The 144,179-nt window shown below is 44.1% G+C and overlaps 1 protein-coding gene across 2 annotated transcripts; it reads right to left on the bottom strand.

Annotated features, from left to right (window-relative positions):
* Nucleotides 1-13,540: 13,540 nt before the first annotated feature.
* Nucleotides 13,541-77,197, bottom strand: LOC146860406 (UPF0235 protein C15orf40 homolog). 2 transcript variants are annotated; one of them, XR_014978818.1, is made up of 5 exons: nt 76,916-77,197; nt 75,678-75,804; nt 38,333-38,460; nt 14,201-15,441; nt 13,541-14,168 (listed from the first exon to the last, which is right to left on the bottom strand). XR_014978818.1 is itself a non-coding variant. In XM_085644273.1 (4 exons), exons 1-4 carry the CDS (start codon nt 77,159-77,161, stop codon nt 15,343-15,345), a joined length of 600 nt encoding a protein of 199 aa, XP_085500399.1. In that variant the 5' UTR covers nt 77,162-77,197; the 3' UTR covers nt 13,541-15,342. The 2 variants fall into 2 exon arrangements, 1 of the variants encoding a protein (XP_085500399.1); XM_085644273.1 differs by having other exon boundaries at nt 13,541-15,441.
* Nucleotides 77,198-144,179: the final 66,982 nt, after the last annotated feature.

Genomic DNA, 144,179 nt, shown 5'->3' on the forward strand with positions numbered 1-144,179 from the left:
CGGCCGTCTGAAGGAGGGGTCTTGACGGAGGATCAAAATATTTGAGGATGCACGCTGCATGCGGAGACCCTTGTCTTTGCAGGCCGAAGTGACGTTTTCGATTTTTCCGATTTGACCCTCCGGGTGGTGGCGGGTCTCGACTGGCGCTTTCTTTGGTGTAATTCTGCAGTGACCATTAGGTCGACCAGAGATCGGCAGATGGGAGTTGGAGACTTCTGTCTGGTAAGGTCGCTTAAGCGGCACTCTTGATTTGTTTGGCTTGGTTTTTGTTTTCATTCTTGGCAAAGATTGAAGGCAGGTAATGTGGAGATTTTTCTCCTTTTGGAATATTTGTTTGGAGTAGTAATATTTTACATATACTTGTGAAACATGCCTGTTCTCAGCACACTCCGTAAGTGGTGTTGCTGCTCTTGTGGTACCAAAGTTAGCTAGGAACAGTCAGTCGGATCCTCCAGAAGAGACGTCCAATAGAGATTTGTATGTTAAATATGGTATCTCTCCCATAATGTACGGTTCATTGTGGAACAAATACACAAAGAAAGAGTCTGATGTGTAATGGCCAGTGAATGGGTCATTTGATTCGAAAAAGGTTCAATATTTAGAGCAGTGTTTATTTAAAAGAAAAAGTAGACAGGATATGTTTGATTGTGTGCGTATGTGGGAAAAAGAAGTGCGAGAAAGAGCGAAGAGAGCAGAAGCTATAGCAGAAAAAGAATAGTGGAAAACTATATATCAAAAAGAGCTAGAATTAAAAAAAATTAAGAAATGAGGGAAAAAATAGAAAAAGAAGATGGAGAACGTCGATTAGAGGTAATTGGCCAGTACCCTATTAGGCGCCCTCTCTATCCGCTCCTTAATACGCCTCAGGATGATTGCGTCATATTAGAACGACTCCCACCCCCATATAAATTTCCTACTCCAAGTGCCCCTGAGGATGAGGTTTCTGACGAGGAGCATTTATCTTCAGAAGAAAAAGATAAAGATAAGCAAAGTGGGCGGCAGACTCGCTCTACTTTGACTAAAACAGAAAAAAATTAATTAAAAAGCGCTGCTAGAGAGGAAGCTCGTCGGCCTCACACTGCATCGATCATCGTAGCTATGGTTCAGTAGTGGAAAGATATAGAGCAATTTTATTTTGTAAAAAAGTTTGCTTGGGAGGTAATATTTGATTTTAGACACATTTCTAAAGAACTAGAGCCAGGTGATATAAATACTGATTATAAACGACTAACAGATGGGACTTTTCCTTTTTTGGACTTATCTGATATGATTAGACGAGTGGTTAAAATACGAGATGAAACATTGCGTTTACAAAAGGAGCAAGAATTAGCTAGGAAAAATATAGTTGCAGAAGCAGTTCAATCTCAGGCAAACAAAGTAGATGCTTCCGTAGATGCGGACAAACCCAGTAGTAGTGAAGTGGTTATGAAACCAATGCGTGAAGCTGCACCCTTGTATGTTCCTCCGAAGGGTGCGGGAACAGACGATGACAAAACTTTGGATGATACAAAGGGATATTTTATATATAATTGGGTTTACACTCCTTGGAGTAGAGCAGACATCATGGCTCTTAAGGCTGCTTTGCCCGACCCCCGGAAGAATCCCGCCACCTTTTATGAGGAGGTGGAAGGAGCCATCAGCTCCTGCACTACGACCTTGCCAGATCTCAATATGTTTTTGGGGCTTATTTTGCTCCCTGATATGTGGAGAACAATACGTAAAATAGATGATAATGTGGCATATGGTGATACGTGGAAACATTTAGAAGACATAGAGGCGGAAAGGGAGCCTGCGCAGAAACCTCAGAAGGAGATATTAGATCTTCCTAAAGCTATTGTGACTAAGTTAAAAACTCTCATACCCCGTAAGAAAATAGATTGGACCATGTTAGCATCCTGTAAACAGAAAAAGGATGAGTTTGTTTCTGATATCTTTTCAAGATTTAAGGAGACATTCGATGATTTCAGTGGTCAGTCATTGGCCGATGATACGGGTAAGCATTTGTTTGTTGACAAATTTGTCGCTAATATGTTACCAGAAATAGCTAGTCGCTTAAAGGCCAGCGAGAGTTCTTTGACCACGTATTCCCCAGCTTCCCTTTGAACCATGGCCCAATATTATGAGCGACAGGAACAGGAAGCAAAAGGCAGGGAGTATAGGAAGGTTAAAGATTTAAAGACAATAGTTATGCTGGCTCAAGTATATGGTCCACCATTTAGGAGAGGTGGAAGAGGTGGACGTGCAATGTATACACCTGGAGTGTCCCCTCTCCCTCGAGCAAATTTGTCCCCTGATCAGTGTGCTTATTGTAAAGAAACTGGGCATTGGCGTTCTGAGTGGCCCCTTTTGCAAGGTCAGCAGTACCAGAGGGGAAGTATAAGAGGACACCCAGGGAATTCAGGAAACAGGGGAGGTACCGGAGCTCGTCCCAGGTTTGAGGTGGTTGAACAAGGACCAAATTACTCTAATACTTTTGATAGACGATATCAATAGCAAATGTCTGATTATTCTGCTGATGCACTTGCAGATTCAGATTATGCATAGGAATGCCTAGGATGGGGTAAGGAACCGGTTGAAGTGCCAGTAGATCAAATGGGTCCTTATGTTGACGCAAATGTCTTGGGATCTACTGATCGGTTTCTGTTTGATACAGGGGCTACCCGTAGTGCTCTGTCTAAAAGATTGGTTCCTAGGGCTCCCCTGTCCGGCACAACAAGAACATCGATAGGATTCAATGGGACACCTACACTTAGCCCACTTTCACAGCCACTTGAATTTGGACTTGACAAATTGACTGCAGCATGTCCATATTTGCTTTCCCCTAACACGCCGGATAACATTGTGGGTATCGATATGCTTAAACAATACGTTGTTCTCCGGAAGGTGTGCGTGTTATTTTAAATGACAACTATCCAATGGTTGAGATAACCTGTCTTATCAATGAGGATGCCGCTCTGGCATCCCTACCTTGTACTTTGTGGGCTAGATCAGATACTGATGTGGGTCAAATGGTAATTCCACCTGTGCATATCCAGGTAAAGGAAGGTGTTTCATTGCCTCGTCTGCCCCAATACAAAATATCCCGAGAAGGTGAAGAAGCACTAGCAGGTTTTGTTCAGGATTTGACCAAAGTGGGGGTAGTGGAAGAAGTCCCACTAAATATTTGCATTAGCCCTATCCTTCCCATTTTGAATAAAGACACTGACACTAAAGTCTTCAGATTCATTATTGATTTGCGAGAGGTTAATGAAATTATAGTTCCCCAATATCCGGTAGTTTCTGATATTACAACACTTCTCACTATGGTCCCTCCCACTGCCACTACATTTTCCGTAATCGATTCGAAGAATGCATTTTTCTCAATACCCATTCACCCAGACAGCTGTTATCTTTTCGGATTTACACTGAAAAATAGATCATTCCGGTTCTGCAGAGCTCCACAGGGCTATACAGAGAGTCCTAGTATTTACAGTCAGGTATTAAAAAGACAGCTTGATTCCTTTCCTGTACCAAAAGGGGTGGCCCTTATCCAATACGTTGATGACATCTTGTTAGCTGCAGATACTTCTGAGCAATGTGAATAAGGAACACTGTTATTGTTATCATTTCTTGCCTCTCATAATCACCAAGTCTCGCAAAAGAAATTGCAATACTGTAAACCGCAGGTTACTCATTTAGGTCACCTCCTGTCTTAGGAGGGACGTGCACTAACACCAGACCACATTCAGACTATTTTAGATACTCCTGTGCCCCGTACTCAGAAGGATGTCAGTACACTGAGTGGCCTTACTTCTTTTTGTAGACAATAGATCTCCAGTTTTTCGCACATTATTAAACCTTTGTTGGACCTTTTGACTAAAGACACTCCGATGCCCCTCTCATGGACTACTGAATGTCAGAATGCCTTCCAGCAGTTACTTCAGACTCTTTGCTCTGCACCAGTATTAGGAACTCCAGACTACACTAAGACTTTCACACTATGTACATGAGAGGGAAGGTTGTGCCATCTCGGTTTTAACACAGACACACGGTGATAAACAACGTCCTTGTGCATATTTCTCAGCTGTCCTTGACCCTGTCGCTCGCGCGCTGCCTGGATGTTTCCGAACAGTGGCAGCAACGGCTGTATCTATATGTCAGAGTGAAGGAATAGTTTTGTCACACAAACTGCTTGTGTTAGTACCCCACTCAGTTGATGCTTTGCTAAATCAATCAAAAACACAGCATTTGACTAGTGCTCGCTTGACAGTATATAAATTGACACTTTTGGCCCCTCATATCACATTGAAAAGATGTTTGACCTTAAACCCTGCTACACTATTGCCATTTCCAGCTACTCAGCCTCAGTCGCAAGAGTTACATGATTGTATATTCCTCACTGAACAGCAAACAAAGGGTTGCATTGACCTACAAGATACACCTCTCTCTAGTTATGGGTTGATGTCTTGTGTTTGAAGTTGCCTGATGGCACTACATCTGCTGCCTATGCAATTACAACACTTCAGACAGTAGTTGAGACAGCTCGCATCCCACAGAAGTTGGCCCAAGCGGCTAAACTGATTGCACTGATGAGCGTATGTGAGCTTAGTACAGACTTACTTGTTAACTTCTTTACTGACAGTCCGTACGCTTTCGGGGTGGCACACAATTTTGGTCGCTTGTGGGAAGAAAGGGGCTTCCTCACCTCACATGGGACACAGATAGTACATGGAGAATTAGTGCATAATCCTCTTACTGCCCTAAGTGGCAATTGTTAAATTTAGTGCACACAAGAAAGTGACTGATAAAATAGGAGCAGGTAATGCCTTTGCGGATCACACAACCTGTGAGACCGCGATGCAGCGAAGTACCACATCCATGTATGTGGTGAAGTCGCAAGCTGAACGTTGGCATGATGCCAGGCAAGAGGTGCTGGACATGCAACAATCTGCCTCCGCTGGCGAACTAGACCAATGGTCTAAGGAGGGAACACTACATGATGAGGGCTGATGGAGGAATAAAGATATGACCAAATGAGTTACCCACAGCCTACTTATACCCCTTGATTCACATGGCACATGGGCCGGCACATGTTGGTGCATCCTCAATGGCAAAACAACTTAAGCAAGTTTGGGATCATCTGGATACTGCCGGCACTGCTAAACAGATAGTCCAGACTTGTCTGGTTGGTCTCCAGTATAATCCTGGAAAGGGAACGCAAACTCCAACAGGAGGGTTTGCAACACCAACTGCACCTTTTGAGGTCCTGCAAATGGACTACATTCAGTTTGAGCGCTGTAATAACCTAAAATATGTCCTAGTAGTGGTTTGTGCCTTCAGTAAATGGGTGAAGGCGTATGCTACGAAGGATAATACAGCTTTCACGACAGCGAAAACTCTCCTAAAGGAGTTCTTTCCTCGATTCGGCATTTGTCGAGTCTTATGGAGTGACAACGGACCTCATTTCATTGGGCAAGTCATAGAATATGTCATGAAAGGGTAGGGGATTAAGCAGAAATGTCATGCCCATTTTCATCCGCAATCAGCAGGCCTGGTGGAGCATTATAACTCCACCCTGAAACTTAAATTGGCTAAAATACAGGCTTCCACGTCTTTGAAATGGCCTAATGCACTGCTCCTAGCCTTGTTTTCTATCAGATCGATACCACATACACGATCTGGCCTTACGCCATATGAAAGTCTTTGGCAGGCCCATGAATATTAAGGGGGTCCCTAAGCCTCGCCCTATACATGATGTTCCTCACATGTTGAGGAGTGATTATTTGTCCTAGTGAAGTGACAGCCTGTCTTCTATTTATCAGCAGGTACGGGAAGCTCTTCCAGACAGGTCGCAGGGTGAAGCCCATAATCTGTGACCTGGGGATTTTGTGCTGACAAAATCGTTTCAACGGACCAGTTCCATGGCACCTTAGTGGCGCGGCCCAGAACAGGTCCTCCTGGCTACAAGAACTGCAGTGCGAGTGACCAACCGGAAGAACTGGGTGCATGCCACTCATTGTCGAAAGGTTCCGCATGCCCTCGTGAGCCCAGCTGCGTTGACAGATCACCGTGACATCCTGGTCACCGAGAGAGGACGAGCTGCGTCACCCGAAGGACCGGAGTACTGACAGTACATTACAGCAATATGTTGACTTTAATTTGGGACTCTCTTTCTTTGCTGGTGCAAATTTAAATAGCAGGAAAATCAGACGCTTGACCTGTGTAGTAGAGGCTGGGACTAATCAGACAACAATGGCGCCTGGAAATATTACAGAAGAACTTGAAATTACGAGAATTGTGACTTTGCAAATAGAATGGTTTTAGATGTTATCTTAGCTGATTGTGGTGGAGCATGTCGCATTATCGTTAGTAGTTGCTGTGTGTTCATACCCAACCACGCCCCTTCTGTCTATGATGCTATTTCCAAAATGCATAAAATAGCTACTGAGATACATCAAGACTCGGGAACATGTACTTGGGCTGGATGGTTCTGGAACATATTTTCTGTATGGGGTCTGAAAATATTGTCGGCCTTATTCATAATTATTGCAATTCTCTTCTCTTGTTGCTTATGTATTCAATGTGGGCCAATGCTTTGTTCCCTCTGTATTTCCACTTGTACTACTTGTCTACCATCTAAAACGAATGTTCAAAATGTAAATGCCCGTTCAGCAATGGGACGAGAAATCTGTGATATGTTAATTGACATCCATGATGTTTATCGTACCCCTTTTAAAGCATAAGAAAATGTCTTCGCTTATGCTAAAAGGGTGGAAACATGTAATAAGCGACAGCCATTTTGGCTGTGGTGTCCATTTCGTTTCCTTTGTAATTCTTCCGTCCTCTGCTGCTCGTCTTTTTTCGACCATTTACTGCCGACATAAGCATTCCTGCTCCCCCTCCCACTTTGCTGACCACGTAGTCATCCATCTGCCCTTGTTTGCTGATAGCTATTTCTTAACTTGTTCTTTCCATTTCTGTTCACATGCTTACATTGCAACAAAATGGTATAAAAGGGACGATGGTTTGTGAACTCAGTGTACTACCTCCTGCAGCACTTGAGAGTGTTGTGTGGATGTGGTCCCACTCATAAGTGATTAATAAACTTGTTATTTTATTTCAACTTCAGTGCCGATCTCAATTTTATTGGTCTTTGGACCCGTGGACAAGAGGGTGACCCTGCACCATTGTGCCCACTTTGAGGCACATTTCCACAATAGGGGACATTAGGAGCCTGCTGCTAAGCAGCCTAATTGGGGAGCAGACAAACACGGTGTTCACCCAAGCTCGCATTTCAGCATTCAGTAACAAATATGCAGCATGGCGAAGCCTTGTTTAATACACACAGGTACGGGAACTGGACCGCCCTGAGAGAAATATTCCTTGATCGCCCAGATGTAGGGGGTCTAATAGCAGACACCATGATGCCAGAGGAAAGCATAAACGATTTCCTAAATAGAATGAAGGAAAGATGGGAACAGGAAACCGGACAGCCATGGCCCAATGCAGGCCGACAAGCCACATTTTTCTATACTGTTTTGAAGAATGAGTTACCCACCAAGATACAGAGCAGACTGGACAGCATAGTTGGTTTAGATACCAAACCCAGGCAGTGAATGCGAGCTCATATACTCCACTATCATAAGAAAAAGCAAGTAAAGGATTGAGAGAAGCAGGAGCAGACCCAAAGAGACACAGCAAAACTAGTGCACCATAAGTTGAAAAAGATTACGTTCAAGGGAGCAGCAATAGCTGCAGAGGTACAGATGGCACTAGCCACAATGGGGACTCCACCGCAAATCTTTAGAGAGTTCCAAACAGGTAGTACAGGCACACAAACATGTTATGGTAGTGGAGGCCAGGCAAACTGGTCATAAACAGACATTAAAGAGTGGTATTATTGCCGTAGACGGGTCACCTGGTAGAAGCATGCCAAGCAAAGGCATACCATGACTGGCAAAATGCAGCTGAGGTTAGAGAATACGGGCTAGCCACCACAAAACCCCACGCAACAGGATATGGTTAACTTCGCTCCTCAGTACCAAGCACAGGGTAATCAGAACATAGCATACACTCAGTCACAGGGCGGTCCGTCGTTCGCCACACAACCGCAGCAGGGATCAAGTAATTGGGTGAGATGAAGACCGGTAGTAATAATCCCAGCGATTTATCCCCCACTAATTCACAGCCGATGATAAAGATGACCAGTATACCTCTAACCCCCTTTCCCTAAACATTGTATCATGTCAGGAAGGACTAACAGACAGCATTGGGAGTCCAAAAGGTTTTTTACTTGCTTCCAGGAATTCCTAGCTGCTGCAGGCTTTGTCCATCAGGTGTCCACATTAAGTTCGGCATAAATGGGGATTCCATGGAAGCACAGAATAATCAGGTTGCCTAATGTGCCTTCAGAAACTAGGCCACACTCTGCTGCTGATCCCCCAGGGTGGGGTTAACTGGCCACACCCCAGGGGAAGGGGAGCCCGACGAAGGGGCAGGACATGATCTAGATAACTGTTTAAAAACCAGACACCTAGGTCCCACAGTCAAAGTATAATGGGACGCTTTCTAATCACCAAGCCGAAAGGTCCCCATTTTCTGGCATTATGCCCACGCTTAACAATTCCTTCATGGAGTGTAATCTCAACTGCGCACCCAAATGCTTTAAAAGCCTCCGAATCAATAGAGGCCTCCATTTCAGTCCCATATGGGATACAGGGCACCAGGTGCACCCCTTCCAGGCTGACCTCCGTTCCGAGCATAGCCCACTCATGTGGCTCCAACCCTGCAGGCACCATCCAGGAAAAACAGTCAGTCCTGATTTCCGACCCCATGGGGGGGGGTAATAGGTCGTTGAGGAGGAACCACAGAGCAGTCCCTGACCCTCTACCTGTGGGGAAAAAAGAAACCATGAATAATGCGGCTCAAGGAAACACCGAAACTAAAAGAAAACTGCCCAAAAAGATTCCAGATAAAACAAGCATTGGCAAAGCCAATAGGTCTCGTCTATGGGCTACGTATTGCCTTTTGCAATTGGGTGGGGGTGGGTAACCAGGGAAACACGTAGTGGGTGGATAATAGGATCAAGTTTTTTTAAACAGTGCTATGTTATGTTGTTATGGAAAATAGTTTTCTAAAGCACTCTAACACCCAAAAGTGTCTTGGCGGTGGCTTTATTAGCAGTCCGGAGCATCTGTACAATTAATGAAGACCCTAGACAGTGTTAAACAGGCAGGTTTTTAAGGCTTTTTTGAAGGTTAGTACATTGGGTGAAGCTTTGATATAAAGCATCCAGCGTGGTCTGCTTCACAGCCCTTTTTTCCCCTTTGTGCGGGTGGGAGGAAGAGAAGAAATAGGGACGGGAATGCATGTGGGAGGGGAGATGAAACATGGGAGTGCGAATTGGAGAAGAAACAAAGGAGGGTTGGAGTGTGAATAAACGACTGGAGAGCGAGTGGGAGGGGAAAAGAAGCAAGAAGGGGTGGGATAAGTTAAAAAACAATGATGAAGGTAGCGTTGACACACATCATAGTGGAGAAATAGTACCTGAATTACACCATAAGCAGTGGGTGTTCAGTGGAGGCACACTAATGAGACATAATTATTCTGTATTTGGCCCATGCGCCATTTAAAGAACAGGAAGTGAAGCATGGCAAGTGCTGCCCAATGAGAAGACAAAGAAAAGTGACAATGATGCCAACAAATGGGCAGGTTCCAAGGCCATTATTGAGTTGCGCTTGCTCATGCAGGTGAGACCTAAAAAGCTAATCCCACTACAGTTTGAGAGATACATAAAAGTGTTCAAAATAATACTTTAGATTGTCAAAAGGTGCTACAATGCCATACTACAAGCAGAAAAGATCACGGGGAAATGTTTATGCATAATGCTCTTATTGTAGCAGGGACAGCACTTTTAATTTATTTGTTTACTATTTGCACTTCCTTTAATCTGAGCTCAAATGCTGCAATTTTGTTTCCCACAGGGAATGTAATAGTGGGATATTTTGTGTTTTGAATCTCATTTGATTGTTTTAGGTAAATATGAACTCCTACAATACCAGCAAAATACAAGTTTCACTAGGGCACGTCAGTTTCTCCACTCATATAACTTGGATTGTGTGACGTAATACATAGTTGTGTGTGATAAACGTGGAGCACTCCGCACTAAACATTATTCACACTTTAAAGAAATATTAAACTCAACCCACTTTTTGAAGGGTTTCTGTACATTTAAAAGATTCCTGGGCACCTCTGCCATTGTCTATGATTTTAAGGAAATTATTTTGAGCGCCTCTAAAAATAATTCCTTGCCTAAAATGTTTAGCTTATTATTTAAATCGGCCTTTAGACCAAAGCTGCGTGATTCTGCGCACCGATGATTTGTATGTTCAGAGTGAGCTGGAGCTCACAGCTGCAATTCCCCCCCATCAAGCGAAATCAGATTGCTATTGAATACCGTTGGCAGAGGCTACCTTTTATCTGCAGGATATCAAAAAGATGCATTCCCTGTAAACATTCACACGTTTTAATTCAGCTATAGCGGCTTGTTGGGCGACGTCACCCCGGAATAATGGCCCCAGATAAACGGTTTTCATCATATGTGCTGCATACAGTGGGAAGGAAACGAATCGCGATAGGTTTTGTTGAGAAGTAGCACGGAATTGCGGTACATCTAAGTTACACTTCAATGCAGTGTTTAAAGTCCAGTGGGTGGGGGTGGTTACAGGGCGGGGGTGGATTACAGGATGATTAAACGAGCGCTGCCTTGTATTTTAAGGGAGCAAGCACTGAGCTCATTCATCAATGCTCAGCCAGTTATATATGCTAACAACTTGTGCCAACAGTGGATCCGAAATTTATTGCACCAACAGGCTGCAAATTGTTATAAATTATTAGTAAACTAAGCAGAATGTGTGTGCAGGGCATTAAAGCGGCTGCGTATGACACCTTTGATACCCGAGTGAAGGAAAGCCATGTACAGAAACTAATATGAAACGGGGGTAATTTACCGGTGAAATAAGAGACGTGCGCCAAGGAGTCTGTGGTGCTGTGAACGACTTTTTTGTACTCAACATGTTTTCAAAGAAGTCAGTGCTGGTATAAACCAGACGGGAGGAGGGGGCATCACACACTAAAACAGTAGGGTGCGTGAAGGCACTTAAACGTAGTATGATGGCCAATGCAAATGTTTTTTTCTTGATATCGCCGGGGAGGGAACTAAGCATACAAAGGAGGGGCATTAAGAAAAATTCACCAATAAAAAGAAAACATTTATGACAAGTAGAACAAAGTACATAAGACAATACATAGGTGTGTTTAAAGCCCATACACCGATTACTACATGTCTTGCAGACAGAACAAGCGCTGCCTAAGCTCGACCTAAAAAGGAGGGGCTGAGATCAGCCCAAGCCAGGTATCTGAGGCCACAAAGGAAGTCGATATTGCACACTACGTGCTAGCAACAGGGAGATACACAAGCATATGAACGCGTTCCTGGGCACCCCTCTTTCTGCATTTCCACTTACATGTAGCAATCACATAAGGACTGAAATACACAACTCATAGCAAGCGTAACTGAGGGTAATATCAAAAACAGGTAGCCCCCATCAGGAAAATAGTTTCATGAATGTACCGGCTAGGTGCTTTTGGGAAAACAAGTGATGCCCATAGAACCTCTGCTCAAACCAATCCTATCCTTCCCTGAACCCATGGGACCACTCCACAACATTATCCAACACTGATCCGGCCACTCAGAACCAAAATACCAGAGTAGGTCCGAAGACACGCTAGTAGGATTGCGGGGGGGGGGGGGGGGGCTCAACGGCTTATACAAATAAGATCTGTCTCGTAAATATTGTTATAGTAATCACCTTTACTCCCACAAACACTGAAATACTTATCCAACAGAGGTCACCTTCCAATACCTCACCAGATCACAAATGGTAGGTTGATGAGATCACACCCCTGGGGTAAAGTTCGCCAAAACCATTGCGAACGTAGCGTATATAACTAGCTTAATTAACAATCAACTAATACAGGCAGCCGCAAAGACAACGAAGTGCACCAACGTCGACTTATCATCAAGCCCCACGACACAAAGGAAAAAGGAACATTACCGAACTTACGCCAATGGAAGGAGAAAAAAAACAAAAAAAACACAGGCCCTCAGCAAGGGATCTGCTTAACACCCACGGCCCTCAAAGAGGAGTGCAAAAGTGCGTGGCTGCGTCATTCCAACGTGCAGTCAAGGCCTTCGATGGCGATGTCACCCTAGAACTAAAAAAAGCAAACATTTATGAACTGGTAAAAAGGAACACAGCCACCAGAGGAGAGCAGATGACTCCAAGGAGACCCATAACTAGAATTGCAGTGTTGCTACAAAAATTATGTATATTAATATGGTTATGTAGGATCTGCCTACTAGGAGTAGTCCCACACTTGAGTACTACAGAGGATCTGCAGAGTCAAAAGAGGTTCACTAAAGGGGGAACTACAGCAACTGCGTAGGGACCTATCCTACATTACCTACAATTAAACCCAACAGAATACCAGCATCCCATATGCACTGCACAGCACCCTTTTAAATAACACATGGTACCAGCACATGACCACACTCTGCTCACAAGCATCAGCCAGGTCTTGATATGTCTCTTCATTGATAGCACTAAGAAAGTGAAAGGAGAGCTGCGGAATAATCTGGATGGGAACAGTTCAAAGACATTCCAGTAGAATTTAGACTGTTCATGGAAGCACAGCTGGGTGCGGGGGAGCCAATACCCTTCTTCACCCTGCAAACAAAAGCTAATGCCCGCTGGTTACAAATCACCTGGTGGAAAATGCTCAAAATGATGAGCAGCACTGAGCTCGGCCTGAAAACTAACAAGGAAGAAATGAGAGCATTCTGCCTCATGGTAATGCAGCACCGATATGTAAATCATTAGACAGTTAATTTAGGTCTCCAAATACAGCAACCAACATTCCTCACCATATATGGTACACCAAGAACTTTTACAACACACCTTGGTTTGTATAAAAGAAGGGCACACACCAATTTTAAATTGAGACAGTCCCCAGACCTCATGGCTGTAATGTTTATTTAAACAAACTGTTGCTGTTTTGCCTCGCATCTTCTATTTTTTAAGGGAATTCAAATGCAAGAAACATACCCTTGCACTGAGAGACAAGAATGCATGTGAAAATGATACCCTGACATTGTTGGGTCAGCTGACACACTCATCTAATGTGTGTGCTGAAGATCTAGGTCTGCCGATGGGCATTCTAAAGTACAGAACCGTTTGTGAATTTCATGCCCTCTTTATTGACACTGGATTACTTACATGCTAATTTAGTGTGTGTGCTGAAGGCCTAGGCCTGCGGATAGATATTCTAAAGTCCAGAATCATTTGTGAACTGAATGCCATCATTATTGACAAGGATTAAGCCGCTGAATTGGAGGACCCTCAGTATCATGACCTTCTGTTCCCAGACTACGAAGGACTGGCACACAGCGAAAGTGCTACATGAACCCCCCAATATAACATAAACCTTCCTTTTCAGCAACTTGTGTTTCAGTCCAGAAAAAAGACTTTTCCGTTTATTCAAATACAACAACGAAATTAAAAGGAAGATGGCACTATGGCAGGTTTCAGTACATGAATATAGGCTAAAAACCGAGACACAAGTGTGAGTTCCAATGGTTAATACTGGTTAAATTGCTCGGATGGATAGCAAGGAATGGGGAACTCAGATTCTGTGTCGATTCTTCCTTTGGAGAAGTGCTTGTAGTTTCCCCTTAGGCTAGGAGTACTTCAGAAAAGTGCTAGTAAGGCATACGACAATACCTGCACTTAAATCACTGTTGTTATTAACACTTTCACAGTACTGATAAGACCCTTCAATTTCCACAATGATTCAGTTTTAAAACTATTATGAGGATAAACTTCTAGAGGTGAAGATTCAAATTATTAACAAATGCCATAGGGATGTAACCTTTTGTAGCCACTTCAACAGAGTAAAGAGCCACGGGAAAGGCTAGCTGGTTTCTTGACTTCATCAAGATTGATGAAACCAGTGAATATAAAAATCTTGGCCTGTTATTTGACAGCAACAGGTCTTTCCAACCCGAGGGAGGCAATTAAAACAAAAAAAGTGATCAACCTGGTAGTTGTCTCAGTTTGTGCAAAGTGCACCTGGAGCATAAGGCTCCAGGTGCACTTTGCACAAACTGAGACAACTACCAGGTTTAACATTTTATTATGTTTTTCATTATATTGATTGTGACTGTACATGCCAAGGTTTTTATTAATCATGCATAACAAAAATCAAATTAACATAGTAAAGTAATGACTGTGCAGGATAATTGTGATGACCAGCAAATGGACCTATAAATTAAGCTCCTCAGGATCTGCAGATCGAGCACAGGAGCGACACTTGGGGCCTGAATTAGGAGTTTGGCAGACATGACCGATATCCAGTCTGTCTTAATGCAGTGCATTGGATATAATGCACTTGTAATAAGGCGGAAACAAATCTGTTATATTTTGAGCTAGATTAACCCATCCACCAAGCTATAAATCATGCTCTTAGTATCTATTAAAACTCAATAGTAAAAAACATACTTTACTTATTAAGTTAGTATTTAACAGGACGCATGCTTTGAGCAGATGGGCATGGTTATGTTAAGTATATTTGTACTGTGCACAAGCAGCCACAAGAGTATCCTGTTGCAGAGTGGCTGCGCTACTTACTTTTCCATTAAAAGGTTTGAAAAAACATTTACTGGAAACCTTAATTAAAAAACATGTATGATCCTCTCCTTACTCAGATACTTGCCTAACTAACTTTGTGCACTACTCTTGGTGTAAACTCCAATTGTCTGGTTCGTAGAGCAATCCAGCCTTCTGTGCTTACAATCGAATTCACATATTATGATGTTGATGAGGAGGAGGAGGATGAAAGCAAATTATAGCGGGCACAGCTACTTCTTGGAGTGTCCTGATGCGAAAAGCATAAGTTAGAAGGTGAGTGACAGGAGTTAGTCCTGCACAAAAAGCCAAGTTCTATGCTTTTTCCTGAACGCTGCAACATCACTCACTGCACGCAACTCAAGAGGTAGCTGATTCCATGCAACTGAGCCCAGATAAGATCTTGTGCGCTGAATTCTGAGGATCGCTGCCAAAAGTCTGTAGCAGATCTCAACTTTCTGGGAGGATTATAAAATTCTAATCTGGCTGTAGGATAAGTAACCCCAGTTTGATACAGGGCACCATGCACTACAACAAGAGCCTTAAAGCGAACTCTTAGCTATTAGTAATCCTCAACTATCCTTAAAATGTTGATTTATCTATGTGCCTCTCTGGTGTGTCAACTTGACATAGCAGCTTCTTTCTTCAATTTCTCCAAGATATCTTCTGGCTTCTTTGGTGTTAAAATTTTCACGACTTTTTCACGAGATTTTCCGCCCTGTAAAAAATAAAAGTGTTGTTTAAACAGGCTGATATTCCATTGCAAGTTAAGATCAAACACGTCAGTTTTGAAACCCACAGGTACACACGATTGTATAACTGTCATGATAAATGATAAAGTTTTGTTATAATCAGCCTTTCTGCTTAAAACATTTGACAGCTTTCAAATACATTGTTGTCCTCAATATTATTTCTGCATCTATGCACGTATGTAGCGCAGAGGTTCTTAGCCAGTGATCCCAGGACTGCTGGGGATTTGCAGTGCATAATCAGGGAAGTCAGGGACAGGTTAGAAAATGAAATATTATTGCTGGACTAATAAAGTACATATGTAGTAAAAAGCTCAATTTAATGTTTTAAAATGCGGTGTAATGAAGGAATTTAAAATGTAGGTTACAAATTAAGTTGGTGTCTTGATGTGGTGGAGAAGCGCAAGTACAGCAAAACGGGGCAGAATAGGTATGTGCAGACAAATAGAGAGCAAATCAGACAAACTGATATGCTATGATCTAGCACATCACTTCATCTTATAAAAATGAAGCTACATTTTGAAAGATCCAACCTTCCAATTAAAATTTCGAATTTCGCATATTTTTAGTTTGCAAATTAAATAAAATATTTAATGTGCATATTTGCTTGATGTAACCTTGTTTCTGTATTTGTGTGTACTGTTTCGAGGTTCAAATCATATACGCTGCTTAGACGAGGGTCCCTGCCTTCCAAAAGTGATTCAGTGGGTGTCTACAGGTGGCAACGGGTCAAGAAGCATTGGTCTTAAGCATTCGCTCACCTCAATAACTTCAGTTTTAATTCTTGAGCAGAGTTTGTAAATACCAGCCCAAAATTAACCTGCATGCACTCAGGCAGTTGGTGGCAATTCAAATGAAAGAGAATGTTAGTGTACACTGAAACTCTTTACTTCACCTGTCCTACAGCCACCCTCTCCATCTTTACCTAAATATTGTACTCGACTTCTCGCAATCTTAACTGTCTCCATCTCATCTATGTCGTCCAAACCACTGTCTACCTGCCCTCACTCCCTCTCTTTTGACCTCACCAACCTACCCTCTATTACTTTTTGAGCCCAACCCTACATCAAATCTATCTCACTCCATTCTCAGCACCTCACTGCTTTATTTCTAGGTCAGCTTCCTATAGCTGTAACCCATCTACTTCTTTAATTTCTCTAAACCTATTTACTTCTTTGCATCACTCTTTTCTCGCCCTGTTTCTCTGTAACTCACCTCCCTCCAGGCCCACTCTCTCCCTCACCACTCCTTACCTAATTTCCCCCTCACATATCACCCACACCTCCCTCTCACTAATTTACTTCATTCATTTTCTACCTTAACATGCTTTATCCTTCATTACCTCGCTCTTATCACACTGCATCATGTTCAGTTTTAACTCACCCTCTCTACCGTACCGCTATATCTTCTTCTCTAAACTCTCTACCTCTTTATCAATCTTACCTCTTTCACTACATTAGCTGTCTTTACACTTCTGTCTTGGTATGTGACCCACGTCTACTGAATCGTACTCCTATGCTCAAAAGCACGATCATTAAAACTGCCTGACAGTGCACACGTTCCGAAAGAAGCCAGGAGACCTGACAGGGTGCACGGAGTGTTGGGGCTGCTACGAAAGTCTTTATTTATCTGCCGAGTCGTATATGCGAAACGCATAACGTTCAGTCAAGGGAATTACTTCTGTCATGAGGCCACAGGACTTTCAGAAGAGTTGCAGGCTGTGGCGGCCATCTTGAAGCCACAGAGTACAAGGTCCTCATGGGGCAGAATATCCATGCTAGGCAAACAGCATACATAGTTGCTGCAGGCAGGACCTTGTCCAGAGTGTGTTGCAATACGTGTGCCATGTTAAAATTTCTAAAATATGTATAAATTCCACTATATGGCAGAGTTTTAAAATTGCTGCCGTTTATGTTTTTTTTAATCACCACACCTTAATGTTGTTGCAATTCATCTTGTATTTTCTTTTCTTCTTGTATACATTTCACTAGGTGGCAGTGTATTTTCTATGTATTTTAATGACGTTCTCTTTCCCTTCCATGTAGGGACAGGTCTCTCTTCCCGGTATCTTCACTTCCCCCTGCTGTTTCATTAGGATCCGAAGTGTCGACCCTTCCCAACAGGCGAGTAAAAGGATTCTTTTGCTGCCATTGTGACAGCAGTATTGACTCTTACTATAACTTGCACATCAAGAACAAAGGTTCCAACTGGAACAATGAGATATTTTTTAGGTTAGACAATCAATCAAATATCAGAGTTAATCGTAAATAGCAACATAGAAAAGAAAAGAAAGAAGCTGGACCCAAACTTGCAATATATAGTAGCATGCATGTTGGTAGTATCTTACAAGAAGAAGTGCTAGGGCGCTACAGTGATCAAACCATAAAAATCGCCCAAGTAGTGTGGAACCGTGTGTATAAACCATATGACAATCAAACAATTTTTGGCGACTGCGGTCAGAGCAATTCTGTGGTCCATAGGTACAAACACTCCTCCAGGCATTATGCACACATTGTGATGGTAGTCGACAGTGTTTCAAGCCTGTAACACTACAGGGTCATCATCTAATAATGGTTGACTGATGCAAGAGCAATGCTAGAAAAAGTTCACCAGGAAATAGATTGAGAAGGAAATCGAGTGATTTCATAGGAAAGACCGGGCTTAAAACCCAGGGTCCATAATGAGTTGAAAATATCTCTGAAAGAAGGAATTCTGCATGCCAGCAAGGGTCATGCTCAGCAATCCAATTCACATCAACTGTCCTGAAGGACTCCAGGCAGTGTTTGGGCTGCCCCTGTTCCTAATAGCTTTGTTATAACTTGAGTGCTTAGATCATTAAGTGTCTCATTGTAGTGCGGATGCGTGTTCTGAGTTTTCAGCATTCTAAGAGTGTCATACACTTAAATTCCAAGTCGTTGACAAAACTGTTGTAAATAATCCACGCGTCGTTTGTAGATAAACATCAGTTTTTTATTGAGTAATTTTAGACCTGACAGCCTTAAAGTGGTGTTCCTCCAACTTTTTGCCTGCTTAACTCAATTTCTCTGGCCTTGTTTTTTGCTGGATTTAGGACTCTGTGCCCCTTTACCACTGCTAACCAGTGCTTAAGTGTTTGTGCTCTATCCCTTAAGTATGATGATATTGGTTCATCCCCAATTGCTATATTTAATTTACTTATAAGTTCCTATTGAAAAGTGCACTACATGTGCCCAGGACCGGTTAATAAAATGCTACTAGTGGGCCTGCAGCTCTGATTGTGCCATCTTCATAAGTAGCACCTTAACCATGTCTCAGGCCTGCCACTGCAGAGCCTGTGTGTGCAGTTTCTCACTGCCATGTCAAACTGGCAAGTAAACCCTCTTGCCAGCCTTAAACCTTCCCTTTTTAGGTCTCGCCTGACCCAGCGCATGCGCTGGTCTGGCAAGACTTATTGAGAGGGCTCCAAAAAGTGCTATCAGGCCAGCCTAGAGCTACAGTGCATGTGCACGGGCGCGCGCGCCGCGCTTGACCGCGATTACTTTCACTTTCGCGGCCGCTTGTTTTTTTTTTCTTCTTACAGTACATTACAGGATTGCCAATGCTTGTTTAAATGATGGGTGAATTGGTCTTTCAAGCCATTAATACGGGCGCACTTTTTTTTTTAAACAGCACTTTTGACTTTAGTTGTGTAAAAGGTTCGTCATACATACATAGTTTTTCTTAGGATTCAACACCACACGCAGTTGAATTCTGGGCTAACCAAATACAAACGCAAGCTTTCAATCTTTGTTGCTTTCGCGGCTGTGTCGGACGCACGCACGAACACACGCGCGATCGCTTTTACTTTCCAATGCTTGTTCCCTTTGTTTCATGCCTTAACGACCGCACACACGCACGAGTCGGCCGCACGCGCGCACACACACACACACACACGCGGGATCGCTTTTACTTTCCAATGCTTGTTTTCTATGTGTGCACATGCCGTTTCCCTTGCTCCCCACCCCACCCTGCTCAGTGAAGCTCCCTAGCACTATTCAGTATAGCCACTTTTAAAAAACCCAGCTTTAGCTCATCTCCAGCTTGCCCCTTTGTTGCTTCATCTCACTCCCCTCCCTCTTATCTGTTACGTCCCCATCACCAACCAGTCCATGTCGGCCGTTTGAAAAGGGCAGCGTGTACTAGTGTCATAGCCACTTTGCTAAAATTTCAACAGCATGTAAAAATCAAAACTCCGAAAGCTGGTGTACGGAAGAGAAGGCACATACCAGTTCTTTTTAATGCCTCAAGCACCCAAGAAACCCCTTTGTGGCAGAGCAATGTTTGTATGGATACTAGATCAACCTCCACCTTCTTCGGTGACTGGCTGTGTGTGTCTCCCTTTTGACCTAAAGCAGCGCCTCCTCCAGGACACCAGTGTTTACGTTTCCTCTATCCTTGCTTGACACAAACAGACCGAAGCAGCAGCACATTGAAAGGAAGATGAGCTATGAGCGAGGAGCATGGCTTTTTGTTTAGAGAAACGCAGCCTTGAAAATGCAGAGAGCCGGAAGATAACTGATGAGCCATGAAGCTGCCTCTCTGCGCCAATTAGTGCCCACAAATAGCCAGAAATCTGTAAGAAGTTGTGATGTCACTGCTAGTTTTAGGAAGGGAATCCCTGACAAGTACGCATCTGACTAAATACTTGCATGGACATTTTGTGGGGTTGAAAAGAAAGCCTGTGTATGTTTTTTAAAAACCTTTTGGATACGCACTGTTGTCCCTGTCTGCTTCCTACCTCACAGAGAGCGCTGGTGCCTATTCTTAGATTAATCACCTGTTTTCCACTGCCCAACTCTAGTTTCACACATAAATATCGGGTACCAGTAAGGCGGCGGTACACCTATTGCACTCACCCAGCAGGGGTTTACTGTGGTTCCGGTACCCGTACTTTACATTCCAGAGACAATAACACAAACTTGCTCTCTCTTCGTATAAATTAGGCCTGGGCGAAGCACTACGCTACGCTCGCGTAGTTTGCGAAGTTCGCGCTACTTCGCGCTACGCGAACTGCACGTAGCACAGTGCGAACACGCGTAGCGTAGTGTTGCGTAGTGCTGCGGTCATTTTTTGCTTGCTCGCGGTCCTCAACGTCAAGTTGGCGACCGCGAGCAAGCAAAATGACATCCTGGCGAGACTTTTTCCTTGTTCGCGATCGCGAGCATGGAAAATAAACCTCCCGGCGAGATTCCCAACGCGAGAAGGTCAGGTTTCTCATTGCGAGGGGTCGCGTATGCTCGCGACCGCTCGCGATGAGAAACTACCAGTTCGCGTTGAGAAAGCTGCAGCTCGAGTAAAAATCTACTCGAGCAGCAGAAAACTACAGCTCGCACTGTGCAAGATGCCATTTTCAATGATTGCACAGTGCCGGTTGCTTGTCCGCACTGTGCAATCATTGAAAACAACATCTTGCACAGTGCGAACATGTTACTTCGCAGTTCGCGAAGTGCTACGCGTAGCTCGCGTAGTGCGAACTTCACTTTGCGTAGCTTCGCGAAGTGCTACTTCGCGAACTATGCCCACCCTTAGTATAAATCGAACAGCTTAGGTTGGGGTCTTTGTAGGTTCTTTTTACTGTGATGTTATCCTTCTATCAATGTTTGTTCATCTTACTCTTCTCCTTATTTCGCCATTTTCTGTCTTTTTCTCTAATGCTCAGGGTCAAAGTCTGATGATTAAACATATGCCCCAGTCCCCAACACGGGTGCAGGTGCCCTACGCTAGCAGTCAAGGCTTAAATGAAGGCCTGTAGAGTATAAAGCTAGGGCTGTGTGTCCCTTACGTCGATTGCAGCTCCTGACCTGGCCTCAAATGTCAGTCATACCTCTCCGCTTAGGCGGTCCTTCCTGTGAAAGTGCATAAAACCAAATGTGACCCCGATTTGTGTACATTTCTGAGTCATATTCTTTTTCCAATTAGTCTGGTCTTTCTTTGCTCAGTCGTATTTTACCCTATGTGAACCTTCCTGCACTTAAATTAAATGACCATGCACGATTGGGTAGATTGTTTTGTTGCACAGCTTCACCTGCATTTTCACCTTTGGTGATTTTTCAGCCTGTCCCCAAAACAGTCCATTAAAGGCCCGCTGTAGGGCACTCTCCCCGCTGCAATACTACAACGGCCTTGCTGATTCGTCCAGCAGGGTGCTTTTAATCAATTGTGCATTGTCAGATACTATTAACATCCTCTCCGCCGCTCCAGACAGCTAGACCAAACACTGCGAGATTCTCTTCCCAGCCACACTTTATACGCATTCAGGGTACGTCTGCAACTTGAGACCGCATCACCCCTTCGAGATAAAGCGCCAACCGGTCGCCTCACGCGTACAGATGCTCAGGCGCGGTCGTTTCATGAACCTCAGATCGGGATTAATAAAGGCAAAGGCTACTGCCCCTTTAGGAATTCTGTCCTGCATTGAGAGACCAGAATTTCTAGGGTCCGCACTTGTGCTTTATTTGAAAAAATATAAATGCCAGCAGGTGCTTAGTCGGGTCTCTATCGGCTCTCCATTTTTGCCCTTACCCTCAGGGGGAAAAAAAACATAACTCTGCAGCAGTATCACCCCCAGTCAGTGTTAGAAGTGGGCGGGAACGGAAGGGCACGGTGTGCCCCTACTTTTAAAAATTATTTCAGTCCGTTCCCCTACTTCTTTGTTTTAAAAAGGCATCCCGGGACTGAAGGAATAGCCCTACTTTTAAAATTGCAACTTTATCTTTCAGCCTGTGTGGTGCACATCGAGGAAGGCCTCTGCAGTGCCCACGACCTCCTCCCCCTTCCCCTCTGTGTCTAGGGGCCTGCAAAACAACACCGAAAGGACCATCCGTCTTAGGTTAGCACAAAAACTGCTACCTCTGATGGCCCTGCTGCTGCCTTGATTCACACCTCATTTAGTGGGGCCACTACTTGCCTGCACCTACTGTGACCAATACAATGGTCACGTCAGGATACTTTGGTGTCCCCGCCCTTGACCTCCTCTGCCCTTTATTTTCGGGCTCACGCAGACTGACGGTCGCCACCAGGAAAAAACAAGCATTTGCAATGCAACAGGTCTCGCATTTATACGAGTTTTAGCTATTGGCATTGTAAATGAAAATGCCGTTTATTTATGTTTGTTTGTGAAACATAAATAAAAAGCATTGTCATTTACAATGCCAATAGTTTAAACTCGTTATTAGGTCTCGCCTGACCCAGCGCATGCGCTGGTCTGGCGAGACTTATTGAGAGGGCTCCAAAAAGTGCTACCAGGCCAGCCTAGAGCTACAGTGCATGTGCGCGGGCGCGCGCGCCGCGCTTTACCACAGTTACTTTCACTTTGATGTGTGATCGTGATCGCCATCACTTTCACGGCCGCAGGGCCGCTTTGCATAGCCAATAGGTCTTGCTTTTGAGACCTTATAAGTATTTAATTATGCAACTGTTGCATGGATAAACACTTATAAGGTCCCAAAGGCGAGACCTATTGGCTATGCCAATGCTTGTTTATACATATGTCACCCCCAAAGTAGGACCTTTATAGCCCACAGGTCAGGGTGCAGTGTATGTAAAACGCAAGACATGTATTTTTAAACTTTTCATGTGTTGGTAGTGAGAAGAAATTTAGTTTTTCACTGTTGCAAGGCCCATCACTCCCCTGGGATAACATTGCGATTACATTATCACATCTTTTAAGTAGAACTCCCAACTGTGAGTTCAGTTTAGTGTCACTGAACTCACAATTTAAAATCATAACTTATGGTGAAGTTGGATTTTAAATTCCAGTTTAGCAAATGCCACATTTAGAAAGTTGGCATTTACTTACTTTAGCCATTTAGTGCCTAGCTTCCTGCATTCCCTCTAGACAGTCACACACAAAAAGAGGGTAGGTGTGCCTGAGTGCTCATCTGAATGCAGATGGGCCATCCTGAGCATAATGGGAGGGAGGAGCAAACACACCTGAATTGGTTTTGTCCTGTTCCCACAAATAGGCTTGATTACCACCCAATAAACAAAAAGTGGCTCATAAGGGATAAATTCAAGCTATTACTTATCAACAACAGAATTTTATTATCCGTTGGATCGCCGTACTTATCTTAATCACTTTACTGGTTGTATTACTGGAAAGAACAGCTGTGATTACTGTTTCATATTCGTATTTAATTTTGTCACATATTTATCATATTTCACAATACAAGCAAATTGCAGCACATCTAGAAAACTTGCACTCTTTCCTCATATTTCTTTAATGAAAAATAGACGGTCCACTTGTATAATGCTACATGCATTTATATATAGTGAATCATGTGGTGACCATTGACTCCATGTTGCTTTATTGTAACTGCATTTGTGATCATGATTTCATTTTGTGTCTTTTGGACCCTACCTTTCCACTGTGAAGGCAGGCAGGCTGGGTTACTTGCGTACACAGAAATATTTCTATGTTTTTCACTTCGCGGGAGAGATAAGACTAGAACAGACAGTTGGGGCTGCGTAGCCCAAGGATGAGAAGGTGAAGAAGACTACCTCCACCCTTATCGGAGCCTGGCCAGCTCTGGTGAGTGACCTCGACGCAGAGTGCGCAGCCAGCAACTACACTGCAGATGAAGGGATGGGGAGCTTCTAGAAGCCCCTCTCTGTGTTAGTAAGAGTATAAAGATGGAGGCCTCTTGGCGTTTTGTCAGAAACTCTCTTTAGGGGTGGATGCTCTGCCTTCCCAGTTGAGGAGCTCCTGCCAAGACTGCCACCGGGTTCCCCAGTTGTGCTAGCAGGATGATGCAAGACAGACAACCGGTGATGTATTTCATGTTCTAAATACTTTATTATTGTGTATACAATGCTAAAAGTTTAATTGCTCTGTGTGTATATTTCATATGTTTTCTTCCTACTCTGTATACATGCTCTCTATATTTGACTTCTTTTCGCTGCTGCGACACTTATTGGAGGGTGCTCCTTACCAGACCAGCCATGAGGGGAACGGCGTGCCTTCCCTGAAATCCTTGCTTTGATATCCCGGAGCCGTGAGGGGAACGGCGGACAGGCGCAAACTACAACTCCCATCACCCCCTCACCCGGGCGCCTGCCAAACTCGTCATAAGGCAGCGCCGGGGAGGGTTAAAAGCTAGCGAGGAGACCCGCAGCGCGGGACGCGTGCAGGCCGCGCCCGGGCCAAGGGCGGGCCCGTCCGCGCCCGTCGGAGCCAGAAGGAGACTGGGCTGGGCCACGTCCCTGTCAACTGCAATATGGGTAAGAGGAAGCTGGCTGCAACTCAGGTACAGGGGGGCTCAAATGCAAAAGTCCCTCGTAAATCCACTTTTATTACCTACCTGACTACAGCGGTGGGTGTGTTGAACAATGAAATCGAGGTTGTGGAAAGGGAGTTGGGTCTAACAGCTAGAGAGGGTGTGGACTCACTACAGGTTGAACTGCCATCTATACCATTGGAACCTGAGGTGATCGTAAATAATGGTCCTGGAACTGTCATTGCTCCCTCTGGGATTGCTGGAAGCGATATGGGGGAGCGGGACCGGTTCTTGGAAGTATCTACTATTGACTTGGCAAAAGGATCCAAACATCAGGCAACCAAGACAGAGGGACCTCGTGCTTCACTTAAAAAAACGGAAAAAAACAAAAGGGGCCTAAAGCAAATATAGTAAAACCTAGCCACGGTTTGGACGACAATATACAAATGGCATTGCGGAATCTGGTCGAAGAGATTTTCTCGTCACGGTTTGAGGCTATTCTGACAAATGTTGCTAAGGATGTCATTGATACCATGAACAAGTGTGTGGCGGACCTACGGTGTAAGTGCGACCGACTAAATGTTATGATTGACTCATTTAAGTCTGACGCTAATCGTCTTTTATTGAATAGTCGGCGGTCTAATTCAGGTCCGAAAACACACTTTAACGTTGATTTGGTTGAAAGTCCCCTACAAAGGAATTGCCCCTTATCCACGGTTATTATAAATCATGAGCCACTAACGAACCATTTGGCTTCTAATGTACGAAATCCTGGTGTTGAATCACATTCGGCTGGGGACAAGAATTGTGGGATTCAACTCGCTGATAGTAAGAAGGTGGCATGCAACATGAATGTAGAGGCTTGTAACAAGAATACAGAGCAATTGGGGAAGTTGTTTTCTCCCAATTCATCCATAATTAATCTACCTCCAGAAGCTACCCCCCTGGTAGTAGTTTTAGTGGGGGTCCCTCCTCTACCGGCTGGTGAAGTTGAATCTACAGCCGCCCTATTGAGAAAAACTAAGCACTGGTGTGAGCGTCAGTCCTCAGGTTCAGCGGGGATTTCTGCCAATATCATTATGGCAAGGCGGGTTGGCTGGGTGGGTCATGGCCCCAAACGTGTTACTGGGGATTACATTATAGTTAATTTTAATAACCAAAATATACCAGGAAGATTGCTATGGAATGCAACGGATCATCTCGGTGGGGTTATTAGAGTTGTGCCCCTGGGGTTTTTCTATCCACCCTCTAGGAGAATCCATGATCCTTTTTTCCCTTCCCATGTGGATAGGCCTGTCCCTCAAGATGGAGTCATTAGCCCAACTAAAGATAGAGTGAGTAAGGTAGTGTTACCACCAGCACAACATTCATCTCTATTACCCACTCCCAGGGATACAGGGCTGTTGTCCTCTAACAAATTTTTCCCCCTTTCTCAGCTGGGTCAAAATGATTGACCATCAGGGATAGGGGTGTCCAGAGACGACTTGATTCCTATGGTTCAAGATTCGGGTGAGATCAATGTAGATCCCATTCGTAATTGTAAAATTATTACGTGGAATATTGCTGGCCTTAATTCTAAGAAACACGATCCCATATGGCTGAACACCATAAAGCAATATGACATTATCGCCCTTCAGGAAACATGGGACATGGGGGACAATTTCTGGTTAGATGGATATAGATCTTTCTCCCTACCGCCATGTCCATCTAAGGCTGGTAGAGCGAAGGGTGGCTTGTTGTTCCTCTTGTCCCTTAACCTTAAAGGTTCTTTATCGAGACTAGAGGCTGATTCATCTAATATATTGGCTCTAGAAGTAAGTCGTCCCAACAATTTTAATTTGTTATTAATTAACTTCTATAATTCAAATGAATGTATAGATAATAATCAGCATTTGGGAAAACTGAATGATTTTTTACATGAATATAGGAGAGATCATTCCACTAATTGTTTTATTTTGCTTTTGGGGGATTTTAATATACACTTATGTGAACATGCTTGTCACATAGTAGACAACTTGGTCTATACTATTTCAGAGACCCCGCACTTTGAGCACTCTCCTCGAGGTGTTGCCCTAGAAATTATTTTGTCTGAATCAGATCTTTTCGAACCCTCTTTTGCTAACTCCTCTGATCGCTATCATACATTTAAGAATGGTGAGACCATTATCGATTACATTTTTCTGACTCACAATCTTCTTGAAAAGGTTATTTTTTATAATGCTATATCATCTTCCTTTAGCGATCATAACCCTGTTCTGCTGGAATTAGCTTCAGACTGCGGGTTTTTAGAATTGAGTAGTAGAACACTTGGCCCTAAAAACCTGGTAACCCGGGATCAAGATAGGAGGCTTAAGTGGACTAAAGTGATACCAACACTATTCTTTACTGATTTATGTGCGAATACCAGGGATCTCATATTATTATGTAACGATCCCTTAACTTCGGAGGATGTAACCTTGGAAGCCTTTGTGGGTATTTGCTCGTAGATTGCTACAGATCTGACCACTAAATCCAAGGGATTTGTCGAATTGCATGAAAAATGGTTTGACCAAAGTTGTTCGCAAGCACATAGTGCCTTAATCTCAGCATTGAAGGCCTCTCCGCAAGATAGGTCTTTGATAGCGAGCCGTTGGAAACTATACAAATTGGCGATCCATAAGAGAAAATCTGAAATTAAAGCAGATACTTGGGATGCCCTGCTATCAGTCAACGTCTTAAAAGATAGTGCCAAGTTCTGGTCAATTGTAAATACCCCCTTTTTTTCAGGCTTGGCTAACAGCTGCCAGGAAACTAATGTTACAGAAGCCCAATGGTTAAATCACTTTGAAGGGATCTATGGCTCTAATGACCCCAATAATTATGAGTTTAATAATTTTCCACAGCAAGGGAGGTCACCTCTTATTTTTGTTATTGAGGATATAGAAAAGGCCATAAAGGATACAATGAGTAATAAAGCACCAGGCCCTGATCATGTCCCAGCGGATGTTTACAAACATAATCCTACATTCTGGGCAAAAATTTTGGCCAATGTCTTTAACGCTGTGGCTTTGATTGGGCCTCCTCCATCTTGGTGTCATTCGACAATTATTCCGGTTTTCAAAAAGGGCCAACGGAGTGAACCAAGGTGCTACAGACCTATTTCCCTGATTGATTCGGTAGTGAAAATACTTGGCAAAGTGATTCTTGGAAAGATCACAGCTTGGGCAGAAGATAACAAAATTATAACTAATTTACAATATGGTTTCCGTAAAGTTCGTGGCACTATAGATCAATGTTTGAATTTGTTTATGCTAATGGGAAAATACACTATGGCCAAGGAGGGCACGTTGAACCTTGCTTTTATGGACTTGTCCTCAGCTTTTGACCTGGTCAACAGGTCAAAGCTGTGGACAATTCTATTGGAGATGGGTCTAGATCCACCTTTGGTCTACTTTTTAGTAGATCTTCATCGTAATCTTACCGCATCGATCAGGTTATCTCGGGATGGTAGTTGTTCCAAGCCCTTCAAATCTAGAAGAGGGGTTAGACAGGGGTGCATTATGGCACCTCTGTTATTTACCCTTTATATTAATGCTTTGGACAAAACCCTGGTCAAAGCGTGTCTGGATATTCCGCGTGTAGGAGACACTTTAATTCCAGTCCTCCTATACGCGGATGACGCTGTCTTACTGGCTAGGACGTCGGTAGGTCTACAGCGCCTACTAGATGCTTTTGGTGAATTTATGTCGTCCCTGGACCTAACTGTAAATATAGGTAAATCACATGTCATGATAATTGGCAGGAGAGCTAAAAAAACAAAAACTTTCTCTTGTAATGGAGGACTAGTGTCGTATGTCCCCTCTTTCACCTATCTTGGGGTAGTTTTTGATGAAAAGAGTACTTGGGCCCCACAACAAAAATTAAAAAAGAACGCAGTAATCAGATCAACTTCTGCTGTTCTAGGTTTTGCAAAACGTTTGGGGGCAAGACCAATGGAGGCCATTTTAAAAATATACTCCTCTAAGTGTTTGGCCATAGCGGGCTATGGCTCCGCTATTTGGGGATATAAACCCCAACCAGATCTTCAGGTGGCTGAAAATAGTTTTCTGCGGAAACTACTCTCATTACCACAATCTGCCCCCATTTTCTCTTTGCATCAGGAATTAGGTTTGGGATATTTATCTGACACCCTGAGCATGGCTCCGTTACTCTGCTGGCTCAGAGTTTGGCTTAATTCAGATTTGAGTCTCAATCACGAGATACTTAGAGATTGTGTTAAATTGGATAGAGTTGATAAGATCAACTGGTTGGTATATGTTAAAACTATGTTCGCCAAATTGGGACGTCAGGAGTTATATGACCATCCGGAAAACATCAGGAAGGATGATTTGAAATGGGTAAAAAGCAATTTTATAAAACTAATGACTATGGAAAGGGAAGGGATTGAAACACAAAAACCTTTGGTGAGGGCACATTCCCTTTTAAAAACTACTCTGTTAATAGAACCCTACCTGCTTATAGTCACCAAACCATTTCATCGCTGGCTCCTGACCAGACTGCGATTCAATCTATTACACTTTATTTTGGGGGATTACCCGACTTGGTCGAAACCCGAGGATGCTGGGTTATGCTCCTGTGATAACTACTCCATCCAAGATACTCTACATTTTGTATTATTTTGCAAACACTATTCGGGGGCCCGTAAGAAGTTCTTGGTTCCCTTGCTTCGACAGAAGGGTTTCTTCCAGGCCAAACCTGCCCTACTATATTTACAAATGCTATCCAATAATTATGAAACTTTTTGTATAGCGTCTTTTCTTGTGGCCGCAGTTAGGGTGAAGGGTAGGATGATAGCCAGTAGGACCTCGTCGATCGATTAAAAAATGGCATGTATTTATGGAACGGTATTCCTTATGTGATTTTGTCTGTTTATGCACTTTAGCTTCTGTACTATGAATTATTTTTAAAATTGGTTTTATGATGAATGTAATAGTGTTATTTATTGTATTTTGTATGTATATGTTGTGTGTACTTTTATGATTTTAATTAATCGATTAAAGTGGAATGAACTGAACTGACTTCTTTTACTTGACATCTAGGAAAGTGCATTAGCACGTATATTTTGTATTCCTTTTTAAAGTGCTGTATTAATAAATACACGTTTCATTTTGAAAGCACCTTGATAAGTTTACTTGCCTCATTTTAAGAGTGCTGAGTTTAAGTGTGTCAAGTCTGAAGCAATACATTTTGGCATCACTTTGCAGGATCTGTAGTGAAAGGGGAAGACTGTTTGGCAGAAAATCAAAAACGGATGTAGCAGGTTTCCAGATACAAATGAAATACCAGGGGATTAGCCCCATATAGTCGGCTTACTTATTAGTGGTCGCATTGTGGTGGGCTGAGTGAGAATTGGAGGGCATGTTTGTCTGATGCACAGCCAGAAGATATACTAATTTGCTTGCAAAAAGTGGCAATTGAAAAAGGGAAAGAGTTTTGCACTTTGGGTCAAAGAGGCTGGATCCTCTTAAATGCATATAGGAAAATGCATGAAAAATGTATTCAGTTGGAAAAAGTGTGAAGCAATGGAAAACAGTTAGCAGAAGCCAATAATACTTCTATAATGTTGTTAGGAAAGAACAAATTGTTGCAAATTAGGCTGTAAACTTAGCTTGTGGCTGAAAATGCAGCAAAACATGTAGCACAATTTAGGTGGAGAAAACAAGGAGGATTAACAAGTGAAAGGTGCATTTGGCAGGGGCACAGGGAGTGCACTTAGATCATGGATATGCAGCAAAGTTTTGTGTACCAAGTAATGATCCTGCTGTGTAAGATGAGTTTAGGAATTTTCAGAGAAATGTACAAACCACTTTACTGCAGTTAGCGGCAGATGGATGTGTACACAAATACACAACTGAGTCAGATTGGCCCCCAACTGAGAAGCCCTGCTTTACTTTAAGCGATGCAATGCAGAGAATGAATGAGGATGTAATGAAAATTGCAATTTTCATAGGTGCTCTTCATGATGTGTAAATAGATTGCTAAATACATCAATACGAAATAAGATCATTTGTTTTTCTCCCCCAGCATACACACATAATGAAGTTGATTAATCAAACAGGCAATCCCTTTTCTCAGGTGCTTGAGGCAGCACGTGAATTGGGTGTGCTGGGGCAGTGGAACAAGACAGAGGTCTTTCCAGTCTGAAACATTTACTGAAAATAATAGAGTGTCCAGGAGAGAGATGTTTATAGCATCGTTGAAGGATGGGGTGTCGAGGGAAGACATTGATACCAAGAGTATGTGGGGGTTGTATTGAAGACAAGGGCTGGATAGAAATGAAGGAAGTAGGAGGGTGAATAAGAAGGATAATACACAGGTAAATCAGAAACAGTTGGAGTCAGAGGAGAAAGGAGAGACAGATGAACAAGTGCAGATCCAACTGGACAGGATTGTTGAGCACTTGCAGAGTAAGGGGTTGGAGATAAATCCCACAAAGCTACAGGGATCTTTTAAAAAAAGTGAAATCTTTGGGTATCCAATGGCATCAGGGAAACAGAGAGGTGGTGCCAGAAGTGAAACAAAAGATTAAAGAATTAGCTGTGCTACGAAATAGGAAGGAAGCTCAGATTCATTGGATTGTTTGGTTTTTGGAGACAGAATAACCCTTATTTGAGTCAGATTGTGGCCCCTTTGTACAAGGTTATGCAAAAGAAACATAGGTTTGAGTGAGAGAGCAGCAACAGAATGCATTTCAATCAGCAAAGGAAGTTATTCAATGTGCCTTGGATTTGTGGCCAGTACGAGAGGGAGGTGTTGAGCTGAAATTTAACAGCCTAGGAGAAGTATGCCAATTGGAGTTTGTGGCAGAAGCAAGGAAGGAAGAGGGTGCCTTTAGGATTTTGGACAAATAAATTACCGAATGCTGGAGAGCGGTATACTATATTTGAAAAGCACTGAGCAGTTGACCCAGGGGAACAATATGATTTGATTTTGAGACCTGAGATCCCATAATGCAATAGGTGATGAGTTCCACCCAAGTCTCATAGAACAGGGCATGCACAGGAAGCCCGCATAATCAAGTGTAAATGGTACGTATACTACAGGGCCTGAGAAGGCCCCAAAGGTACTGCAGTAATGCATGAGCAGGTTGCGCAGGCCCCAGTGGAAAATACAGAGGTGCTACAGGATGTGCCTGAGATACAGGAGTCCCCTGTGAAGTGGGCTAAGGAGTTGTGCAAGAGATATGTGAAATTCTACCACCAAGCACAGTTACTGTGTATCATGCAGACGCGCACTGTTCTACTGACTCATTAAATCGCTGGTTTCATTCCCTTACAGATGAAAAGGCTAAAATCTTAGAGGCAGAGGTGGCGACACAGGATTCTGATTTGGTGAGTATGGCTAAGTAGGCACACCAAAATTGTGGACCCTGGGAGAGAAAATCACTAACCGGTGGGCATATAATAGAGGGATGCATATTCCCCTAGACCTTATCAAAACTGCAATTATGCAGTGTACCATTTGTCAGCATACACAACAAGGCCAGTCCCACAGGTGGTAAGAGGTCAGCTTGGTAGAGGACAATTACCAGCACTGATATGGCAGGTTGATTACATTGGGCTCATGACAAATAGTTGAGGATGTCAATGAGTGCACAGCGGTGGATGCCTACTCGGACTACTTGATAGCCTTTCCATGTAAATGTGGCACTGAGCAGAATATTTTGAAAAGACTGAATATCCAAAGTCACAATGCTTCTCATTTCAAAGGCAAATTGGTGCAGTATTACTGTACAAAGCACAACAGAGTAGATGCTGAAACAACTGTCAAATGGATTATTAAAAGGTTGGAGAGATAACTTGCATGATATATTGTTAATTTTGAACAACAAGCCTTTAACAAATGCAAAAACCTAGTTAAGCCGAATGTTGACACCAGCTTTACAGATTCAGCCTCACGTGGTCACTAATGCTATCTTGTACTGGGAGACAACTCCCGGAGCTATGGCTCCATGTCGGGCCACCCCTGAGGCTGCAGGTCTTGCATTACATGCATTACAGAGGCACAGTCTAAAACTGAGAGATATAGCTTTCATTGAAACAGGGGTTGGAATTCAGATTCTCCATGGGGATTTTGGATAGATTGCCCCTCGTTCAGGGTTTGCCTTGAAATGCATCCAAGTTTGGGGAGTGGGGGGTGGGGGTGTGGTGCAGGGGGGTAATAGACCGACTACCAAGAAGAAATAAAGGTGATACTGTTGACACTGATTTAGTTGTGCAACCTGAAGATAGAGTTGTTCAGATTGAAATCATGTGGGTTCATGGAGGAATTGTTAGGGAGGAGACTGCCCCAGCCCTTCTTGCTGTAGGACGGAAAGAAGGTGTTGGGAACCGCTGATAAGAACCATTGAGCCAAAGTATGGATTGAATACCCCAAATACCACCCCCACCGCCCTATACCTGCTGAAGTCATAGCTACTCGAAAAAACAGCATTCTAGTTGTACTAAGACCTGGAGAGGAGAAATGGAAACATGTGACTGCTGATGAATACTATTCACCAGAATGAATAATAGTGGTTTGTTCTAGATCATAGTTTGGCATGTCCTGATTGCTCCATGTGGAGTGTGTTCGGGCGTATCCGAAGAGGACTGAGGGTCCAGGGATGCCCACAGCCAAGGGACTCAAGCCACCAGCATCAAATGCATGTTAAATTACCCAAGTCATGGTTTTTTTCGTGTGGCAATACGTCATACACCTACATATTCCAGCGAACGTGGCTGGTGGACCATGTGCCTTAACACGATTAAGACTTATGATGTTTCTTTACATTCAGCTTTTTTACGTTTTTCGCTGTGCTAAAGATGCATTTCAATTGCCTAAAGACTGATTTTGAAATAGCCTTGTTAAACAAAACTGAATATATTAGTCTAGCTAGATACATAGTAGGTGTTCCTGGATAAGCTGTGTATAATACTAGAATAATAAACAAGCTTGCATGTTTCATGATATAAGAAAAATAATATATAACTTCTACTGCTTTAGCTGAATTGTTATTAGATGTTCAGAGAACAAGAAAAGCCCCTTTTGCTTTTAAAATAAAACCATGGCTGAGGAAATTTACATTTTCATTATAATCTATATTTTTATTTCTATTTGTTGCTGCATGCAATGTGTGCCTAATTGGATATCTTTGTTTCATCCTAAAACTGTGCCTTTTACTCCTATAGGTTGTATTAGTAGTCAATGGTCAAGGAGTGGAGTGTAATGATACATACATTTATATATTGTGAGATCATGTGGTGACCATGGACTCCATGTTGCTTTATTTTAACTGCATTTTGTGAACACGATTTCATCTTGTGTCTTTCTGACCCTACTTTTCAGCTGCGAAGGCAGGCTGGGTTACTTGAGTACACACAGAAATATTTCTATGTTTTTCACTTCACTGAACGCAAGAGATGTGGCTAGATGAGAGCAGAGTTTGTGTGTGTCTTATTGTTTCACGTCTGAAGCAATACAACTTGTTTTATATCTATATGTGATCTGTCTTTCAAGGCCAGCCACTAGTCCATACCATGATCACTTAATCAACATGTCCAAATCCTTAACAATGATCTCCACTGAATAGTGATTTTTTATTACTTGTTTCCCATCTAGTGTAGGCTCATTGTCTAAAATAAAAAAGTTGATGCATTTCGGCCTAATACATTTCTGGACTTCTCAGGACAATACAAAGCGAGTGATATCTTAAATAAAGAATAAAATACCCACTTTTATTATGGGTATTGTTCTCCAATATATTCAACATGTTACTCATGGTTTTCTACAATATTTACAATGCCCAATGTTCACCTTTTTATTAAAAAGTGCACTGTATCTGGAGTCGGGGCAGAAAGGGACAGGCTCTGTGAACTTCAGACAAAGTCTACCCCACTTCAAAGGCACCACTGAGCATAAGTACTGGACCTCGGCACTACCAAATCAGTACACATCTGGACCTGGGGCCACTCCGTCAGGAAGAAGGGGATCTGCTGTGCTGCTCAAGGACTGCCACTCTGCTGGAACTGCTGTTTGCTGAACTCCTGCCTTGCTGTGCTGCCCTGCTACTCTCTCTCTGCCTGGGTGAGAAGGACTGGACTTGCATCATTTGAACGTAGAGTGAATCCAAGGGCTTGTTGACTTAGCTCCTGTTGTCGAAGTTTCAGGGACACAAAGACTTGGAGCCCTCCTGTTCCAATACTTGGGCTCATCTGCTTGTGAGTTTGTCCTACCAAGTAGAGCCACCCCAGTCCTGGTCCCTTGGAAGCAGACCTAGTGGTTTGCTACAGTGGAACCGACGCATCCTCTGCTACAAGAGCAGAATCAAAGCATCGCCACTGTTGTGGGAACCCGATTGGTGCATCACGCTCGGAACCGGCTCATCATCGCGGCTGCTGCAGGTAAGAGCCGTGGGGCCAGGTGAGGGGGTATTTCAAGGGACAGCCACGAGGGAAAATTAATTATTTAATTTTCTTTCGTGGTTGTCTCTTTAAATCCCCTCTCACCTGGCCTCACTGCACTTACCTGCAGTGGCCGCGGCGCATCGCACTTGGAACCGGCGAATCGCACTTGGAACCACCGCTTCAGAACACATACATCACCTCTACAGCGTGGAGAACCTCGGTGCATCGCATTTAGGGACGCAGCTTCGCTCACAGAACAGACACATCGCTGCAACTGTGTTGAGAAATTTGTTGCAACACCTCCGTGAGGATCACTGATGCATCTGGCTGTTGCGACCAGGATCAAGGCACTTTTGCCCCAGGGTCTGCATGGGTTCTGTATCTAGCCAGCACTCCATCATGGTCAGGTTGAACTCTTGACTCTGTCCCGGTCCAGGGCGACAAATTAATCTTTTAGGCACTAATTGCTTAAAAGCACTATATTTTGCATTTAATCGTTAAAAATTAATGTCTTGACTTCAACTGGATGGATTTTTGATGTTTTGGTATGGTTTTATTTATAAAATCATAATCTATTTTTCGAACCTGGTGTGGAGTCTTTTTGTGGTGTTTTCACAGTGTTGTATGAAGTGTTGCATAAATACTTTGCACATTGCCTCTTAAGTTAACCCTGATTGCTCTGTGCCAAGCTACCAGGTTAGCTCAGGATAATTTAGGTTTTGTTGTGACCTACCCTGACTAGGATAGTGGTTCCTGCTTGGACAGGTTGCACGTCTCTGTCAACCAGAAACTTCCCATTTTCTAACAAGTAAGAACTGGAGAACATGAAAGTCTGCCTTCATGCCAGTCTAGAGGCCTAATCGATCTGGTCTGGAATCCAGTGATGTCAAAGTGATCTCCCTGATGTTACCTCATTTCATTCAAGTTTATTACAAAATATCTCGTCAAACACCCCACACGTAGGGCTCCCCCTTCTTAAGCCAAATGGTGTCTTCTTGCTTATCTTTGGCTCATGGATTATTTTCAGTACATATATTCATATTAGTACTGGAACATTCCTTTGTCTGGATATTCCATCCTTTAACCACCTGAACGTTTTTGATTTGTTTACTCACTCACCAATATTACTGCTAGCAGTATTAAACTTTGAGCTTGCATGAGCAACACAAATGGGAGTGCTGGGAATGAGCACTCAGGCATGATGCATGAACAGTGAGAGAATTGTATTGCTCACAGGAATCTACATGACAAAAGTATGCAAGGTTTGTTCTGACAAGGATAAATTGAAAGTAGTCCAATGACAAATCATTGAGAACAATGGAGCATCCATAATAATATTCTAAGAGGACGATGGTTAGTAAAAGAAGGGAAAATACTTAGGGTAGTACCAAGGGAAGAAATGAGGAAAAGATTAATGATAAATTACAGCACCATCTCCTTCTGTAGAGAAATGTTAAGCAAGAATAAAGAAACAAGTGCCATAATCCAGTAAGTCTGGGAAGGAGACAAATAGAAAACCATTCTTCAACTTCCCCAAAGTGAATTTCAACATTTGACCTGCGGAAAACGTATGAACGATATTGCCTTGAAACGTGGAAGGGGTATTTTCAACAGCATTCAAAATTTAAGTACTCTTACATAGTTTGTCCATGCTCCAAATATGGTCATTTTCTAGTTAAACTACACTGAAATCTCTCCAACCACTTTTAAAGGTTTCTTGACGTGCACTGCATCCCCACGTTCACCCTTGACTTCATGGGTACGGTCATGGCGAAAATTGTAGCTCTGTTAATTTTCTGCAATATGACATAATTGGATGCCTCTATGTAGAAACATGGATATCCCGTCCCACCAAGACCATGTCAAATTTGTACCAGGTTGCCCGTCTTTAAGAGATAGAAATTGTGAAATTCCAGTTACTGAATTAGGAGGGTTGAAGAATATGCTCAAACTTCCTGAACAGTGTTGCTCCGATTTAGCCTCCCCACTTTGTTGAGTTTTTCCACCAAACAATTGACCTTTGGGCAATGGAGAACAGTCTTTTGTGAGAGATGGACCCCTTTCAGTTTGCGAGTGGTTTACCACCCTTCTGTGAAGGGTGGTAAACTGCGACTGCTTTGTGACCGCAATTGCGGTCGCAAAACAGTCATACATAGCTTCCGGAGTCGCTATTAGGAAGGGACGCCCTTGGATTGCCCCTTCCTAATAGTGAGCCGCTAATCCTATTTTGCGAGTCGCAAATTGATTTGCGACTCGCAAAAGAGGGTTTAGTACATGGCCCACTCGTTTTGTCGGAAACGGGTCTAAAACCCATTAGCATCCGCCCAAAAAATTAGTACATCTGGCCCATAAGCTGTTATTTCATTCCATACCCAATAACAAAATATTTTTAAAATTTGAAAACTAAAAATAAACCAAGTCTTTTCAAGATCTATAGCGAGTCCTACACCTATTCACGCATCTTACAGCTAATCACTTTCAGCAATGTGAGGGTATGAGTTTTAATGTGTAAGGTTTTGATTAGGAGAAAACAGTGTGCAGCATGCACAAAGAAAAAAGTTCTGTTGTGCATTAAGTGGAAATAAATGTAAGCAATTCTATAAGTTTAAGCTAAGGAGTGCTAAATTACATGATAGATTGTCCAGTATCTAATGGACATTTAGGTTCAGGGAGTGTACGTCTTTTGCATGGAGAGTGCACGATTTTGAGGAGCATATCTTACCAATGGGATGTACATTTAAATACAGCACAACCAACAGATAGGGTGAAGACGGGGGGCATTAGGAGTGCAGATACAGAAAGAACTAGTTGTGTAGTTACAGAGTACAAATCTTATGGCAGTGTAGGTACAGGGAGCACTAACAGTGGCACTGCAGTTAGAAATAGCACTATCCTTCTGGGGGTGCAGTTACAGGGAAGGTGTCAATGTAAGCTCAGCTCTTCTCCTTAGGACCTCCCAGCTTGACTGAACACTCATATTTGAAAGACATTACAGCACACGCTCCATGTGCTAGGCAGACTACTCATACAGTGTCTACTTGCACATAAAATGATGCACACCTAGATACATCAACTGCCTCCGTACTTCAAGCACACAAACGGGTAAGACAAAATGCTCCCTTAATATGCATTTTCACCTGCTACGTCATAGAACACTACTCTGTGCCCCTACAAAGCTGTTAAAAATAAACGAACATCAACTTTACCTTATCCAAAACCACGTCGCTCTTCCTCACTTCTAGAACTTTAGATAGGTAGCGGCACAGTTCTGCATTTGCTTCACCCTCAGTGGGCGGTGCAGCGATAGCCACATCTACAGCTTCACTGCTCACATCTTAAGGAAAACAACATTTGGATTAGTAAACTTACAGCTTTTGTCCTTTACATTTTTGCTTTAAAAATGAGAAGTAAATAACCAATCATTGTAAAAAGGATAATTATAACAGCCATGAACTACTAACAAAGATGAATTTATCAATGTTATTGTAGTATGTCATGAGTATGGCATACACTTACAATGCCTCATCCTACAATTGGATGTTAGCTCAGGAATGTTAGTAGTGTCATCTGTGATGTCACGGAATTCTAGGTGGAGAGATTTGTATGTAAACTGGTTGAGTTGCTGTTTGTGCCAGCTTCTGTATGGATGGGATCTCTACGGATTAAGCTTACTTCAATCAACCTCTCTGCATCCTAGTATCATTAAGGAGGAATGCTTCACTGGCGTAGTCGGCAGAGTGCGGCCATGTGAGATCCCAACACGGAAAATTGGTGAGGAATTCATTAATTTTAAAAAAAGAAAAAAAAGAACAGTTCCAAGATGCGTCTACATCAATCTGACAGCAAGTGTCAAAGAAACTTCTAATAACTCAGATTTATTGGAATTATTTGTATGCTTATCTTTCGCTGAAGATTGGGAGCTTCGCCGCATTTGTATTGATTTATGTGTGCATACATAATCGATGCGGGCTCATCTTTATGCTGGTCGAAGTTTTCACATCGGTGTTCTGGCTTGTGAGCGACATACCACTGTTCGCAACGTTTGATCGCGCTGAGGACAGTTCCCGAGGTCGTCAGCTGTGGGAAACAGATGCAGTGCCTATCTTGGTTTCGAAACTACAGTATTTCTGTGTTTTTTTTGTATATTGGTTGGCGATGCTTCTGGATTGTGTGTGCTGAGCGCATGGAATAGCGCTCATCTGACTTTGCTTCTAGTGCTAATTTCGTACTCCTTCTACATTGCCTGACAAATTTGATGATAAACAACATATTTTATTTCAAAACAAGAGCCAACGTTGTGCGAGCGTTACCTGTCTCGAGGTCTTAGAATGGAGAGACCGGAATACTTCGGATGTTGTGTTGCCTAGATGTGAATGTTTGCCCTTCTTCCTCCTAATTAATATCATCTCGCGAGAAACGCACAAGGTTGCTTCCTGTGTGTCGTCATTCCACAGCGTACGCGGAAGCCATTTTGGAGGTTGTGTATCACATATCCAGGCAACACAGAATTACTCGCCGATGCACACGGCTTTCAGTTGTTCTGCTCTGTGTGTTTTACATCGACATACGCTGCTTCGTAGTCTTTGTACCTTCGTGTAGCGCATGTGGAACTCACCTTCATTAATACACACAACGCTATATTTGACCAGATAGCAAGGTAACTGAGAGCTTCTTCGTTGAAGCATTTTGCTGTGTACTTCGGTGGTGTGTACTACGCGACTATTAACATATCAAAGAAACTGAAAACTTATTTGTTTAAGCATTCTGCGCTCAGCTGTTTATTTTCTTCTTCCCGCTGATGTGCACAGCATTTAACATATGTAATTACTTACGCATGGTATTGGGGATAAATTAGTTTTAAAAAAAATAGTAGCTCCTTATAAGAGAAATATTTGTTGGTAACACATTCAGGCTCTGAATATTCAAGTGCTTTGAATATGCAAAACGTCACTGCAGCCCCATTTTTTTATCTGAGCCTGGCAGTCCTCATATAAAATGGAAAAAGTGGAAAGTTGTATTCGAGAGATATGCTAGGGTATGTGGCCCTTCACTTAGCGCAGAGAGGAGGTCTGCTTTATTGTTGCACTGTTTGGGGTCAGAGGGGCAAGACGTTTTTGACCATCTTTCTGATTTATCATGGGAGGAGGCGAATGGGCTCAATGACTATGAGATTTGCATAAAAAAGTTAGATAAACACTACTTACCAAAAGTAAGTACCATCTTAGAAAGATACACATTTGCTAAGAGAATGCCAGCCGAAGAAGAAACAGTAGAAGGTTATTTAACTGTTTTAAGAAAACTCGCATCTTCATGTAAATTTGATGGCTCAACTGATGAACGTATACGTGATCAGTTCATGTTTGGATGCAATAAGAGTTATGGTTACGCGATTAACCTACTTTGGATGAGGTTCTCGTTGTAGCCAAAAGGATACAACACTCTATAAAATGTGTCGCTGTTTTAAAGAAAGATTCTACTAATGAATGCAAGGTTCAAGAGGTGAAAAGTAATAGCAAAGTGGATCATAAAAGTAAAGACAAGACTCATAAAGAATCCTTGTCAATCAAAGAAAAAATAAATGGAGAGATGGAGTAATAGTAAGTGTTCAAGGTGCGGAAAAATGGGACATTTAGCTAACAATCCAAAGTGTCCCGCTCTAGGCTTGATATGTCCTAAATGCAAAAAGAAAGGTCATTTTGACTCAATGTGTAATAGTAAAGGTGCACCGAAAGTAAAAGAAGTTGAAGTTAATGATTGTAGCTATGATGAATCTAACCCTGAGGATTATGAATGTGGTCAGATTGTAGTGCAGGTGGTGATTGGAGACAAGAAGAACAATTCTCCATGTGATGAAATTCTGGTTGAAGGAGCAAAAACTAGAGTTCTATTTGATCCGGGAGCTAGGATCACAATAGTCTCAAGTGGGTTTTATATGAATAATTTGAAAAGTAAGCTTAAACTCCTGAAACCCGACATAAGGCCATTGGCTTATGTGGGGGAGCCCATCAAGTTTCATGGATATTTCATTGGTCTGATTGAGTACAAAGGGAAGTTGATTTCAGGAAAGATTTATGTATCAAAAAAGGGTGATAGCATCATCAGTTGGATCCATCAAGGTGATCTCGGTGTCTTCCTTGATCCCAATGGTGATCCTCCTGTTCAATTTAAAAGCGATGTAAACTCCATTAGGAAAGCAGGGGATGTTAATTTGATTAATGATCTCAAGAGAGATTAACCTAGTGCTTTCAGTAAAGAGCTGGGTTGTCTCAAAGGCTACAAGCACAAGATTATACTTAAAAAGGATGCTACTCCTGTATGTTGCAAAGTGAGAAATATTCCAATTTCGGTAAGAGAAGACATGCAAAAAGAAATTATAAAATTAAAAGAGGAGGGCATCATAGAGGAGGTTGAAGGGACCGAATGGTTGGCCCCAGTGGTGGCAGCACGCAAACCCAATGGGGACCTGAGACTCTGCATCGACTTGAGACAATTAAACAAATGTGTAGTGATTGATAAATATCCTTTGCCGAACATAAATGAGTTGCTGTCTCTGCTGGGTGGAGCCAAAGTCTTTAGTACAATCGACTTAACTTCGGCATACCACCAAATAGAGTTGGAGGAGTCATGTAGGGACTACACTTCTTTCATAACACCATTCGGTACATTTAGATTTATACGCATGCCCTTTGGGTTAGTATCGGCTTCTTCCGTGTTTCAAAGGGTAATGGAAAATATTCTTCAAGGTTTACCTGGTATTTATGTCTACCAAGATGACATTTTGGTTTTTGGGCAGGACACCTGTCAACATGACTCTCGCTTGAGGTCGGCCTTGGGAAGACTTTCAGATCATAATTTGACAATTAAAGCAGAAAAATGTAAGTTTAGAACTGACTCTATGGACTACCTAGGGCATAACATAACCTGTGATGGTGTGAAACCTAAACTTGATTTAATTAATACTATTCAAGAAATGAGTTTGCCATCCAACAAATGTGAACTCATGAAGTTCTTAGGAGTAGTGGAATATTACTCAAAATGTGTTAAGAATTTTGCTAATTGTGCAGTAAATATGAGACACCTATTAAAGAAGGGTGTAGATTTTATATGGACTGAATGCTGCGAGCAGGAATTCAAGGATATCAAATGTAAACTCAAGGCGGCCCCTTCTCTTGCTAGCTTTAACCCTATGATCAAACCAATACTCATCACTGATGCAAGTGAAAAGGGTTTGGGAGCGGTTTTACAACAGCAAGGTGAGGATGGCATCCAGACTATCATGTGCTTGTCACGCAGCCTCAAAGATCCTGAAACTAGATATTCAGTTGTAGAACGTGAGTCATTTGCGGTATATTGGGCTATAAAAAAATTGAAAAAGTTTCTTTGGGGCATTAATTTTGAGGTAAGAACAGATCACAAGCCTTTAGCAGAGATATTCAGCAAGAAGGGTCTAGATTCAATATCTAGCCGGATTACCAGATGGGTGATAGGGTTACAAGAATATAATTTTGTGATAAAATACATACCAGGTGTTTAGAATAATGTAGCGGATGTCCTGTCACGTCTCACGCCCATAACGTTATCCGAGGAAGATGATTGGGAAGATTCCGATGAATTAGTTTGCGTCATTGATCAGAAAATTATTTGTGAAAAGAGACGGTGTGATGAAATGGTTATGGATATTGTTCTAAATGAAATCATAGATCTGGTTAAGAAGGGTTGGAACAGTAACAAGCAAGGATCGGTGGACACCAAAAAGTTTTGGGCGGTGCGTAACCAATTGTCGGTAAAGAATGATCTCTTATTTCGGGGAACAAGATTGGTTCCTCCTTATTGTCTTAGGAAGGAACTCATAGATTTAGTTCATTCCTCTCATGCAGGCATTACAAAATGTAAAGAACGCTTGAGGATGTCATATTGGTGGCCAGGCATGGATATAGAAGTGGAACGTGCAATTCGTGATTGTATCCCATGCACATTGAGCGATAATTCCAAGAGCACACGTGTACAGCCTATGGTTTTAAGGAGACGTCCTTCAAATCCTTGGCAAGATATTGCCTTAGATATTCTGAGTCCAATTCACTCAAATGGGTCTCAGACTTTTGTGTTAGTGATAATTGACATGTTTTCACGTTGGCCTGAATTTTTCTTTTTATCCACCATTAACTCGACTCACATTATTAAATGTTTGAGAAATTTGTTCTCCAAAGAGGGAATCCCTGAATCCATATTAACGGATAATGGAGTGCAATTGGTGTCAGATGAGATGAACAGTTTTCTAGCATCTAAAGGTATTATACATAAGAAGTGCTCTCTTTACCATCCCGAGGCAAATGGAATGGTGGAGAGATTTAACAGAGTAATTAAAGAGACAATTGCATTATCTGAATCCACGTCTTTAAATTGGAAAGATGAAGTGCTTAGGAAAATTGAAGAGTACAGGTTGTCTCCTCATTCCACCACTGGTAAAACACCTTTTCTTTTGTTCCGAGGAAGAGTTCCTAATACCAATGTAGAACCTACATAGGTTAATAGATATGAGTTAGGTAAAGGTAAAGAAAATAAGTGTAACAACGAAATAATACCAAAAAAAAGAAGAAGAAAAAGGTAAATTAAGAAAGTGCTATTTTGATGGAAAAAAAGCTGTAAAAACAACTAAAGTTGTAGTTGGTGACTTGGTGATGATCAAACGTCCTGGCTTGTTGGGGAATTCTGTTGCAAAATTTATGAAACCCATGAAAGTCATTAAGGTATTCAAGAATGCAATTAAGACTCAAGATCACAGAATTTGGAATTTGAGTAGTGGTAATAAAAGGAAGAGTGGATGGTTGCCATAATGAATGTAATGATAATGTTCACCCTAAGACACCTGAAGGTGGTAAGAATCGTGCTTCATCTAGGGTTTGTAAGAAACCATCTTATCTTTTAGACTATGTTTAAAGAATTTCCTTTATCTTCTGATTTATAGGAATATGATACAATTGCAATTTAATTTTTTGTAACGAAGGGAGGTGTGTAGTATGTCATGAGTATGGCATACACTTACAATGCCTCATCCTACAATTGGATGTTAGCTCAGGAATGTTAGTAGTGTCATCTGTGATGTCACGGAATTCTAGGTGGAGAGATTTGTATGTAAACTGGTTGAGTTGCTGTTTGTGCCAGCTTCTGTATAGATGGGATCTCTATGGATTAAACTTACTTCAATCAACCTATCTGCATCCTAGTATCATTAAGGAGGAATGCTTCAGTTATACATTTGGTAAGGTGGCTGTAAATACAATATATAGACTGCCCATCAGGCCCACATAAAAGCAATGCCCCCTTAGACAACATGTGTCTCTTTATAACAGGCACTTACAGGATGTGTCACTAATATTGTACTTGGGACGGTGTAGGAACGCTAGCTTTAAAAATGAAAGTCCGCCCAATACAGTGCAATTCTTTTGTTCTTAAAGTATACAATGATATACGCAACCAGAACTTTTATTGTATAAAGAATCAAAACTGTCACTGCACTAAACTCAAATCTCAATAGTGGGACAAACAAGACAAAAATGAGCATTTGCAAAACATGACAAATAAAATAAAGACACCCTCAGAAAGGAAAGGGAGAACTATAAATGGACATCATGACAAAAGAGTAGATCCAGGTCTCTCTGATATCACAAGGATGAACGGTTGTCAGTGTTAATGCACATCTGTTCGCCTTCAAACAAGTGCTGCCAGTGGACAAATTGTGAAGGTACAGGCAGAGCTTTCAGATGTAAAGATTAATGAATGTGGAAGGCCACATTAGAAATATATTATAGGGGAGAAAGGCGGTGGCTTGTTAGGAAGCAGAGCCATGTGTGTAAGGCCGTAGTTTACAAGTTATTGTGGATGCTTAAATCACCAGTGTATGTCAACTCATGTCCTCTCTTTCTTGAGTATTTTAGATTGAATACATTCCTATTCGGGAGAATGTTTCTCCTGTTACAGTATTCAGATGTCAGCCCTTTCTTCATGCTGTGGCTGAGTGTGGTGGTTGTAACATAGGCAGCAGTGGTTGTGATTACAGTTAGCACGGTTTTAACTGCAACTCCAGAGGAGAGGAGAAGAGCAGTGTAGTAGTGTAAGTATTGTGCACCACAGGTACAAAATCAAATGAGAATCAAGATAAGGTCAAACAAGGAAGGTAGGCAGCACCAATATAAACAACTTACATTTAATCGCACATCATGGCACATGGATGCACTCCTTCACTTGAGTATGGAACCCTACATTTGCAACTGGATTGGACCAAAGCAGCATGTGACCAGACATGTGTTCCTACTCTCTGTTGCAATGGCTCCCCTTTCAAAAATGCATCCTTGATGAGGCGTTTCAGACATCAGATTAAGGAAGCAAAAAGTAGATTATTTAGCCCAAAGTGATGCAATGAACAGAGGTGGGTGTTCTACAGGACTGAAAAAGGCTACGTGATGGACGTCTCATAGCGCTGTTACCGATCTTGCCAGACTCCCAAGAGGCCTCGCCTTCTTGTTCTCTGAGGAAGGAGGTGGTGAGGCCTCTTGCTGTCCTTCCGGTACAATAAAAGAGATTATGGTGGGGCAGAACAAACCTCCACTCAAAGTGCTGCTCCCAAGCAGGCAAAGCCACATTCGAGATGGGAGCAAATATGGAGCTCTCTTACTACACAAACACAAGACACCACAGAGACACAGAGGATTCAATAGGGTAATGGTGCCCCGGCAATCTTCAGTTGTTGTGCCATGCACCAAACAAACAATTATTGTCAGCGAAATAACTATAACTTAAAATCCACAACAAATTAGGTTTATTAAAAAAAAAAAGGGTATAATTCCTTTTTAATACCAGAATGGCCTTGCTCCAACTTCCAATTCAAGCACCTTCTACTCCTCTACGGGCTTCTAAAGTGAACCTCTGACTCCAAACATATTTTTCACCTCTGCAGTAGGCATTCTTCCACAGCAATGAAGAGGTCATATAGGGTAAGTAGATGCAGAGTTAAGACAGATATACTTCAGTATCTAATATCCTCAAAAAAAGAAGTAAAAAAGCAACTTTACAACTGCCTTGAACGCAATTATTGTTCTTGATGATACCTGATCAGGTTTCAGACCTCTACAAAGCACAAAATCAGCTATTGTTGCTGTCCAGAATGATCTTGGAAGGGTTCCTGAACAAAATAGCTCTGCAGCATTGATCCTAACTAGACCTCTCCACAGCATTTAGCACAGTCTCACATGCCATTCTCAAACAGTTTCATTGCAAATGGTATCGGTCTTGGGGCCTTAGTCTGACTGCTGATTGGCTCTCACTGCTCTCCCGAGGCTCCTAACATCTTTGGAGTTCCTAAGGGCTCCTTTCTGAGTTACATCTTATTTAATATATGCATTGCTCCTCTTTCATTGCAGTTCAGATCATTCTGCCTTAAGGCAATGTATTATGCAAATGACACCCATATCGTGGTGTCCTTCTCAAATAATTTGGCTTAGACTCAAGGACGTTTTAGGATCTACATGTCGCCAGTAGCATGCTGGGTGTTGGCCAACTATATAAAACTTAAAAGCGACAAGACCAGGTTTCTACTGTTCGGTGGTGAGCCCTCAGTCCGGTCCTCAGCCTTGTGGCCATCTCAGCTGAGTGCTATCACTACCCAGAGTGCTCAAGCCAAGAATGTTGGGGTAGTCTACGACTGTCAACTATCATTCACTCCCCAGATACACTGAGTGGTCGGACAATGTTTTGCACTGCTCAAAACATTACAGGAGGTAGTTTCTCTAATAACTGAATGGACCAAAAATAACAATCATCCAGTCTGTGATCATTTCATGGCTTGACTATGGAAACTGCTCCTATCTCAGTCACGAAGATTTCTATTTCAATAAGGCACCTCAGTGGGTAAAGTTAGCTGCAAATCTGCAGGTAAGATGCTGGAGTTTGCATATTTTAGTTAATTACCTAATGCGTATATATGACACAACTGACTACTATTCAACTTGGGGAGCCGGAGTTGAAAAGGACCAGCATTGGAAATAAGGATTTCCGGAGGTGTGCTTTTAGAATCTAATTAAAAGAACTAGCTTTTAAGTGCCCCTTTTAACCCATGTCATTTTTGCCAAAAGATGCATAACTCTGAATGAGTATCTTGGCAAATTCCTTCTTATCTAACACATTCGACAAGGTGTGTAATAGGGTGGGGTTTGCGGGGGGGGGGGGGGGGGGGGGACTTTGATAAAGACAAAAGACCTAATTTTGAAATATATTTTCGAACTTAGTGCATGGGAACCAACCTGTTTCTAGATATTTTTTCTATTTTTTATTGTGTAGCCTGGTGGAGAATACCATGGCTCGCAGAATAAAGACAGCAGAAGATTGTGGAAACAAAGATTTCAAGGTAGAAGAGGTACATGGACGAAAGATGCTAATTTGCATGTTTTGTCCAGAGCCTGTCCCAATAGTGACTGACAAGACTGCAAGCGGAATTGTTGAACATCTTGTCACCAAGACCCACCTAAAGTTGAAAGAGGCACCAAATAGTGACAGCATATGTCCTATGTACCTCACTGAGATAATGACACACTTCAAAGGAAAATGCGAGGAAGGAAAGGAAGTGCCACATGAATTCGTACGTGCCGTAGTACAATCTGAAACCAGTTTACCCAAACCCGATTGACCGAGTGAGAACCTGTTCTGGGAACGTGCACAGGAAGGCAATAGGCGTTTCTTGCATATACTGAACATATTTCCAAATTTCTCCATGGTGATGTACGGAGGTCTGTTACCATCCATGAAAGTTCAGAGATGCATGTTGACCCAGTGGTGCCAGTTCCAATTGTATTTTCTGCAAAAAATTGATGAATCCGGCTCACCATCATGGCAGATCAAAATGTAGTGAAAGCATGCAATGCGGTGTTACTTGGAGCATTGCTGCAGAAATTAGCTACCAGGTCCAACAAGGACTGGCTTGATATTATTTGTATTTGCAGTGATTCAGCTTGTACATGAAAAGATTATAGGATAACCTGTTAAAATGAATGCCCAGGCTGAAGTGCTTCCTTTTACTTGTCTCTTACTAGATAATATGATGAAAGCAGCTTTAAAATCTTCTGAATTGATGGACAATGCTACTGACTTTGTAGACTCTGAACAATCGCTATTACACAATATGTTTTTCTGCAACTTTTTTAGATACGATCGCAGACTTTTGCACAAAACTCTTTGAAAACCATTGGGCCATCGCAAATGTAGATGCTTTGTTCCATTTGCAACTATTGAATACACCTGCTGTTTGCTGTGGGGTATGCTCATTTCTAAAAAGCTGCAGTTAGAACTAGGAAAACCATGGAGGGCCCACCTTGTTGAAACAATATTTATCTGTTTGTCACTTTTTAAATTCTGTATTTTACGCTTTTTATGATGTTTTTAACATTATGCACCTATTTAACTGGTCACCTTGCACTTTATAAAGTGTTGTCTAAAGTCAGGCTGCATTATGTCTTTTATGGCCAAAAATTGTCCAAATAACGATTAATTGAATTGAATTGACTTTGTAGCCCATTCTGGTTCAATTTTGCATTATGTGTGTGTGCTAAAACGCAAATAGTTAACATTTAGTGCTCCGAGAGGCATGAAAGAAAGAGTAATTCCAACTGTGTCATTCTACGGTCATGCTGTTCCACACGCTTTTTTATCCATAACTTGGTCTGCTTACAAAAGATTGCTGGTATCTTATGGTGAACAAATTATGACTATCTAGTACGGAATAAAAAGTTTCAAGCCCTAAACTGTGTTTAAAAAAAAAAAAGAATAATCGTTAGCCATGCTCCATAGGATAAACGATGCTATGCAGCATGTCTAAAATCCATTGGCACAGCGGCTAGGTCCAAAAGGTGATACTCTTCCCGCCTATGTCATGTGGTTGACTGTAGCTCTTCGAGTGTAGTTTCTTTCCGATGCCTTTTCACAGTTTCTGTCTTCAATTCCACGCTCTTCTCCTCTTCTTGGGGTGCCTTCTGCATATACAAGCACTCCCTTTTCATGTTTTTGCGGCCTGCTCTCCGCTTCTTTCTCCATTTCTCACTCACTCTTTCTGCTCCTGCCTCCAGTTTATTTAACACCTCCTGTACAAACTACCCATTCTTCTCTATCTTCTTTTCTATTTATTCGGTGCAGCTCTCACCCAGTCTATTCACCATGCCAGATAATTACACTACAAAAATACACTCCAAACCACACAATTCGATAACTGACAATTCAAATACAACGCACATAATTTCACTCCACACCACATACATCCACTACAATCTAAACCAAAACACATAGATAAAACACTTTGAAATTTACAACACCAATAGCTAACTCTAGGAAATGCGAGACCTATTGCATTGAAAATGCTTGTTATATTTTTATAATTGCGGTTATGCCGTGCTAAAGTGGCATTGTAACATTGTAGATGCCTTCAATTTGAGCGCTTCGTTAGGAGGTAATATATTCTTGTCTTCTTAACAAATTATAAAAATGTACAGCCCAACTGAAAGGCTAGTTATTTAAAACAAAACACTACTAAAAAGGGCTGCTGAGTCAATATTTATTAATTTAGAATTTTGTAAACATATAGTGGCAATAACAAATAAAATAATGCCTACTTGCCTAAGCCTGTCTGACTTTGCTAAGGCTTGTTTGAAATGGGGTGAGATGGGAATCCTGTTTCCAGGGATGGATTGAAGCTTATCAAGAACTGGAGTGAATGGCTCTCCCTATGTAAAGTGCATAAAGATTCAATATACCTAGCTAGCATATACTCCACTGCAGAGCTATACAGGATGCATCCTGGAAACATGCAGATAAATTGTAATTGGGATTGGGATTTGCAGAGTTCAGAAAATAATTGCTGCTATCCAACCTGGCACATCAGCGTCCACTGACATTCACTGCAGTACAAGTCAACTGAAACTACTAAGAGTAGAAAATAAGTGAGAACAAGGATGTAGCTGAATGTACCACAAAGGTCCACAATTTTAGCAATTTGTGAACTACGGATATGGATAGACTTTATTATTAAAAACACAAAGCTTGATTGAATTTTTGCAGCTAGTTGAACTGGCAATAACTCAGGGAAGCATTATGACCCATCGTTGTTTGCTCACCATGCCACCTCAGATTAGACTCAACCATATGCAAACTAGCATTGGTCCTGCTCCAATAGCATTTCAGCATTGTTGGTCCTCTTCAGCGGGTGCAGCTTGGTTCCCTTGGCACAGTACGCAAGGGGACCAAGCCTGGGCGTACACTTGGCCATTAGGGCGTTACACCAAATAGAAAAGGTGATAGAAGGAATGGTTGCAGTGTGACCACTGGCAAACAGCATTCTAACCCAATGTTTTTTTTTGTAGTTTGCCACCATGGAGCAGGACCAAGAGTAATTTGCATATGGATGGGTCTAATCTGAGTTGTCACGCAGGCAAAAAAATGATTGTGACACCATGTTTCTAGTGCTAGCCTTTCATTTCACAACCTAACGCAGTTATGATTTACTTCCATTTAGCCAAATACACTGATGCACCTTCCAAAGACTTGTAGGAGAAAAGCACAAGAAGCATGGTATGTTGATGCCATGGCACGTGAAGGCAACTTCAATAAATAATATTTGTTTGTTCTGTGAGACGCGCTGAAAGAAAATTTCGACGATCTATATCAAGATGGAAAAAGAGGGACGGCTGAATTCTACCCTACGCAATGGTAGCTCTTTTTGATTTTGCAAAAGTCCGGACTGAATTGGGTGTTTTTCCACAGCAATTTTAACCGATCCTAATTGACTATCACGTCTTCAATCAGTGGCGGCTGGTGACATTTGAAAGTGGTGTGGCATAACATTGTTGTACTGCACTGCGACGAGCGAGCGTAGCAAGCGAGCGAGCTCGAAGAACCTAGGGGGGGTATCAGGGGGGTTTTCCCCCCTAGAAAATTTTGAAAAAAGAGTGGACAAATGGTGCATTTTTAAGCAAATTTGAGGAAGCAGGAAGGTTAATAAAGCAATTTGTGCTGGGCCTAATTAACACAGATCGGACACTGCACCTCCCCTCACTTAACACAGCTTTGCTCTTGTACCTTCATCCAGCTCCACAGAGACCCATGCTCACTCACAGGTGTACACACACTTCTCTACTGGGATTGCCAAGTAGACAGACAAATACACAACTAACAAGCAGGCACATCTCAGTCTTGAAACTGTAAGCAGAGACGCCCAAACGGATCTTATAATAGAAATTATAATGCAGACAAATAGACACTCAGCCTCCTCCCCCCTTCCAACTCAAATGTTCAAGCTCGTACCTCTGAAACACCACACTGCATTCTAAAAGCCAGGAAGTAGGTAGGGGTATGAGGAATTAAAATATGTTTAAATAAATACAACCATTACTTTTCCATCAACATATTGCACGTTTTATAAAATGGTGCACAGTCAATACAGGTACAACCCCTTAAGTCTGCCTATTTCCTGCCCATTCTCTGCTACAGGATATACCAAATCACTCCACAAACACTGGCAAATATGAAACATTATGCAATTGTATCAGGATCACATCTTGCATCAATGGGGAACTGAGATGGTGTCGATGTACAACTTGTTAGCATTGCAAATACTTTGTACAACGACACAGGTGCACAAAATAAAAATCCTCTCAAGGAAAAAAGTCTGAGATTTTTATACGGGTAAGTACTGGAATGCTAAACCAAGGAACCACAGCAGTGCCTGATAAAAATAGGTGTTGTTAAACTGGTTTACTGAACAATCAATCACGACAGAATGGAAACCGAATGTGCAGAGCTCAAGTATGAGCACAGCAAAAAACCTCGTCAATAATACACTAGCAAATATTTCACAGACCCTGGAACAAGACATTTGTTAAATGCCCTCATAAGGCAGCCTGCCTTTAATGAAGTGTTGCTTTTAAGTTAAAGAATCAAGACTGCTCTAGTGAGGTTAAAATGTTCGAGGCAGATGTGGAAATACAGACTCTGACCTCAGCACAACAGCTTGCAAAAATCAATACCATCGGCGCGACAGATAAAAATCTCAAGCAGCCGCTTCCAGGTACCAGTACAAAAGGCGGCAGTACAATCTGTGTAACTGGTTTGTCCGGGTGTAAGCTGTGAATAGTTTTAAATTTGGGTTGAACAACTTGCAAAAATTCTAAAAGGTTGCTTGGAAATCACACTGTTCAGTAGCAAAAAAATCCCCCAATAAAGAAGTACAATAAAACACGTAATTTCATGCAATGTTTTAGCATGATTGGAAGAACACAATACCCTGATGTGAAGCACGGAAGTTGTATAATTTTAGTCTAACAGGCGCAATACAAACTAAACTGTTTCTTGACATTTAACAGTAGGTGTTAATTGCTGGCACTCTCATTTTAGCAACCTCAGAAGCATGCGAATGACTTAGCCCAGAAGGGTTTGAGATTTATGGCCTATTAATCACTTTCAGACCTCGCAGCCGGAAGGGAACCCATTGGGCCTTTGTTGCCTGAATACAGACATGTGATGTGACCTTTAGGTCGTACATGCATGTTTACAACAAATGCCTAAACCAGATGAGCTATCCTGCTCAGATTCGCAGACATGACATGCCGGTTTAGCACCACACTCTGCAACAGGCATGTAAACACTCCGAGCTGTCTTATGAAGATTAAACCCGGGGGCCTGCTGATTACAAACAGATCTCCGCACAACTGCACTAACCAGACAGGCTATTTTACCAATATACTAATCGAGGCGGTAAACGGTCAGTCTAACAGCTCTTCCTGTATCTGTCTCATGCAGGGAGGTTGGAAAATGTATTATTCACGCCCACGTGCAGCTTCATAAATGGCATTATCCAGCCATCACCTGCACAGACAAAAATATTTCAGTTTCAAACACAACCACCACCACCGCAAACTTAATACACATAATCAGCCTTTACATTTCATAAATTTTAAAGCGTGCTGACACTGTCTGCCCCAATCAGTCAGTCAAGTTACGGGCCGTTCTGTACTCACGCGCCCCATGGAAAATTTGCCATCTTACATTTGGGCCTGGGGCTGTTGCGTGGCATCCGGCTCGATCTCCATCACCGAATCCGGTGAAGCATAGGCTCTTCTGGGCCTACCCCGCCAAGACTGTTAATGAAACTCTACTCACACGCCAATTGAAGCTTAAATGGGATTATCAACAAAGAGTCAAATGAATAGCCAGCTGGTCAGAGGGACCCCCAGCAAACAGACTTCAGAGCATGCTACCTAGGCAAAGGCATGGCACAATTTAAGGCTGTGGATTTCCATCTTTCGCCTCCTTCTCTACCTGAAGAAAATCTACCGCTCACTTAGGTCTGGTAAAGTGCCAGATGCACACACTAATTACGTCAGCAAGTTATCTTTTCAACATGTGAAACGGCCATTAGTAGGGAGGGGGGTTGTGTAAGTGCACCAGTAAGATGAGCAATCGCTGCTATCTTGGAAAAAAACTGTCGGAGTTCGGCCTAACTTTACTCCAGTCAAGAGAGGGGCTCCCTCCCGACAGTCTGTGGAATCAGTCCGGGAGGGGGCACTGGGTACAAGGGCAGGCAGCAGATGGCAGCCGAGAATGACTGGAGATTTAATCATCGAAGAGCGCGGGGGGCAATGTGGTGACTTCCTGAACCATCTTTCAAAGAGAGCATGCTGGCATCTCCGAAGGGTGTGAAGAGGGCAGAAGAGAGGGCAACAGCAGCTGTGGGATTCCAGCTAGAGCACAACAGCGCAGCCACGCCCAGCGTGCCCTGTACGCCCGACTCCGACTCCCATGTCTGCGCTCCCACTTCCTGCTTTCCCTCTGCTGTCTCTCCCGGCTTCCCACTCCAGGCTTTCACCCTGCCCCGGCTTTATCTGTCACCCCACTATCCTCTCACTCGTTGGCCCACCCTCTGCCACCCCCAGCCTCCCATTACTCGCTGTATCCGGCGGCATGCTCTTGTTTTCCACTTCCTCACAGCTGTCACTCACTGTCCTCATGCACACTGCAGACTGGCACCTTCCTTATTTCTGTCTTGAGACTTGCTGGCCTCATATGCGTGTCATTCCATGTCCCTTCTCCTTGATGTCACTTCCTTCATCCCACGTCTGTTTTTCATCCCTTGTCCCTCACTCCGGTCAGTCCACCAACTCTCTCCCATCACTCAATGATTCACTAGCTGTCACTCCTAACTCCTCTTATTCTCCGTCTCTTTGCCTCCTTCTAGCTCCTTCAGTTTTCACTCCCTTTGCCCCTTCCCACACTACTGACTGCCGCTCACTGCCCCGCTGTGTCTCGTCACTAGCTGCTGCTCGAATCTCACTCCCTGTCCTACACTGCATGCCTCTTCTCCTGGCTTTCACTTCCTGTGCCCCGCACCCGACAATTCCTAGCTCCTTCAGTATGTCACTAACTGCCTCCAGGAGCTGCCTGGCACTCCACTTCACTGACTCCTGTCTGTCACATCCGAAACCTGTGCTCTGACCCCCTTCTGCTTCTCACTTGACCACCCCACCTCCCATCCTGACTGTCACTCATAGGCTTCTGGCGCCTCCCTCCACCAACAACAGGGGGTCATTTACGAGGTCTATGAAAGCAGGGGGTGCCCTGCTGTGACCATGCCTTGTCCATACCAGTTGCCACTGGCCTCCCACGGAAATTCTCACAGTCACAGAGATGCGGTGGAAAGGATTATCTGGAGAGAGAATGTAGTTTCAAATATGGAACTTTTAGCCAGTGGTACGAGAGAGGTCCTATCTGGCGCGCACACAAACCATACGCAGCATCAGCCTAATGCTGGTAACACAGGCTGTGTGCTTCTAAGAATTTTCCAAAAGTATGCGCGCTAAATTAACTAGAATGGACGAGCAGTTAGCGCCTCGAAGCTGCAGCACACAGGGTGCGATCAGGGAGCCCGGAGACTAAATGCATAGAGGCCAGTCGTGGCTCGCACTCGCAGGGGGGAGGGGGTTAAATAAAGTATTTTAAACCTCTGCTCTTGAGGTACTCTCTGTTGGGATTGCTGGGAGGCGGGCCCGACGTGTGGTGGCTGAGGCTTTGATGTACATGTAATTCTGATAGGTACTGGTGACATGCTTGGGTGGGTGGGTAGGGTGGGGGGGTTCGTTGGGGGGGTTGCTGGGGGATGGGGTGGGTGGTATTTTGGTATTGCACACTCACTGTGGATTACTCTTGTGGATGTGCTACCTTGTAGCATACTGCAATGCGTCCTGACTTGGTTGGAGGGCGGAATATCGGGGACGGGGATTGACTGCATTTTGTTCTGTGACCTAATAAAGTCTGTTTAAAAATAAAGTATTTAAAAAAAAATCAACTTACCCGACCAGGCGGGTCCGCGCTGCCTCTGCTGTCTGCTCCTGGGCTGGGGTCCGGTGCGTTGGCGCCTAACATCTTCTGCGTGAGTGGCACTGGCTGGCAACTCCTCAGCCAATCCAGACGCTGCTCCAGCAGCGCCAGGATTGGCGTGGGCAAGGTCAGACCCTGCCCATTAGGAGACCGGGGGCTGCGCATGAAGCAACCCTCGCTCTCCTAAGAAGAAGGCTTAGTGCGCATGTTCGGTCTGATCGTAGAAATGATCAGCCCAAAAACAAACATACTCACTATTGCGCTGTCACTCAACACAGAGTGCTGCCGCAGCCCCACCCCCTTCAGCGTCCCTGTTCTACTTCTGACGCTAATTCCAATCAGGAGTCCTGATTGCTGCAATTAGTGTCAGAAGTAGAACGATTTCTAAATGGGGCCGTGGCATTAGTGGGCCAACGCCCCCAATGGACGCACGGCTACTGTATAGGTTTCAAACTTGAACAGAAGAAAGACAGAGAAACGGAAGAAAAATAAAATATCTGTTTTATTGGAAAGTAATTTTTTGTTGCACATGAAGACCTGAGTTATATAACACAGTTTTGCAAATCACTTTACAGGTCTGGAATTGCAGATTAAAGAGCAGCGATGCTACACTGGAAACAGCTGCGCACTATGAAAGTGCCAGATAACATAACTCCACCCACTTGTAGCTTGGGTATTTTATCTTGAAAAGTGTCTGCGCTGGAGACAAGATGACCTCAGTATTATATGTTATGCAACATAAAAGTATATATAAAAGCCTGGGACTTGAAGTCAGTCTGGGCACAGCTGCCAAGTGAGCCCACGGCCATTTCTGGCACTGTCTGCCAATTCTGACATTTTAAACAACTGCACTTCTCATCTCTGTGACATTTAAGCAGACTCTTGTTATGGGGAAAGGGAAATAACACGTTCAAGAGTGTTAAAATGCGAAGATAGGTTGAAGGATGTTGGCACTTGAAACAAGCATTTGCACTGCAATAGGTCTTGCATTTAAGCGCGTTTGAGCTACTGGCATTGCAAATGATAATGACGTTTATTTATGTTTTGGTTTTTAAAACAAATAAACGGCATTGACAATAGCTTGAAAGTGCATAAATGCGAGTCATATTACATTGCAAATGTTATAACTTTGTGCCACCACCCCTTGCTTAGCCCTAACGAAAGCGGCCTGCACTATTAATAAAATAAATAAATAAGCGAGTCCGCTATAGTTGAAATCGGACGCGCTATAATTTAAATAAATACATACATTGCGAAAGCGGCCAGCGTTATTAAGTAAATAAATAATTAAGCGCGGCTGCTATCGTTCAAGCGGACACGCTATAATTTTAATAAATACATTACAAAAGCAGCCAGCTTTAAGAAAATAAATAATTAAGCACGCTCGCTATAGTTAGAGGACGCACTATAATTTAAATACATACATTAGTAAAACCAGAGGGCCTGCTGAGATGTTGTGGGGGGAATAGGGAAGATCATTAAAGAAAAAGTGCTTACTGACTTATGAAGGAGACCGTGTAATGCCATAAGTAAAAGATCCAGTCCTCATGGGAGGAAACAAACTGCGATAAGGCGGTAACAAGGAGAGACTAGCAAGCCTCATAATAAATGACACCAGCCAATGAAAAATATGGGAGAAGAGTAGGCGAGGCTTCCACAGCAAGCTCTATTACAGCATGCCTCGCAGAGCGAGCAGCACATGTACGCTGCCGCTAGGCTTGACCTAAAAACACATGTGTTACTGATTTGTAGTGCTGTGCAAGAGCAGGCTGCGGAGAACGTGCAAGCAATGTTATTGAATTTTTAAACATATCATTTAAAATAGTTTAGATCATTTGCCTGGGGTATTTCAGAGTTTTGAACCGACTCCCGAAATTGCTAGGTGTCTTGCGGCCCATTATACAGTTTCCCCAACATTCAAGCAAGCACCGAAAACTGTGGGTGAAAAAGCAGGTAACTCTAGAGCCGGAAGTGTTGCGATCCATTTGCAACAGGTTTCAATGTGTTCACAAGATGATAAACTGTGTGATATAGCGTAATGTTTCCGCCTCTTTCTATGCATCTCAATGCCTATGTCTGGCACAGGCATCCGTCTTTGCTGATTCATCAGATGCCTATCCATGTCCAGCTGTGACAGGAGCGAGGATGCCTAGAAACACAGCACACAGGGGGCGACTGGTAGGAGCAACTACTAACACCACAGCAGGCAAAAAAGCTCTGCTCACAAATAAGAAGGGTTTTCAGAGACCTGTGATTTATTTTATAAAACAGAGATGTGTTGCACCAGAATAGTCCCAACTCGAGCAGCCGTTGGATGCTTCTTCACTGGGCCACCCCCATCCAGTCCGCTGTCACTCACCTGAGAATTTCCGGTGAGCTCCTGCAATTGCTGATGGACGCCAAACTTCACATATAGCTAGCCAGACCGGCAGCCAATGGGAAGCACAACCATTGACAGAAAGCGCATGCACCCTTCATAGCAGTAACAGGCAAAAACAAACACTGGCAAAGCCAATAGGTCTAGCCTAAGAGAGATTTGTTGGTGTTGCCAAGGTTTGTTTAGTAACGTTGTACAGCTGGGCAGAATGGCTGGGAAAAAAACCCCTGCTATGACATGGTCAAAGTGGCCGATTTATATCGCTGTTTTTACTTATAACCATGCTGCACAGCAGCCAGACAGCTCTACAACATGGCAAAGAAAACATTGACAAACCCAAATAGTTCTACTTTTTGGCTTTTGAATGCTTTTAAGCCATGTTGTACAACTGCGAGGCTATTATAGCGCATGACTGAAAGTGGGGGAAAAAAGCGCTATCATGCGGCTAGACATGACTGTCTTAACACTTAATAGAACCCTGCGGAACACCTGTTTGTAGAGGTTTTACGGCTGACTGAGAGTGAACAAGTGGGACTATTTGATGGCGGCCTGTCAAGAAAGATTAGAGATAGTTCAAGGCCAGGTAGGAAATACTGTGCGCTTTGAGGCGTCATAATAGGAACTCATGAGAAATGGTGTCAAAAGCAGCTAACAGAATCAATGCTGCATTTTTCCCTTCATCGAGTGCAAGTTTGAGGGTCTCCGAAGTATGTAAAAGTGCTGATTCTGTAGAGTTTAGTGGCTTAAAGTACAATTGAGTCAGAAACAGCGTATTGGTGTTTTCTAGGAATTTCATTAGTTGACTGTGGACTAGTTTTTTCAATAATTTTACTGAGGCAGAGATAGGCCGGAGTATAGAAAGAGTAGTAGGGTCAGATAATTGCTTCTTCTGAAGGGGCTTAACTGCCGCGATTTTCCAATCAGGAGGTACTTCTGCTAGTGAAAGTGATGAGTTAATTATGCTATTAATGGATGGGTTGACAATGTCAATGATGGCGTGAAGTACCTTTGGGGGGCAGGGATCAAAGGGAGATCCTGACTTGCGAGAAAGGATAGCTTGGCAGGATTGCTCCATATCAATCATTTGAAATTAATGCAAATAGTGTGCGTTGTTCGGGTGTTTCGTTGCCAGATCTGTATTGGGAAGAGGTAACCCCTTAAAGTCTATGTGTATGTTTTGTATTTTCTGTTAATAAAAATCAGCTATTTGGTTACAGAGAGTCTGTGAGGGAGGAATATCTTGTTTGAGTGATTAAGTGTGCGTGAAGGATTTCACAATTTTTAAAAATGTTTTTTTTTTGGATCAGAATAAACCAACGCGAGTAATTCGGTGTAGTATACTTTCTTTTCTAGTCTAATTTGAATGTTGATAGGCTTTTAGGGCCTCTTTAAACTGGTAAAGTTCTTCTGGTTTATAGTTTCTCTGCCCTCTGCTTTCAAGCGGTCTGCATTGAAGGTGTAGATATCAGTTTTTAGTGTACCATGGAGATGAGATTTTAGTGTTGGGGTTTTTCCTTTCTAAATTAACTGGGGTGGGGGGCAGAGCATTGCAGAGTAAGGACATCCAGGAGTTTAAATGTTGTGAGTCCCTAATAGGAACTCCTGATAAATTGGGTTTAAGGTCTAGTGCTTTATTATTAAGGTCAGCATCATTTTACTCCATTTCCAGACCGTTTTGGGAGTGCCACAGGAACGACCCAGTGTAGTGCTGCTATACTTGCATTTTATCTCTAATGGGATGAACCAATGATCTGCCCAAGACATAGGTACTGGGACATTAATATTAAGGGAACAGTGATTAGAGCAGATGCCATTCAGGGTATGTCTATCATTATGAGTTGTAGAATATACCAACTGCTCTAGTCCTAGGAGTTCAAGGGTATCTCAGAAATGTCTAGCTCCTGGTTCATTCTTGCATTCTAGGTGTATATTAAAATCCCCATGAAGGGTGAAATTGGAATATCTTAGAGTTAATGGGCTAAAGGAGTCACTTAGTCTATCTATAAATTGGGTGCTAGTGCCCAGTGGACGATCAACTAGGGCTCCAGGGAAAGTGGTGGAACCATCGACAAAGTTAGAAGCCCAAATTTTCTGCCCCTTTCGGATCGGTGATCTCGAAGGTATAGCATTGGAGTGTATTGCGGTAGAGTATTCAAAGCCCTCCTCTCAGTGATTCTGGCCTATCTTGTCCCTGTAAGGTGTATACCTGAGGGAGAGCCTGAACGATATCTGGACTGCACCACTCCCTAAGCCAAGTTTCTGTGACAAAAACGATGTCGAGATCCCAATCTAGGATCAGGTCATGAATGTTTTGGGCATGCGGAGATAGGGATCAAGCATTTATTAGTCTCCCTAAAAGTGATTTGAAGGGCCTTGCAACTTCCTTAGACTGTTACGGTTGGGTTTTAAGTACGTTTGCATTTCCTACACATAATCGAGCTGTTCCAGTTATCAGGATGCATATTATCATCACAATTCTGTGATGCATTATTAAAGCCAAACAAAACATCTCTTGTTAATGGCATACCTGGTGTGAATTGGGCAGCATGGCTGGCGCTGGCCGCAGTCCGGCTTGCCTTTGGCGCACCCGTTGCACGCGTCCACTGCGCTTGCACGGTGGGCCGGCACATTTTATAGTGAGTTCACTGGCAACCACTAGACCGCAGCGGGGCAAAGATGGCCGCACTTCCGGTGAGGTTACAGAATATCATCCATCCTAGTAGAGTGTCAAAGCTGGAAGGCCAGCAACACGTACACAGAGGCTCTCAACAAAGTGGGACTAAAGAGGTTAGTGTAAATTCAATACAATTTACATAAATTCCACCGAGGTCTAAATATATTCTAACGGCATAGGGTTTTACTGTCATTCGATTTCCCAATCTGGCAGCATTAATGTTTAGAAACAAAAATCCACAATACAACCAGCCACCAGCATTTTAAAAATCATTAAAAAACTTTAAAGAAGCAAATAAAAATGAGAAGGAGGTAGCGTGGTGCCCATCTGTGTCCGCTGCGTGTCCGCAATGGTGGGCACATTTTATAGTGTGTGCACCAGCAACCACTAGACCACAGAGGGGCAAAGATGGCCGCACTTCTGGTGAAGTTCCATGGAGCTGCTATTTACAAGTCCCCGGGTAACAGTTTAAGTTAATGGAAATGCACCCAATAGAGAAACATGTGTCTATGGGGTCTTCTTCTCTAAACAAGCATTGGCATAGCCAATAGGTCTCACCTTTGGGACCTCAGAAGTATTTAATTATGCAGCACAATATCCTTGGTGCAACATCAACTGTTGCATGGCTAAACACTTATAATGTCCCAAAGGCGAGACCTATTGGCTATGCCAATGCTTGTTCTCGTGGTATCTGAACTCTGACATAATTTTGTGCTTCTGTGTTAAACTAGTGGATGCATAACAGACTTGGATTTAACTCGGTTGGCGTTGAAGAGGTTTTCTAATAACCTAAACTTTAACTAGGCAAAATATTAATTTTTTTAAACTTTACGTTTTATGCAATCAACTTACCGAAATAAACTTACAACAGTATTACCCTAAAACAGTATGTCAAACTTGAAAGGTACACAGTCGATTGGCCTGTTGGATGGTTTCAGACTATAATTTAGTTCCCATGTTTGTAGATGCATGCAAACGGTTTACTAAAAATTTAAAAACATTAACGCAGGTCTTATATACTTTCTCCACAATAAAGTCCGTGCTCTTAATAGCATTTTGAGACCTACGTTCAAACTGCAAGTAAAATTAACCAGGGACACAAGACATTAGCCTTTAGATTAACGTGGAGTTGACTTGCACGTGACAAGAACAAAGTCGGGGAACCTTTTGGGAACCGCAAAAAATAACTAGGAGTTTAGCAAGACTGAATCAGCAGTGCAAGCTACACTACAGGTAGGAAGCAGACGTTTGAGTTAGTAAATTATGTTCCTCTCACCATAATTTATACTACTCTATATTTTTACTGGCCAACGTTAAAATACAAAGATTAAGCTCACGAGAAAACATTTTCCTCACTAACCAACATATCAAAAAACATTTCAAAGCAAAGAATCAATATTTTTGCCTTAAAACACGTTAATGGGAAAAGCAAAGCTAGTATGGGTAAGAAAAGGTCAATGAAATACATCACAATTTTAACTCACACGACTAGATCGAATCCGTTGAGTCCAAAACCTTAACAATGCCACCACCGCACCATGATGTTAAAGGATTTTCTTGTTACAGTAAGCACACAGCAAAAGAAGCCATAACGCACTCGCTCCTGAAACCTGTTCCGGCGATTTGAACATTTCCTGCGAGTGAAGTAAACTAAAGTAATAAAAACCAAGAATTACAGCCTTGTTTTATAGTCCGAGGAAGCTGCCACATGCCTTTCTTTTAGCAACACGGCACCCACTTTATGGCCTCTGCACTTCATGAAACATGAAGCTCGGTGCCATGAAGCGGAGAGGTTGTGAGAGAGAGGGGGAGCAGGAGGTGAGCCCGCGAGTGGTGCGCGTGCGCTTGGGAGAGTAGTCTTCACTTTTCAAGCACTGCACTCGCTGCCGCCAGGAGGATGCCGCCACAAGCACGAGTGCAGTGTTTGTAAAGTGAAGACTGATGGCTAAAGGTCCTCCGAAGATCAGCGCATGCGTGCTGCCTAGGCGAGACCTACAAACTAAGACCAGGCTCAATTTCATATAATCAGTAAAGAACTATGAAATAAATCCCTGAAACCTACACTGTGCTTTGTGTGAAATGTGTGATCTTGCCCTTCAATACGGTTTAATTAACCTTTCCGTTCCATTGTTTCTGTGGTGTCGTCAACTGTCGGTTGTTTGTTCAATTCTGTTCTGCAGCAGCATTTCGGCGAAACACATCGCTTTATAGGCTCCAATACAGACAAATATATCAAGGTTTTAAAAATGAAAGCAACATTTTTCCTCTTTGTTACAGACCCTTATGGAACCCACAGAATGTGATCGGTTTGTGCATGTCAGAGTGCTGAACCATCATGAAAAAAAATGTAGAAATCTATAATATTCAACTGTGTGTTGCTATTTGGTATAGCTCAAACAACTTGCTTTTCAGACACTTCAGAGAGCACGAAATTCCAGAGCAGAACGTACTATTACATTTTCCAACAGGATACACATGGATATACTATTAGTCCACTGGTTAGTATTTTGGAGAGCGTCAACATGGTGCCTTCAAGGCACTTAAGAATATTTTGAAAATCTAGAGTGATAGAAGGAGCTAGGCGCGCCCTGCTGTATTTGTACTCAGCAAAATACGCATTAATGTAGTGTTTTTTTTTTTGCTTAGCACCAAGTGAAAGAAGAGTTTTTGCTAGCTCGCTTCTTATACCCTATAGAAGAGGGTATGCAAACCGACCGGGCATCATGGAGTTTAGCTTTTCCACCATTACCATGTCCTTTCATGTAAATTACAGGTTTGGGGCAGACAATGCCTTAATTGTTGGCTGGCTCTCTGCCGCAGTGAATCAAAGGACTCAAACTTTCTGTAATGTGAGACCTATTGCAAATGCTTGCCACACTTGCTGAGAATTTTGAGCATTGGTTATACCTTATTAGTACCAGTGTAACTCCCAAATATAGCAATAAGCAAGAGAAATCTGCCCACTCAAGCTTTGTAAAGGGCTTTTCACTGTTACTGTTCGGCAACACATGCTGCCGCAATACTTAGTACATTTTGAACCATTTGAGCTAGAAATATATATATTTTTTGTAAAACTCAGCAGAATATGTGGCGGATGGATTATGCGGCAAATCTATAATTATGCAAAAAAGGCCGCAGCCACAACAATCACGTCATTTCAGTGGCCCCGGTTATGAGTAGGTTTTATCACTAGACATGGATGTGAGTGGGAAGGTGTGTTCTGTCAACTAGATCAGGGAAAGGAAAAGACTTGATCATTCTGGGCTAGGATGTAATCTGCTATCTTTACAATACCAACTTGTTTTTAGTTAGTGTTGTGTACTTTTGAGTTGCAAACCACTGCATGTTTCAGTAGCGCTCATTTGACTCAGTGGGTCATCTTGCTGGCTATGAGATTGGCAGAGCCTCAGTGCTAAAGACTGTTAGAAATGAATAGGCTTCTTTGATGCGCATGTCAGCTCACTGGATATGACAGAGAACTGCCATCCTTCTCTATGGAGTTTCACAAAATGAGCTGGGTTGGGGAGCTGCATGTGGCCAGTGGGGTCAGGTGGCGCTTGTCCTTGCTTTTAGTAATAAAAGCAGAGAATATTTTTTTGGTTTTTTTTTTACTTTGAAGCCTTGCATACCAGAGCTGCTAATAGGGCCTCAATCAATTTTCATATCAGTTTTCCTTACAAGCGCAAGCTTACCAAAGCATTGCCCCAGCAACTTCACACAGAGGCGAGAACACCTGGAGGTTTGCATGAACAGGCCGCGGGGACGGTTACCCTAGGTGTGAGCCTCTGCTGGCCGAAAAGCCACATTTTTTACTCTCACTCAAGTAGCATGTAGAGTTTCATTCTTGCTCATAACTGCTCGCACTCTCACATGGTTTGAAAGAGGCCAAACGTTGGCCACCAAAATATGTTATTTAAGAGACTGTCTCAGTAGTACTGCCATAGGCTATTTATGATATTTTATAACACTGCAACCCAATACATCACATGCTACTGTGCTATAGTCATGGATGAATAGGATCAGGACCAGCAGAGCTGATCATAGTCACTGATTAAGGGGATATCGGCCAAGACATGTGCCTATTAAAAAAAATGAAAAAAAAAACACAACGCATTGGTAATGTCAATAGAACTCGGCAATCCGAGAGCTATAGCCGTTTCAAATTACCTTGAGAACACATGTAGGTCTCGAATTGCCGAGATCTATTGGCTTTGCCAATTCTTATATTCTATAGGCAGGGCCACTGGAATTATGCAGCAGACGAGCACCCCATTATGTGGCATGGTTGACTAGGCTATGCAGCAAGAAAAGGCAAATTATTCAGCAAAAGACAGCGCATTTTTAAACAGTATTACTTCGTTATGTTGCAATTTTTTCACTTGGTAGTATGGTCTGGGTAATTATTTCGCCTTAACAACCAAATTCATAAATAACAAACAAAGGGTGACCAGCTAACCTTTGAAAAGGGTCTTCAAACGTGCGTGGAGCCATATCTTCACATTTTTTGTAACTATTGATCCATTTGAGCTATGGACATTTTTGTGTTAAAATCTGCTAACTATGCAGGAGATGATAGCTTATGTGGCAAATCCTTACTTATGAGGTGGGGGGGGCCGAGAGAGAGAGAGAAAAAGAGAGAGAGAGAAAAAGAGAAAAAGAGAGAGAAAGAGAGAAAGAGAGAAAGAGAGAGAGAGAGAGAGAGAGACCTGCTCGCAGAGCTCAATCTAAAGAACATTACAATGTAGAAACGTCGTTTAACGACATGAAGGGCCAGAAACAGCAGGTTGTGAAATTACATAAAATGGGAGACAAAGGGCGAACTGATTTTCACCTCAACGAAGAAGTCAAAAACTGCAGTTGTCAATTGAGCAAAGATCGAAATGTCAAATATATGCAAACAGCTTGCAAAGATACCATTTGCAGAACAAAGTGCCTGCGCTTAGGAACGAAAGAATACATTACTGAACAGCATGTCCTTTCACACGACACCAAATACTATTATCAGCACACCGACATCGTGACAAAATCCAGTAACAAATCTAGTACAACTATTAACAAACTACAGTGGACAAAACACAGTACGAAGGTACACACTACTAATCCTTGCAAAGCCCACAAAAATGACAGTGACATATACAACCCTCGAAGGAGACACACAATGCCATGGCTAATTGACTTGAGCACATGCCAACTGATGCAAACAAATAGGTTGGCAGCTGTGTGGCATGCAGGGCCAGATTGGCCATTCTACCAGTCTGGTATTTACCTGTGTGCTACAAGCTAGGGACCTGCTTTCACAGCAGGATGGCTGCCATGAAAGAGACACAGCGTCAAGGTGCCAATTTTAGTCATACTATTTGACTATTTTTTTACTAGGGCTGATTTTGTTGTCCAATCCCGCTCTGGTGGCATGTTTCAGCCGTGCACGTCATATATACTTAGTTCAATGCACACACATTGGAAAACTTGAAAAAGCGATGCAAGCACATTTCCAAAGCACACCTTCTAAGGGAAGAATAAACACCAGAACAAATTGAGAAGAATCACGGTCAACATGACAAACAGGCTGAAATGTAAGAAAACAACCAGGACAATGGATGGCACACTCGCCAATGCATGGAGTCACATGCCACTTGTCAACAGAGAACTTGCAGCAATATCTGCACATCCCACCCGCATTAACCACTGGCCTGCAGGGAATGTACTGACCACAAAAACAACCATCTACTAGGTAACTGGAAGACACGTTCACCAGGGACTGGAATAGCAGATATTCCAATGTAATTAGCAAACGTCCAGCAGCAAACGTCCAGCACCACCACCAATACACAAAAGTCCCACCACAAAATGTAAGATGTAGTATTGACTGGAACTCAACAAGATGAAGCCACCTCCAGGTCACGTCAGTGCAATCTGCCTATCGCTAACAATTCAACTCCATGCAAGCAACATTCACGTATAACGGGTATGGAAACCACCAGACAGCAACAGCAATGCGACAAGGCCATCAATGCTAAACCAGGCACCATTTTGGCACAATATATGATGTTACACTACACTGAAGCTCGACTTATACAGGTTATTCCTTGCTTTTTTCTGATACAATCGGATCATGGAACCGAATCAATCAGTCCATTACAACACTACAGTAATTTTGAATGTGCTTCTGTCATCAACAGCTAAATGTAGCTGCCTTCCAGAACATGTCTGTGTCTTAAGAGGAATACAGTTTCAGAAACCAATCAAGTTGGACATAAGACAATATATACTCTAAAACGTCGAGCATTGGTTAACAGCGAAACTTCTATTCCCTTACTTTCATGGCGAGAAGTACTCGGGTGGCTATATGAAGAAAGCAGGCTTGAAACTGGTGAGGTTAGTGTTCTGGATGCTTTTATCATAAATAAAAATGAATGCCACAAAAAGAAGTGGTAACTCCCTTGATCATGCAAAATGTATCAGTTTAGTAAGGCAGCCCTGAAATAGATAGGCACTTGTGAGAGTGGGGGGTCTAGTGACTGCAAGAGAAGAGCATGAGGAGAATGGAAGCATTCAGAAAGTGCCCCTTACCTTTGAAGAGACGGATCGCTATGGGTCAAGTTGGGGTCAGCCAGGGCCTATACATGCTCTCACGTTGAAGGAAGCCGAAAGCAAAGTAAACACCAGTCTCCCTTGAAGACACAGCTTAACATTTGACCTGTCTTTGAATGCACAGCAAATTTGACAAGATAAGAAGAAGATTTGCAGGCCTGTTTACAGAAAAGCAGCTCTTGTAAGGCCACTGGTAAATACGGTTTTGGCAGGTGAGGGAGGAAGTGAACCTGAAGAGCCTAAGCCAGAAAATTTCAGGCAAGAAAATGTGTTTTATAAACCACAAAGCCAATGTCTTGAAACGGGCAGAATGCATTCCCAGGTAAACTTTCTGAAACTCCAAGAGGTCTTTGGCATACTAGAGAGTTGCGCTTGCCTGGTAGGCTACGTCCTAAAAAGAGTGGATAAACACCCAATCAATCAATCTATTTGTAAAGCGCGCTACTTACCCGTGAGGGTCTCAAGGCGCTGAGGGGAGGGGGGGTGCCGCTACTGCTCGAAGAGCCAGGTCTTGAGGAGTCTTCTGTAGGCGAGTAGGTCCTGGGTCTGCCGTAGGTGGGCAGGGAGGGTGTTCCAGGTCTTGGCGGCGAGGTAGGAGAAGGATCTGCCGCCAGAGGCTCTTTGTTGGATGCGGGGGACAGTGGCGAGGGCGAGGCTGGCGGAGCGGAGCTGGCGGGTGAGGGTGTAGAAGCGGAGTCTGCTGTTAAGGTAGGCTGGTCTGGCGTTGTGGAGTGCTTTGTGTGCGTGGGTGAGGAGCTTAAAGGTGATCCTCTTATTGACGGGGAGCCAGTGTAGGTCTCTCAGGTGGGGGGTGATGTGGCTGCGGCGGGGGACGTTGAGGATCAGTCGGGCGGAGGCGATTTGGATGCGTTGTAGTTGTCGTAGGTGTTTGGCTGGGATTCCTGCGTAGAGTGCGTTGCCGTAGTCCAATCTGCTGCTTACGAGGGCCTGTGTCACAGTTCTTCTTGTTTCGGTCGGGATCCACTTGTAGATCCTGCGTAGCATGCGGAGGGTGTTGTAGCAGGAGGAGGAGACGGCATTGACCTGTTTGGACATGGAGAGGGAGGAGTCGAGGATGAATCCTAGGTTGCGTGCATGGTCCGTGGGTGTCAGTGCTGTTCCCAGTGTGGTCGGCCACCAGGAGTCGTCCCAGGCTGAGGGGGTGGGTCCGAGGATGAGGATCTCCGTCTTGTCCGAGTTCAGCTTCAGATGGCTGCTCCTCATCCAGTCGGCGACAGCCTTCATTCCCTCGTGGAGGTTGGTTTTGGCGGTGTGTGAGTCCTTTGTGAAGGAGAGGATGAGCTGGGTGTCGTCAGCATAGGAGATGATGTTAGGTCGTGATGGCGGGCCACTTGTGCGAGGGGGGCCATGTAGATGTTGAACATCGTCGGGATGAGCCCTGGGGGACGCCGCAGATTATGTTGGTGGCTTCGGATCGGAAGGTTGGGAGGTGGATGCTCTGAGTTCTATCGGAGAGGAAGGACGTGGTTCAGTCGAGGGCCTTCTCTTGGATTCCGGCTTCTTGGAGGCGTGTCTTTATGGTGCGATGGCAGACCGCGTCGAAGGCGGCTGATAGGTCCAAGAGGATGAGGGCTGTTTTTTCACCGTTGTCTAGTTGGCATCTGAGGTCGTCTGTGGCGGCGATGAAGGTTGTCTCGGTGCTGTGGTCTCGTCTGAATCCAGACTGGGACGGGTCCAAGATGTTGTGGTCTTCGAGGTTGCGGGCCAATTGTGTGTTGACGATTTTCTCGATGACCTTTGCCGGGAACGGGAGCAGGGAGATGGGCCAGAAGTTATTGAGGTCCTTGGGGTCCGCTTTGGGCTTCTTGAGGAGGGCGTTGATTTCGGCGTGCTTCCAGCTTTCCGGGAATGTCGATGACTGCGTCTGCTTTGTTAAATACGTGGTGTGGGCACGGGTCTGACGGGGATCCTGAGTGGATGGAGTCCATGACCAGGAGGTCAGGCGGTTGGTGCTGGTGGTGTTCGCAGGGGAGGTGGAGTCTGGTGTAGTCGGGGCAGTCGAGGTGTTGAAGCTGTTGTGGATGAGAGCGATCTTGCTGTGGAAGACGGTGGCTAGTGAGTCGCACAGTTCTTGTGAGGGCGGTGTTGAGTGTGTCGTCTGCGTGGGTGGTGACCTTGAGGGTGGACTTGTGGACGATGGCTATTCCTCCTCCGATTCCGTTGGCGCGATCCCTGAGGGTGATCTTGTAGCCATCCGGGATGGCTATGGCGATGTCGGGCGCCGAGGAGTCGTTCCACCAGGTCTCGGTCAGGAAGTCATGAAACAAACGCTGTCCTCTTGCAGGAAAAACTGAGCTCCCACGGGTTGCCCTCCTCTTTGCAGTAAGGTTGCCCCTAATAATAGCATGGAAAATAAGCCCCATGTATTAAATTGAAAGATAATTATAATAATGCAGTGAGCTTCTCACATCACTTGTACCTAGGGCCGCTACACCTGCTTAATTAAAGATGGCTACTGCCTTGCAAACCAGGCAAGTCTCCTCTGCACTTTGTTAACAAGCATTTGCAATGCAATAGGTCTCGCATTATAAAAGTGTGAGCAGTTGGCATTGCTAATAATAATGCAACACTAGCTATTGGCATTGTAAATGATGCCATTTATTTATGTGTTTGTTTTATAAAATAGATACAAAAGGCATTGTCATGAACAATGACAATAGCTGAAACTTTTGCAAATGCGAGACCTATTGCATTGCAAATGCGAGACCTATTGCATTGCAAATGCGAGACCTATTGCATTGCAAATGCGAGACCTATTGCATTGCAAATGCGAGACCTATTGCATTGCAAATGCTCGTTTCAGTACTGCAGGCTTTTTTAAAGTTTTAGTAACTACTCAAAATGAAATCCATTTTATCAGCGTTGCCAGTGCTCCTTTATGTTTAATGCCCTAAATGAAACACAATGTTCTAAGCAGATTGCTAAACAGCATCTCCAGCCTCGATCACAATGTCTCACTTCGTGCTGGACAGTGGGCACCCTGTTTTTATGCAGCGCCAAGACGGGGTGAACTAATGCACAGACTGAGGTCTGTCAGCCTCCGAGGCTCAAAGCATTCCTTGCAACAGTCCGCTGTGTCAAGGTATTGCCATGTGTACAGCACACACTCTGCAACAGCAAGTGGTTTCAAAGTTGGGGGTGACTTCCCAAACTTTCCCGAGGTGTTCATCGTGTTTGGTGACAGCGTATTTATGCTGACAGACAAAAAAACTGTTTGTGTGTGGGTGGTTGTGTGTGGGTGGTTGTGGTTGTGTGTTTGTGTGTGTGTGGTTGTGTGTGTGTGGTTGTATGTGTGTGTGTGTGGTTGTATGTGTGTGTGTGTGGTTGTATGTGTGTGTGTGTGGTTGTGTGTGGTTGTGTGTGCGAGTGGTTGTGTGTGCGAGTGGTTGTGTGTGCGAGTGGTTGTGTGTGCGAGTGGTTGTGTGTGCGAGTGGTTGTGTGTGCGAGTGGTTGTGTGTGCGAGTGGTTGTGTGTGCGAGTGGTTGTGTGTGCGAGTGGTTGTGTGTGTGAGTGGTTGTGTGTGTGAGTGGTTTTGTGTGTGTGGGGTTGTGTGTGTGTGGGGTTGTGTGTGTGGTTGTGTGTGTGGTTGTGTGTGTAGATGTGTGTGTAGTTGTGGGTGTGTGTGTGGTTGTGTGTTTGTGTTATTGTGTGTGGTTGTGTGGTTGGGGGGGATTGGGGAGGGCAGAGGTAAGGAAGGAGAATGGAAGGAGGAAAGAAGGGGAAAGGGGATGTAAAATTAGTGAGAAGTATGCCAGGAAGGCAAAGAGAGAGAGAGAAAGAGAACAGGAGGTTCAGTGGGGATACAATGTGAGAGAAGAGAAAGTGAAGGGGAAGTGAAGTGAAGGCAGCAGTACGAAGGTGTCAGATTTAGGAGGGGACTAGATGGGGGAAGGAGAGTGGGGGCATACTAGAGGAGATGAAATGGGATCTAAAGATGATAGAAGGGCAGGGGGAGACGAGTGAACATCGATGGAAAAAGAGGAAGATGGAGGGTGGAGACCTAAAAGGTGATAAGATGAGGCAGGATTGGGAGGGGCGAGTACAGAAAGAGCAGAAGCTGTGGAAGGAGAGAAAAGAAAATAGAAATGGAGAAGCATGGGGAGGGGGCAGAAAAGAAATGGGGAGGTGAGAGAATAAAGAGTTGGAGAGAAGGACCAGAGAAAAGGATGGAAGGTGGAGAGAAGAGGGGGGGGAGTGGCTGAGATAAGGGTGAGGATGTAGGTGGAAGAAAGAAACTAAAAAGAGATGGGAGTGGAATGAGACTAGAGGAGAGGGAGGCTGGAGAAGAGAGGGGCAAGAAATAGATAAGGAGGGCGGGGGGAAGTGAGGCCAGAGGAGAGGGAGGCTGGAGAGGGAGCAAGAAAGAGAGATGGGGGGGGAAAGCGAGGCCAGAGGAGAGGGAGGCTGGAGAGGGGGCAAGAAAGAGTTGGGGAGGGGGAGGGGGGAGGCCAGAGGGGAGGGAGGCTGGAGAGGAGAGGGGTAAGAAAAAGAGATGGGGGAAAGCGAGGCCAGATAAGAGGGAGGCTGGAGAGGGGTCAAGAAAGAGATGAGGGGGTGGGGGGGCAGCAAGGCCATGGGGAGGGAGAGAGGAGAGGGGCAAGAAAGAGATGGTGAGGTGGGGCGAGGCCAGAGGGGAGGGAGGCTGGAGAGGAGGGAGGCAAGAAAGATGTGGAGGGCAGGGAGGGAAGTGAGGCCAGAGGAGAGGAAGGCTGGAGAGGGGGCAAGAAAGAGATGAGGAGGTTGGGGGGGGATTAGCTAGGCCAGATGAGCTGTGAAGCATCCAGACTGTCCTGAAGGAAATAAGGTGCGAGGTCAGGGTGAGGCCAGAAGGAGTTGTGAAGGGAGGATGGAGAGGGGGCAGAGTAGATGAATATGTGGCGGTGGGGACGAAAAACGTGCTAGAAGCGAGCAGGGAGAGAATAAAAGAGGTGTGGAGAAGAGAAGGGTTTTACGCAGGTAGAGGGGTAGAAGGATGTTGCAAGGCGAGAAGAGAACATCGGAAGATGAGAAAGAGGGGTGAGGGAGAATAGAAGGAGATGAGGACGGATAAGCAGAGGGAGAGAAAATAAGGACAAAGAGGCGAGACGAAAACAATGAGATACGGATGAGAGGATGAGACGAAGGCTGGAGAAGTGAAGGGCGTGGAGGGCGGGAGAAGGGTGGGGGAGCGAGCATAGGAAAAGGGAGAGAAAAGGCTTCCGAGGGAATAGTGGAGAGGAGAAGAGGAAGGCAGTGAGGCGCAGAGGGAAGAGGTGAAAGAATGAATGTGGAAGCGTAATAAGGGAAGAAAAGAAAGTGAGGAAGGGGGCTCAAGGGTGGGATATTGTAAGAAATGGGTGGCAAAGAGAAGTGATGGGAAGGAAGAAAGTGGAGGAGAGAACATTAAAAGAGAGTGCTGCTCTAGAGGGGACACGAGGAAAGGGAGTACAGGGCATGAAAAGGGTGTGTGCACACTTAAGAGTGTGCACCTGAAGATGCGTAAAGGTGGTGAGAGGGAGCAAAGGGAGGACTGGAGAAGTAATGATGTGGAAGAAGTGAGACGTAGGCTGAGATGGGTAGAGGAGTAGGTGCAATGGCATGGTATAATGAGGGGGAGTGACTTAGGAGAGAAGGAGCGTGAGAGAGAGGTTAAGAGAGGGACGTGTGGTGGTGTGCATAAGGAGGTACTGGGACAAAGGCAGTCAGAGAACAAGGGAAATGAGACAGACCACGTGTAGAGACAGCAAAGTGGGGAGGATGGTTATAGGATTAGAGGCGGCGCAGGAAGAAATGTGGGGAAAGAGGGGAGACGTGGAAGGACTGCATGGTGCACGCGGGAAGGAGGGAAGGAACAAGGGAGGGGAAGGAAGCACACTAGGTGGAAAGGGGGCAGGAGATATAACGAAAAAGGAAGAACAAAAACTGAGGTTGGATGGGCAAAGGAAGAAAGAGGCGACACGCGAACTGGAATAAATAAAACTAAAAAGGAGGAAACTGAATGAAACAAGCATTGGCCACAAAAGTCATCGCGATCACGATCACTGTCAAAGCGAAAGTGAACGCGATGGCGCGCTAAAACACGCAAGGGATGCGCGCGCAAGCGCGCGTGCTTGTTGCGCGTTCTAGCAAGCTGGCTAGCAAGCTGGGGGAAAAATGCTACCGCTGGCCACAGCTTGCGCGCGCCCGCGCACATGCACTGCAAGCTGTAGCTGGCAGTAGCATTTTTTGAAGCCCTCACTTAAGGTCTCGCCAGACCAGCGCCCAAGCGCTGGGTCAGGCGAGACCTAAAAATGAGGACCCTCATCTTACCTCATCTAGCTCTCCGCCTTCAATCAGATGCCCAGCTCAGGTATCTCCTCTGCTTCAGCTTTCCCCTCCCTTGAGCCCACTGGTCGGAGGCCCAAAGCAACACTGGCACAGCAAGAGTGCACTGTGCTTAGTAGAAGAAGAAAAGAAAAAAAAGGAATAGTAAAATAGTCCAATTGGGGTTTTAGTTGGCCACTTAAACCACCGATTCCAAAACAAGTAATCAAGAACCTGGTTGTCCGATTGGACCAAGCCCGCACACTGAAAGAACAGGTTTTGGCTTCTACTGGCACCTGCTACTACACTATGCGTCTGCTGACGAGTACATTATCTTTCCTCCCACTTTCAGCTAGGAAAACTCTGGTGCAGGCGTTGGTCATTAGTCGATTAGATCATGGCAATGCTCTATTGGCCTCTGCAAAGGAGAGGTTGATATGAAAACTACAAGTTATGCAGAACACTTCTGCCCGTCTCATTTGCAATCTTCCACCTGGGCAGCATCCTCTCCCCTCCTACCTTCACTACATTGGCTACCGGTTCGAAAAAATAATAATTTTCAAAATGTGCAGTTTAACACACCTCTTTGAAAGGTCCTATCTACCGTTTGTCAAAGCTTACCTACTATCTTTCAGTCAGATTGCTAACATTCAGTGACAGAGCGTTGCTTACTGTTTGGCGGGTCAGAAGGTCCCATTCATGGTGCAGGTCTTTTTCGTACCTAGCTCCTCTTTACTGGAGTGTGCTATCTCTTCACATTCGAATGTGCAGGGTTCATTTTAAATTTAGAAAATTGTTTAAGACAGTGCTGTTCTCAGTTAGCCGTTTCCGCTTTACCTTCGTTTTGTTCTGCGCCAAGATACCCCTCCCGGGGTGATTTGTGAGCGTTATAAATTAAATTAACATTGCATAACAATGGATATGATTTTCAAGAAAATCAAATTCAAAATTGTTTTTAGTCAGAAGCGGATTACTTGCTTAAGTTAGAGTGTGAACACATTTTCTGTCTTGAACTAGCAATCAGTTTAGGACTAAGACTTTAATTGCTCATGGTTATTTTATTTTTTTTTAACATATCTTTGTTGAGTTTATTGATACATATACCAAATACATTGGTGAGGCCATAGAGTAGACTTCACGTAAGTATAATTGTTACTTGATGAAACTATTTTACTTGCAGTAGGAACCACATTTATACAGTTATTTAGCTCAAATGCTGATGATTGACAAAAAGAAGGGTTAGCGGTCTCATGGGTCTACACACCCCCCCGGATAGGAGCCCTGGACTCCACAGACTAAGAACAGTTGCACTAGAACATGTAACCCTTGTTGTATATAGGTCTAGGTAAAGTCCTGCACCCTGAAAGAAACAAGCTAGTGATCTGGCACAATTGCATTTAAATCTTGCACACATTTTCAAACTTCAGAAATACATGATCGTTAAAATAAGCATCTCTTCTTGATGGGTGTGGACTAATTTCTGTTTTTTTAACAAGCATGTGCCATTGCATGCAGTATTTTCTCTAAATGTTGCCTCACTTTTTATTTCCTGTTTTGTCACACGTTATTACTTTGGAGCTTGTACGGAATCACAGAAAGGTACACTCCTCAGGTCTTAATGTTCTACACATGGTCTATTTGAATGTCTTGATTGGAGTCTTGGAAATAGGTAGGTATGGTTGGCATGTTGGCCTGGTAAGGATACCTATGTCAGCAGCCAGATCTCCGAGCAGTTGTGCCAGTTTTTATTGGAACATATGGAGTCACACCAGATACCATTAAACCTTATCTAACAGAAACCGTCCTCAAGAAATTAAGCAAACCAGCTGATGGCAATCATCCCTTGTTATGTTTCATAGGGTGCCCCAATATATGTTGTCTAAACACGCAGATCCTATATAAGTTTATAGGAACTACACGTCACCCTCTTCTTCCAACTAACACAAAAGAACAGTAGAAATAGTAAATGTGGTGCTTAGGCGCACTATTCCTTCCTTTTCTGTATGAATTACAAAGATCATAAACTGTAAAACATACATTCCCCATGATTATTGATTCACATACAGAACTCCATGCACCTTATCACCAAGAAGTTATACCACAAAATTAATAAATCATGAGAAGCTGATAATATATTTTTTTCCGCCTAGGTTTTGAACTGCAATGATTCGATGGAAATCAAAAAAGAGGTATACTCCACCTGTAATGGCATTTAGTTTTGAGCCGGGTTTAGCATGAATAGCTATGGTGATGGAGCCGTGTCTATCAACCCTAACAGGACCAGACTCTGCAGGTTGATTCACTGGATCTTTGTGTTGCTCTTTTACCTAAAGGAGAAATCAGACAACACAGTTTGAATACATATTACTACTTAATCTGTATTCAACACATTAGGAATAAAGTTTCCTTTTGTGACTGGGTATGAACTCGTCAGATGTCAAAAGCATTATCAGCTCTTTAGATTCAAGTATTAATTTTAAAAGGTTTAGAAAGGCACTTCAGTATTTTATAGTAGACACAGCATGGTTTGAAACTTCATTACAGGTCATTTTTACAGACCTTACAATGGTTATTACTAACAAACTTTTGAAACTTGCCATAGAACTATTTATTATGCACACTCCAATGGATCTGCCCATATTTACTTTGCCAGATTCCTGTGAATTCATGGTATAAATCGAGAATATCTGCTCGCAAGCCCAGCTTTAACTCACAATCTTAACAGGGATAGATAGCCAGTGCAAAGTTTTTGGGTGAGGTACTGACATCAGAAGGTCCACCAGCTAAACAGTGTGTTATGTATTATGCATTTAATAGAGGGGTCACCTCTGGTGACTTAAGCTAAATATTTTAAATACATTTTGAAAGAAATGTTCACATTTGTTCTGGGCAGATTTCTACATACAGATGTACATGTCCAGAATTTAACACACGTACATGGTAACTGAAGAGCGGACATACTCCAGCCATAATAGTCTTTACGACATGATCCAGATATGAAACTGACTCAACCTCAGCAACAACAGATTTTCATAGGCAGGGAGAAGGAATTTGTTAATGTGCGATTAGCATCGGCTGAAAACAGCTTGTGAGATGCATGATCAGCAATAGCCAGGTATGAGATGAGCACAATACCTTTCAACGGAAGGCAACAATTACCAGATTGCATTAACAAGGCAAGTAAAAAAATGCGTTTAAGATAGAAAAAAAATTGGAATCACATGTAGATGCATATACAATATATACAATAACTGTTGGTCTAACTGGAAAAGCTGTCTATGATGGAAATGTGATGTCACTTTCTGCAACGTCACTCCACAATATTCACTTGCCCGCTGTTTAAAAGAGCATGCAGCGAGGTTATCAAACAATATACCAAGAGGAAGAGGGTCTGGTCTTAATTGTCAGTGGCACACAGCTGCTGGCAGTGGCCCGTACCTGCTTTTTGTCTTTCTTAGGCATTGCCCGTCTTACGAGCCAGGCGCAATACGTTTGAGCGAGAGTCGCACTAAGAAAATACAACGAATTCGAGGTGGAGCAGGAAGCCAGGCTGTTAAAACCAGCACGCAACTTCGTCGCAGGAATGGGTGCAGATTGTGGAAAGAATCTGAAAGTACCGGAGAACGCAGCACCCAGGCAACCAGTCATGTGTGCCTCAAGAAAGTCTCGCCCTCTGCTTTTCATGCGATATCCCGTAGTAGTGCATTCGGCTGTTGCTTCCGGGTCACACCCCGCCCCCTCCAATGACGTCACTTTCAGTATCATATTGGGAGGCCAATGAAAGCAGCTCACACTCTCGAGTCTGACTCCAGTCGGGTTGGACTTGACAGAGATGGTCATTCCAACTCGCATTTGGTTGGAAGGTCCTGAAATAAAACTTTTAGTTGATGTCAGGTAAGAAGGGATGTTTTCATATTGTTTACCCCACCGCTCATAGACGTGGTGTAGCTAATTGTATCTACAAATTTACTACAATTAGTTTTCGTTAAAAATCAGTTTAAAGGTGGGGACTTACTTGGGCCGCCTGTACAGGGTTTAGGGTATAAATGGTAACAACTACCTTCTTTTGCAAGATGGAGCACTGAGAACTGCTTTTAGGAATTGGTTTGGATAGACTGACCCCGTAGGCACTCAGCTTCGGATAGGCAGTTAGACACGTTCAAGAGACAGGTGGTGGCATAAACCGCCTGTGATTCTATCCAAAGCATTTAATCTTGCTGTGACTAACTAAACATGGAAAATAAATACGCATCTAACCTTGTATGAAGTAATCTGGTGTTCGTGTAAAACGCTTAAAATGTATTGGCCAAGATCGCACTATAATAAAAATGGAAAAAGTGAACTAAATCAAATGCCCGGACCTTTTGGATTAGATACGGAAACCGTCTGCTATTTAAGATTACTCAAGCTGCCACGTTTTAAAAATTCTTCTGAGTGCTAGTATTATATTTGATACAACTTTGCTATAAAAAAGTGCTTTAGAAGTGCCGTAGACGGGAATTTATTTGCAAACAAAAATGTTTTTTATTAAAAATGTGCAAAGCCTATGTTTAAACAGCACTTATACTAAGCACAACATTTGTAGTAGGTAATCATATTTAAATATAGACCTAAACCTGAAATAAAAGTGCTGAGTTAAGTTAGCCTGTCGATGCCATATAAATAGAAAATAACGCATTAACACTAAAAGGTCTGTTTTTCAAATTGAATAGTTGTGCACAATGTTTTTCTCTTTGTTGCAGACATAATTTTCCAGAAGCCTTCTGTTAGTTAGTGAATAGGGACTTTGTTATATCCTGCTTATGTACTAATGTTTCTCCTAGGTTATCTTGCTCCTAGCTGCTCAGCCAGTGTGAGTGTTCTGAGTGGAATGTTGGTGTGATGGAGATGCATGGAATGTATGGGTGCCTGTGTGTTGAGGTGTGACAGTTGAAAATGGGCTGAGCCGCAGGCAGGCTGCTCCTGGTGGGGCTGCTTTACATGGAAACCAACCTATAACTTATACTTAATAAAGAAACTACAAAGATACAACGTGATTACATCTCGTAAATCACAATATCATTTTGGCTTTAACCTGGCGACAGACCCATGTCTTACAACTGAACTACCTGAACTTGGCTCTCAAAAGAAGATTTAAAACTGAAGGAATCTAATGAAACTACAGATGCTGACAGCGTAAAGTACACTCCGGGAGGAAGTGTTCTGTTAAATCTTGGCCAGACTTGGGTGGAACCTGGAAGACGGAATGGGGTGACACCAGATTCCACACAAGGACGGTTGGCATGAGCTTCATGGAGAAAACGTGATGTTGAAGTTCTCCAAATAATCCTTCCTTATTTATGCCACATTGTGATCGTAGTTTTTGGAAAAGAAGGCTTAATACTGGCGACAAGCGTAAAACGAACAGTGAAGCCCAGAGCCCTGCGCTGTGCAGGCCACGAGTAAACATCCTGCATTCTAGTGGCACAACTCCTGTGGGTGTTCGGCATGTCGTGACAATATCAACGAGATAAAGCTTGATCGGTGTGACGTACAGTTAATTATTATATTTCGTATAACTGCATCGGGAAGATAACGGGCCAGCTGCACAAGCTATGGCGCGCGATTCTAGCTGCGTGTCTGTACTCGCACAAAGGTACCTTGCAGGCATGCGTGTTAGAATCATATTCCGGCAATAAGACTAGAGCACCCAGGCTGCTGAATGTCACATACGTAGAGTCATTTGTCAGTCATCTTTAGTTTGGTGATCCTCACACCATATTAATTGAGTCTCCAGCACTTCCATTATGAACCATAAAATGGAAAAGGGAATGAGATAGTGAGCATCTGGAGGCTGTGAATTACACGAAGGTTGTCTCGGTGATTCCCACACGCTTTAATACAGTTTTTGCAGAATTATACAAAGGTTGACACGGTTATTGGCACACCCTCGTTGTTAGTGTGGATTACTGATAATTTGTGTGGATACCTTGGTGATTCACAAACCTTATGGATCATTGTCACGTTGTCCTGTTTAAACATCCTGGCTAACCAATTGACTTAAAAATATTATATTTTTGGTTGTGATACAATCGAATACAGGCATTTTTAGAGAGTTGTAACACGCAGAAATAATTTCATCAGCTGGGCAAAGACTATGGATGGGATAAATGCGCCAGCACCATTTTTAGCCACATCTGGTCATCCTGCTTTAGAATGGAAACAATGGAAAGAGGGATTGGATGCATACATAGACGCGATTGGAGAAGATGATTAAACTGATAAACAAAAATTAGCCATCTTAAAACATTGCTTAGGTGCAGAAGGTAGACACATTTTGAGTCGTCTACCCCCAGTGGTATCTGGGCAAATGGATAGTGATGGGGATACGGAAGTATATGACATAGCAATCAGACAACTGGATAAGTTATATGTTAAGAAAGTGAATGAAGTCGTTGCACAACGCAAGTTCTTAAGCAGAGGGCAATTTCCAAATGAGTCAATTGATGTATTTGTAAGTGATTTAAGAATTTTAACTGCTAGATGTAACTATGCTTCTTTTCATGACCAAATGGTTCGTGATCAATTGGTGCATAAGGTGGCCGATGCAAAATTGCAAAAAAAATTATCAGCTGATGAGTTAACTTTAGCTAAAGCCATTGACATCGCACATCAGTTTTAGGAAATGAAGTTGGACATAAAAGAGTTGTCAGATAAACATACTGCAGAGATTCAAGTAGTAAAAAAAGTCAGTAATGACAAACATTTGAGTAATACATTTAAAGGAAAAACGGCTTTCAATCAGAATGTGGAAAAAAAGAATATATGTGTTTTAAGTGTGGTATAGCTGGCCATTTGGCCAATGATAGGAAATGTCCAGCCATTGGACACGTGTGTAGATATTGTAAAATTAAAGGTCACAATGCAAGGATGTACAAGAATAGAACCAGAGGTAGAGACAATAGCATGGAGGTAAAAGGTCAAAGAATGAACTATACAAAGGAGATTGGAAGTAACACAATAGAAGAACAGATGAAGAATTTGTGTTGAGTGTGTATGAGATTTATGGGGAAATTAAAGATACCCCATTCTGTGTGATAAAGATAGGTGATAGAGACATAAAGGTAATGGCAGACTCTGGTGTAAGACACACCTTGATTGGAGCTGAATGGTTGAAAGAGTTTCCCGACGTGAAATTGTTGCCTCCAGACATCAAGTTAGTAGGTAATAAAGAACCCATGGAGGTGTTAGGATATTTTACATACAATTTGAATTTTAAAGGCAAAACTATTGAAGTGAAAGTGTATGTGGCCAAAGAAGGGTCCTGTCTTTTGGGATGGCCTCAGAAAAGAGATCTTATGATTACACTTGATCCTAATAGTCTTTATCAGGTACTAGGGTATAGTGATTTAGTGTTAAAGGTTGGAGATAATGCAAAGACTGAGTGGGAAAGGATATTGCCCAAAGTTTTTTTTCTTCACAGTTGGGTTTACTGAAAAACTTTGTACTCAAGATTGTTTTAAAAAACAATGTTTTACCCAAAGTACATACAGTCAGAAATATTGCTTTGGCTATGCGAGATGCGTTGAAGGAAGAATTAGAGAGATTGTGTAGACAAGACGTGATAGAGGAAATTGAAGCCTCAGAATGGTTCTCACCCTTAGTAGTGGTACACAAACCTAATAGGAAAATCAGGTTATGTGTCGACTTGAGAGATCTAAATGACAACGTGTTGGTGGATCGACATCCGCTACCTAACATAGGAGACATGTTTGCCAGGTTGAAGGGAGCTAAAGTATTTTCAACGTTAGATTTGTCTAATGATGCACAAGAGCACACGGAAACGTTACACAAAGTTTTATGTATATTACAGGACAATGGTTTAACTTTGACTAAAGAAAAATGTAAATTTGGTGTAGATTCAGTGGATTACCTTGGTCATAATATTAGTAAAAATGGAGTCTCGCCTAAACATAATCTTATTAAAGCAATAAAAGAAGCTGCCGAACCACAAAATAAGAGCCTACTAAGATCTTTTCTGATACTGGCAGAATACTATGTCAAATGTATTCCTTTATTTTTTGACAAAACCGTTCACATGAGGAATTTAATGAAAAAAAAACAATTATTTATATGGGATGAAAATTGTAAAAATGAATTTAGACATCTGAAAGTTGGGTTAGCCTCTGCCTCTACATTAGCAACATTTGACACAAGATGTGATTCAGTTATCGTTTCAGATGCTAGCATTGTTGGCATTGGTGCGGTCTTAATGCAAAATCAAAAAAGACATTTGGTCACCATTGCTTTTGCATCTAGACCATTAAGAGGTGCTGGGGATAAATACTCAAGTTTGGAAAAAGAAACGTTGGCGTGATGGTTTGGGAAGTGAATATTTTCAGAAGTATGTTTATGGTATGGTATTCAGGGTGAGACCAGATCATGGCCCCTTGGTGGAATTATTTACGACTAAAGGTTGTGGCAAAGCAACACCCAGAAATGCCAGGTAGCAGTAAAAATGACTAGACTTTCGCTTCAAAGTTGAGTCTATTCTGGGTCTAAAAAATATTTTGGCAGACTTTTTGTCGAGATTACCTGTGGACGATAAAAGTGTCGAGATCGAAGACAATGACTTAGAAAGACTGGTGTCAGTTTTTGAAGTATCCAAAGGATGCATTAAGGAGGATCAATGGAGGTTGGCATGTAGTAGTGATGATGTTTTGAAAAAGGTTGTGGAATATGTTAAGTCATCGTGGCCAAGGAAAAATATATTAAATGGAGATCTTGTACTTTTCTTACAAGTGGCACAAGAATTGTTATTACAAGATGATATACTAATGATAGGACAGCAATTGGTGGTACCAGAGACTCTTAGACAGACGATACTGAACATGGCTCATGAAGGTCATCCTAGCATGAGTAGTATGAAGAGAAGAATCGGGAGTGAATTTTGGTGGCCGGCTGTGGATAGGTCGATTAAAACGAAGGTCAGGTTTTGTGTTGAATGTGCCGTCCGTGATAAATTTCAGAAGACGATGACATATGAGCGGACTCCAGTTTCAAGGCCATCTCGGGTGTCGGAGTGAGTATCATTAGACTTTGCAGGACCCATGTGCTTAGGTGGTAACCCCATGTGCACCATAGTTTTGATCGATCGACTTTCCCAATGGCCCGAAGTCAAGTTGGTTCCGCAGGTTACAGCAAAAGTAGTTATTCAGTTTTCGAATAAAATGTTTCACAGCTGAATCATTGCATAAAGATAATGGTGTGCAGCTGACATCCAATAAGATGTGGTTGTTTCTCAAGAGTCATTGGATTGAGCATCGGCGCACGTCAGTTTTGTTATCCCCAGATTAATGGAATTGTGGAGAGGTGGATTAAGGTGCTAAAGGAAGGTGTACAACTGCCCATTATTAATGGGGTAAATTGTCAAAAAGCCATAAATGAGTTATTGTGGAGCGACAGAAATACCCCTGGAAGGGATGGAGACATTTCTCTGTTTGAAAAAATGAGAGGAAGGAAAAGTGCGTGCAGTTTGAATCAGAGATGGATGATGGAGTTACTTGAAAAGGTGAAGGACAAAGGATCGTCTGGTGTCAGTGCAGGTGTGAGGAATATACAAGATGATGAAAGTTAAAGCCCTTGAAGGTGAATGATTAGGTACAAGCAAAATAATGGAGGTTGGTGAGGTCTGGTGTGTCAGGATACTCACTACCCATGACAATAGTCAGGGTAGGTAAACAGATTGTAGAATTATCTGACGGCAATGTATGGAACTTGAGCAAAATTGTGAGAGCCCCGTGGTTGCTATGGCCAGATGATGATATGAAAGCAAGAGGTGTGAAAGGATATATAAATTGGCGGAAGGAGGATACACGACTAACGAGAAATAATGAAGGGCAGAGAGAGATGAGACCAAGACCTGTGTGGTGCAAAGATTATCTGATGGAATAATAATGTATAGCCTGCGTTTGCAATTGTCACTAAGACACATGTTCTTATTGTTGTAGAATATAAATAATTGTATAGAGTTAAATTTAGTCTGTTGTAAGGTTATTGTAAATATTTAACTGTTAACGGAAAGGGATGTTACCTACTGGCCCGACTTGGGTGGATTCTGGAACACAAAATGGGGTGACACCAGACTCCACACAAGGACGGTTGGCCCAGGCTTCATGGTGAAGATATGATGTTAAAGTTCTCCAAATAAATCTACCTCATTTATGCCACAATGTGAAGAAGACGTAATATGTTACACAAGTGTCCACTAGAAAGCAAGCAGTTGTTCACATAAAAGCACAAGAATCCAAAAGAAAGCAGAGAAACTGGAGCACCACGCCGCGCAGCCCACCAGTGTCCTTAACAGCAGACAGCCCCAGCCTGGGCATAATCCATTAGCCATAAGTAGTGGTATCTCCAGCGACAATTTGTGTGATCCTAAGCACATTCAGCATTCTTATCTAAGGAACTGTCACCTTTGGCTGCAGTGTTTAGTCATGTCATATTGCTGAAATGGAAACAAGCTCAACATCTCAAGCATTCTGCTTTCTGCACAGCCATCATGCTTTCTGAAAGGGAAATCGTTGTTTATTGTGCCATCGCGTTTGGCTGCTTTTGGTTTATGGAATGTGTGTACACACGTTTTATGAGAGCTCACTGTGTCAAGTAAAAAGCATCCACTCTGTATGCAGCGGTGTCACACGCATTTATCTTTCAAATCACGTTGGAGCAGTAATCTGGTTTGTCAGTGTCTCAAATGTGCACCATCACGGCGTGTGGGCCAGCAATTTTTGGGATCAACTATGAGGACATTATTTCCATGTACATTACCTTTGCGCTGTTTTGTTTTTTAACTGGACCGTTACACTTCGTGGGGAATTCGCGAGGCTCACCTGTTGAATGCCCGCATGCATGCCTCCGAGAGGATCCTCTAATCTCCAACTGTGATGAACCACAGATCCAGCTCGACAAGGTCTTGGCAGTACGTTTAAGGTGGTGATGGTTGATCCGCTCATCAGCTGTTTGGTCAGTCTGTGTGCGATGTTCAAGGATGTCTGGAGGTGCGATGCGGCTTCTGCCTTCACCGCACCGCGACATATGCTGGCGGCACTAACCAGCTACGGCGAGCGCTCCAGTCACTCAATAAGGTAACTGTGTCTGGTAGCTCTAATTTCGTCATCTGTTAACGTTTTAAAGACATGTTTCAGCAGAAGGACTAACAAGCTTTCTAACTCCTTCACTATCCCCATTCAATCGATGCTGGTATTCACAATTACGAAGTGAGTTGTCAGTTGACTTTGTTTTCAGCACCATAGTATTGAAGTGTTTTTCCCTTGGACACATGCTTGTCTATTCCATATTCCTAGTTTGATCACATTACTTCAGCTGCTCAGAGATATACACTTTTCCTGAACATTTCTGGCGGTAAATTTTGCCTCAAAGTTAACCTGACTCCATCTGGTCATAATTTGAAGTCTGTTTCTTGGAGGTAATAAACTTGTGACGTTGTGATAAATTTGTGTGAGATATCGCTCACTAGATATCTATCTTGCTGTGTCTTAATTGGATGCAGGCCATTTTTAGCAAAGGAACAAATAAGTTTGTTGTTTTAGTGTTTACTTTGTGTCACGTTTCACGTTTTGCCTAAGTATTTGCTAGTTATTCCATATTCAGGCTTCAATGAATGTTATTGTATTTCTTACTTGTAGACTCAGTTTGCATTCATTCCATGACTGCGATGTTCCTGTGTAAATCTGCATCTTTTCTGGTGTACAAGCTTTTTATGTGTGGGCACTTTCTCCATGAATTTGCTGTGTCGTTTATATTACAGTGTAGGTGTCTTTACCTACTGTGCACATCTTTTACGTTGGTTTTGCCTCTAATTGATATGTTAGGTGTGATCCCTATATTTTCACATGCTACACTACATTTTTGTGTGGTTTGGCCACATTTATATTGCTGTAATTTCACCTTTTACGTCCTGCTGGGTTCAGTGACTAAATATCGAGGGACATAATATAGAATGCCCAAAATATCGACGCCAAAATATAGAAGGACTGAATATCGACTCCCTATCTACAAACAGGTAAGTACTAAAATATTGATTCCAAAATATAGAATGTTAAAATATAGTTAGCTAAAATATCGAATTTTTTAAATGTATTAAAAATAATATAAAAGGAATTAAATATTAAAAACAATTAAATAAAACATACATAATATAATATAAAAAAGCTTAAAATGTAAACATAATAAAAGTTATGTAAAAAAAGTAGAGCTTTTGTTGGATAGTGAGAGCGTAAAAATTACTATTCCCACTCCAGTGAGTGCAACAGTAGGGAAAGCGTTGGATAGCGTAGGGGTAAAAATTACTATCCCCACTCCAGAGAGTGCAACTGTAGGGAAAGCGTTGGATAGCTGGAGGGTAAAAATTACTATTCACACTCCAGAGAGTGCAACAGTAGGGAAAGCGTTGGATAGCGGGAATGAAAAAATTACTATTCCCACTCCAGTGAGTGCAACAGTAGGGAAAGTGTTGGATAGCGTAGGGGTAAAAATTACCATTCCCACTCCAGTGAGTGCAACAGTAGGGAAAACGTTGGATAGCGTAGGGGTAAAAATTGCTATTCCCACTCCAAAGTGTGCAACAGTAGGGAAAGCATTGGATAGTGGGAGAGTTAAAATTACTATTCCCACTCCAGAGAGTGCAACAGTAGGGAAATCGTTGGATAGCGGGAAGGGAAAAATTACTATTCCCACTTCAGTGACTCCAACAGTAGTGTGGTAAATTTAATTACCTAGACTTAATTTATGCGGTAAAATTAAATAAGAATAACTCAGTAAAAATAAGAGGCAGAATCCGTGGCATTTGAGGTTTTAAAATGGGTTTATTCCTTACAAAGGAATTGGTTCGAACCAGGCAATCGTATTCCGTCACCACTAAGGTTCGGGAAGGGATAGAAGCAATACTTTATTGACAGGTTGTCATATTTATAGTAAATGCATTACAGTGAAGACATATGCAGAAGGCGTTACAGCTGAGAAGAGAGATAAGAATACACATACGTAATGAAAAGGCGTTACAATAGGCGTGCATGAGGGCATGTACTAGAAACGTCATTATGATGATGACACAAGTGGGTGGATCCATAAGGGAATCCTGCAAAGTCAGCAGAAATACTTGCCAAATATGCGCGCACAGTAGCATGACGTGTGATTGACGTGTAACTGGAGGGTAGAGAGGACTTGACATTTAGCCCTATATGAGGAGACAGAAGTCTGGGATGTCAGAACAACCTAATCCCAAATCGTATCTAATATCTTGTGTTTAAGGAACTGTATTATCTGGAGGGAAAGGTCTCTCAGGCAGAGGCTATCCTATACTAACTACTAGTGCGTGTATAAGCGTCTACGTGTCTGCATGAGATGCGAGGGGCATGGGCATAGCATGGCAACAGAAGCCATGAATTACTTGCACGGAGACAGTAAGGCCGGGCCCTTTGCTCTGCAGCTGGAAGGATGTTTACCTAAACTACTAGACAGGAATGCATTTCTCGAGGAGCGGAGCAGATAACTTGAAGGCTGAATACAGTCTTGGCAGGCAACAGGCCGGGCCAGGCACCGTTAGCCGCGCAGGAAGTAAGACAAAGGTCATGGATACAGATACAGGTCCAGGCTGGAGCATTCAGAGGCAGAAGCAGGAAAAGCTCGATGGCAGAATTCAGGGCCTACCTTGCCAGAGCTGGAAAACGTGAAAAGTATACCATATAAAGACGGTGGCAAGGCATACTTAGGAACGGAATATTCAACCCATTCATGGCGGATCTGAAAGAGGACATGTTGACGTTGGACACATATTGTTAGACGGACCGGGAGGGTCGGCCGAGGACAAGAGGAGAGGTCTCCGAGGAGAGCCGTCTCCAGCGATCGTACAGACAAATAACTTCCCCCCCCACAGACAGATACCACACTAGGATAAGATTTAGCGTTCTTTATATGCACTTCTTAAGGTACGATGAAATGGTACAAGGAGGTCTGGACTCAGGGGTCCCCTCGATTAAGTCTCTCAAGATAGGAAAAGGGGGTAGCGGGACAGTCTGTCTACCAGTCTGGTAGTTCGGATGATATGGTGATTAGCTCACAATCCTCGAGCTTGGTGGTTTAGCTGGTACGGGCCGCGGCAGCGCCAGCAGGTCCCGGTGGAGATGGTCGATACACGGTCCGCGGCAGCGCCAGCAGGTCCCGGTGAAGGTGGTCGTTACAACGGTCCGCGGCAGCGCCAGCAGGTCCCGACGAGGATGGATGTGCAGAAGGCCGCGGCAGCGCCAGCAGGCAGGACGATAGTTCGCAAGGTAGGGCTACGGCAGCGCCAGTAGTCCGTCAAGGCTGAGTTCTCTCGGTGTCTCTCGACTCCAGGATACAACTGCCTCCCTGCTCCGGAGCTGCCCCAGTTATAGGGCAGGCGCCCTTTGATGTCCGGACCCTCGCACTTGGAGGTCGGGGGGTCCGGGATGAAGGTGTCCAGACACCCAGCAGGGGGTGGAGCCAGCGCCTGGGGGAGCTGGAGGCGATCGGCACCTGGCGGGGGAGAGTCCTTGGCGCTTCGTTCTCTCATCGACCTGCCAAGTGGTCCGCTCACCTCCTGGGTGGAGGGTGGTGCCGGGATGTCGGGGCCGGCCAGGCCCAGTGTTAGGGTCGGATGAAGGCCACGCGGCCTCGTGGCGCAGGGCCCAAGATGGCGGCTTGACCCGGCCGGGGGAGCCGGTGGTGGCTTGGGTCCGTGATACATGGAGGTCCGAGGGCAGGAATTCCGTCGGGAGACGGGGTGCGGGTGATTCTCGTGGGTCACGCCTGGTGGGCCTGGGCTGGGGCCCTGTTATGCGGGGAGGGAGCCAGCCCTTCGTGTGGCCTGTCCAACATGCGTCCCCCCCCAGCTGAAGGCGGGGAGAGTCACCCATCTCCTTGGGGACTTTCCTCGTCGAGGCGGAAAAAGCGTGACAGGCCATCCGCGTTGGCGTGGTCTTGGCCCGGTCGGTGCTCCACGGTGAAGTTCATTCCCTGCAGGGAGATGGACCAGCGCAATAGTTTTGGGTTCTCCCCCCGCATCTGCATCAGCCACTGCAGGGGTCGATGGTCGGTTTGTACCCGGAAGTGGGTACCGAAGAGATAGGGCCGGAGTTTTTTGAGGGCCCACACCACTGCGAAGGCCTCCCTCTCGATTGTGCTCCAGCGCTGTTCTCGGGCCAGGAGACGTCGGCTGATGAAGGCCACCGGCTGGTCATGACCTTCGGGGTTCACTTGAGAAAGAACCGCCCCGATGCCGTGGTCGGAGGCGTCTGTCTGTACCACGAATTCCCGACTGTAATCGGGGGCCTGGAGTACAGGGGCGGTGCACATTGGCGGCCTTCAGCTTTTCGAAGGCCGCTTGACAATCGGGGGTCCAGTTAATCCGCTTCGGTAGGCTTTTGGACGTGAGACCCGTGAGGGGCCCCACAATGCTGCCGTAGTCCCTCACGAACCGCCGGTAGTAGCCGGTGAGCCCCAAGAAGGCTCGGACCTCGGTCTGGGTGACGGGGGGCTGCCAGGACTGGATGGCAGCAATTTTAAGTTGCAGCGGGGCCACCAGCCCGCTTCCCACCTGGTGCCCAAGGTAGGTCACGGACCCTTGACCAATTTGGCATTTGCCGGCCTTAATCGTGAGGCCGGCCCGCTGGAGGGCCTGTAGGACCTCTTGGAGGTGGAGGAGGTGGTCGGACCAGTGGCGGCTGTATACAGCGATATCGTCCAGGTAGGCCGCGCTGAACTCTTCGAGCCCCGCCAAGACCTGGTTCACAAGACGTTGAAACGTGGCGGGGGCGTTCTTCATGCCGAAGGGCATGACCTTGAAGTGGTAGTGGCCATCGGGGGTAGAGAAGGCAGATCGTTCCTGAGCCCGGGGTGTGAGGCCGATCTGCCAGTAGCCCGCTGTTAGGTCGAAGATACTGAGGTAGCGGGCGGCCCCCAGCCGGTCGATCAGTTCGTCCGCCCGGGGGATAGGATGAGCGTCGGTCCGGGTGACAGCGTTCAAGCCCCGGTAGTCGACGCAGAATCTCAGTTCAGGTGTGGTGCCGGGGGCAGCGGCTTTGGGTACCAATACAACCGGGCTGGCCCAGGGACTGTCCGAGGGCTCGATGACCCCGATCGTGAGCATTCTGGCTACTTCCTCTTGTATGCAAGCCCATACCCGATCTGGTACGCGATAGGCCCGGTGTCGGATAGGGGGACTGTCCCCGGTGTCCACGTCGTGCAAGCACCAAGGGGTGACCCCGGGGGTGAGGGAGAACAGTGTAGCGAACCGCAGCAGGAGGTCCCGGCAGCCCTGGCGTTGCTCTGGGGTGAGGGCATCGGAGAGCCGGACCCCGTCCACGGAACCGTCGTCCTCCTGAGCCTTCAGTAGATCCGGGAGGGGTTCGGAGTCTTCCTCTGCCCCACTGTCCGTAGCCATCAGGAGGCTAAGTTCTGAGCGCCCAAAGTGTGGTTTGAGTCTGTTGGTGTGGAGGACCCGAAGGGGGTTCCGGGGGGTCCCCATGTCGATGAGGTAAGTGACGGGGCTTTTGCGCTCGACCACTTTGAAGGGCCCCGTCCACTTATCTTGCAAGGCACATGGTTCGGTGGGGGACATCACCCACACTTGTTGACCAGGTTCGAACTCGACGGAGGAGGCATTGTGATCATACCACCTCTTCATGTCTTCCTGGCTGGCCTCGAGGTTCGCCTTGGCCATCTCCCTGAAGCGCCGAGTCTGGTTGCGTAGGGCCAGGAGGTACCTGAAGACGTCTGGAGGGGTCTTTAGGGGGGCCATCTCCCAACCTTCTTTGACTAGGCTGAGGGGCCCCCGCACAGGGTGCCCGTACAGGAGTTCGAAAGGGCTAAAACCGAGGGATTTCTGGGGAACTTCCCGGTAGGCGAAGAGGAGGCACGGGAGTAGTACATCCCACTGGCGACGGAGGGGCTCTTCCAATCCCCCAATCATCCCCTTGAGAGTGCGGTTGAATCGCTCCACTAGTCCATTCCCTTGGGGGTGATAGGGGGTCGTGAATCTGTAGGTGACCCCGTACTGTTGCCAGAGGGACTTCATGTATTTGGAGATGAAGTTCGTCCCTCGGTCGCTGACGACTTCTCGGGGGAAGCCCACCCGGGAGAAGATCCCCATTAGGGCCCGGCCAACCACTGGAGCGGTCACAGTTCGTAGGGGCACCGCCTCGGGGTAGCGGGTGGCGTGGTCCACCAGTACTAGGATGAACCTGTGTCCTTGCGCCGTGCGGGGGTCCAGGGGCCCCACAATGTCTATCCCTACCCTCTCGAACGGGGTAGTGACCACTGGGAAGGGTTGTAGAGGGGCTTTCAGCTTACGGCCACTCTTCCCGCTGGCTTGGCACGTGGGGCAGGACCGGCAGTGGTTCAGGACGTCGTTCCTCATCTTCGGCCAGAAAAAGTGGGTTACTAGGCGACTGTAAGTTTTGTCCTGGCCCAGGTGTCCAGCCAGGGGTACATCGTGGGCCAGGTTGAGCAGAAAGTCTCTGAAGCGGAGAGGTACCACTAGTACTCGACCGGCCCCTAGCTCCGCGATTCTTTGTTCGCTGTATAGCAGGTCGTTATCCCAGTAGACCCAGTGAGTTCCGGTGGAGTCCCCGGCGCTCTGGGCGCTGGCTTGTTGGCGGAGTCCCTCGAGGGAGGGGCAGGTCTTTTGCTCCTGGCGGAACTGTTCCTGGGTGGGCCCCCCTTCTTGACGCCATTGAGCCAGGCCGGGTAAGTCCTGGGGTTGCGTGTCCCCTTCGATCGTTGGTTCCGGGGGGTTGGCCTCGTCGTTGTCTTCTACTGGGGCGACCGGGGGCGGAGGTGCTGGCCATTCCGGTTCTTCGGATCGGGGGACGGCACGGGCGGCCATGGACCGGGTGGTTACGCAGGCCCAGTCCGGGAGGCCCAGCATCCCCAGGTGCTCTCTTCTCTCGACGGTGGCCCACAGGGAACTCTCAAGGTCATTCCCCAGGAGGCAGTCCACGGGGGCATCATCCCGGACCGTCACCTTCAACAGGCCGGAGACCCCTCCCCATTCGAAGGGGACGCAGGCCATTTGACACAGACTTTCGGAGTTGTCGGCTGAGCGGACGGGGCAGAGAATGTTCGGCAGGATCTGCTCGGGCTTCACCAGGTGACAGCGGACGGCCGTCACACTGGCGCCTGTGTCACGTAAGGCCTCGGCCCGATGCCCATTAATGGTCACCCACTGACCGTATTTCCTGGTGTTGGCGGGTAGGGGAGCCCGCGGGACCATGTCTTTTCCCCCTAGACACGCTAGAACCATGGCGGCCGGTTCCTACTCTTGCTGGGCCGGCTCATACTCTTCCTGTTCCTCTGATAGTCGTTCTTCCCCCAGGGCGACGGCAGCCACCTGGCGGGGCTTGGGTGTTTGGTTCTGCGGGCAGCTCGGGTCATTGGCGTAGTGGCCGACTCGCTGGCATCGGTGGCACGTGACGTTGGCTCGGAACCCAGGACGCATCGGGGGGTTGCCCCGGCCGGTCGGGGGCGGGTTGCTGGTCACGGTTGTTGCCGGGGGGCTGTCTCTCCCTCGCCCCTGGCCTCCTCCTCCTCGGGGACGGTGCTGGCCTTGGTTGCTTCGGTTTTGCTCGTGTGGTCCTCTCCGGCCCACTCGGGTGCTTTCCCATCGATCAGCCTCAGCGGCGAGCTGCCGGGGGTCAGTCAGTTTACTGTCGAGGAGGTGCTGCCTGAGCTCGACGAAACAGTTGTTCGACAGGTGTTCCCATACCATAAGGTTAAAGAGTTGTTCGTAGGTTGTTACCTGGCTCCCCTTGATCCAACCCTCGAAGGCTCGGCTGAAATAGTTGACGTACTCCACCCAAGTTGTACCCGGGATCCGGGTGCAATCTCTGAACCTCTGGCGGTACATCTCGGGTGTGAGGCCGTAGCGGGTGAGGAGGGCAGCCTTCATGTGGTCGTAGGACGACATTTGGTGATCAGGGAGCTGCAGCAGGGCATCGCGGCCTTCGTTGACGAACCTCCCCCATAGTCCGGCTCCCCAATCACTCCGGTCGATCCGGTGGGAGGTCATGGCGATCTCGTAGGCTTTGAACCACTGTTGTATGTCGTCTTCTCGAACATACTCTCGGACAACATCCTTGGGGATGTGGACTTTTTTCTCGGTTGCTCCCGGGGTGTGCGGTCGCTCAGGCATCCCCGGTTCTTTATTCTGTTTCCGAAGTTCTATTTCCGCCAGTTTGCGCTCGTGTTCGAGTGTTATTTTTTTTTCCTCAAGCTCTCTCTGTCTTTGCTTTTCTTCTCGCTCTTCTCGGAGCCGCAGATGCTCTAGATTTATTTTCTGCTCGGCTAACTTGAGTTCACCGTCCATCTTGAGTCGTGCCATTTCCAATTCGTGTAGTCTGGTTCTTTCTCTTTCCTGGATCTCCTCCTGCGAGAGGCCCGTTCCCCGCTCCTCGGGAGCCGTGGCGTTCCCCTCTGGTGCGACACTGTTTTGGTCGGAGGGTCCGGCGATCCCAGTTTCTGTCCACGACTCAAGGGCGTGCTTCAAATCATCTTTGGTACTCAGGCCGGTGGTAGCAATGCCTAGTTCCATGCAGAATTGTTTAAGTTCGCGGTGGCGATATTCTTCCAACTTATCCATTTGGAACTTTTCAGTGGAACCGCTATCTTTGGCTGACATCGTGGTTTTGTCGTGGGGTGAGCTACTCTCTGTACGATTACGCGTTGATTCGGATCGCGCCGCTGGCCACCAATGTTAGACGGACCGGGAGGGTCGGCCGAGGACAAGAGGAGAGGTCTCCGAGGAGAGCCGTCTCCAGCGATCGTACAGACAAATAACTTCCCCCCCACAGACAGATACCACACTAGGATAAGATTTAGCGTTCTTTATATGCACTTCTTAAGGTACGATGAAATGGTACAAGGAGGTCTGGACTCAGGGGTCCCCTCGATTAAGTCTCTCAAGATAGGAAAAGGGGGTAGCGGGACAGTCTGTCTACCAGTCTGGTAGTTCGGATGATATGGTGATTAGCTCACAATCCTCGAGCTTGGTGGTTTAGCTGGTACGGGCCGCGGCAGCGCCAGCAGGTCCCGGTGGAGATGGTCGATACACGGTCCGCGGCAGCGCCAGCAGGTCCCGGTGAAGGTGGTCGTTACAACGGTCCACGGCAGCGCCAGCAGGTCCCGACGAGGATGGATGTGCAGAAGGCCGCGGCAGCGCCAGCAGGCAGGACGATAGTTCGCAAGGTAGGGCTACGGCAGCGCCAGTAGTCCGTCAAGGCTGAGTTCTCTCGGTGTCTCTCGACTCCAGGATACAACTGCCTCCCTGCTCCGGAGCTGCCCCAGTTATAGGGCAGGCGCCCTTTGATGTCCGGACCCTCGCACTTGGAGGTCGGAGGGTCCGGGATGAAGGTGTCCAGACACCCAGCAGGGGGTGGAGCCAGCGCCTGGGGGAGCTGGAGGCGATCGGCACCTGGCGGGGGAGAGTCCTTGGCGCTTCGTTCTCTCATCGACCTGCCAAGTGGTCCGCTCACCTCCTGGGTGGAGGGTGGTGCCGGGATGTCGGGGCCGGCCAGGCCCAGTGTTAGGGTCGGATGAAGGCCACGCGGCCTCGTGGCGCAGGGCCCAAGATGGCGGCTTGACCCGGCCGGGGGAGCCGGTGGTGGCTTGGGTCCGTGATACATGGAGGTCCGAGGGCAGGAATTCCGTCGGGAGACGGGGTGCGGGTGATTCTCGTGGGTCACGCCTGGTGGGCCTGGGCTGGGGCCCTGTTATGCGGGGAGGGAGCCAGCCCTTCGTGTGGCCTGTCCAACACATATGTATTTGCGTCTTCATAGCTTGAAGTGGAGGGAACATACATGCACTTGTAGCATGTACATGGAGCCGTTGGGGTCTAAGATAGGGGACATAATTGACCATAAAAATTCATATTTCCTCATTCCCTCCTTGTCCCCTACGGACCCTTCATGAGATATCGATCCTCAGGAATCCATCAATTTGTTCATGTAACATCATTTGCTCTTCTTTCTTCTTCCGGGATTTTGAACGAGAACTTGAACGTGGAATACATGACGTGGCACACAGGCCGCAAATCGCTGGTCCACATTGTAGACACAGGCAACAACTGAATACTATGAGAAGGCCAATACCTAGGAAGGATAGGACTTTCCATCCCCAGGCTGACAACACGCTCCAGAACCAACCGGACCATGTCCAGGTGCCGGGATTCTGATGTATCTGGCTTGCAATCTTATGAAGACGAGTTATGGCTTTATATACGGATGGCGCGTTTTCTGGAATGAAAACACAACAACTTGATCCGATGACTCTACAGGCTCCGCCCCTATCGGCCAGGATGACGTCAAGGACAAGACGATTTTGGAGGACAACAATCCGCATCGCAGACTGCTCCTCTGTTAAGTTGCCTAGGGCAGAGGTAGTTTCATTCACTACTGCTTCAAGGGTTCTGGTTAATCTACGTATCAGTTTACTATTAGAGACAACACCTATGTAAGGAAAGAGACCTTTATTGAAGTCTGTATATTGTTCCCATGCTGTTTCAGTGTAGTCAACAATTGGGATATCTCTCTGGGGTCTATTGTGTACTAGATGGGTATTTCTATGATAATCAGGAGGGGCTAGGAAAACAGGTGGCAGAAGGAATGCAATGTAACAGGTACCATCCCAATCTAAAGGTAAGCGTATATATGCGGTATGACCACAAATGAAGTAGGAATGACGGGAAGCTCTAAATGTAGACTTGCCTTTATCACTGAATTCGATCACAGTGGTGCATTTACTATGACCCAGGTATACTGAACCCTTCTTTCTTACACATAATTCACCTTTGACTGGTAATACTGACATAGCAGGTAAGACTAGTGCAGCTTCGGATTCAACATTCAGAATCATGAGGTTGAGTGTAAAATTACCTAATCCATATACTTCATTTTCTAGGTCAGTTCCTGTCCTTTTGGGAAGTCCCTCCTTGTTAGGGTAACAGGCTTTAAGCAAAACTAAGTTCAGGTTTCCCCATACCCAGTTGCTCTGGTAAACTACAGTATTTGAATCTAAAGAATTAATCAAACTAAACCATGCGCCACAGGAACCATTATGTGTGAATGGATACGGAAAGAGAGGCAGAACTCCTTTGTATTTCTGATAGGGAAGGAGTCGGCCACATATCCAACAATTTGTAGCATTGCTGGCCTGATGGGAGTGATGTAACATACTAATGAATGTGTTGTTGCGCAGCGCGAGTCTATAGGGCAACTCATGTGAAGGTAATTCGCTAAAAGAATGTTCGGCAGTATCATTGTAAGCAGAATGAGCACGCTTGAAAATAGGATAGTATATGTGCAACAGTATACTTGCAGCAATAATCAACAAATTTAGAAAAAACATAATCAACAATGTCACTATACAGTGACTATGAAGTGATTTACAATATGCACGTTTCTTGAGCTGTTTCTGTCTATCTCTCTCTCGATTTCGGTCTAGAGGATACATGTCAGAGACTAATTCAACCGATTCACCTAGGAGAGGACTTAAACAATCAAATTGTCTGACTTGCTAGACCTTAGTTTCAGTTTATAGTTTTGGGAAACAGTGTTCTCGACCAGGGGGAGTTTTGAATCAGTCTGTGGAAGGGGGCAGGGCTGAGAGTTCAAATCAGAAGGTAGTCCATGAAATTTCTTGATATGGCTCGAGTGTAGCCAACCCTTGCGACCCTCTACCTTCACTGCTGTCCTCGTGGTCAGGAGTACTAATCTCGGCGTTTTGCCAGCGAGGCTCCAACGGGCTCCTCCTGTCGAAATTTCTTATGAAGACAAAATCTCCGGGAACCACTTCATGGGGCTTCACCTCGGTGTTGTCGGGAAAGGCTGCAGCTACCTGTGAACGGCAAGATTGTAGTGCAGACATCAAGGAAGCAAGGTAATCTGTCAGCATATTACAATCAACATCAGTGATTTTACGAGGTATAGGCGTCCCCCACATATTTGGTGGCCTACCGAAGACCACCTCGTACGGGGATAGCCCTGTGCGAGAATGTGCTACCATTTCTCATGTAAAAGTCGAATTTTCAGAGTCTGATTATGACGTTCCACGAGACCTGCTGCCTCGGGATGCCGGACACAGTGAAATTTCCATTGATAACCTAACAGGAGTGAAATGTGTTTCATCAGCTCGGATGAGAACGGTTGGCCATTATCTGAGTACACGATACGGGGCAAACCATACCGTGGGAAGAATTCCCGAACCAGCTGCTTGGCAGTGGTCGGGGCAGTGTAATCTGAGACTGGATATGCTTCTGTCCAACGGGAAAGAGCGCATACAACTACGAGGACATATTTGAATCCTCGACATCGTTCCATCTGGATATAATCCATCTGGAGGACTTCAAAAGGGTGGTCAGGAGGTTGAAATCCACCTTGCTCTACAGGTACACCTTTACCTGGGTTGAACTGACAACAAATCATACAAGTACGGACTTTCTGTTTGGCTGCAGCTCGTAAGTGTTTATTAAACCAAATGTTTTGAATACTGTCTAACATAGCTTTTTCTCCTAGATGTGCTGGACTATGTATTGTGTTAATGATAACTTGAACCATTGAGTCGGGGAGAAACCATGTAGATTTTCCCTTCGTCATCCATCCCTGATCTGTTTGGATCCCTCCTAGTTCAGTCCATTTCTTGGTTTCCTCTGGTGTAGCATGTGTCTGTATGTCAATTACATCAAGGGCGGGATCCCTAACTGTCATGCAGTGGGTCGGTGTCGGAACTATTGTTTTTGTCAAGTCAGTTGCATGAGTTCTATTCTGTACTGTTTGCTTAGCCGTTCGGTCTGCTAGGTCGTTACCCTGGGAAATGATATCGGTGACTTTTGTATGAGCCTTGCACTTCATGATAGATATCGAAGTAGGCAGATGTATTGCATCTAACAGAGCTTGAATGAGGGGACCGTGTTGAATGTTGGCACCGTGAGAAGTCAAATAACCTCTTTCTCGCCAAAGGACTCCGAAGTCGTGTACAACTCCGAATGCATAACGTGAATCTGTGTATATGTTGACTCTTTTATTTCTGGCTTGAATACAGGCTTGTGTCAGAGCGATGAGCTCTGCTGCTTGAGCTGATAATGTGTCAATACAATTTGTTTCAATGACTTCGGTGTCTGTCGTGACTGCGTAAGCGGCCACTAATTCTCCTGTACTTGTTCTCATGCATGACCCATCCACATAAAGTGTCAGGTCTGGGTCTGGTAATGGGACATCTGTCAAGTCTTGTCTGGGTTTTGTCGTAATAGTAATGACTTCAATGCAATCATGTGCCAGTGGGTCTGTTCCACTTAATGGCAAAAGTGTGGCAGGATTTAATGTACTGCAGCGTCTGATTTCTATGTGTGGCTGGAACAATGTTAATTCGTAACCTGTCAGTCGCGCTATAGTCAAGTGCTGAGTCTGAGTTCGGTTTAAAAGAACTTCCACGGAGTGTGGAACTTGCACTGTCAATTGATGTCCTAATACTATGGAATCGCTTTGTCTGATCGCTAAAGCTGTCGCTGCGACTGATTTCAGGCATGTAGGCAGAGCCTGAGCTACTGGATCTAATGTGCTGGAAAAGTAAGCACACGGCTTGTGTGAACCTGCTTGTTCCTGAGTGAGTACTGACAAGGCAGTACCTTCGCGTTCTGTAACGAAGAGTGTAAAAGGCTTACTGTAACATGGTGTCGCTAAAACAGGTGCTTGACATAAGGCTTTCTTTAAGTCTTCAAAAGCTTGTGTATGTGCCTGAGTCCACGGGAGGACAGTCGAAGTCGCTGCCTCCTGGGTTGTCAACTGAATGAGTGGCTTTACTAAAAATGCATACTGGGGAATCCATTGTCTACAGTACGAAGTGAGACCTATGAAGGCCCGCACCTCCTTTTGTGTCTTGGGTGGTGGCATGTTTACAATTAACTGGATGCGATCAGGTGTGAGCTGCCTTCCCCCCTTGGACAGCAAGTGCCTAAGGTACACAACTTGCTGAACACAGAATTGCAGATTCGAAGGGGACACCTTGTGCCCCTTGTCGGCCAGAAAATGTAAAACCGTCAGTGATGCTTTTTCACATTCGGGTTCGCTTCGGGCGGTGATCAGCAGATCATCGACATACTGAAGCAGTGCAGTGTTAACAGGCATGTGGATACTGTCAAGTTGTCTTTTCAGTGCTTGGCTGTAGATGCTGGGGCTTTCTGTGAATCCTTGAGGTGCGCGTGCAAATTTAAAGCTTCGTCCATTTAAACTAAATCCGAACAAATATTGGCTTTCCGGATCGATTGGGACGCTAAAGAAGGCGTTCTTGAGGTCAATTACAGTAAAGAACGTTGCTTCTGAATCAATAGCTGTCAATAATGAAGAGATATCTGGAACCACGGGATATTGTGGTACAATGCATTTATTCAATTCGCGCAGATCAATAATTAATCGATAAACTGGTGGTGCTTTTGGATCAGTTCGTTTAAGAACCGGAATTATAGGAGAATTACACACATTGGAGTCGGTTTCCACAACCACTCCTTGTGCAATGAGCTCGTCAATGATTTGCAGCAAAGCCACTACAGCATCTGGAGGTAACTTATATTGTCGAATTCGTGGTAATACCACTCCTGTTTTGAGTGTGACTCGATATGGTGTAATGTGCATACAACCTACATCAGTAGGGCCTTGTGCCCATAAATGTGCAGGGACATTCTGTAACCTGTGATCCATGTCTCTAAATACATAGTGACCTTTAAAGTCACGCAAAAATAGTCGTACCCCCTCCGGGGAACAACATATTACAGCTCCTAGAGCTTTCAGTGTCTTTATACCTAACAAGTTTTCTGTGCATGATTTTGTAAGCAATAGATCTGTAGTCCGTGTCAATGGACCAACTGTAAGAGGCAGAGGTTGCGATACTTCATTAACAATAGGTTGTCCTGAGAATCCAAGGGAAACATTTTGTGAGCCTGAGAGGGGTGCCCCTGGAACCTCGTCGTGACTTATAGTTGTTCTGCTTGCCCCTGTATCAATTAAAAACTTTCTGTCTTTCCCTAATACTTGACTCTGTACATAAGGACCCTCTTGATCTACGGGAACCTCAATAAGGGGTAAGCCAACTTCCCTCTCTAGGCTATTTCATGTGTATCGCTGATAATCTGGATAGTCATTTTGTGCATACTGGTACATCTGTTGTGTCGTGTTTTGTGTTGCGGCAATAGGCTGTGACTGTGGTACCGCTACGGTCTGTTGTGCAGCTTGCATAGGCTGTACATTCTGAGGTACTTGTTGTTGGATCTGATCCTGTCTAGGCGGACGTGGTCTCTCCTTGGTTTTACCCGTAGAGATATTATGTTTCAAAACTGCACAATCGTTTATATAATGACCTGGCTGTTTACAATAGTTGCATGTCCCTTTAACGGGAACCGCTGAATTACTGGACTGTGTTGCACCCTTTTTATGATTGTCAGCCGGAACTGACTGGGCGACGAGCATTATCATTTTCGTGTCTTTCATACGTCTCTGTTCGTGTTCTTGTTCTTCTCTAATTCTATTCTGGTGATACTGTAAGATTTGTAACATTTGTGACGGGGTATTAGCTTGCCAAGAGCTCTCTACTTTCAATACTCTGTTCTTAACCTGAGGCAAGGAATTTTCGACTAGTTTCGTTACAAAAAGATGTGGATATGAATCGCTACTTGCTTTCAGGCCGCTGTTAATACCAAAACATTTTTCAAATCGGGAATAAAAATCACTAGTGTCTTCATCGGGTTTCTGTTTGCAAGCTGAGATTGCTCCCCAGTCTTCCTTTTTCGTAGTTAATAGACGTGGCAATACTTGTACTAATAATCCTGGTAATGCTTTAGTTTTGTCTCCAAGCCCTACGCCTGCAGTTCGGGCATTTTCTTCGTTTTCTAATGCTGTCCAATCAATCTTTTGTTCTCCCACCTCCCACTCTTTTTCTTTGAGTTTCTCGTAAATACCGGCAGGCAATAATACTTTCAATATTTTCATAATGTCAGGATAGGTATAATCACCCATGAGTAACATGTCTTTTATTTCACGGTGAAAACCTGCTGGATCTCTGTCATGGCTGGGCACTAATTTTTTCATTTCCAATAGTTCTATTTTAGTTATAGGCGTGTACACAAACACGCGTCTAAAAGTATTATCATCATTTCTAACTGGGTGTACTTCGCGTAAGGGATTCTGTCTGTCTATGTAATACGTTTTTCTTTCCATGGAGGGAGCTGGATCATGTTCTGGACACAAAAAGGCACTATATCTGTGCCGATATTCTAGAATTACTTTAATTAGATCGGTACCTAGACCTCTCCATTTATTCATGAGTAGTTCTATCAGTATATCAGGTAGGGGACCTGGATCGGAGTGTTGGCCCTTATATAATATAAGGAGATGTTGTATCATGTATATACCAGCTAAGCGCTGTTCGTCTGGTGAGAGATTCAGAAACGTATGTACTAGCGCGTCATCACTATATTTATCAGAACTGTCAGCCCATTGTACTGCTGACCTGGCTAATTCTTGTTCATCCATAGAATCGAGTACATGGTACCCCATTCGTTCTTGAAGTATTTTATCAGCAGCCTGAAACAAATGTTCAGGGGTCCTTGGGTTTGACATAGCTGCTTGAAAGATTCTCTTACTTTCTGGACGTATCGGACGTATTGGAGTATTGAAGGATCTTCCTTTTCCTACATAAGCTATCGTTTCTCTAGCTGGTAATTGTAATTGTCCTGTTGTCATTTCTAGTTGTTCCTCATCTCCTGAGGACTCGGTTTTATCTGCATCTGTTTCTCTTTCAGGCTGTTCTTTTTCACATATTTGTTCTACTTTTTTCCTGATCCTTCTGTACATACTTTCTATACTATTCTGTTTATCATGTTTTCCGTCTGCTATATTCTGGCCCCATTTGTTAAGGGCTCTCATTTCTTCCACGTCCACACCTGGCCTATCTCTGTGTCTTATCAGACAGTTTATGAAGAAGCGTAACAACAGTTTCTGCGTGTCCACTTTCTGGTATGCCATGGCCTCGCCAATACTTTCAGGACCTTGCCCTGTTTGGACAAAGCGATATATTTTGTCTAGATGTTCAATCATTCCTGGTAATATCATTAAATAGTTCGCAACTCGTCGTAGACGTACTGATGATAGCATCATTCTGTCGTCTTTACCTGGTACTGGATCATATCTACAATCTGTAAGAGGCTCTTTAAGTATGTCATAATTCGCTGTTTGAGGTGTACGTTGGTGTGCTAGATCCCTATAAGTCAATCGACGCACTGATGGCGGCGTATGAAAACTTCCTGTCGCACCTCCTGAGGTGCTAGGTCCAAAAGGATTCGTTGGGTGTAAGGTAGGAAGAATAGATGCAGGAAGAAGTGAAGGAACGGGCGGAAGGTTTTGGACGGACGGAGGAGTATGTTGCTGCAGAAGCGGGGACAGATTTTCTCGGGGTCGAGCACCATTTGCAGGTGGTGTACGTGGCGGCGGAGCATTAACATATTCGGGGGCTACATCGTCTAAATAGGAAGAAAGGAAAATGTCCTTTGCAGTCTTGGGGTGTACTTTAGTCAGAAGCAATGGAGGTGGCAGATCTTTCGGTACTTCCAGGGTGGCCTTAGGTAAGCCCTCGGCCAGAAGAGGATACATACCATTCATAAGAGTGTTTCGTTGTCTGTCTACTTGTTCGGCTTTTGCTCGGATACCTTCCTCAATTAATATAGTTTCTCGGGCTTTTTCTGAATCCTCCCTACTTTTCTCTTCTTTTCTGAGCGCTTTCTCTGTGCGTCTATGCGATTCTTTACGCCATAATTCAATGGCATCCTTCTGTGACTGTCTGGCTTTCTTTTTCCATAATGCTTCTTCTACTCTCATGATGCAATCTGCATCCCATGTCCCAGTAGTGGGCCATCTCTGATTCTCTGCTAAATCCTTGGTGTAGTCTACCCACAATTCGAGATATAATACGGCATCTAGGCCATGCTTATGATACATAAAGTACCCTGGAGTGTCCCTAGGTGGAATGGGAACAGCTTCCTCGAGTATCCCTTTTCTAGTTTTTATCTGTCTTAATTTCGAGAATAACGGCATCTTGAACCTTGCTACTTGGTTCTTACTCGGACTTGAACACAATTAATACAATAAACACAGCAATGAAGATCGAACAATCACTCATACCACGACATTTAAAACATATCAAAACATTTTAGAACGAACAATAATAATTAGAATAAAACTAGTTAACTGCATAATACTAGATGTACTGCTAAACAGCACAGATACACTGCTGAAACAGTGCAGACCAGGTCTGTGTACCCAAACCCGTCTTGACCGGCACAAACCAATGTGCACGTCTAGATGCGTCCCCAGCAACGGTACTCACCGGGTAGCACGGAACGGAACAGAAGGCCTCGGAAGTCTGGACTGGACTAGACCAAACTGGACTGGACTCGACTCGTGACTTAGATACTTCGGAACTTCGGAATCTGGTGGGCCTCTGTATACCTCGGAACTTGCTCTCTCAGCTAGGCTCTGGTCGGGATTCTCCGCACTCCTCACCGCCTCGTCTGGGTGTTGATCGCAGCCTCAGTCACCCCCGTTGGCCTGAGGGAGATACAGGAAATCCTGCGGGTACGCGTAGTTGTCCGTCCGGCTGTGGCAGGAGACCGGGTCTGCAACGCACCTCCGGCGCGTGGGGTGTGAGAGGTGTCCCTATTCGGGCGCCAATTATGTGGTAAATTTAATTACCTAGACTTAATTTATGCGGTAAAATTAAATAAGAATAACTCAGTAAAAATAAGAGGCAGAATCCGTGGCATTTGAGGTTTTAAAATGGGTTTATTCCTTACAAAGGAATTGGTTCGAACCAGGCAATCGTATTCCGTCACCACTAAGGTTCGGGAAGGGATAGAAGCAATACTTTATTGACAGGTTGTCATATTTATAGTAAATGCATTACAGTGAAGACATATGCAGAAGGCGTTACAGCTGAGAAGAGAGATAAGAATACACATACGTAATGAAAAGGCGTTACAATAGGCGTGCATGAGGGCATGTACTAGAAACGTCATTATGATGATGACACAAGTGGGTGGATCCATAAGGGAATCCTGCAAAGTCAGCAGAAATACTTGCCAAATATGCGCGCACAGTAGCATGACGTGTGATTGACGTGTAACTGGAGGGTAGAGAGGACTTGACATTTAGCCCTATATGAGGAGACAGAAGTCTGGGATGTCAGAACAACCTAATCCCAAATCGTATCTAATATCTTGTGTTTAAGGAACTGTATTATCTGGAGGGAAAGGTCTCTCAGGCAGAGGCTATCCTATACTAACTACTAGTGCGTGTATAAGCGTCTACGTGTCTGCATGAGATGCGAGGGGCATGGGCCTACCATGGCAACAGAAGCCATGAATTACTTGCACGGAGACAGTAAGGCCGGGCCCTTTGCTCTGCAGCTGGAAGGATGTTTACCTAAACTACTAGACAGGAATGCATTTCTCGAGGAGCGGAGCAGATAACTTGAAGGCTGAATACAGTCTTGGCAGGCAACAGGCCGGGCCAGGCACCGTTAGCCGCGCAGGAAGTAAGACAAAGGTCATGGATACAGATACAGGTCCAGGCTGGAGCATTCAGAGGCAGAAGCAGGAAAAGCTCGATGGCAGAATTCAGGGCCTACCTTGCCAGAGCTGGAAAACGTGAAAAGTATACCATATAAAGACGGTGGCAAGGCATACTTAGGAACGGAATATTCAACCCATTCATGGCGGATCTGAAAGAGGACATGTTGACGTTGGACACATATGTATTTGCGTCTTCATAGCTTCAAGTGGAGGGAACATACATGCACTTGTAGCATGTACATGGAGCCGTTGGGGTCTAAGATAGGGGACATAATTGACCATAAAAATTCATATTTCCTCATTAGGAAAAGCATTGGATAGCGTAGGGGTAAACATTACTATTCCCACTCCAGAGAGTGCAACAGTACAGAAGGCATTGGATAGCAGGAAAAGAAAAATTACTATTCCCACTCCAATGAGTGCAACAGTAGGGAAAGCGTTGGATAGCGTAGGGGTAAAAATTACTATTCCCACTCCAGTGAGGGCAACAGTAGGGAAAATGTTGGATAGCGTAGGGGTACAAATTACTATTCCCACTCCAGTGAATGCAACAGTAGGGAAAACGCTGGATAGTGTAGGGGTAAAAATTACTATTCCCACTCCAAAGAGTGTAACAGTAGGGAAGGCGTTGGAGAGCAGGAGGCTAAAAATTACTATTCCCACTCCAGTGAGTGCAACAGTAGGGAAAGAGTTGGATAGCGGAGGGTAAAAAATACTATTCCCACTCCTGAGAGTGCAAAAGTAGGGAAAGTAATGATTTAAATTTAAAATAAGATTACATTAATTATCAATACCAATAAAAGGTTAGTAAAAAATAAATACCAATAAACAGTTAGTTAAAAATAATTACCAATTAATAACAATTAATTACCATTGAAAAATATTAATTAGCAATTAATAAAAATTAATTACCAATTAATACACATTAATTACCAATGAATAATTAATTATCAATACACATAAATAAAAATAATATTTACTTTATTACAATTAATTTACTTCCCACCCAATTCCCCTATAAACCCACAACCCACTCCCAATAATAAAAAATACAATTAACATTATTATCAATTAATCAATTAATATAAATAATTTTACAATTAATAAAAATTAATTAGCAATTCATACAAATTATTTACCCATTAATACAAATTAATTACCAATTAATAATTATCAATACACATAAATAAAAAAATAATTATTTACTTTATTACAATTGAATTACTTCCCACCCAATTCCCCTACAAACCCACAACCCACTCCAAATAATAAAATATACAATTAACATAATTATCAATTAATCAATTAATATAAATTAATTACCAATTAATAAAAATTAATTACCAATTAATAATTAAATATCAATCAATTAATTATCAATACATATAAATATAGTTAATACTTAATTAACCATAATTAAATTACTTCCCACCCTATTCCCCTATAAACCCACAACCCGCTACGGAATTAAATTATGCAAAAATTAAATTACATAACATTCATTAGTTTAAATAAATTAAACATACATTACAAAAATAATACATACTTTTAACACATATACTACCATACATAACACTAATTTTTTTTCGATATTATAGATATCTATATGTTTAAATTCGATATTATGTTAATCTATATTTTTTAAAATTCGATATTATGGAATTCTATATTTTTAAATTCTATATTATGGAATTCGATATTTCGTACCCCAATTTTGATATTCTGACCTATCTATATTTTGATAATTCGATATTCTGTCCACTCTATATTTTAACTTCGATATTCTGGGCAGTCGATATTTTGGAATCGATATTTAGGGTGTTCACCGTCCTGCTGCTAGGCTGACATCATACTCTATATCTTGCACTACAATGCTACATAGTATGTTTTATATCCTACATGGGATTGTTCCATGGGTATTGTTTGGCTATTTTTTTACTTGCATAGGTACACTTACTTGAGGGAGGTTCTTAGTGGGTGGTTACCCATTTTTCAGTTTCTTTTTACACTCCCTCACATGAGGGACAGTAATGAGTATTAGTCCCATTTCTACGCAGTACATCACATGACCTTCACATGAGGGGTGGCTTAATGGGTGTTAGTCCCATCTACACAGTTCACGTTAATAACCCTTACACGAGGGATGTCTTTATGGGTTACAGTCCCATTTCTGCAACTTTTCTACCCTTTCATCAGGAGTGTAAAGATGGGTCTTAGTCCCATTTTTACAGCTCACATGTCTATTCCTTACATGAGGAATCTCTAGATGGAGTGCAGTTCTTATCTGTCTACACTTTTCTGTTGTTTCCCTTTTATTAGGGATTGAATTCTCGGGGTGTGTGGCACCCGTTGCTACACGTTACAATTTATTGTTTTGCTCTGTTTTGCGATGTATGGTCAGGTGTTTTACACACGTCTGCTGTGTCTTTCTTATTCAGTTTCTCTTTTAGTGCTTTTAGTTGTCCTTAGTCAGCCGTCAAGGTTTTGTGACGTTCTTGCAAACATTTTTCTACATTTCAATGTGGTTTTACAATGGGGGAAGATGGGTAATATTTCTTGTGTACCTATTTATTCATACTCTCTGTTTTCTTGGTTGTTCAGTCCCTCTCGAGATATTGTATTTTACCTTGCATCCCTGGGTTCTGGACTATTTTCTTTATATGTACATTTTTGTGTATAGCCGTTCCCACTTAGTATTGTTATTTTAGATTCTATTTAAAAGGGGGAGGATATGTTATATCCTGCCTATGTACTAATGTTTTTCCTAGGTTACCTTGCACGTAGCTGCTTCGCCAGTGTGAGGGTTCCGAGTAGAATGTTGGTGTGATGGAGATGCATGGAATGTTTGGGTTCCTGTGTGTTGAGGTTTGACAGTTGAAGATGGGCTGCTTTACATGGAAACCAACCGGTAACATACTTAATAAAGAAACTACAAAGCTACGTCTGGTACATCACAACAGGCTTCTTTTATATTTGACAACTGATAGTGAAGTTCACACCGGGAGGAGAGGAGGGAACAGGAAGAATGAGTCATTAGAAAAACATTTTGGACCACAGAATAAAAAAGATGTAACTTTTCATGGTCAAATGTCTAAAGGCTATTGTACCAGGCTGAGAAAATGGGGAGTTTGTCTATTCCCAGGAGCTGCTGAAATGTATTTGGAGGACATTGGAGATTAAACAAAATAATGTGGCAAAATAGAATATTGTGTTTATATAGTGTGTGTTCCTAGAGTAGTATCTGGGTTCCTGTCTCGATTTTCTAGAAGGGAACTCATCTCTGAGTTTCCTATAAAGACTGCTGCTTCATGGCTGTGAATATTTTCCAGTTTATTATGCAAAGGCTTTATGCTTGCTCATTGACTCTTTCATCAGAACTCTTTATTGGTTATCAAAGTGACACCTTTTCTCTCATTATTCCAACTTAATTTAGGTTCGGGAATTTCCTTTATGGAACACGCGTGTTATATTATTATAATAACTGTTATCATATTCTATAATCAAATATCAATTGATGGATCATATTAACTTGTAATGCTGAAGATCTAAAGATTAATACTTAATGAATAAACAATGAAAAACTAAAATAATTGAAAATAAAACTCTTTAACTCACACTACTTCTCTTTATTGACTGTACTAAAAGTCTTTAATGATTTATTGCTATGTATCTGGATTGCTCCTTACTTCACCTTGTCAACAATCAAAGGTCCATACGACCAGTGGCTTGGATTATTCAATGATTGCGCCGAAAGATTAAGCCCCCCTCAGAAGCCATCGGTAAAATTATAAAATTAAATGTGGATGGTTGCAATTCCACCCAAACTTCAATGAAATGGCTTTTAATTGCAGCAAATGGATAACATGGGGACGTCCAGATTAAATTGGCAAATATATATGTAATGCACAAGAAATAGGCAGAGTAGCTTTTCCCCTTGGCAGGTTTTAGACCTGGCATCTTTTGCCATGGTTTCCCCTGTCTTTCTTTTCCTCTGACCTCCTGTTGTTGACTGTGTGCTTGGATTTCCGCTTTTGCTGGCTATAGGACTCTAGGCACTTTACCACTGCTGACCAGTGCTAAAGTGTGAGTGCTCCCTGTCTAATATGTAATGGCATTTGGTTTTTCCATGAATGGCCTATTTGATTTTCTAGTAAGTCCCTAATACAGTGCACTGGTGTGCCCAGGGCCTGTAAGTCAAATACTGCTAGTGGGCCTGCATTACTGATAGTGTCACCCCCATGAGTAGCCCTGCAAATGTCTCCGGCCTGCCACTGCAGTGCCGGTGTGTGTGTGTTTGATGTTTAAACTGCCGTTTGGACCTGGCAAGTGCACCCATTTTCCAGGCTCAAACCATCCCTTTTATTACATGTAAGTCTCCTCTAAGGTAGGCCCAAGGTAGCCCACTGGGCAGCGTATTTAAAAGGTAGGACATGTGCTGTTGTTTTTTTTACTTGTCCTGGTAGTGAAATACTGCCAATTTTGATTTCCATTACAGCAATGCCTATCCCTCCCATAGGTTAGTATTGGAGCTGCCTTGTAACATCTTACAAGTGTATCTTCCAATTGGGAGCTGATAGAAAATTGGAGTTTGGTGTATCTGGACTGACAATGAAAAAAAAACAACATATTTTAGTGAATCTGATTTTTAAATTGCAGGCCTGAAAATGCCACTTTTAGAAAGTTGGCATTTTCTTACCTTAACCATTCTGAGCCTCTGCCTGTCGCTGAATACACGTCTGGATCAGGAGGACAGTTGGGCTGTTTGTGCATTCACTCAAGCCAGTCACACCAAAGGAGCGGAGGTGTTCCGTGCATATCCTCATGACCTATAACCCAGCTGATAGGCCTTCCTGAGCTAGAATGGTGGGAAGGGTTGACACTGACAACTGAAAAAGGCAGTGCCTGTGCCCACACAAGGAAGTCTCCACCCCCTGCAGTGTGTCTGGAGACAGAGCAGGGAAGGGCAGGGTCTTGTGCACTACAAAGAGCTTTCTTTGAAGTTTGCCTACTTCAAAGGCTAAAATGGGTATAACTACTGGACCTCTGACACCATATACCTGTAACACTCCTGGACTGAGGACATTCTGCCAGGAAGAAGAGCTGTTTTGCTGTCAAGAGGAACTGCCAATTTTCTGTGTGCATTGCTGTGTTGGCCTGCTGCTTGCGGCTTCTGTCCTGAGTGAAAGAACTGGACTTTGCTTTCTACAACCTGCTCTCTAAGGTTCTCCCAAGGCTTGAGTTGAGCTTGCCTTCTGTTGGAAGTCTCAGATCCATCAACCGGGCACCTGGGCTCTTCTGCTGAAAGCCTTTCTCTCCCATGTGGTGCCAATTCCAGTTCCTGGGCCCTTGGAAGTGAATCCTGGTGCTGAAGAGAAGCAAATCCACGCATCGACTTCAAGTGTCATTTCGGAACTTGTGCATCATCGCAAAACTCTACTCATCACCGCCGCCTGCGCCGAAGCGTGGTCCCCGCTCGAAGCAATGACTGCAGCTTCAAACACAGGCCCAACTTGTCACCGCAGCACCTCCTAAGGACTGCCACTGCTTGAGTCTCGAGCACCGTATCACCGAAGTTTCTGACTCCGATGCAGCACCTGCTTCAACACAGTGGAAAAGACACAGCACAGCTTGACTTTTGGAGTGTCATCAACGCATCATCCCTGAGCACCACTTTCATCATTGACACAGCACCGCAGTAAGGAACTGAGGTATTGTGCCCGCAAATGACGCATCACCTCCCCTGTGCCACACTTCGTCACCAGGCGTTAGTGGCTCAATGACCCTGCACTGCCTTAAGGAACCGACTCATTACTGTCTACAGTGACTCATCACCTCCTCTGCGCAGTGCACTGTTCATAAGCACCAATGTGCCACCGACCTGCATAGCAGTATGGAACTGACGCATCACCTGCTTTTTTGAATCTTCGCCTCCCCTGCACCACGCATTGTCTTGATTTTTGACGACTCTAAGGTACTTTGTCATGGACAAGCACATCCATTGATTTCTACGAACTGTAACTTTATTTAACTTTGAAAATTCTTACCTTGTTAGATTTTTGTCATTTTTGGTCTTGTTTTAATCAGATAAATATTGGCTATTTTTGGGTCTTGGCTGTCGAAAGCAGCGCATGCGCTGCTCTCGGCATTCGAGAGCTTCTTGGAATCAATACAGATTCCGAAGCTCTCGGAGGCGGAGTTGAAGCCCCGCCCATCTTTTTAATTGGCCAGCGTCATCTTCAATGCAAAACGCTGGCTTCTGATTGTAAAGGAGGCTTCTTAGTCCCTCCTTGTTGCCGCCTTGTCTTCTTTTGGCCACGCCCACCGGGATTTGATCCTTTACCGGCGGCGTGACACTCTCTCCCTCTTTAGGTGGTATGCACTTTTTTATTTTCTTCAGTTTGTGATTGTCTGTTGTCGTAATGGAATTTTTTCGCAGACGGTTCCTTGAAAGTTGACTCATAACGGAAAAAGTCCAAGCGTTTTTTCTTTCAAATCTTTCGTACTCAAAATAAAACACAGTCACTGTTTTTGCTCCCACGCGTGGTCCACGTTTAAGACCGTCTTGGTTCGCTGTGACGAGAGAAGGAATGCAGATGTAGGCACAGCTGTCTGAGAGGAGTGACGTCAAATGTGGGCATCAAGGCTGAGAGAAAAGGGGAACCGACACAGTTGAAAAGTAAACTAAGATTGGGATGGGCCGTGGGAACAGATTATTTATTTCTTGTCTGACGTTAGGCACCGAAGCGTTGGTTCCGACTGATGGATTGGTAAACCTAGTGCTGCTGACGCACTTGAGCAGCCTGAGGGGAAGAAGAGAATCTGTAGATCGGTACTTGGCTGCTTCTGCCTGGCAGAGCTCGCTGGCTTCTCGCAGGGGCCCGTGGACAGGCCCTACTGTTTCTCCCGCCGCCATCGGTGCCTGGTGAGCCGAGGGAGGCGTGAGGTGCTCCGGGCTGACTGCTCACGGCCCACGCTCCTTTCCCCCGGTGCTGCAGCCACTCATCCTTCGAGCTGGCGGTGCTTCCCCAGTCTCCCCTGAAACCGCTGACGGTCTCGGGCGGGGGGACTGGCGGCCTTGCCCGGATGCTGATGCGCTCACCTGGAGGAGGATGAATCCTGGGGCTCCGGATCTCTGAGCAACAAGGCAGACCCCGCCCCCGAGGAAAACAGACACCAGCGGTAAGTTTAGGGTTGGGGACGGGTTTCGGTGTCGAGGCAAATAAGTGCAGGGGTGAAGAAGGTTCAATTTCGATGGGTATTTCATGTGCAGTGCTTTAACGAGGTGCTTCGCTGTGATCTTAGTTACGTGAAAGACCGGTAGAGAACCCAGAATATGTGTGACATCGAGGCCAGGCCAGGTACAGAATCGAGATCATTTATTGAAATAACAGGACAGATATGAACGGGCTAAGTGCGACAACGAGTGCAGACACAAAGGTGCTGCCTAAGCCATAAAATAATCTTGCCCATTGTGGTCACCCCTTCAGGTGATTAGATACAACCTTAAAATCGGTAGCAGTGAGCAAATGCATAAGATAGGTACAACACTCAGATTGTGTACTGGAAAAAGGTAGTGTTTTTACAGGGCATTTAAGACTCAGATTGCAGAGAAAATTAGACACAGTTAAAGAACTTTGCGGATTTGAAGATCCTGGAAGAGACATATAACAAAGATACTTTAGTAACCCAGTGCCCGATAACATTTCTTGCTAATGAAGAAACAAAGGAGATGTTTTCTGTATCAACAATTAAGAAAACAATTGAAATGTTAAAACTTACAGGGGCAGCTGGACTAGATAATTTATCTGCTAGAATAATAAAAGCAAATATCACCTGGTGGTCCAGCTAGCTTCACATCCTTTTTCATGAAATCCTCCAGACAGGAAGATTCCCAGATAGTTGGATGGGACGGTAATTAAACCCATACACAAACAAGCATTGAAAATGCAACAGGTCTCGCCTTTTATTAAGTTAAAGCCATTTGCTTTGCTATACAATACCATTAGCAAAGCAAATGGCTTTAACTTAATCTAAGGCGAGACCTATTGCATTTTCAATGCTTGTTGTAAACTGGTGTGGAGGCCTTTTATGGTGTTTTCAGTGTGTGTTTGTGTCTCAATACTTTACACATTGCCTCTGAGATAAGTCTGACTGCTCTTGCCAAGCTACCACGGGGGTGAGCGTGGTTTATTCCGAGGCTGTAACGTATTTACCCTGACTAGAGTAAGGGTCCCTACTTAGGCAGGGTGCAAACCACTGCCAACTATAGACCCCATTTCTAACAATAGGAGAGCTTCCTCCAGTCTCCTTAGTTGTCTATAGCTGAACTGCAAGGAGTGCAACTCTGAGAAGAACCCGATCCTAAAGTTATTATATGTTGCCTCCTTGGATCCTGTGCTGTCATGATGCCAGTGTTCTCTGATATGCATGATGCCATGATGAAGGTGTGTGAAGATTCCACTAGTGAATGTTGGAGAGCTCAAATATGGTTGTGCTGAGCTAGTGTTATTAAAGCTCTCGCTGGAGTTCATTGTATCAGATTTGGTTGTATATGAACTATATCCGTCTGCACTAAACCTACATGGCTCTGCTTACAAGCAGCAAGGAGTGCTATCCTGTAAGAATATGATTCATGTCCATTCAGAGGGGCCTGGTGTTTCTACACCCCGAATTGCCAGCTGCAATTTTACTGCACCCGCTAATCCCAGGCATGGTTTCACTGGGTGTGGCTCAGCACCAGGTAAAACTACAGGCATCTGCACAGCCAGGCCCCCACCCAACACCTACAACTTCACAGAGGGGGGGGGGCATGGAGCTCCCTCCCTTGCCCCCCACCAAGAGTGCCCAATCTCTAACCAGAGCCTGCTTCACGTATTCCACAACTCCATGTAATACCTTCTCTGAGCAGCTGGCAAATAGGATAAAAAAACGGCCTGTTATACAGCTCAGGATAGGAATCAGCGTGCACTTTTTGACCCAGTAAAACTGGGTGTGCATGCTATGGGCTATTCCCAGATAACTCTAAATAACTGATGTGGGTGTGGAAATACTTCTGGTATCTACTCACCTAAATCCTGGCTATTAGTAATGTGGCTTTTAAAGTCCTCTCACCTGTGTGGGTATGCATGTTCTAACACTTATGTTCTATTGGTCCGTACTTGGTATGAGATTCAGCCTGATGTGCTTGCAATGTTTGAGAATTGAGATCTGTGTTTCTATAAAATAAATTGTGCTTTAAAATAAATCTTGTCCCCCCCCCATAAAAATAATTGAGAGTAAAATTTCCTCATTCTTTCTCTCGTCATTCCCAGTACTAAATGTACTTTGACAGGGACATTCTCTGTTATTGAGCTTGCTCAGTGTAACAATATGGGACGGTTGCTAAAACATGTTCTAAAGTTGATTTCAGTTTCCAGTCTAGTCCAGCAACAGAGTACTTCATTTTGTATTTTATTTTCCTAGAAAAGCTATTTATACCACAAAATAGTCTCTATGTGGTAATCACAGAATTTACCACATCTCTTAAATACTGGTAAGCAAGGGCATTTACAATATTCTAGTGGAAACATAGATCTCTCAAATGGAGCTGTATGCTTTTAAATTCATTGCAATCAATTTAGTAGTGGCCATAGTTGGACGGGCCATTAGAACAGCAGGACTGCTAAACTCAGAAATATGTCCCAGCTACCATCAGGACTTTCTTCTTGTAGCATTTAATCAGAGCAAGGTTGTTTTGCATCAAGCATTGGTCCCTGCTCAAGTATGTGAATCCTTTAAGATGATTCTCTCTACTCCCATAGAGCTCTACCAAATTGTGAGTCTCTTCTCTGTGCAGTTTACACCACCGACTACAGCCTTGGACCAGTTCGCTAAAGCGAACAGTTTCTTCCTTTATGAGAGGCATGTAAATAACGCAAACCTAGCCATATGACCATCCTTGTGCTTCATATGTAACAAGAGAAAAATAACATTATAACAGATTCAGAGGTGGTCATAGATAAACAGCACAGAAGACGATGTTAGTCTTTGAAGTTGATTCTGTAGAGAAGGGGCCACAAGGCTTTTCAGAGGGAGAGGACGGTAGGGCTGAATCTGATATATTAGGTAAAATATTCCAATTATACCTATGAGTTCAAGTATATCTAACCATTTTCACACTGCGAAAGTACAGGATTAACTCTGCCTCAGTTGGGTGCAATTTCAGGAAAAAAGAGTTTATCAACTTTGATATATTGGTTGCACTGGAGCCAGTAGAAACAAATGACCTCTAAACAGGACAAGAGAGAGTGAAGCAATTGTGGCAGTAAATGGCATTAGATCTTGAATAATACATTTAACACTTTCTATTAAGGATAGGCAATATTATACCGCACAGTCATTTAGGAATGAACCAGAAATTTACAGTGTTGCACTTAAACCCCATGTTTTCTGTTTCATAAGGGCCATACTCTCAAATTCCCACTTTATTATATTATGTTACTTGTCAATATAATGCACTTCTCCAATTAAAGTAATTGTGAAACTCTATAGCCATGTCAATTAGATATAACCTGAATCAAAGATGCTTTGTCAGATTAGCTGCATCCATTCCTTGTCTAGGTTACGAGCCAGGGCCTTATTATATAAATCGTTCTTATAAATGTTTAGAACAGAGTAGATTCTGGGGAGGTGATGATGGTAGACCATTCACCAATGGTCAATGGATACTGTTGTGTACCTTTTGGAAGGAGGATGCTAAAGCATTTCTTAAATGTATTGCCATTCCAGTAGGTTGCCTATCACAAGCCACTAAAATAACATGACCACTAGTTGACAGACTGGGATACTTACATTATGTTTAGACAGCTGGGGCTTAATTTTAAAGGATGGAGATATGTAGAACTAAGTATAGAGGGATGCCCGAGTGATGATTGGGTTGAGTGAATGAAAAAGTTAAACAAACATATCAACGGATGAAAAGGGGAAGGGAGGATTAGGCTTGCATTTTGGAGTAATTTCAGGAATCTGTGGGGAGCAATACATTTCGGATCACCCTGTGTTCCCCAACATCTCCTGATACAAATGGACCACATTTGTGTTTTTGAGTGTAAAGATGAGGATACACTCTTTTCTTGATGCACACATAGCTTTAATCAAAGGTGCATCTCCAGATTCAGTTCCAATTCCTCTCTGCCCCAACTCCTCTTTCTTTCAGTTTATTCCACAATAATGTCACATCCCATTTTCATCTCCTCATCAGCATTATAACATCTCCATTCATCTCCTCCTCTAATAACCATGATTAACAATTTACCAAAAAAAATAACTATAATACATGAAATAAACATATTACTTATTCTACATCCAGACACTAAACATTTCACTTCATTGCGTACTAGTTAAATAACCTATATACTCCCCACATGCAATCTATTAACCTTGCATAAATTCCCAATCTCCAGGTAGGTCCATCCTCCAAAACCTCTACACTACATTTGACTTCTCTAACCTTACAAGGCATAGAATACTTACTGTAACCCTTACGGACAAATCCTCCTTTTTTCATGACCACCTAATCTTCACTCTCCACACAGGACTTCTGTATACCTCTCATTTTGTTATGCTATTGTTCAGTTTTCATCTGCATTCCCCTGACTCTTTTCTTAATTTCCTCGCAATCAACCCACATGCTCCTTTTCCACCCAACCACACAGGCCATCCCTTTCTTCCAGGTTCTCCTCCTTGCAAAGATAGAAACGGTGATACACGGGTCACTAAATGTGGGACCATCCTATGTGCCCAGATCATCTTTCTCAACTCCTTTTTTTGCAAAAGTCAATTAGCTAAAGACAGTTGAAAATTCTCAGTCACTAGGCGATTTACTCTTTCTACCAGTCCATTAGCGTGGGGTCTATAGAGAGCCAATTTTTCATGAACTGTAATGTTCTAATCTAATGCCATTTCTCCCTCTCTACCACTCACATTTTTATCAGATATCTCCTCAGTAGCTCCTCCACCACTCACTGGCATTCTTTTTTTTTTTATTTTTTATTTTTTTTATAAAACCTTTATTTCTTCAAGAATCTGGACACAGCTATTCAACCGACAACCCGGAGGTTCGGCAGCTTCGGTAGGAGAGGACAAAGAAGCGTCCACAGTGCATTGAAGGAGCAGTGAAAAGGTTCCATTTTTAAATAATTACAAACACACAACAAACCCCAGCAAGGCAACAACACTGAATACCCACGGTGTTAGCCCCTCAGGGGGGAGCCGGACCCCAATCGTCTAACAGTTACAGTACTGTGAAAAGAGGAAAACGGGGGGAAAGCAGAGGCCCAAGAAGTCAATTATTCATCACATCTGCATACTAAGCTGGAAAGAAGATCAAGAAGAAAGCTGTTCCTCGGGGGGATCCAGATCAGGGGCAAGACATATTCCCCCCCTGTATTGATTCCACCGCCCCCAGATGGCATGCCACTTCCGAGGGCGGCCTCTAGTGCAATAGACTGTCTTCTCCCTGAGCATACTCCAGTCCATATTTTCTTTCCACGCGGTTAACGTGGGGGGCCCCGCGGAACCCCACAAGCGCGCGATGTCCCTCTTAGCAACCATGTTACCCAGAGTCATCCACTGGGTCTGCGCCTCATCATGATCAGTGGGCCCCCAGACATTCAGGAGACAACACCGCGCTTCCGGCTGCATAGCAATGCCCGTCACCTCCCCCATCACCGCATGAACTCGCCTCCAAAATTCCGTGATGACACCACATTCCCAAATGATATGGAGGAAAGTACCCACCATACCACATCCCCTCCTACATAGGCCTTCCTCAGAGAATCCCATATGAACCAGTCGCGGCCCCGTCACATACACTCGATGCAATATCTTGAGCTGCACCAGCCTCAGACGCGACGGGATCGCAACCTCCTTAGGAGAGGAAACAGCAGACTGCCAGTCCTCATCATCCAACTCGAGTCCGTCCCTGGTCCACTGGTCCCGCAGCCCCAGAAGCATATCAGCCCGAACATTTATCAGTTTCTTGTAGATGAGCGAGATCGTGCTCTCTGGCATATGGCCATCAAGGATCCGGTCCTCCAAAGGAGAGGACTCAGGCACCCTCTCACCCTCCACAAGGACTGACCGCAGGGCATGACGCACCTGAGCATATCGGAAAAACTCAGATGCCCCCAACTCATACTCCTTCTGCAACTCTTCAAAGGACTTCACCCTCCCCTTAATCAGCACATCTCCAACCCTGGAGATGCCGATCAAGTCCCATTTATCAAACCCTTTCGTATGCCAAAGCCTACCCAACCTTTCAGATTCAAACAACGGGGCAGCTAGGGTGAGCCTATCCTTCCAGCCCAGAGAGTCAGTCGCCATCTTCCATACACGCACCGCCACCCCAGTGGGCCCCGTGAGGGACGAGTCGAGGGACCGCGAATACAATGCCCTAAGATAGTTCCCACCGCGCAGCAACCATCTGTCCATGGCATAACCAGGGCTGAGAGCCGGGCCATAAAGACCATGGTTAATCGCGGACAACTGGGTGGCCCAGTAATAGCGTCGGATGTCTGGAAGAGAGATACCCCCGTCATACCATGGAAGCGTCAATTTAGCAATCGCTATCCGCGGCCGCCCATCCCACAACAACGTTCGTTGGAGGCTTTCGACCTCCCGAAAGTTCTTGGCCGGCACCCAATCCAGAGTATTCTGCAATGCGTAGAGGAACCGAGGAAGGGACATCATTTTGAACAAGGCAGCGCGCCCGACGAGGGAGAGCGGCAACCTCCGCCAGCCTTCAACATCCCGCCGCAGGCGCGCCAGGGGGGGGAGCAGGTTTCTCTCATACCGCAAATCGGGGTCCATGGAGATAAAGATCCCCAGATACATGAAGCCCTGCTGAGCAATCTGGATCGAACAAGTTCGCGGGACCGGTGGAACCTCACCACTCAAGACGTATAAATACGATTTACTCCAGTTGATGACGAGACCCGAGTTCCTACCGAAAGATGTAAGAACGTCACAAACCACTATGAATGAATTCTTGGGCGAGGCAAGATACAACAGGATGTCGTCAGCATATAGCGAAATGCGGTCCTCGTGTTCGGGCGTCCAGCGAAGGCCACGTATGTCCGGGTGCCAGCGTATCCACGCCGCCAGCGGTTCAAGGGCAAGGGCGAACAGCAGAGGCGACAGGGGGCAGCCCTGCCGAGTCCCCCTCCCAAGCCGGAACGGAGTCGATGCCCGGCCATTTACCACCACACTCGCAAGGGGTCCCTCATACAGCAACCTCACCCAACTCACAAAACCAGGGCCAAAGCCGAACTTGGCTAGTACAGCCCACAAATACGCCCATTCCACCGTATCAAAGGCCATCGTGGCATCAAGAGACGCCACAATAGCCGGTTCTCGCAGCGTGCCAGCCCTGGCGATCACACCATGAAGGCGCCGAAGGTTTAACGCGGTGTTGCGATGCGGAATAAAACCGGATTGATCCGGGTGAATCAAGTCTCCAAGTACCCTGACCAATCGGCCCGCCAGGATTTTAGCCAGAATCTTCGGCTCGGCGTTGAGGAGTGAGATGGGCCTATATGAGGCACACTTATCTCGGGGTTTACCATCTTTGTGTATCACAACAATTGTCGCCAGCCTCTGGTCCAACGGGAGGGTCCCACTCCCCCGCGCCTCCACGAACATGGCGCGCAGGTGAGGGGCTACCCTATCCGGGAACAGCTTATACAGGTCAATCGGCAAGCCATTCGGGCCCGAGGCCTTGCCCGGGTTCAGCGCGCGAATAGCTCCCGCCACCTCAGCGACCGTTATGTCTCCATCAAGATCATCTCTATCTACATCAGAAAGACAGGGCACAGCGATATCCCTCAAGAGGTCACGCGAGTCCTCGGGCGGCCTATCCGACACTGAGGCATAAACCTTACGGAAATAGTCCGAGAAAGACTGTACAATCCCCTCAGGTTCCACAATCACCTCTCCCCCCTCTCCCGTCAACTCCGGCACTACTCTATTAACCCTTTCTTTTTTATCCAGCCAAGCTAGGAGCTTCCCGGCCTTGTCACCAACATCATACAGGCGGCCCTGCTGTTCCCTACTGAGGGTCTTAGCGGCATTTGTCACAAGGTCCTTATACTCGGCTTGCTTCAAGCTCAGCTCATGCAGTGAGGCCGCTGTTACCTCCCTCACTGGCATTCTTGATAGACGGCGCGCAACCACATTTTTCCTTCCCTTCACAAATTCCACATCAACGTGCTAGTCCAGCACTAATAACAACCACCTTGAAATACGTGGAGTGACATTTCCTTCCAACCCTCTTTAACCCATAAACAGATAGGGGTTTAAGGTCAGTTCTGACTATAAAAGGTAGTCCCCATACATAGAATCTAAAATGATTAATTCCCCAACAGCAAGCCAGAGCCTCCGTTTCTATTATGGAGTAAGTGACTTCCACTTCTCGCAATCTTCTAGATGCAAAACCAATTATATGTTCTTTGCCATTCACAACCTGTGTCAACACTGCCCCAATTCCCACACTACTAGTATCAGTGGTAATATAATTTTTTACTTGAAACGTCAAACTGCCCCAAGATGGGAGCCTGCACAATGCTTCCCTTCCCCCTTCATATGCACCCTCACACTCGTCTCGCCACTCAAACACAGTACCCTTCTTCATGAATCTTCTTAGGAGTTCTACTATTTCTGCAAAATCTTTCACATATTTGGAACAATATTCAGCAAGGCCAAGAAATGATTTAAACTCCTCCTTATTAGATGGTCTTTGTGCCCTCTCTACTGTTGCTACTATATTCTTCTTTGGTTTAGTAAGAAATGGGTTTTCTGGTTGGCTATGGTACGCACCTAAGCCAGGCAGAACCCACCACTCTAGTCAGGATAAGGGAGTTACATTCCCCCTTGGAAGCTTAGCACAGCAGTCAGGCTTATCCCAGAGGCAATGTGTACAGCATTTGCGCAACGCACACACTCACCAGTGACATACTAGGCACACCACAAAAGAAACTCCACACAAGGTTATAGAAAAATATCCTTTGTATTATACATAAAACACATTAGACCACAATCACATATTTCACTTTGCCAACCAGGCAATAGCCATAACATCATAGGTAGTGCACTAAAGTAAATACTTATAAGTTGCAAGTGTCATAAAAGAAATCACCCTGAAAAAAATTATGCATAACATCAGCTAGTTCCATAAAGCCGCCACTTACAGATTGCACACATCATGAAACCAACAGCCTACACTATCACAGTACGCATGATGCAGTCCTTAAGAATTCTACTTTTTATCCAGTCACCAGAATTATACTGACACTTATCATAACTTTAGGGCATGAAATACAGCAGCCTGGTTACACATGAATCACCAGATATCACTCTTTTAGAATCCAAGGCCACAATGCATGTGCGTGCCTATAGTGGATAGTTCGGTACTCAGAGTGGTTTCTCTGAAATCACCTTCCAGTCGGGTCCCCCTTGGAGGGTTTGCACAGACGTGTCATGCCCCAGGTATGTGCTTGAAAAGGAGGGGGAGGGTACACATTCGTCTCCTCTGCCTAGATATGTGCTTGAAAAGGAGGGGGAGGGCACACATTAGTCCCCTCTGCCTGGGAAGAGGCAGCCGTTCGCAACACGCGGTGCAGCTGTGGAGTTCAAATGCGGGCGAACAATGGAACAAAAATTGTGAGCCCTCGCTGGGTCCCTTGCAGCCGGTGCCCCTCTCCACTGGAGCTCTTCCTCACACTGAGAGGCGGTCAGGACCACAGACCGATCCCCTCCGGTCTCCTCAAGCCGACATGACGTGCAAAGGGGTATTGGCTTGTTTCCCTTTGACCGGGATGGGACTCCCTCAGGAGCCAGGTCTATGTGACGGGCCGCACTGGAGGGGGTTCTTGCTGGGCAGCTGTGGTTGGTCCCCAACAACTCCTTGGCAATGCTAGGATTCCCTCTGGGCTCTTTACGGTGCTGCAGTGCCTCGTGGCACAATCAATTGGATTGGCGATTTTCTAGCCACAGAGCTTGCGGCACGAAGTCTGGTGTTACCTAAACACTTAAACCACACCTTCCTACCTCAGGGGCACAGCGATGAACTATGTGTGTTTGAGGCAACTCCGGCCCCTCAGAGTGCTCAACATGTTCTAGGCTGGTCAGGAATATAGAATTCAGCTCACGCTCACTCTGGCCCTTCAGCAGAGCAAAGGGCTCGTCTTAAGCTCCTTCCAAAGTGCTCACCACGTGCTTCCTTCCTTTAGAAAGTAGAACAGTCCAGTCCTGCAGGCCAACCCACCCCAGATATCGGGGGCAGCACTCCTCACACAGCGCTCCAAGCCCTCTTTCCAGGCAGGTTACTTTTCTGAAGTCTTTCATCTCCCAGAGACTTCCAACAGGAGGCAAGCACACACAAGCCCTTGGAGATTCTTCACATGCAGGATACCACAGCAGGGCATAAAGAGTTGGTCCTTTTCCTCCACCACAGACCGAAGCAGCAACTGCAGGCCAACCCACCCCTCACACAGTCCTTCCACTCTTCTTTTTGGCAGGGTTCTCTTGTTTGTTGAAGTAATCTAAAGACCTGGGGTTTTTGGAGCAATACTTTTACCCCATTTTGCCATTGTTCTCTTTGCTGTAAGGGTCAGCTGAACCCAGTCCAAACCAGTCCTGTTCTCCCTGGTGCAGCATGACCACAGTTGGCGGAGACAGCATTGTGAAAAAGGAGACCCAGCCTATTCAGGTGCAAAAGAAACTCCTCCCACCACTCTAAATGCAGACTAGGTCTATTCAGTTCTGGGATGAGTCACCCAGGCAAGGCAGGACACACCTCAACCCCCTCAGGGACTGCCTAGAGTGAATGCACATCCCAGCTGTTGTCACTCAAACACCAAACGCTGAATACACAACCAGGCAAGGCACAAAGAGTCATAAGCACACAGAAATGCCCACTTCTAAAAGTGGCATTTATAAAATAGTAATAAAAAATCTGCTTTCACCAATAAGCAGAATGTATCACTACTATTCCAAACATGGCCACGCTACCCCTTTAATATCATAAATTATCACTGAAACACATATCAGGGAAAATCCAATGCAAACCTATGAGAGGAGCAGCCGTACATCAATGAGAAATAAAATAGGCTGTTTGTCACTTCTAGGACATGCCACACAGCTAACAAAAGACACACAATTGATAGATGGAATGCAGAACAAATCAAAACACTCACCCCCAGTCAAGGGATCTGGGTTAAATCCACCATTCTTCTGCTCACCATGCCACCCCAGTTTAGACCTGGCCATATGCAAATCAGTCTTGACACTGTGCCTCATGGGAGCAGTCCAGCCTGACCTGCCAAGCCAGGTCCTTCCTGGACCAGAAACAAGCATCCTAGGACCGGTTTTGGGGTTTCACCCCTCATCAGACAGGATGTCTTGAATCCAGTGGCACAGTGAGCCCAGGACCCACATCTGGGCATACCCGTCAGTCTTGGGGCGAGGTAACAAAAGACACACAATTGACTCAGCTAAGGCACATGTCCTACCTTTTACCTACACAGCACCCTGCCCATAGGGCTAGCTAGGGCCTACCCTAGGGGTGACTTACATGCAGTAAGACGGGAGTTTAAGACGCGGCAACCACTTTAAATGCCAAGTCACTGCAGCAATAAACTGCTCACGCAGACCCTGCAGCGGTAGAGGCCTGAGACAGGTATGAAAGGCTACTTCAGTTAGTGGCGCAAGCAGCGCTGCAAGCCTACTAGTAGCATTTAATTTACAGGCCCTGGGTATAAGGGATGCCACTGTACAAGGGACTTCTAGATAAATCAACTAAGCCAAACAGGTGTAGACCAATCTATCGAAGTTTACAAGAGAGAGCATCTGCACTGTAGCACTAATCAGCAGTGGTAAAGTGCCCAGAGTCATAAAACCAACAGAAACAGGTCAGAAAAATACAGGAAGAAGGCACTTTGGTGATAACCCAGAAAAAGGGCCAATTCCAACAGGTTTGATCCTTTTATCAGTTATTTTATGTCCTAAGTATATAACTCCTTTCCTCCTCACTTGAAACTTTTATTTCTTTATTGTCAATCCATGTTTCTCCAACCTTTTCATTATGTCCTCAAATAATAGGTCATGCTCAGTTTTACTTTTCCCCACAATAAGTATGTAATCTCGGGAGCATAATACTCCTGTCCCCCAAAATGTTCCTCATTATCTGCTGGAAAATGACAAAGGCTAGCCCGAATAGCATTCTCCTGTAGCAAAAAGCTCCTAATAGGGTAACAAATGATGCCAAGTGCCTAGACTTTTCATGCAGATTGACTTGGCGATATGCAGCATACATCTCTAGGACACTAAACGCAACCCCACCTCCCATAGTTAACATTTCGGATATATTTGGAAGTAGCTGTCTGTCCACCCAGGTGTTCCTATTCAAGTCACCCACCAAAGCAATACACAAGCAAAATTTCCCCCCTTCTTTTGGTGCTACAACAATTGGCACCAACCATTCAGATGTTTCAGGGGCTCGATTTTCTGTTATCGTAACAATCTGTGCAATTCTTGTCGTAAGGGTTCTCTTGTTGTATTGGGAATATTTCTCACCTTATGAATTATCATTTTTGCATCTTTCTTTAGTGTTATTTTTTTAGAAGAACCCTTTAACAAGCCTAGCTCATCTGTAAATACACAAGGATATTTCATCATTAAATCGCACTGATGCTCATTTATGACTTTGACAATTTCCACCCTGTCCGCTACCATCAGTGGTTCCTTAGTGTCATGCACTCACCTGGTCCGCGCAGCCGATGCTAGACCTACTATCTCTCTCGGGGATTAGCCCGTTCAATGAACGGAAACTCCTTAAACAAAGCAGGGCCCTTAGGGGGAAGGGGGAATCGGATTAAAGAAAAGAGACATTTGCAGTATTGGATCTGCTCTGTGGATGTGCGACACTGCATAACAGGATCTGTCATTTCTGAGACCTTCTACGTTTTGTGAAGTGAATGTCCCTGGGACCTGGACCTCTGTTTTTGGTTATGATGCAATGCACTGGAAATAACAAGAGGAGGCAGTTACTATTAGTACGCTAACCAGTCTCTACATACAATGAAAATGCATTAACTTCAGTGACACAAACATACAGGTTTCATCAGTAGCTCGGCATCAGAGCAGAATAACCAGAATCACAGATTTTAATGTTTCACTTCTAGGAATAACTTGAAATACAGATTTTGGTACACGGTCCATTCATATAAAAAAGACCCTGTAGTGCTTTCTCTTCGGACTACTGTTCATCAGAGAAGCACAGGACTACCGTCTTTAATCCTTGAGCGGTGACAGTTCTAGCATCAAGGTTGTGGAGAGGGTCGATAGTATAAGCTCAAAAGAAGCACTGGAGTAAATCACAGAGAGGAAATGGAGGAAAAGTCTAAAGTCTTTGAAGATGGGGATACCTGGTCCCGTTTACTACTGTAGGAGGTTTAGTGTGCACTAACCTGATATCAAATACTTAGCCTAGTTGTTTAAAGTTCAAAGAAGATCTCAAAGGGGGAGTCCGTAGTAGCTGTACAGGAGGGAGCGAGAAGGAAAACATAGAGGGAGTGGATGATGCAACAACCACCGGTTCGGATGGACTTTAAGGAGACTGGAGTGCTTCTTGGTTCCGGCAGTATTCTTCAGTTGAGTGGAAATCGTAAAGTTTGTTCGGCAGGTAACACGGCCAAGCCATGATTTGGGTTTGTGTGTGGTTTATATACCCTCTCGAAGGCTTAATGGATGTAGCTAAATCACATGCAGCACGTGGGGTACATGGTCATCTGGAAGGTTCTCGAACTTTGGGGAAACACATGTTAGTACACTCTCTACGACCTTACAGAATGGGCAGGTTCAACTTGTTGATTGGAACCAAATAACAGGAAACTAATGTATTGTTTTGCTCGAACGTGCATAATGGAAAACGACAACAAAGCCGCAGTAACAGTGTGAGCCATGCTTGCCATTGGCTCACGGGATTCTGGGGAAAGCTTCAGGGATTTGATGGAAAACCACACCAGGTCCCTAGGAACAGCAAGAGTAGTTAATCCATTGTTTCACAGGATGGGGGGGACCGCTTACAGGGGTTCAAGCGTCATGGAAATTATGGGTGCTGCGGAAGCATCATTCATGAGGGGGCTGGGGGAACACTAGCCATGGGGGATGCCGGGGGCACATTAGTCATCCGGGTGCTGGGGGAACATCAGTTATATCATAGCGGGTCATAAAGTGCCATGTGGTAAAGCAACATGAGCCCTGCGCGCTAGGCCCACTACACAAAGGGCGCATAAGGGGGTTGTGACACTTTATTGCAATATTTAAGTCTTTGATGATGCCACCCCAATAAATCCAACCCTTAATTAGTCACATACACTCGTCCATAGACAGCCTCCACTTAATATTTTTTAATCATCTATTTGATTCCTAAAATTTCCCTTATCATTATTTCCAACAGTTCTTATATCGAATTTGCTCAGCTGTGAATCATTAATGTGTTACCAATTGTTCTCATAATTCCTTTTAGATAGAAGTGTATATAAGCTGCCTCCTGGGATACCTCCCAGGGCACAAAGGTCGCGTTAAACGATTCCTGGCAAAGGGCCTACTCTTGGCTAAGCACAAACTTGCTTACAGATGGGGGAGGGGCAGAGCGCCCAAATTTAAGGAATGGCTGGCTGACCTCACTGTCAGGAGCAAAACAATATATACGCTGAGTTGCTGCCCCTTCACTCACGGCCCTGCGATATCTGGGAACCCCTCACTAGCTATCTGTACAGGGAGGCTGCAAGAAACACGGAAGATAGCGCTGCACTATTGCAAACTAAATGCCTAGCTGAGAGCAGTGGGCCTAATAACAAAGGGGCGGACCACTAGTAGGACTGATGTGAAATTCTGTTTGCCAGTTATACCTATGCCTGATGATGTATAATGAGTCCTGTATATTAAAACTCAACCTTTGTACTGTACTGATTTATCCACGCTCTGTTAATATAATGCCTGCGATACACTGTAACTGTTGTGTTGCTGTACCAAAAAATGCCAACAAAGTAAAAAAAAAAAAAAGTGTATAGAAGCTTCTTGAGTCCACCAACCCTCTTTTAAAATTTTATATTTGCATGTAAACCAAAAAGAAACCAGGTGACATGTATTTTGGCAGGTAGGGGTGAATTCCCAATCAATTTCTGGTGTTTTCTGCTCCCTGTCCCACCTCCAGTAACACCCTAAGCAGTAAAAATGTCCAACCTCTCCCGGTTCGAGGGACAACAGGAGTACACGATAGGCATTCCATTTCCCCCATACCGTGGTCTATTTATTCGGACAACCCCTGCTTTCATAGACTGCCCTCTTCACTTGCATACACCAGTCCATGTCCCTTTTTCAATCAGTTAATTGCAGTGCAGTATCAGCATCCCAAAGTCTAGCTATGTTGTGTTTGGCCACTATCAATTCTAATTTAGACCAGAAGCAGTCCAAATGGAGCGACATCTGTCTCGCCTCAAACGTTCCGGAAACACGGTTCACTGAGGGCTCCTTCCCGCCTCCACATACACTATTAAGGCAGTGAGCTACCGCAATCCAAAACCCCTGGAGCACTGGGCCGCTCCATATCATGTGATAAAACATGCCTTCTTCTCCACACTTCTTGGGGAAGAGTGCCACATCTATTTTACCCATGTTCACTAGTGTTGTGGCTGCATAGTAACACATATGAAAGATCTTAAGCTGTATAAAACGAAAGAGTGAGCTTATAGCCACCTCACGTGAGGAAGCCAAGGCCTTGGACCACTCATCCTCCTCCAAACCACCCAAGTCCCTCTCCCAGGCCTCCTGCAGTTGAGTCATAGTACCAGGGGAATTGTTTAACAGTTCCTGGTATGTATGTGAAATCGCCTTTTTGGCTAGGTAGTCATCCAGTAGCCTGTCCTCAGAAGGGAGAACTCATTAGGGTCTTCACCCTTCGGAAGCACCTTACACAGGGCAGGACAGATTTGTAGTATCTACAGGCCTTATTGGGCACCAGTTGGTAGTCGTTTCATAGATCCGCATAGGGGGGCACTTCCCCATTCCTCCACAAGTCACCCACCCGAGACAGGCCTATGAGGTCCCACTTGTCAAAGCTCCTTTGGAGGGCTAGGGTACCGAGCCGTGTGGGGTGCCCACAGGGGGTTGCCCTACGTAATCCTTCCCACTCCAAACCCACTTCCACTAGTGCCGTGTCCCACAGGGAGATGGTGACATCCATAGGGCCGGAGAGGGACATGCTTCACGCTCCTCCTAGATGGCTCGCAAGTTGTATGTTTCTCCTATCCATCCTGTAGGCTGGTTCATCATCCGGGAGGTGTACCCAGTTATTGATTATTTGTGATGCCCAATATTATTTCTGTATATCAAGGAAGGCTATTCCACCATCTCAACAACCCCTCGTCTATTTCTTGAATGCTTTACAAGAGGGACCCCTGTCCCAGAGGAGAGCACAGGCCACACTATCTATGGTGCAGAAGTAAGACTGTGGATCGGGATATAAGGTGTTTTGAAGTGAATAAAGAAATCGATGGAGGGCCTTCATTTTAAATAAAGCCGCTTTTCCAGGTAAGGAGAGAGGCCGGGTCCTCCAGTGGTGCTCATCTCTCCTTAAGCGTGTATGCGAGGACTCAAGTTTGTGGGTGTAAGATGCATCGGAATTTCTTGTAATAAAGATGCCCATGTAGCAAAATCCCACTGTAACCATCCTGGTATTACAGTTGTCAGGGAAAACCGGGGAAACCACATGAAGGACATAATCAGGGACTTATTCAATTTAATAGTGTCACCTGAATATTTACGTTAGAGTGTGAATACGTGCATTACCCTGTCAAGTGTGGAGGAGGGATCGGCCACATAGTGCAAGATGTCGTCCACGTAATGGGAAATTCGATCTTCCAGTCTGTAGTCCATCTCAGCCCTCTAATCATGGTATCACTTCATACTCATGTGTAGTGGGCTGGGGTTTACTGCTTATATTTATTAATGTTTATGCACATTGCTTTAGCCACATCATAGTATTAGAATGCTATGATGTGGTGTTCATTCCATGGTTTTAGATTGTTCACCTTTGGTTGCTAGGTGAGAGTTAGTTGATAGCTGGCTACTCATCCAGGCAGGCACAGGTGGTCGTGGTTCTTGTATGTATTTTGTAGAATAAAAACCTTCAATACAACATCTCCATCAGAAGACGGCCTATTCCTATGATTGCCCAACATCTGTACCAGAAGTGGGGTGATCACCATTTGGTTGAACTTGCTTTGAACCACTGACCAACTCTTCTCTATGCTGCGATCTGGTCCTGATTTCCTGCTATAATTGTACTCCGCCGCCATAACCTTTACTAAACTGTGTGCTGCTGCTGGGTGTTTTAATCTGTGGAAATCATCAAAAGGAAAAGAAATATACAAGTGCGTGCTGCTGGCATTTCAAGATACAGGAAATATAAAGGTGCGTGCTGCTAGCATTTTTAGCTACGAGTTTTACTGTTGAAAGCTAAGGGTATGCTGCTTTGGTAGATTCAAGTCTTTGGATTGCTCAGCTGAACTTCCTAGCTGAAATTTGCAAGTTTAGTTTATTTTGAAGCCCTGCATATGTGCCGCTATTTCTCCTTCTCAAGGTGCGTTATATTTTGGAGTACTATTAGCTGCTGATGTATTGCTAACTGCCTGCTGCGCTGTTCTTGCAACTGTTGGGCTCAATATTCACCGCATTTGTTTCAATGATTTATTTTAAAACTTGTGCCTCTTACCTGTTGTGGAGTTCGAGGGAGCGGTTACCTGGCAATTGTGTGCTCGCTCCAGCCTTTCTGTTACCGGCAACCTTATGATCTCGAGGTTGCCGACTGCAGTGATTCGAATCTGGCGCGGGAGGCTGTTGGAGCTCGAGGCTGTTGGAGCTCGAGGCTGTTGTGTCCTTTCAACAGCATTCTCACTCCAGCCTGCCTGTGTCGTCACAACAAAGGAATGAGCCTGTCTGTTCAGCTGGTGTCTCGCTCCAGTCCGCGAGCTGCTTTGTTCCTTTGTCGTTCCAGCCTACCTATGAGCCCTACCCCGGACCACTCATTATGTGGAATCTGCAGGATTCAATAAAAAAAAAAAAAACGTCTGGGGGCCATTTTTCTTCAGGCTTATTCTAAGTGGAGTATTTAGATTGTTGTCCCTGAAGGACTGTTGCTATAACCCGGCAATATACACCATTCTGTACTGCCTTTTAGTTCACCGGAAATTCTTCTTGACTCCCTCCCTGACAGGTTTAGTCCAGCCCATCGACAACGGTGACTACTGTTATTATTGTATTTAGTTTTTTTTTGTGGGTTCACTGGGTGACACCAGAGAATACTTTTGTTATTTTGAATTCATTCTGTATTCTAGTAATGTATATATTTTACTGTGTTTTCCAACTTTCTTTTAGGGAATCTTACCAGGATCAGTGTTTAGCATACACTTTTACTATTGTTACATCATTATTCATTGTTAATGTACCAGCATTCACTGTGAATATATACTGTGACATCCTAGCTATGATAATTCCAGTGCCATAGTAACTGGAAGCATACTACAGAGCTAGACTCTAGAATGTGGGGAGATTGGGAGTTGGTTTGTAGATGTAGCTGTGACTAGATGTACCTGCTTGCTCCCGAATGAAAGTACTATTTATCTACCTTCTGTGTCAGGATCATCTTTACATTTTGGCGACGATCCATGGGATTTTCCACAAGGAGCAAGCAAAAAAGGCACTCGTCATACCCACAGATTTCTGAAACTGACTTCTACTGCAGTATTTATTTTCATAGCGATGCAGAAACCTGTGACTCGTCTAATCTGTACAACTGGATTTTTTTTTTTTAATTATTGGACTTTACGTGGATTTTACCGTTTTCAATGAATTTTGGCTCAACAATCATCACTTAGAGAGTGGATCAGAGGTACTATTTTCAAGGACATTTACAAAAGTCCTTGTGGTAACCTCTGCACCGTCATAGCCCCCTGGTTATGTTATGTGCCCGTCATCAGATTCTCGGATTTAATTGAATTTAAACCCCTGTTGTGTTTAATGGACAACAAACTTTTACCTGAACTGTTGATGGAATTCATTGTATGCCGCATCGTTCAAGCTGATTGTCGATTCCATTTCTTCCGAACTTCGTCGGGTGCATCATTCGGTCTACAGCAGAGTCTTCATGACACCTTGCTTCTCCGAACGCTGTTCTACAAGTGACATGAGTCGTATACGCTAGAACTTTAGTTCAGCGCGTCTTAGTCATCACGTAAGGTCGCGCACTGTGACCCTCAGTGGCAGCCATATTGTTACATAATCGTAACATAGCAACCAGTCTACGGAGAACCAGCGGATGAAAGATCAGCGTTGGAGAAGGACTCCACTTCTCAAATAAAAAACTGTATTTAATTTAAATAAATTTTTCTGGGTAATATGCACACTGCAAATAGTACTTTGCAAGCAATTTCACTACTCTCCTTCGAAATGTGCACAATATAACTGTTCTTATTAAATGTTTAATATTTTATCTGCAAAGAAGTAGGTTTGTGGATATCACAGAATTGTTGCATATCTATCATATGTACATTGTCATACTTATCTGCAAAGATGGCATCTCAGGGTTGTGGATTAGTTACACCTGTTCCTTTTCTATCCCGTCCAGGAGAACCTCTTTTAAAATGGTCTGACTGGAAAGATTATTTTTTAAATTATATAGCTGCACTTGAAGAGAACGAAGATGAATTCACTCCGTCTAGGAAATAAAAAATGCTTTAGCATAGTTTGGGACCAGAGGGTAATAGAGTGTTTAATCAGATGGAAAATAAAGTAAGACCTACAGAGAAAGCCAATGTTTTTTTGGAAGCATTAGATGATTTAGACTCTCACTATCATCCTACTGTATGTATAGGTATCAACAGATATGAATTCTTTCAGAGAAAACAAAACAAATCAGTCTGTTGAAGACTATGTTACTGCACTGAAGAAATTATCTCTAAACTGTGAGTTTGGTACCTTACATGATAGCTTTGTGAGAGATCAACTTGTTATGCACACAAACAATTCTGCTATTCAAGAAAAGTTGTGGGTGTGCAGTGATGTACCTTTGAATTAAATCATTGCTATCGTAAAGAAGGCTGAGATGTCAAAAAGTTGTGCTAAGGTTGCATTGAAGAATAACAATGAGGGACTTGTAGTCAGTAAAGTTACAAACAGTAAATCTGATGCTAAAAGAAATAACAAACAATCACAGACACGAATAAGAAATATACATTTTCTAATAAAGGTGATGTAGAAAACAAGATTGCTATATGTTACAGATGTGGTTACAATGGTCATCTAGCAAATGATAAGAAGTGTCCCACCTTAAGATCCAAGTGCACATTTTGTGGGAAAAATTGTCATTTTGCAAAAGCTTGCAGGCGAAGGTTAAATAGAGGTAATAAGAAAGTTGTAGACACATTGAAGATAAGGTAATAGAAGGTGAAACCAATACTGATTCCACTAGTGATGATGGTATTTTGTGTATTGATGATGCATGTGATCCTGAGAATGTTGTCCTAAATGTGAATGTGAAATAAAAAAATAACCTGTTTGTGATATAACAATTGGTGGTGCTCAATTACAAATTGTTCCTGATTCGGTCACTCCTTATACTATTATTCAAAGGACTGTGTGGGAAGACTTATTTGCAAAGGTTATAAACAGAAAGTTAGAACCTCCAGATATACAACCTGTGACCTTTGCTGTAGAAAAAATTTCCATGGTAGGATTCATTGAAGAGACTTTTCAATGTAAGAACAGAACTGCACAAGGTAAACTTTACATGGCTGAAAAAGGACCCTCAGTTTTTGGTTGGGTAGACCAGGGACCATTGGGCATTATTCTCAACCCCAAAATGGTAGATCAAGTAATGCTTGTAGACGAGTGTGACCAACCATTTGTTGACAACATTGTTAAACAATTTCCCACAGTCTTCTCTGGAGAAGTTGGGAAATTAATTGGATTTACACACAAGATTGTGTTAAAAGAAAATGCAATTCCTGTTAGTCACAAACGCAGGAACATCCCCATTAATATAAGAGAAGGAGTCATGGGAGATTTAGATGCATTAGAGAAGAAGGGAATAATCGAACCTGTAGAAAGTGGAAATGGTTGGCCCCATTGGTCATTGCACGCAAACCGGATGGCCGGTTTCGTCTATGCATTGACTTAAGAGATCTAAATAAGAATATCCTGGTTGATAAATTTCCCTTACCAAGAATAGATGAACTTTTAGCCCAGTCCAAAGGTAAAAATTGGTTCTCAACCATTGATTTAACCTCTGCGTACCACCAAATCCAACTACATGACAGCAGTCAAAACCTAACAGCATTTATTACACCTTTCGGCTGCTACCGCTTTGTTAGAATGCCATTTGGCCTAGCTTCTGCGGCTGCGATGTTTCAAAGGTTAATGCATAAACTACTTAATAATCAAAAAGGGGTGACTTATTTTCAAAACGATATTTTGATTATGGGACGTGACAAAAAAGAACATGACGATCGACTTACTGCAGTGTTAAAAAAAATTACGTTTGCAATGAAATCAGTCACTTACCTAGGGAATAAGGTAGGGGTGATGGGATTTCCCACAAGAAGAAATTGATGACAGCAATCAGTATTGCTCCTATACCCAAATCAAAAGATGAGGTAAGATCCTTTCTTGGTCTAGCAGAGTTTTATTCCAAGTATGTACGAAATTTTGCAACCAAAACATATAATCTTAGACAACTTCTCAAAATAAAACAAGAATTTTACTGGAATTCAGAACTTCAGGAAGACTGATAAGACATGATTTAGTCTCAGCATTTCCCTTGCAAGCATTCAACAGCCTTGCCCATAGCATCATTACCACTGATGCCAGTGGCAAGGGACTAGGTGCAGTCTTGTCTCAAGTCAACGAGGAATGTATAGAGTTAACTATTGCTTTCGCATCCCGCTCTTTATCTCTTACTGAGGAGAAATGTTCTGTGATAGAGAAAGAAATGTTGGCCACTGTTTGGGCTATGGAGAAATTTAGACAGTTTGTTTGGGGCACAAAATATACATTACGTACAGACCACAAACTCTTACTCAAAGTGTTGCCATCTGATGGCATACTTTTTTTTTGATAAGCAAAATGTTATTGATTTTAAAAACATAGGAACAATTCAGCCAATATACGGAAATCACAAGTATGAGTTCATTCGCACACTCACTGTACCCCCCAATCACGTTCCCCATAAAAGTACACAGACGGAATTTGGAACCAGGTTAAGCAGGACCCTTCACATTCCCCAACCACTTCCCCCACACTCTGCGGTATTTCTTAACGCACCCCTTCACTTTATAAGAGGCTTTCCCTTGGGTCGCGCACCAGTCCACCCCTCTTCGCCATCTCTCCAGGGTGGGTGGATCAGTGCTTATCCAGGCCGCCGCAATGTCCCGCTTGGCCACCATCACAGCTGTGTTAAAAAACAACTTATCATTCCTGGACCCATCCAGCCCATCAGTGATCCCCAGCAAGGAGTGACGTGGGTCGTGAGGAACCTCCCATCCCAATACTTCCGTTATCTCCACTTCAATGGATCCCCAGGACAGGCCTAAGCGGGGGCACAACCAAACCATATGGAGGAAGCCGGCTGGGGCGTGGTTACATCTTGCACATGACGCATCCGGGCGCAAACCCGCTCTGTACAGGCACAGGGGAGTGAGGTACGCAGCATCTAAATAGTAGAGCTGAACCAACTTGAGTTTGGCGGAGACGGTGACTATTCTGGGGGCCATGAGAGCATCACGCCAGTCCACCTCGTCAAGGGGGCCCACCCATTCCACCCATTGATCCCTCAACTTGTCTAGGGATGATGGAGTCTTGTCAATGAGGGTGCGATAAATGCAGGGAAAACCCGCCCCACCCAAGTATCCCAACATCGTTTGGGCCTCAGTGGGGCTGTATTCAGGGAGCTTCGTGTCATCCGTAATATGCATGTAGAGGGCATGTCTCAGTTGCAGATATTTATAAAACTGAGATGAGTGTAGGGAGTAGCGAGTTCGGAGCTCCTGGAAGGACAGCATATGGCCCCTTGCCCATACATCCCCTAGCTGGGAGATACCAATAAGGTCCCAGGTTCTGAAACCCCACAATCCACTAACCTCCCGGAGCCAAGCCCCATGCCAGAGGGGGGTACATTGGGTTAACTTCCTCGTCCATCCCGTGTGACGGAGCGATGCCCGCCAGGCCAACAACACAGAGTGCGTCACATCCGGCAGTCGGGTCGGAATGGGCCCCCCATACATCATGGCCTAGATGTCCGCGAGCCCCAGTTCACTCAGTTCAAGCCTGTATGCTGGATCCGACCAGCCCCCATTGAACCAGTCGTGGATGACCAATAGACGCACCGCCAGGAAATACAGATACAAGTGCGTCATCCCCATGCCTCCATCGTAAGAGGGAATCTGACAAGTCAACAGAGCCACGCGGGCCCGTCCTCCGCTCCAGAGAAACTTGGTGATTAGACTGTCCAGTACCCTGAACCACAACCCTGGAAAAACAGAAGGGGGGACATAAAGGAATCTGGGGAGGATCATCATTTTAAACAGGGCCACCCTCCCCAGGGGGTTCAGAGGCAGCGTTTTCCATTTAAGAAGGTCCTTCTTAACTAACGGGGCCACTTCAAGGGACCAGCCCAGCTCGGGAAGAAGGGCAATCTAGATCCTCAGATATTTAAAAGACTGCCTTTGTAGTGGTATGGTAGACTGCCAATCGAAGCACTCGCTAGTGAGATGTAGGAGGACCAGTACTGACTTCCCGGGGTTTAGCCGCAGCCCCGAGGCCTGCTCAAAGGCTTGCAAGATCCGGAGGCAGTGTGGCCCGGAGGAGGCTGGATAGGACAGGAAGACAAGGACGTCGTCCATGTATAGTGCGATCTTGTCCGTGGCTGTATGGGGCCACTCCCATCCATGGAGACGCTCCTCTGCCCGCACCAGGGATGCCAAGGGCTCCTTCGCCAGGGCGAATAGCAATGGGGAAAGGGGACATCCCTGCCTAGTGCCTCTGGCGATGGGGAAGGCTTCCGACAGCACCCCGTTGACCAGTACTCGCGCTCTCGGATGAGCGTACAGGGCCCGGAGCAGGGAACAAAAGTAGGGCCCAAACCCCATCTCGATCAGCACGCCCTGCAGGTATGTCCAGTCCACCGAGTCGAAAGCTTTCGAAGTCTATGAACGGGAACGCCAAATACGGGGTGAGCAGGTGCCAATTTGCTCTCCTGTCGTAGTGCAAAGGTACTTAAGGGAGATTCTAAGGTTGGTATCGAGGACACCATATGCAAGATTAACAAATTATATAATAAGAAAAAGAATGATATTGCTGAATCTTTTGAATTTTAAGAAAAATAGTAACATGAAAACACCATCTTTACTAAAAAAGATTCTTTTAAATGTTATCGTTGCAACAGTACCTCCCATCTTGCCTCATGTAAGTTTTGCCCTGCTTTAAAGCAAAAGTGGTCTGTGTGTGGTATTATGTTGCATTTCGCTAAAATTTGCAGGAGAAAAAAAGTGTGTAGAAGAACTGGCATCTAGTGAGGATGAGAATTATGTTGATGAGGTTATGGTTTCCAATATCCAAGATTCTGATTTCAAATATATGTTCGTGTTGAACATCAAGGATACTGTTATGGAGGTCAAAGAGAAACCAATTTGTTCCATGTCCATTGGGGGTGTTGAAGTGGACATGTATGCAGATTCTGGATCTCCTTTTACAATTATTGATGAGGATGTGTGGAATTCTAAATTTGTACCTAAAATCGGCAAGATTCTCTGTGAACCGGATACTCAGGGGAGAGAATAGATTTAGTAGGTTATAGAAAATTGATTTTTAAGATCAAACACAGAGAATCGTCAGGAAACCTCTATGTGGCTAAAAAACGGACCTTCTGTGTTAGGTTTGGGGGATCAAGGGAATTTGCATATCATTTTAAATCCTAATAGTCCTGATCCTGTGATGATTGTGGATGATAGTGCCATTTTGAGTGACAATATCCTTAAAAAAGTTCCTCAAGTATTCAGTGGGAATATTGGCAAACTCAAAGGGTTTGAACATCGGATTGTGCTGATAAAGGATGCATGCGCTAAAATACATAAGGCAAGGAATATTCGTATTATTGTGAGGGAAGAGGTGGAGAAGGAATTAGACAAATTAATTAAGGCTGATATAGAACCTATAGAGTCATCTGAATGGATTTATCCAGTTGTAGTCACAAGATGCATCAATGGCAAGATTAGACTTTGCATTGATTTATGCCATGTAAATAATAATATTGTCATTGACAAATTTCACCTTCCTAAGATTACTGAAATGATTGCTCTTGCCAAGGGAGCAAAGTGGTTTTCCACTATTGATTTATCAGCCACGTATCATCAGATTCCATTGGCTGAAGAAAGTAAATCCATCACTGCTTTTATTACGCCAATGGGATGTTTCCAATACAAAAGAATGCCTTTTGGACTGGCATCTGCTGCTATTATTTTCCAGAGGCTGATGTATCAGTTGTTTGGGAATCATCCTAAAGTTAAGTGTTTTCAGGATGATAATATCCTCTTTGGAAAAAACAGATAAGAACATGATGAGGTCTTAGCAGAAGTGTTAAGTGTGTTAGAGAGTAAATGAATAACTGTAGAGCATGGGAAATGCAAGTTTGCTGTGCGTTCTGTGACCTATTTAGGTCATGTATTGTGCAGTGAGGGTGTCACTACTAAACCCAAACTTGTAGTGGCAGCTCAGAATGCTCCACATCCTACTAACAAGGATGAACTCAGATCATTTCTTGGTCTTGTGGAGTTTTATGCTAAATTCGCGAAGAGATTCTACTCCAGAGTTTTCAATATAGGACAACTCCTCAAAAACAAAGTCAAGTTTATGTGGACGAAGGAATGTGCGGCTGAGTTTGCAGATATTAAAGAAGCAATCTCAAAAGCTCCCATTCTAAAGGGCTTTGATCCAGATTTGGACAATGTGGTCACAGTAGACGCTAGCAATAAAGGTTTAGGCGGTGTTTTCTCACAAAGAGACAGAGCAGGAAAGGAATCTATTTTTGCATATGCCTTTTGCGCATTGTCTCCGACAGAAGAGAAATTCTCGGTTATCGAGAAGCAAACCCTGGCTTGTGTGTGGGCCTTAGAGCATTTTCTATCTTTTGTTTGGGGTAAAGTATGCATTATTCGGAGTGATCACAAATCTTTGATGAAGTTGTTAACTACAGAAGGACTTTACAATGCATCAGCTAGAATTGCTAGAATGTCTATGCAAAATGTCATTTATACTGTTGTGTATGTGCCTGGGAAGATCAATGCCTTGGCTGATTTTTTTTTCACTCGTGCCCACACCCATTCAGGAATGTAGCAAGGACGAGTGGGAGGACTCACACATTGCATTTATCCATGACCAAGGTGCTCTCAGTTTTCAAGAAGAAGTGTGGAAAAAGGAGTATTATTCTGATGCTGTTCTTCAGCAACTTATTTTTGTGATTGTGCATAGGTGGCCCCAAAAGAATAATGTAGACAAATATTTGAAAGATTTTTGGGAAATTAGAAATGAACTTTTTGTGAACCATGATATGGTTTTCAGGGGTGAAAAATGTATTCCACCTTCAGTTTTAAGAGATGATGTTATTAAATACATCGGCATTGATGACAGCTAATCACTGCTCTCGATCTCTCTTTAGTCTGCAATATATGACCTGTTCAGTCTTGTGCAAGCATCATTTTTTGAAACCGTGCAGACCCCTACGCCCTTCACCGTAACTACCATCTGATCTGCACCCAATACCGCTACACTTAGAACTCATCACGCAGCCCTAAGAGGTAGCTTGTTATCCTTCCTTTTACTCTCCCTTCTAATACACAGGCATAGATCGCCTCGTAGGATACCTCCTATTTAAATAATGAGGAGCTCTTCACTCTGTCCCACAAGGTCCCATATGGAGCCATAACACATCATTTTAACTCTTCTCCTTTTCAAACTGTGTATTTGCACCGCCCTTAGATCTAACTACAATTCTTTTTAATTTCGTGTCACTTCTACTTAGTTCTCCGAACACGGGATACCGAGTAATATTTCTTCCATTTCCATTCGCATGTAAGACGTTCTAGTCTTCCCAGCCACACCGCGCAACTTCCTGTTTGCCGGTCTCTTAACCACTCCCCATTTGTGTATCGGCGCTGAACAAGCGGAACCGATCGCCGCCCTAGGTATTTCGGACCTGTCCTCCCTTACAAACTGTGAGTACAAGACGGGTCAGCCATGGTCCCGTCTAGACCCTCAATGCCACACCGCTTTAACCTATTTTCGGTAATGTGCATTAACGCGATGCGTTTACAAACAAACTCTCCTCGCCATTTCTTCTCCATTAAGGGCAAGCGGAGAATCATACGGCGTTCTAATTCCAGAGGCATAACAACCTCTCTACTCAAGTGAGACTGTATTTTATGTTGTTTGTCATCTAGTTGTTGTTTGTCTTTCAATTTTAATCACGAGTGTCTGTCTGTTGAACGCCACACACAGCGGACATAATGTTTATTTATACCACCATGTCAACATACTATTACAATACTGCACGCGCACTTGGCCACTTTAGCATATCAGCTACTAGTGTCTTCAAGACTTGCACAGTCACAACTTAATACGAACAATATGTGTATGACCGCGCCATAGGCACGCACCTAATGGATAAAGAGTATGCGCACCATGTGCCCCATTATTACAACATTTATTCACTCACGGATCCCGTGGGGCACATTGTAGCCACGCAAGCCTCAATAGTGTTCATGCACTCTCACAAAATCATTTTGGCTCGAGATCACTAGCCTTTTAGTCGAAAGGAGCATGCATTTAGTGTATATGCATGATTCACAACTGTTCTCCATATCTAAATTAATTCTTCATTTTCAGGTAATCTCAAACGGAGTTACTGTGAGTACCTTATCACTACACTCACAGCACACTTTAGGGTGTGTGCTGATATTTACACGTGGCCTGTACATTGTTTTTACGGCCATTTATCAAAATTATTATTATTATTAATTTTGGCTGGTCCTGACGAAAGCCTCTAGAACCATCGAGAAGGCTGAAACTAGTTGACCTTAGTTACTAGGGATATAAGGAAAATAACATTCCTAATTACGTATCCCGCAAAACCCCTTTTTTTACATTAGTCTTGGGACCCTTATAATTAAAGTTTTTTCATAGGGCATTTCCCAGAGACTTTTTTAACTCTTAATCACTTCACACATAGCACGCCACTTACTGCTCAAAACCCTGCTCCGCTGTATCTCAGGCGTTGTAGCACAACTGGATTGTGCTAGACAATCCAGTTGGGCCCCGATGATGAAGCATGCCACCTACTAGGTAGGTGGGTGAGGGGTTTCTTTCACAGCAGTTGTGCTCTCCCTCCTTTCACGTTGTTTTCAACAATGACAGCGAAAAAAGTTTGCTCTGAGTCATGAAACTTGTCCATTTTGTTTAATCATATTGTTTTGGGGAAGAGGACAAGTTTTCCTTTTCCTCGCTCTCTTGTTGTTCTCATTTGTTATTAAAATGTGTCATGAAGGACATTTAGGAATTGTAAAGACCAAACAAAGAACTAAGAAGTGGTTATGGTGGCCTAGTTCAGATTTGCAGATGGAAAGATTAGTGAGAAATTGCTTGTGGTGCGCTAATGCTGATAAGTCTCTTGAAACTCTTGAACCTAATATGTGTGAAGTTATTATTCCCAAAGAACCTTGGCATACTGTGGCGGTGGACATTATGGGTCCAATTGGTTCCCCTTCCAAGTTTATCATTTCCATGATTTATACCTTCTCTAGGTAGCCTGTAGTTAGAATTGTGGATAGTGAGTTCTGAAGTAATTTTGAAGTTTATTGATGACACTTTTGTTAGTGGGTTGCCAGTTCAGTTAATCGGCGATAATGGTGTTCAATTTCTGTTGAATTTAGCAAAGGCTTACTTCAAAAAAGTAGGTGTCAGACACAGGACCACTTCTCTTTACAACCCTAGTGGGAATGGTATGATCGAGAGGTTCAATACAGTTCTTAAAGCTGTCATTCCAATAGCAAGCAAGACCAAAGTGGACTGTGAAGTACATGTCCACAAGATGGTTTGAACCTATAGAACTACTTTTCATGAAGCTCTCGAAGATACTCCTTGTGAGGTCATGAGGGGCAGAAGTGCTAGGACAAAATGTAATCCAGATTGGCTTTTAGACAGTAAACCTTTTAGGTGTCTATGGATGAAGTGAGGGAGAAGATTGTGGAGAAGCATAAGAAATACAAAGACGTTTTTGACTGTAGAAGAGGTTCAGGAAGTCATACTATTACCAAGGGTGATTGGGTCAAAGTCAAATTGCCTTGGTTGGTTAAGAAGGGAGATAGTCTATTCTCTGAACCTCTGCAAGTTGTGGACGTTCTTCGCAATGCTGTTTGTCTGAGTGATGGTAAAGCGTGGAATCTCAAAAGGACTGCCATCCTTAAAGGTGATTGTATCTTGTACTCAGGAAACGACGGTACTTTCAGTAGTCATGTTGTGAATTTTTAGAATGTGGAGGATATAGGTAGTTCTGTGGATGGAGAAGTGATTTGTGCGGGCGGATCTAGTGTAGATCACCCTAGTGATCATACTGCTGTTTTGGATATGGCATATCCAAGTTTGGTTGAAGGTGATGATGGTGCAAGTTTGGTTTCTCTTTCTGAGTCTCATGGTGTGGATTTGCCAGAAGAAGCACAGGTGTCTGAAGGTGAAAATGTGAGTGGTGGTGCTTTGGGCAACACCATGGAGGTTGTTGGGCGCAATAGAAGAATTCATGTGAGACCCAAGTGGTTATCTGATTTTGAATGTTGCTCTTAGATTTTTTTTATTGTCTTTTGCTTTGTTTTAAGGGGGAAGATGTGTTGTGTTTTACAGTATAAGTTTTAATGTTCATATCTCTTTAAGTCTTGTATTGCACGAGCTCCCTCGTGTATTTTTGTACGTTCAACTGCTGTGCCTAAACTTCTGGAGTTTGCAGAGCAGTTGAGCAGAAGGAGGAACTAGACGTGTCCAGGTAGTTGTGCTGTTGTGTACCTGAATTGAATAAACCTAATCTTTTATCAACTTTCGTGTGGAGGTTACTTAACAACTTGCCTTACTTTTTAATCATTTGGGGGTAGCAGGCCAAAAAGTTTTTGATAATCTTCCTACGATACCACCTCTGGGTGGTGGTGCTGTATGGAATGTTTATGTGGAGGCTAAAGAAAGACAATTTTCTGAGGAACCTAGCGTCCTTTAAGAAAGGCACACTTTTTGTAAATGTAAGCAGGCTTGTGATGAATCAGTCGAAGAATATGTTGCGGCATTACATGTTCTAGCTTCAACTTGTGAGTTCGAAAATTCAGTAGATATACACATCAGATGCAGGGAAGGCTTCTTACATGTAGGAATCCTTCCCTTTCAGATGTTATCGACATAGATAAAAGTATTGAAAGGTCGATTGTCTCAACTCAAGCATTAGCCAATCAGGTAGAACATTTTCATGTATTTTTTATTTCTGAGGAGGATACCATAGCCACAGTCAAGCCTGGGAAAAATAGTAAGTTACAGACCAGTTGTTATAGATGTGGTTCCAGAACCCATATTGGCAACATCTTATTCTGTCCTGCCATGGGGAAAATATGTATGTATTGTAGAACAATTGGACATTTTCAGTCTGTGTATGTAGAGCTCATAATGGCGGTACCAACTTTAGAACACATAACCCAAGTCTCCAGAAATCTACCTGTAATGTTAACATGGTTGAACTGAGTTCCAGAATATCCCTAATAGATTTGATACCCAGGGAGGTGCAGGGAATATTAACATTCTTGAAGCTGATGTTAGAACAAATGTTCAGGACTGTTCTAGAAAATATTCGAACATAATCCTAACTGTGGATTGCAACCAGGTAGATTTCGAAGTGGAAGGTCCTGTATGTCAAGCTGTGATAGGTGGTTATGTCATCCAGGTTATGGCTGACTCTGGTGCACCTGTCACTGTCCTGTCAGATAACACGTTTTCTCTATGGCCAGTTTCCTTTAAACTTGAAGCTCCTAATATTTCCCCATAAGCTTTTGGGGACAAGTAGGTTGAATTGCTGGGGTTTTTACACTCTTTTGGGGAAATATTAGGAAGGAGTTTCTGTGTAAAAGTGTATGTTTCTGCCAAAGGGAAGGATTTGATTGTGTAGTGAGGATATGGACACACCAGCGGGCATTGCTAAGTTAGCATAAGTTAGTATATGCTTGGCCGCCATTTTGCCGCTTTTGCTCACGTTACTACATGGTACATTTCTCGTAAACACTTTCCTTGCTCGCTTTCACATGAGAAATGTCTGCATTTCATATATTTAGTTGAACACTCTGCTCCTCGTCTGCACAGCATGTCAAGGTAAAAAAACAAGGAGCTCTGTTGAATTGCGTTGGTCAGTCTCACGTCCCTAGCCATAACATAGAACACAGTTGCAACCCTGGAAATCTGGTGCTTTTAATATTGCTGTGCATGCATGTTAACACACTTGGAGAAAACGCTTTCCAGGATAGAAGAGCTGTGCTTGTCCGGAGATGTAAATTCCTGCATCTGAACTCGGAGGTATGGGGTCCCTTGACAAAGCCTAGAGGTCTTCTATAATTATAATAAACTAGCTTCTAGCACGGGGAGGGTGACACGGCGCTATAGTCCTGTTTCCACTCTTATTATAATATGATTTCTCCTTTTGTTCTATATGGAATTGTAACTATGCTGATTTATTTGATCTTATACATTTTGCTGCTAATATTGGCTTGTGTACTGCATCATAGAGCACGTTAGTTGAAAAAAACCTTTTAAACTATACTTCGACTCTATATATTCATGAATAAGTATGAGAGTTTGAACGAAAGAGTGTTCTTGTTCCCACGTATCCTGAGAGGAACGGAGTAGCATGTTCTAGGATGTCAAATCATTGGTAGCTTCGCTGTAGCACGGGGAACGAATGAGACACTATAGCTAGTCTGATAGGGGATCTGGGTACCGAAGTGGATATTTTGGTACACCACTACACTTTGAGGTCCTGGTTTCCTGCGCATAGTTCTGTATATGTGCAGAATCCCTGCAACAAATTGATCGATGGATCTAGCTAAACTAGGAATCCATTTAAAACCTGGCCACACAAATCTTGTTGTTTTGGAGGAATCCCTGATAAGTGTAGAGTAAATTCACCGTTTGTCTCTTTGTCCAGTGTACCGTGGCACACTTTGGCTTTGGATTTTGCTGGCCCGTTCAAATTCTTGCCTTCTTATGACAAGTTTTTGCTGTATTGATCGATTGTCACTCAAAGTGGATTCATTAATGTTTTGTAGAGTCTATTTCCACTCATTCAGTTACATGATTTCTTCAGGATGTTTTTAATTTAGAAGGAATTCCCAGAGAAATACGGATGGACTTTAGCACTCATTTTGTGTCTAGACATATTTTGAATTTTCTTGGCAAAAAAGACATTACACGTTCTCAAGTAGCTCTGTATAGTCACTCTGATGGTTTGGTACGGAAGGTCATCTGTTTTCTTGAGTTTCCAATTATCACTACACCCCATGTTCTATGTTAGGTCTCACTCCTTTTGAGTTGTTAAGAGGCAGGAAAGGTAGATCAAATGTCCTTGTTGCTGGTTTGAATTCCAAAATGAGAAATTTAGAATAAAATTCTTTCTTCCAAAAGGAGGTGCAATTGAGATATTGAAGACAAAGACCCAGTAATTATTTTCTTGTTAATACTTCCAAGGCAGATTTTGTCATTGGTAATTGTGTCTCCTTTAGGGAGCTGTGTGAAATTAAGAAGGGCAAGTCTGTTTTTAAGATTGAGCGGGTTATTAAGAATGCTGTCTCATTACACGGTGGGGGT

The sequence above is a fragment of the Triturus cristatus genome, chromosome 3_1, assembly GCF_964204655.1.
Source record: "Triturus cristatus chromosome 3_1, aTriCri1.1, whole genome shotgun sequence".
Classification (NCBI taxonomy): Eukaryota; Metazoa; Chordata; class Amphibia; order Caudata; family Salamandridae; genus Triturus; species Triturus cristatus.

What these genes read in the sequence shown, in the direction of transcription:
- LOC146860406 (XM_085644273.1), bottom strand. Translation starts at nt 77,161, where the DNA reads ATGAAAAGCAGAGGGCGAGACTTTCTTGAGGCACACATGACTGGTTGC. An exon ending in CTAAGAAAGACAAAAAGCAG is followed by an intron (nt 75,805 to 76,915) that starts GTACGGGCCACT and finishes TTTCTCCTTTAG; the next exon opens with GTAAAAGAGCAACACAAAGA. An exon ending in GCGACGTGGTTTTGGATAAG is followed by an intron (nt 15,442 to 38,332) that starts GTAAAGTTGATG and finishes TATTTTTTACAG; the next exon opens with GGCGGAAAATCTCGTGAAAA.